Raw genomic sequence first — 118,622 nt, 5'->3', positions numbered from 1 at the left:
TTGCAGCCCCTAATATGCTGTGGAACCACATTCACCATCCTATCAGATCTGCCCCCTCTGTTAAATCATTTAAGTCAAGGCTCAATTTCACTAACTGTTGGATCCCTCTGATGTGGCTGATTTTTGTTATTATTTAGTCGTTTTATTGCTTCACTGTTTATTTATGTTTTTTTTTCTTTTTTTTTTTCTGATTCTTTATTTGGGCATTTGAGAATTGTTTATTTCAACGATTTGTGTAATCTGATCTACTTGCCTCCTAGTCTGTTCAGCACTTTGACACGTTTAAATGTGCTTTGTAAATACATTTGACCATATCATTGCACGTATTACACATGCTGTATGTGTTAGTTCCAGTCACAGCTCGGAGCAGGGACGTGCTGGGTCCCTGATTCAGCCCGGGAAAAAGATATAGAGAGAGATCTCTTCTCTATAGCGCTGCTGCTACTCAAAGATTTGCCATTTCAGATAATGAAAAAAGTGACAAGCCACAAGGGCCAATTACATGAGTTATATTTCGTCGTTGTCGGGTGGAAACCTTGTATGTCCAAAACCGTTTGTTTTGTATTTATCATTTAAAAAATGATTCAAACTAGTGAAAACAGCCGATCTACAAGCACACAACGCCTTGCACCGCGAGGCGTTGTGTGCTTGTAGATCTGCTGTTTTCAGTACTTTTGTGCGACAGCCTTGTACGATGAAGCGGGGCTTTGCTTTGCGAAAAAAAATGGAACGAAGGCCGACATTTTATTTTGGACCGGCCGGGAATGAACCGGCTGTTCGGGAGTTGGCCCGCTTTTCCCAATGTCCAGCACGCCCCTGGCTCGGAGGGAGGATTGCTCTGCAATTAGTAATTCACAAAGATTACATTGTTTTTGACGGATTTACAGAATATGAAGGATTCGAGGTCATTCGCCTGCTGGCAGTGTGCACAAGAAATATGACGCCGATCAGGCACAGATCAGAGACTCACAGACAGGATTGAATGCAATATTTCCGCCTGGCGGAGAATTTAAAAAAAGTGTCTTCCAGTATAAAGAACAGATAGCGCTGAGTGGAGTACAGTCCTCAGGTTCTGTCCATGTGGCAAATGCGGGTATTAAACAGTAAACAACATTTACACAGATGGTGCTGAAATCAGCAGCAGACCATGTAAACATCAGCCTATGAAGATCTGCTATCAACATGATAAACAACACTTATCTTCAATTGCGACAATCACTTTTTGACGAAACTCAAGATGACACGGTAATGTAAACCACATACATGTCAAGAGTTGAACTAAGCCTAATTTACACTTTGCCGTTCAACCATGTGACACTTGCCAAAAATAACTGATATACAACAACAAAAGAAGTGGGTTCTTTTGTTGAAAATCTTTTATTCTCGGCGAGCAACAGAGATGTATGACGACGTGTAAATTAGCTGCCATAGGACAACCAAACTAGCTGTCAACAATCAGCTGTCAAGTTGTAGTCGAGCTGCACTCTAAAGGCCAGACCGCAGCAATGCAACTAGTCGCAACTCCTTGCAACAAAACAGTTTTAAAGCCAGCCCACAACAATGCAACTCCTAGCAACTGCCATTGCGGATAATGGTTGCATGTAGTTGCATGTTGCACAAGGAGTTGCATTTGGTGTGGACTGTTTTTAAGACCGCAGTTTATAGTAAAAGATACATTCATCTCTCCTGAAGCGTTGTAATAAACAGCAAAATCTTTAGTGTCAATTTAAATCTAACCTGCATTTTGGTTCCATTTGTACGCTCTTCAGAGTCAGATTAACACTAAGGATTTGACTGTGTATTTACTTCCTCTCCACCCACCCCCTCACTCCCCATCAACTGTTCTGGAAGTGTTGCAGGGGACATACTTGTATTACCTTTTCACAATGCCATGTAATATACAGCAAATTGTCTGTTCAAGGCAAAACCAAGTTGCCTGGTGTACACACAGTACACTGCTGCTTCAACAGCACAGAGACCTACCAAATGAGTAGGCAACTATTTATGTACAGTATAGCCTATTCATGTAAAAGCTGCTATTAATAATGTGTTGATCGGTGCCGTTTGCCACTGTTCCCAGAATAGCCATAACCTGTAGCAACAGACATTATGCTCCTGAGAACTGAACTGAGAAAATGATGTGTGTGTGTGACTGCTTTCATGAGGTGCTCTCAGGCTCCCTCCCCTAGTAGCGAAAAAAGAGAAGAACTTCCGGGGACTCAGATTATGGAGGTGCTACTTCTTTTTCTGGCCCTGGGTCTTTTCTTCATCATTTCTTCCTCTTGGTCACTTTCAATGGCCCTCTGAAGGAGTGAAACACATGTTTAACAAATTGTAACTGGCTGACGTACGCGCGCACACACACACACACACACGCACACGCACGCACACGCACACGCACACGCACACACACGCACACTAGCATTTAGACATATTCGGACAAAGACATTCACCAAGCTCGTCCATATTTTGTACTTTTCAGCATTTACGGAAATTCCCACCTTATGATTCTGATTCATGTTTTTTTTGTCCATAAATTTAGATGGTGTCAATATTTGTTTCTAAAGGCTTGTGGGTCTGTATAGTTCAGCCATCAAACTTTTTCACGTGAAAAAAAAATGATATGTATTTGGCCACTGACCCCCATCTCAAAATATTTAGTTCCAGGGACCCTCCAGAAGCGAAATTTGAGTTACAGATGTTCGCTTAAAATATACATATATCAAAGATTTGCATACATTTTCACGACTTTTCAAAAATAGCAGATCTACAAGCTCACAGCGCGGCACTCGGTGCCGCGCTGTGAGCTTGTATATCTGCTATTTTTCAATAGCTAAAGTATAAAATAATGAAGGCCCCTCCACCGTGGGCCCTAGTAACTCAGTCCCACTTTTCTTCCCCTTGTGACGTCCCTGCCCCCTTACCTCCTCTTGGTCAGGGTGTTTGGTACCGCCTTTCTTCATCAGCCGTGTTAAATGGTTGCAAAGGGACACAATTCTGAAGGACATCTGTCAAAGGATGAGGGAGAGAATTTACTCTTTGAACTAGGGATTGGACGATACCAAAATGTCACATCACGGTTATTGTGGCAAAATAAATCGCGATTTACGATATTATCGCGATAATGAAAACCCATTATCCTGGGGCGGAACATTTGCCAAAAAATAGCAGATCCACAAGCTCACAACGCGTCACGTGTCGACGCGTTGTGTGCTTGTAGATTGGCTATTTTTGGCAAAGACATTTGATTGAGAGTGGAAAAAAAGACTGTATCAAGTACATATATTATAAGTACGTTTTACAAATAGAGGGTTTAAATGGTAGCGGATATGTAGCTCGGCAAATAAAAGGTGAATTGATCCCAGTGCACGACGGAGGACGATTTCACGAAAAATTAAAACTCCACGATATAATTATCATGAGTGTTTCTTCATCACGATAAACGTTAATATCGCTTATCGTCCCATCCCTACTTTGAACAGCACCCTCTATGCTCTCATCCCCTTTATGCTGAGATATTATTTTCATTTGTTGTGTAAAAAATCAAACCTCGGTTCGAAGTGAAGCGGTGAACTTTTATTCTATGTGTTCTAGAGCTTCAGAATTCAGAATTCTGAATGAATGAATGATTTTATCTGGAGGGCCGAATTGTCATGTGAAGCTTGACCAATCCTCAAAGTATTGGACATTTTTAATCATCCAATCATCAGACCGGGACGGACACTACACACATATTCTGGACGTACGGGACAGATAAAACCTGTTCATTCTGGACTGAAATTACCATATATGGACGTGGGGGACACACATGGGACACACATTTACGGACAGATAAAAACTATTCATTCTGGACTGAAATGACCATATATGGACGTGGGGGACACACATTTACAGACAGATAAAACCTGTTCATTCTGGACTGAAATGACCATATATGGATGTGGGGGACACACATTGGACACACAAAGCCACTCCTTGGAAGCGGCTTTCACCGCTTCAAAAATGTACCAGTGTTTTTTGAAAAACACTTCAAAATAGAGTAGTGGTATTATAGCATTTCTAAGCATTTTACCTTCCATCTGCGTCGTGCGTACTGTCTTTTGAAGTTATCGAGGTTGACCACTGACAGCCTCTTCACCATGGCCTGTCTAGAATTCAAGGGCTGAAGAGACAGAATGAGCAGTAAAACAAACTGCATCTTATATCAGTGTCATATGTATATCGTCGTTGTCGGGTGGAAACCTTGTACGTCCAAAACCGTTCGTTTTGTATTTATCATTTTAAAAATGATTTAAACTAGTGAAAACAGCCGATCTACAAGCACACAACGCCTCGCACCGCGAGGCGTTGTGTGCTTGTAGATCTGCTGTTTTCACTACTTTTGTGTGACAGCCTTGTATGATACAGCAGGGCTTTACTTTGCAAAAGAACGGACACATTTGAAACTTGGAGATACAAGGTTTCTGCCCGACAACGACGATATGTTAGGTTACAGATGGGTTGAGATGGTTACTGGAAATTCAAAAATGTGGGGACTGGATACATAGATGAACAAGAAGCATTTATTGTTGTGCTTCGAAAATAAATAAACACAAAATGCAGTCAAAGTGTCTGTGGGGACAAGAAATCTAAGTGCTAAAACACACCACCCATCAAAAGGTGAAAAATATTATATACATAGGATACATTGATTGATTGTATCAACTCATACAGGAAAGAAGTTACTTCACAATATACAAAAAAGAAAGAAAGACAACATATTGTGTATATATTTTGGACACACCTATATGTAAAAATAAAAATAAAGAAATTCAAGTGTCCAAAATATATTTTAGAAAACAGTTTTTGACCTATTTGTTTTACGACCCTCAGGTTGCAATTTACTATGAAAAGCTCCACCGGCTGTCTGTCCGTCTGTCCGTCACGTCACACTTTTGGCCATACTCTTATCTCCGCCACCGTTGGCCCTATCGATGCCAAACTTTGCACACACACTCCTTGGATGGCAAATCACAACCTCCGCCCTGATTTTTCACACGGCCCACTTCTAGCGCCACCATCAGGCCGATCTTTGCAAAACGCATTTTTGGACACTGTTCCTACAGATTTTGGCCTAAAATCACGCCAAGCAGTATACAGTTTCTCTGAAGTCATGTCATCAACATGGATCTGTCCCATTTCCCATATTCCCTCCTGATTGGCTACGATCGCCTTCTAAAGTTTGTGTATGCGACGTGACGGTCTCTTACCTCCCGATTAGGGAGTCTTACTGGTATACAAAACAAATACAGTATACACAGTATGTGAAATAAAGACCTACAAATGTTTTTGCTGTATGGGAAAATCATCCCATCAACCAAACCAAAATGATGGCACAATTACACTCAGTCTGAGTGCATCATACAATGTTCTGCCTGTCTTCAACAAATAAATACATTCTCAAATAAAAGTGCCTTTTCAGCGTTTGGTTTATAAGGTGTTTATGAAGACTAAAGTGAAGAAAACAATCAGCTGTGAGTAATCGTGCAACTTCTCAAATGTCAACATAAACACCCTCCAGAAAAGTTCCATGTCAAATCATTTGACATGGATCTTTATAAAGAACACATATTTCATGAAATACTGTAAATCAAAATGGTTCCTTACAAGATTATTATAGTTTTGTATTTTTCCATGGTTTTTATTTTGTTTTCCAATTTTGTTTTCAGTTCAGTTTAGTTTCAGTTTAATTCTCCAATGTGTTTTTTTAATTTCAGTTCTGTTTTTATAATACACACTCCCTGGATGCCAAGGCAGAGCCTCTGCCCCCAATTTTTCAGATCGGAGTGTTATAGCGCCACCAGGCGGTGGCGCTATAAGGGTGAGATTTTGTCCAAACATCAGCAAATCGGTATCTCTATAATCATGTGATCAAGATGGATCTGTCCGATATTTCATTTTCCATCCTAATTGGCCAACATTGGCTTCCAAAGTTTGCGGGATTGGTCAGTTTTGAACAAAATGCCTCAAATCATGAACGTAGTGTGATTTCTGTGACATTTTGCATGCACATTCCCACATTAACAACAAATGCCACCTTTTTCACATTAGCGCCACCAGCAGATTGATTTTTGCTAAACACATTTTTGGAACAAAATGCCTCAAATCATGAATGCAGTGTTCGATTGCCGTGAAAGGCCTAAGAAGACATGGCACCCTTTTCACATTGGCCTATTATAGCCCCACCAGGAGGCCACAATAACCTACCTGACCTGGCAGAAGACCTGTGCTTTTTCTAGTTTTATTAGTTTCTGTATTAGTTTTAGTTAATGGTAATAAACTTGATTCCTTGAACTTTTCAGAAACCATACTGTGTACATGATGCAATCGATTCTTTTTCACTTCCATACAGAACCTTGTTTGGTAAGAGTGCACAGAACACAAAAAGAAAATGGAAGAACATTTCCTTTTTGCCTGATTTATATTTAGTTGCACACCTGTGTTTCACAATAGGCAATCTATAAGCTCAAAATACTTATAGAGCTTATAGACCTTGTGTCACCAAGTATAAATCAGGTTGTAATAAGAGCTGTTGTACTGAATAATGAGTGGATTGTTTTTCCCAAACTGATAACGTAATATCCTATCACACCACTTATAAATGGATATAAAACACCCAAAGGAAAAATATAGTGGCATAAAGTGTAAAGAAATGATTGGGTGTTCTAAATTCGAACTTAAAGTCGAATAGATCCATTATCTTCAGAGAATGTGTTTTTTTCAGAAGAACACAGAGTTGAGATTAAGTAAAGACTGTTCAGTTTCATATTACATTTGTCTCCCATTGTACTTTCAAGTTAGCCAGACTGTAATAGGCTGTTTGGCTGTTTTTCGAGGCACAGTTCCCCAACACAGGACCCGTGCATACAAGTTATTTCAGGGCCTGGTCAGTCCCTTGTTGTTGAGACTGTGGATGTGGTTGTTGTTGGTCCCCTCGGGATGCAAGGAGCTCATCACCCCCTTCATCCACTGCAGCTCGGTGTCCAGCTCCCGCCTGAGGACAACAATCTGCCGCTGCCTCCGCTGGTGCTTCCCGCTAATGCTCTCCAGACCGCTGTCCACAGCACTCAGGTCTTCCTGCAGCAGCCTCCGCGTGGCCTCCAACTTGCGAAACTCGTAGTGCGCCTGAGACAACCGCTTCCTCACGCCCTCGCTCTCCGCCTTGTACCGGGCCTCCTTCTCGTTGTATACGGAGAGCAGTGCCTCGATGTCACCCTGGAGAGCGCGGCGGGCGCGGGCCACGTCGGTCAGCCCCGTCTCAGTCAGGCCGATCACCTCCACCACACGAGCAAAGCCCTCAAAGACGCCGGCGTCAAAGCTGTCGGTGCACTGAATGTGTTGCTGGACGGCATGCTGGATTGGGTGGTGAAGTCCCTCAGGTGTTTCGTCGTGATCCGCTGTGGCTCCGTGAACTTGTTTGCCTCGGGGGCAGAGGTGTCCTCCTCCACGTCCCAAAGGTGCTTCAGGGGTGGAGGGACACTGAGTGAGACAGATTCTCATTGATGCATCTTTGAAACCACGGCAAACATCCCCGGCAGACACGGCCCACTGTTGGATTAGTGCGTGAATCTAGTCTCACACGGAGGCTGAGTGTGTCGCATTCCTCGTCGCCATGCTCCTATTCATCCAAGCGGGATGGGGACTTCCACAGCAAAAACAGCACTTGCATGCACGTCAGAGGTCAGTAGTGGAACGCAACTTCCCAGACATCGCAGGATGTTACAGGTTAAAACCATGCAATTCACACGTAACTGTGAGTCGGAGCGTCGGTCTTTGATCAGTTCAAGTTAACCTCAACCACAATGACAGTTTCAGAGCACACCGGCCCAAGAGAGACCAAGATCAAGATAGCCTGTGCTGTGTGTTTAGACAGGTGAAAGATGAGAGAATGCTCTCAGAGGAGGGGCTTGTGTGTGGGGGCGGCTGCTATGGGACTGTGGTGTCTTTTTTCAACAGACCAAACACTGTAGCCGGGGTTTGAACTCTGGCATTTGGAGCCTGTAGCTCTGTAAATACTCTATTCAAATTTCTTTTAGGATTTACAGACGGATTTGCGACCCTCCTAACCAACAAACCTGCCGCTGTGCTATTATTATATTACTTTGTAGGTTTATGTTATATGTTCACTGGTCACAAGTTTGGTGCAGAAAAGAAATACATATCCTATTTGTAGCTGCCAGTTGTTAGCCTGTAGTAAGTGATGTTAACAGTAATGTGATGTTCAGTATGTTAATATTGAATCTCGGTAGTAGATGACACAAAGACATGCCATTATACAGCAAAACAACAGGTACATACCTTTATCCAAGGGTGATTCATGGCATCATCTATGGTCATCCGCTTTCTAAAAAACATATAAAATATTAAAATATGAATCAAGACAGACATTCTGATGCTCTTGGGAATATTACCCTATTGGGAATATGTACAGAAAAACACAACTTTCACAGGAATATTATGTTTCCCTGTTTTATTTTTCAGTGAAACCAACAAAGTGATACAATACAGGATCGTGTCATTTACACATATCCTGCATATGAAAGCAGATTCTGTTAAAATCCTAAATTACACTCTGTGAAGATCTTTGCCAATAAAGTGTTCAGAAAAAAAAAAACATCCTACACTGTAGTGAGCCAGCGTTTCATTCACATTTGTAAAAGGACAGGACCTTTAAATCCAACTCTCTATTGAGTTTTAAGTTGTATAGTATTAGCATTAGTTGTTGGTGTCAATCTACAAGCTGATTCATAAGATCACAACACGTCACAGCATGACACGTTGTCCACAAAACCCAGACTGTTAATTAAACAAAAAAAACAAAAAAAACTATACACTTGTACTGAAGGACGTGCTGGCCATTGGGAAAAGCGGGACAACTCCCGAATGGCCGGTTCATTCCCGGCCGGTCCAGGCTGGCCATTAGGAAAAAAATAAAAATAAAATGTCGGCCTTCGTTCCATTTTGGCGGCCAACAAAGTAAATCATCAATGTCGGGCAGAAACCTTGTATCTCCAAATTTCAAATGTATACATTGTTTCGCAAAGTAAAGCCCTGCTTCATCACACAAGGCCGTCTCACAAAAGTAGTGAAAACAGCAGATCTACAAGCACACAACGCCTCGCAGTGCGAGGCGTTGTGTGCTTGTAGATCGGCTGTTTTCACCTCAGTATGTACAGTATAACAGCCAGAAGAGTATCCCTAACCTCACCTTGTGTCTTTCTCCAGAAGCTGTCTAATGAAACTTTTGGCCAGCTCGCTTGTACCGCTGAAGTACTCTTCGTCGAAGTCATAGTTCAACCCCGTAATATTTCCCATCGTCTCCTGTTTCGTTTCTCCGAGAAAAGGTGAAAAACCACTCAAACTGTGGGGACATAAAAAAAAGAAGAAACATGCACCAGACATTATGGTTTCGGTTTATACATCCCCCCCTGTTAAATCATGAATATGACAGCTCATCTTAAATTACATGCAGACATACATACAGATTATGTAATTACAGACAGTGTACATTACATGCCGACATACAATACATAGTATGTGTATTTCTCATGTGCATAGTTATATCTCCAATAAATCTCAACTTACAGTATATATGTGATGACTCCAATGCTCCTGCAAAGGTTAACACAAGGTTAATCCAAAGAAATGCATCGCAGCCTGTGGTATAGCAGGCAGAATGGTGTGACGGAATTATGGGCTCTTACCACATGTCTGCCTCCAATCCTAGTTGCTCATAGTTGACTATCTCCGGGGCTGAAAATAGACAGCCACACGTTCCCACATCACAAACAACATCGGGCCAAATAAATGACCACACAAAAAGTCCACACAGAAACATGCCTCTACACCAGGGTCTTCAACGGACAGAGTTACTACAGGGGGTCCTTCAAATCTTTGTTTGATATACACAAAGATTTCTCCTTTTTTATATTAACCACTTGAACCCTAACGTCCGTATTCTGAGAGCCAAAAATAGCAGATCTACAAGCGCACAACGCCTCACGCTGCGAGGCGTTGTGAGCTTGTAGATCTGCTATTTTCGGCAAAGAGGTTTGGTGTAGAGGGGGAAAAAGAGCAGACTAAGTACAGAGTGAAAGGTCAAGTTTATTAAGTATTGACGGTTCAAGTGGTTAAATATCTGAAAACACACATTAACATGAATCCAAAGTACACTGATGATTGTGCTGGCAAACAATGAAACTATATGGAATCTGGGGGTCCCTGCTTCACCTCTCTCTCAGCTAAGGGGTCCTTGGCCTGAAAACGTTGAAGACCCCTGCTCTACACAGAACTACAACAGTTTGAATGGAAGATGTAAAAGTCCTGCTCGAAAAAACTTACCAATAAATTCCGGCGTTCCAAACATTTCTCTGAAGTCTGTCCCGTCTTCTATTTCATGTGCCAAGCCAAAGTCTATGATTTTGATGCGTGGTACGGGGACATTCTTATCCAGCAGCATAATATTTTCAGGCTGAAACCCCCCAAAAAAGACAAAACCACATTAGTCACTTGGACTCTACCAACGATAAGATTGGATAATAGGCAACATAGAGTAATGCAGGTTACCTGTTCATCTTTTAGCGTAGGCATTGAAGGAAAACATTGTGAGTGGATTTGATGCAGCGTGAGATAAAGTGCATAAACATGAAGACTGACTGCTGGGAAGGCGGCCTCTAGTGTTTTCCCTGATTGAGTGGCACTGAGTTACTAGGGTCTAAGGTGGAGGGCCCTTAATTATTTTATACTTTAGCTATTGAGAAAAATAACAGATATAAGTCGGAAGTCCTAGGTATTCAACTCATATAAACAACCCCAGAAACATAGGTTTTTCAAAAAATAACAGATCTACAAGCTCGCTGTGAATAATTTGAGACTAGACAGGTGCCCTTTGGGCACTCGGAAACGATGCAGGGAACAAACAAAGTTGGGAACAATGCAGGAAATGCCCCACCCTGTTATGCAATACCCATTATACCCGCCCTCTGAGTACCCGTTGTAACTGTCTGTCTGTGTCCACTTTTGTGACCCCATTATGGAGTTCTCTGTATATTCTCTGTCTATCCCTACATGTATTGTATTGTAAGATAATCTCATTTATGTTTAGCATAATTGCTCCCATGACCATGTTGAAACATTTTCATTCATTTTCGAAAGAAATAGCGTAAATAGCTGATATTATACTGTATAAGTTAACAACTCATCACAATGTGACGTGTTGTGACTATCAGTTATTTACACAATTATTTATTTTTATAAAGTTATTAAATACTGTAAGTCAGTAATTTCTTTCTATTTAAGTTATGTGTTATAACTGCCCTGTGCAACTTTTACGAAGCCTAAAACAGAAATGTATTTTTGTTTATATGTTTATTTGTGTGACAATTGATCGTCAAGTAAAAGTGCAGGCAGCCCTACAACCCACCCCACAGAACCTTACTGTATCAAGCATTTTATGTTACTTTTCTATCCAATTAGAGTGGTGTTGACTAGACTTCTGGGAGTTCTCAATCAAGGATTTGCCCTGTGAGTGGCCCATAACAATTACCAAGCCAAATGGACTCTGAGTGAGTGTAGGGGGAATGCAGCGTTAGAAAAACAGGATGAAGATTATCACAGAACAGTGTGGGTGACATTGCTCTAACGGCCAAAAGATAACCTTGTGGTGTCTGTCTGGAACCAAGCCACAGAAAACAGGAAGGAAGGAAGTGTACATCAGATTGGCCAGATTGCTATTGACACTGACAGTAATGTGCATTAGAGAACTACTAGAATTATTGGGGCACCAATGGCCTAGTAATTAAGGCGAATACTAAATATAGGCTCTAATGCTGACAGCGAGTTGTGAGTTCGATTCCCAATCCTGAAGACCTTTGCTGCGTGTCACTCCCTCTGTATCAACAGTTCCTCTCAATCATTACTGTACTATCCACATAGAAAGGGGTTCAAATCACTATGCACGAGCCATGCACCAACAATATAGCCATAAGACTGACAGTGAGCTAGGGGTGGGCGATATGGAAAAATACAATATCACGATATTTTCCCAAGCTGTATCACGATACACGATTTTATCACGATTCTTTTTCACATTGGTTTTTATGATTATTTTTCAAGTTACTTGACAAAAACTAGACTCTCTGGGTTCCTTTTGGGAGGTCTAATTTGAACTTTACAAGTATGTAACTCTGACAGTATACAAATGAAACCAAATGGACCCTTACGGGTCCATTTGGTTTCATTTGTATACTGTCAGAGTTAAGGGGAGACCTTGACATTTTAAAGTTTGAGAGCTACTGATTTAGACCAAAATGCAGGTTTAAATTGAATTCTGCAATGAATCTCTGTATGAATTCTGCAATGACTCTCTGTATTAACGATTCAACAGGATTTCTTACAAGGCTCCCTCAATTGTATCACGATATATACGATATCTCTGAAAAGGCGTATCGTGGAGACATTGTATCGTCTCAACGATAATTATCACCATATCACCCACCCCTACAATGAGCTCCTCTTCCCCAACAGAGGCCACGAGATCGGGTGACGTACTGCACACAGGCGAGTGTTTAACTTTCAATCTTACCTTGAGATCAAAGTGTGCTATCTTTTTGGAGTGGAGGTACTGGACTCCATCGAGGATCTGTTTAATAAACTGAGTGGCTTCCTCTTCACTCAGAGACTCCTTCTGAGCCAAGAACTCAAACAGCTCTCCTCCAGACACCCTGTAACACACATGCACACACAAGCCTTTCAGAGTACCATTCACTAATGCAGCATGAATACTAGGGGTGTAACGATGCATTTGAACAACGATTCGATACGCATCACGATTCATGGTTGATGATACGATATATGGACGATATTGGTTCATTCATGGCGATACGATACGATTCGATGATTTAAAATTTATATAGTAACTATTTAGCAAAGACATTAAATCTGTGTGAAACGTGTCAATAGAGCAGTGTTTTAAGGGAAAAATCTATTATTATGGATATAAATAAGTAAACACTGTGATTCTTTAGCAAATACATGGACATTATATTATAACACATGGACAAACCCGCACCTTGACATGAACAGAGGGATTACACACATTTATCGATAGACCAAGAGTGGCGATATGGAATGGAAAAATAATTGACCCCTCTTTTCATTTTCCCTCTTAAAATTGCTAAATACAAGGCACAAATAGTTTCCATACAATCGATTATTTGCATTGCAAAACGATTCGATACAGATTATTTGCATTGTAAAACGATACGATATGATACACAGAGCCAAACAGTACGATATTTGCTTTTGCATATCGATATAGTAGATCATTGCAAATTAAAAACTATTTTTCAATTCGTTACTATATCGTTACACCCCTAATGAATATCCTTACGTCCGATTCACACTTTGCCACCGATGCGACACAAATTAGGCATTATGATTATGTGATATATTCTGGGTGTGGGGGTGCAATGGCCGTGGCTCCCTTGAGTAACATCGTTTATGGTTTACCACACATCAGCAACAGGAGAATTTATAAAGAAGTTGAACAAGAAATCCTTTGGCAATCAGATAGCTGATGCGCATCACTTCTCCCCCTAGATATTATCATAAGCATGTTCTTTCAACAGCGGAAGACACAGAGCCATTGATGAGCCAGTAGTTTGAACAAAGTGCGCTTTATGTGAGTCTATCTGTAGCACGGTGCAAGAGCAACAGCCACGTAATGTAACAGAACCCAGTCTGTCGGGCTACCATTCACCCCTCCTTTAATTGGATTGAGCTTTCAATTAGTCTTAATTGGGGCCTCTCTGTGTTCCCATCACCCGTGGAAGCGCGCCGGTACCCTCGGAGGCCTCTCCTCAGCCCAGCCATTATTGATTCAGTGAAGTGACATTTACGTCTGTTTGACCAGCAAGACCCTGACTGACAGAGGCTTGCATCAAACACAAGTCTGACAAGCAATGACCTATATAGCCTTAGGCTGGACTCACACATATGCGTGAAACATCTTCTCCGTATCGTCTGAGAATGGCCACTGGGAACGCCGTACTAATGCATTGTCAATGGAAGGTTGTTTGGTTTTAGTCGTTGGTTTTAGTCGATCTACAAGCACACAACGCCTCGCGGTGCGAGGCGTTGTGTGCTTGTAGATCTGCTGTTTTCACTACTTTTGTGCGACAGCCTTCTATGATGAAGCAGTGCTTTACTTTTCTGCCCGACAGTGACGATATATTGATCTAAACGCGGTTGCATGGCTAGTGAATACACCGTTACTTTGTATGGAGTGTGTTGATACAATAGAACAAACAAAACTGCGGTGGCTGTATTTGGTCTCCCTGTTCTTCTAATCAAACACTTAGATCCTGTGGTATGGTAGGACCACTACTAGTTGACAAGTGGTATTGCCTGAAGATCAAAAGTCCATTTTATTATAGCTCAGTGGTAAAAATGTCAGCACTTGAACGGGGCCTCAGGTAGATCATGAAAATTACACAGAGTACAGCTTTAATGTTAGCACTTGCTTTATGGCTTTGGTATTATGCCAACATGGCGTTGTCAACGTGGGGTCCGGGGTCCCCAAGGCATCCAGAGGGTCACCTTCTAAATGATTGATAGTAACAGTAGGAACAAAATGGACCCTTAATCACAGGGTCTCCGCACAGAAAAAACTGACAATATTGTCCGAATGTGGACAAATTCGGACCTGGTGTGCATGAGGTCACAGAGACACCATGTGAGACACCATTTATTGTCAGTTGTTTCTGCGCAGAAAATTGGACCCTGTAGGCTACACTGTACACACCTGTAACTCACTGTATCCACGATGTTAAAATAACAATGTGGGGGCGCCCGCTGGCCTGGTGGTCAAGGCGCATACCACATACTAGGCTATGATGCCTGCTGGCGTCGCCGGTTCGATTCCCAATCCGGACGACCTTTGCCACATGTCATTCCCCATCTCTCTCCCCATTTCCTGTCAGTCTACTATCCTATCGAATAAAGGCATAAAAAGCCCAAAAACTAATCTTAAAAAAATAAAATAAATAACAATGTGGATACAGTGTAGATTGGGGTACCAGAGATAAAGATTTTATCAAATGGGGGTCCGTGGCCTAATCATAAGAAACCGGGCATCCATGAAACCCTGATCTGACTGAAATAAGCAGGTAGAACATGCATATAATAGTTAAGTGTTTGCCGGGTTTGGAGAGACTTCAAGTTCAAAACGTGCCAGTATCTAACTAACTGGACCTATTGGGTGAAGTGATGATGGAAAAGCTTGTGTGTGCGACTCACAGCTCCAGGATGAGCACCACTTCCAGACGGCTCTCGTACACGTCGTGTAGCTTCACGATGTTGGCGTGCTGGGCCTTCTGCAGGATGTCCACCTCTCGCTCGATCTCCTCCCGGCGGACGCCGCGTATGCTGGTCCGGTTCCGCCGCTTCTTGATGAACTTGGCGGCGTACGGTCGTGTCGTGGCCTTCTCCATGCACCTCTTGACGATGGCAAACTGCCCGCTGTGAGGACGGGAAAGCAAACACAACACCACCGCCGTTAGATCTCGGACCTCTTCAGTTGCAGCGTTGATTTCGTCGACTAAAACTATGACGAAAATGTTTGGCGACTGCGGTTTTTTCACTGACGAAAACGAAATAAAAACGAAATAAAAACTAAGCTGTGATGACTAAAACTAAGACTAAATATATTGACAATTTCGTCAACAAAATGAAAACTAGACTAAAATGTAAGGGAGGGACTAGTGGAGAACAGAGTCATTTTATGTTTGGTTGCTCTCAGGTGTTGCGTGCTGAAAATAGCAGACCTACAAGCTCACAATGCGGTGCGGCGCGACACGTTGTGAGCTTGTAGATCTGCTATTTTCAGCACACAACCAAGTGTAAAATCAGTCATTATGATGCCATCAAGGCCTGCCAAAATACATTTCGTTTGACTAAATCAACTGTAGATTTAGTCGCCTAAAATCTTATGATATTTAGTTGACTAAAATTAGACTAAAACTAATACTTTTCAGGTGACTAAATTATGACTAAAACTAAATGACACTTTATTCAAAAGACTATGACTAAAACTAAATCAACATTTTCTGTCAAAAACAACACTGTTCAGTTGCTTCATTTATACTCCGCTGTAGGACGAAGTATAGAACAGTGAGGGAAGGTCTACATTCGGGGTCAGGTAGAGACAAGTAACAGAATGTCAATTAGAAATTAGATATTTTGTAGAAGAAGCAGCCTATTGCTACTCATACAATGAATCATAAAAACAGCACGGGTAAATGATATTGAGACAATTTCTTTCTCAAGTACTTGGTTGCAACATGCTATTCACTTAAAAGTTCATCTTTATGGTAATGATGATATTCAATGTTGTCATCACCGTCTGAGGAAGAGCCACTTACTAGTCTCAAAACTTCACACCTATATGGTGAAAACATTTAAAAATGTGGAGCATGATCCATTGTGCTGCACTTTAGGCAGCGGATGTGCATGACTTTTCGCTTGTTTTAAGGATATTGTGTATACTTGTTGAATGAAGTCTTCCAGGGGTCTGTGCTACTGTAGGTTCCCTCTTTTTTCCTTCTACAGTCTACACCAAATCTCTTCGCCAAAAATAGACAATCTACGAGCTCGCAATGTGCCACGTTGTGAGCTTGTAGATCTGATATCCAGCCCCCAGAATAGGGAGGCTACTCTAGGGTTCATGTCGTTAATGATGACTGTAACTGTAGCAATATGCGGGAGGTCTGTTTTCCAGTTCATTTAGTCTTTCACAACTACTTGGCAGTAGAACAACTTGGCCCCAATCTCAACTCTTTTGTCTGAGTATAACATGGAAAAAGAAGCTGACTAAGTCCCAGAGTACTCTTTACGGCTATACATTGATTCATTTGTCAAAATGTGAGGGAAAGAAGACAATGAGGAGATCTTCTCCATATAGTGACTATTTGTGTGTGAGAAATCAAATAGGAAGGTTCATAATATCCTGTCTCCGAGCCAGACAGAGAACAATCGCACAGAGAGGCGGTGAATAGAACTGCCATTCTCCCACTCCAGCAAATTTCCTGCCAAATGCCTGAGACATCCTTCGAGAGGTCACTCCTCCGAAAAATCCCAAAACTCCCAAATATTCCACAACAGAGGTGTGGCTTACAGTTCCTTTCACTTGGCCATTGTTTTCATTGCAATAACGTGTTCCATATGAATGTAGGGGTGTATACATTACAGTATGACATACAAAATAACCTGACACATTCATTGATAGTTCTAACCCAGTGGTTCTCAAACCATTTCATGTCAAGGACCCCCAAATTGACACTTATTACCCCGCAGACCCCCATTTGAAAAGATTTTTACAGCGATAGCAGTGATTCTGAACCATTTTAATTTCAAGGACCCCCCAGTTTGACATTCATTAGGCTGCACGGACCCCCATTTAATGGCATTTCTATCTCTGGTACCCCAATTTTTAATGTCATTTCTATCTCTGGTACCCCAATTTACATTGTAAAATCAATGTTAATTTAACCCCTAACAGGTCCATTCGGTTCCATTTGTACATCTCTCTGAGTTACAGACCTGCAAGGGTACATTTGGTTCCTGACTATCACTTAGGTGGGGACCCCCTGGAACTCCCTCAAGGACCTCTGGGGGTCCCCGGACCCCACTTTGAGAACCAATGTTCTAGCCCGTGTTTATACTGTAGCAGTGAGTAAAAACTATAGGAGCAGGAGTGGAGAGGAACATTCCAACAGTCACTCTTGCTGATGATTGTGAGCTGTTCATGTATCATCGTCTTGGCTGCTGTATTGTACTTGTCACCATGTTGTCTGCTGCCCTTGTACTGGCACCTTGCCAGGGTTCTTCACTTGAACCCTATAGCGTCCCTATTCTGGGGGCTAGACATTCACGGAACATAGCAGATCTACAAGCTCTACATTGTTTGTCGGTCGGAAGAACCAGCTTTTTTCAGCAAAGATGTTTAGTGTAGAGGGAAAACAGCAGGGGGGCCTAGAGCAGTGGTTCCCAAACCTTTTTAGCTCAAGACCCCAAATAGAAATTAGATGTTTGCCCAGGACCCAAACTAGTGAAAATAGCAGATCTACAAGCTCACAACGCAACTTCTTAATTTTCGTAACCCATAAAAATGTGTCCGTGACTAACAAATGGGTCCCGGACCACTGTTTGGGAACCAGTGGCCTAGAGCCCTGGTGGGACTTCGGTCAACTAAGTATACAGCTGTATACTGTATGGCCAACAGTATATACTTAGTTGACAGAGTCAGGGTTTAAGCGGTTAACAGGTATTTATCACTGTAATCCATTTTACACCTGATTAAACCCTTGATCTGATTCCCCTCTCACTTACAGCCGAAAGTAGTGATCAAGTCACTGAAATAGTCCTAGGGGTGAAACAGGAAGGATGAGAAACAATTTTGTTATGCAGTTAATTACAGTATATGTGTGGTGGGTCGGAGCTTGGGCTGTGTTATCACACGAACACTTGTGACCTCATGGATGACTAAGCCTGCCACTCCTGCCTGCTTACACAACTCCTTCAAGCTGCTTCTATTCTAGTTCTCAAACATTTTCAGGTCAAGGACCCTCAAATTGATACGTTTTGGCCGGAGACCCCCATTTGAAAAGATTTGGTCTCAGGGACCCTCATAAGAGTTTTTCAAAAATAGCTGACAAGAGGCTATAGTAGTAAAATATAAGATTAAAGTTTATTTTAAACTGATTTTAATGCTATATCATTAAGAACCGGTGCTATACTGCATCCTGCCAGGCCTGCCCTCGAACTAGGCTGCTGGGGACAAAACCTCTTCCGGTACACGTCTGTGAACTCTGGTGCCAGAGTGGCATAGACATGTGTTATCAAGTTGTTTGGATGAATGGATGGATAATAACTATGGCCAGCTATTTCCTGTGTTTTGGACCCTCGTCCCCACAGAGAGGTTTCCAGGGTTGGCTGTGATAGGCCGCCCAGGCTCGGCCTGGCACTGCCGGCGCTAAGAATAGCCCTTGCTCGGGGGCTCATCCTCTACACCTGCCATCTCTCCACTGCCGGGGTGAAAGGAATGGGGCCTGCTGGGCTGGTGAAGGGAGCAGGGGCGACAGGGCGGAGAGGAGAGGTTCCCCTGATGGCTGTAATAGCGCTCCACGCGAAGATTCCACACGTGCAATGCAACCCGCTGCGTGTCCCTACAGACTCATATCCTGTAGGTATTGGAGCCATACACGCATGCAGCGTAGACTTGAGACTTGTTTTTCCATGTGGTTGCGTGCCGTGTCGCGCATAGCAGACTTTCACAGATTGTCTATTTTCGGTGCACGACACTGGCAGGAGCAGAGCGTAAATCAGCCTTTACTGTACATTTGTGGGGTACATTTAAGTTGGGACAGGTCTAGGGTGTCACCAGGTTAGGTTTCTGATGACTTTGCTTTTACAGTCACATGTATTGACCTGCTGATGCACGCATATCGGTGGAAATGTCCAAAACAGCTAGGCTTTTCAGGAAACTGAGAAAAATAATAATAATAATAAATGTGTTCCACTGCATCAAGTGTAGTTATTAGTCACAAGCCCTTGTTAATACTTTTAATTGGTTAAAAGACTTTCTACCTGGAGTCCCTATTATTGGGTATGTTATTAGATGAGAAAGGTTTCTTCAAAACATTTAAAAAATTGCAAATCTATGAGCTCACAATGGGTTGCATTCTGACAAGGTTATGAGCTTGTAGATTTAACCTACGATAAAAAACATGCCAAAATCTGCTCAAAAGCAACGATACACTAAAATAAATGAGAACATAAAATACGTATCAATATGCTGTAACAGACTGTTCTCGCTGTGGTTTCAGCCTGCTGATATTTTCAATGAGAGGTGGGTCACTGTGTTTATTCAGTGTAAGCTGACTTAAGCACGTACGTATACTTGTTTTTCAGGAACGCCCAACTTCATGCTCACAAAACTATACAACGAGAGCTACTTAAAACAACTTCAACTACAACTCCAAAGTACTTCTATTGGCACCTGCCCAGCAGGTTAGGTGTATATACAAATTGTCTTCCCCAAGGAAAGCTCCTCTGTAGTTGCCAAGGTAATCACACATAAATATTACCAGGTTTTAGCTTTGTGTGCTGATAGTGTTTATTTAACTGCATATGATGCTAATTTTCCTATAAGGACATGCACACACCTGCATACGATGCCAATATTCTAAACATCATGTACATACCTGCTAATACACACATGCTATTTGTATATACACGTATGTATACAGTAGGCCATGGGTCTTCAACGTTTTCAGTCCAAGGACCCCTTAGTCGAGAGAGAGATGAAGCAGGGACCCCCACAACCCATAGATTCCATATAGTTTCATCGTTTGATGGCACATTCATCAGTGTATTTTGGATTCATGTCAATTTGTTTTCAGATATTTAACCACTAAGCTCTTTTTCGCCTCTACACCAAACCTCTTTGATGAAAATAGACGATCTAGAAGCTCACAACGCCTCGCGCTGCGAGGCGTTGTGCGCTTGTAGATCTGCAATATTTGGCTAAAGTTCTCAGAATATGGACGCTAGGGTTCAAGAAAAAAAATATTTCACCCACTTCTTTACACCTGTAAACCTGTGATGATTCAGATTCTTTTATGACATACACAGCCTAGGCTGAAGGGGTGACAAAAGGACAGAGAGGGTGATAAACCTGCACTGACTGGTCAGCTGCCGTATCTTCCCTAGGGATGCTACAGTATGTCAGCTGCCCAATCAGGGGCAAAATAAAGCCTTATCTTCCCTTGGGATAAATAATACAGCAGCTGACCAAGTGCTGAACACGGTTGCTGTGGATGGTTTGGTAAGGTTCACAGCCCGAGGACACACTGCTATGGCATTCGCGAATAGTGATTTTTAGTATTCGAATTATTCGATCTCAAAGTATTCGAATAGTCGAATATTCGACAGGACTGGCCAAATTGGCAAATATTAAGTGAGCAAGAGGCGAATATTGTGAAAATAGACGATCTACATGCTCACAACGCCTCGCGTTGCGAGGCGTTGTGAGCATGTAGATCTGCTATTTTCACAATATTCATCTGTAGGACCGAGTCACATTAAAAAGCAGGCTCTGTCGTCGGGTCCTCTCTGCAGGGGGTGGAGGAAGTAACCAGTGTGCGCACAGCGAGGAAGCTGGATTCCATCTTGGAGAACTCCTCCCACCCCCTCCATCTAGAGATCACCAGTTACTGGAGTAAGAGAGGAAACGACCGCTTTACCTACCCAGGACGGAGATGTGAGAGATTAGGAAAATCTTTTGTACCGGCTGCCCTTAAGCTGTACAACGAGACACATAACGGACGCTTGAAAAGGTCTCCCTTCCTAACTTAGACTGACGGAACCTTTGCTGTATTGACATTGACCTCTAAGGAACTATTGCTGTATTGACTTTGACCCAAAAGGACCGTCCAGGAAGAGTGCTCATGTGCGTCTTGCGGTGACACGCTTCCTAGTTTCTTCTTTTTTCGCACTGATTTTTTTTTGACTTTGCACTATTAGTTTGTGTTGGTAGTTTCTGAGTATTTTTGCTTTGTTTAACAATGACAGTGAGATACTTGTTTGCACTAACTAGCATTGACTGCTATGGTCTTTTTTGCAAGACACTTTATGTATATATACTTATATATTATTCGCCCCCTCTATTGATGCACCTTCTCTTTATTGGTACTGTACTGCTCTTTTTTTTGTTCTCTTGTTTCTTTCCCTCTTATCTATTTTTTCTTACGTCTCTGTAACTTTGTAAATAACTGTATACTGCTGTGCTACTACTGGACAACTGAATTTCCCCCTTGGGATAATAAAGGTATCTATCTATCTAAATGTAATGCCTACAATTCCAAGTGCTTGTCAGGGTGGGGGTCCCCAGTTCAAATATGTTTATTTTGGGGGTCAAGGCTTAAAAAAGTTTGAGAACCCCTGGTATAGAGCATTAACAAATTCATCCACCAGGGACATTGACAACTCATTCTTATGACTTCCTATCTAGCCAAGCTTTATAAACTATAGATATTTTAAAGAGAAAAAAATGGCGAATATTCGACTACGGTGAACAACGTTGAATAGTGACTTTGATATTCGAATATTTGAATATTTGAATATTTGGTGAATGCCCTACACACTGCTGGAGTTTATCTGGGCACAAAGTAGGAGCAGAAGCAACCATCAATAGGGCTGTCACGATATGGCATTTTACATGACGATTAATTGTCACTCAAATAATTGGCGATTAACGATTTAATTGTGTTTTTGTCGTTGATAATTACATTTCTGTTTGGCTTTTAGGCTTTGAAGTTGTACATGGTAGATATGACACATAACCTAAATCTACAAAGAAATTACTGACATAGTTGACAACTTACTACTTAAAAAAATACTTTGATAGTGGAAATAGCCGATCTACAAGCTCACAACGCGTCGCGATGCGACGCGTTGTGAGCTTGTAGATCTGCTATTTCCACTATTTCGGACATTTTTCAACATTCACGATTATGACGATTATGACAAAATAATTGCGATAATGTCAAATAATCACGATTAGACAATTATGTAATAATTGTGACAGCCCTAACCATCAATGGTTCACAGAGTGGCTGTGCAGCGGCAAGGTCAGCCAGGTCTGCAGCCAACTCCCTCCCCACACTGTTGGGAAATTCCAGTGTAACTTTGTTTGCCAACTCTAACCCTATCCTTGTTGACTGTAATGCTAATCCATTCATTCAATTCAGTTTATAGTAAGTGTTGATCAAATGCTATTTTCTCATTTTTGGGCACAACTGTGTATTGACGAATGATAATGAATTTCAAATCTTGAATGAGAACAAATCTCCATTTTAGTTAAGAAAACAGGCACATTTCTCCCGGATACACACTACACTATGGTACTAGATTTATACTGTAATAATAATTTAGTAGATAATCATATCAAGAATGATCTTACAATGAGTTGGAGCTATATATATATATATATATATATATATATATATATATATTGTTTTTGTTTTTATTATTAAAATATTTTTTTAAATAGCAAATATACAAGCTTGTAGAATGGCTATTTTCAAATATTCCATGTAGGGTTAGTGTTTAAAATGATTTTGATACTGTGTAGGTGCTACTGTGTAGGGGGGGGGGGGGGGGGGGGGGTTCCAAGGGGTCCCCAGACAGACCCCACTTTGAGAACCACTGTCCAAAAGCAGTAATTGACAACCTAAAACCACTCAACCCAGCCAATCACCAAACGCCTACTTAATGTTAAGACAACAAGCATGCCAATAATGTAGTGTGACTACTCTCCCATGTGATAAACTCAGGGTGGGCCTGTCCCGACAACAGAAAGAACAGAAGGCACTCAAGGCAGAGCTAGACAGAGAAACAAAGAGAGAGTACGAGAGAAAGAGAGAACAAATGGTGCTGAGCGTACATACACACCAAAATAACATGAAGGAATGTACCGTAGGCTTGCTAGTGTACACACACACACACACACACACACACACACACACACACACACACACACACACACACACACACACACACACACACACACACACACACACACACACACACACACACACACACACACACACACACACAAAAGACTGCACTGGGGGAGCGTATTGTGGCATCATATAAATGCTCATCCTATCCTCTCTATTGACAGGACGTGTCCCCTAGAGACATGCTTGAATAGGCTGACCCTCTTTAAGATGCCTATGGTAATGTGTGAGTATAATTGAGGAGGGGGTGAGTCAACTTTCAGCTGGCGTCAAGTTGCTTAGAGGGTGCTGTGATTATGTGATGGGGGCAGCAGTGCCCTGGATGAATCGTCAGAATAATACCGGTAATGTAATGAATTAATTTGCATCACAGTTTTTACATATGGTTTTACTACAGGGTTCCCACACATTTTTACCAATTAATTTCCAAAACTTTTCCAAAACTTTTCCAGAATATTTAACCCAATTTCCAGGACTATATAACGATACTTCAGCTCAATAACAGGTCGCTCACTCCTATGCGCAATGCCTAAAGACAGGTAGTGTATGCCAATGGTTCTCAACCTTTTCAGGCCGTGACCCCCGAAATAATCATGTTTTAACTGGGAACCCGGCACCCTGACGAGCACTAAGAGTTGAGGAATTTGGTATAACACGGTTCTATTGTGAAAATAGCAGATCTACATGCTCACAACGCCTCGCAACTCGGCTATTTTCACATTTTGGTGTTCCCTTTGACATACAGTGAAGTCACAATTTAAGGAATTTAAAGCCTTTTTAATACCTCAAGAAAGAAAAAATACCATTACTGCATCAAAAACATTGGCCAAATTGTAAAATAATATAAGAAAGAGGCAAACATTTTGAATATACCCACACACACCGTATATCTGGGATCTTTTGGCTATGAAAAGTGTGCCCTGGCAGAAAAAAGGTTGGGAAACACTGATATAATACATACGGTACATACAGTACTGTACAGTAGCATTAAACAGTGTGGGTAATAAATACAAAAGAAATACAAGTAGTAGGATAAAACAAAAGGATATATACATGATAACATACATAAAATGAATTTAAATACCTGTCAAGACTGAACTACATATGTATATACCAGGGGTCTTCAACGTTTTCAGGCCAAGGACCCCTTAGCTGAGAGGGACATAAAGCAGGGACCCCCACTACACACTTGTATACAATGTGTGTTGCAGATTGTCATCGATTTCATAGTTTGATTTGTAGACTTGTTGGACTTGCAGTCTAAGTTGGATTTGTGTTAAAATGTTTAACCACTAAAATTGCAGACACTTAGTAAATTTGACATTTCACTCTGTACTTAGTCTGCTCTTTTTTTTTTTACATCTACACCAAACCTATTTGCCAAAAATAGCTGACCTACAATTGTAGATCTGCTGTTTTTGGCTAAAGTTCACCTCAGAATAGGAGGGTTGAAGTTGTTCATTTAAAATAATTATCATATCACACAAGATTTTTGGTGGCCCCCCTATAATGTACACGTGTCATGCTGCGTTGTGTTTGTGTTGTGTTGTGAGCAAGCCCCCAAAACGGCTTGTACATATTGAAGCTCATGCCCTACTGGCCACAGCTGGAACTGCAGGCGGGGTGAAAAATATACATGCACGAGAAAAAGAGTGCGTCTGCTATGGGGTCCCCCACAATGCACCTGGATTCACCCACAATGCACCTGGATTCAGCTACTTCCCGCATGCTTCAAAACGCCACTGAGCACTTGCATTGAAATGAATAGCTGGGGGCTATTATATATATACTCTATGGTTGTGAGCCATGCAGAGGACAGTGGGGATGTTGGCAGTGATATGCCTGCCACAACGGGCCAGGCGTGCCGGCTGTCTTAGCTGTAAAGCACCGTCTCTCTGTGGAGTTTCCACTTTCTGAACAGCTGAAGGTTATTATCCACAGCCCCGATCGGAGGAATGCTCGGAACAGCGGCGTCCAGTATTAAAAGTCATTTCTCAACCCCGACAAACCCCTGGGACACACCGTGACCGACGCTTTCATAACACGACCAAGCCCTGTCCCTGGGCACCACCACTCTCATTTGTAATACAGAGATATCTGCACATTCTATAACCTAATTTGTAGCGAGGCTGGTGACACAATACTTGCTTGTATACGGTTACTCACACAGGCTTGTAAAAGGTAACTGACTCATTGAAGTATATTTTATTACAACAGAGGTCAGTGGTTGAACAACCATGTTATATAAGTCACAGGTGTTCAAAGTAGGGGCCGCCAGGGAGGAAATGAGAGGTGTTTTCTTTCTGTCTTAAAAGAAAAAGGCTATTTGGGGTTCTTTGGCATGGAAACGTTTGGAAACCATGATACAAATGGTTCACAATTATGCGGTGCCATGGCATTGGTCCGAAGGTTCATTAGTCCGAAGGTTCATTAGTCCGAATTTGTTAAGAATACTATGCCTAACTCTAACCCTAACCTTAACCTCAGTAACCCTAACTAAATTCGGACAAATGAACCTTCGGACTAATGAACCTTTGGACTTATGGGCAGTCCCCAATTATGCACCGTTCAAAACTATGCACCATTTGTCTTCTACCATGGATATCCTTAAAAATCAAACCTCGGTTCGAAGTGGAGCGGTGAATTTGAGCAGCTGTACCCTATGTGAGTGAGTGAGTGAGTGTAAACTGTGCCTGTGAGTGAGTGGTGAGTGTGCCTGGCCTGCACAAAACAGCGCCCCTCCTTTAACTAGTGTGTTGTGTGTGGCCACTCAAGGTATTGCCAGACTACGGACGGACGGACACAGCCAGCCAGCCAGCCACATACCCACGGATATACCTGTTCATTGGGAGCGCTTTCACCGCTCCAAAAAAAACTCTCGTCCAGACAGGATACATACTGGTTTTCCCTTTTCCCCTTTTCAAACAAAACATTTGTGGTTTGGTGGGTGGGTGTCTGTCAAGGTGCTCTGCTCTGTAGTGATAGGGTGATCCCTGTCATTAGAGGAACGCCTGGAATGCCAGGGAGTCCTTGTGGAGTTCCCTCCACACCAATCTGACCTGAATAAACACATTTCTCACCCCCCCTCCACAGCTGTCCACATCTCCACGGAGATGACATGCAAACATGGTATACCGTTTCCAGCCTAGCACAAGGCCACATTATAGAATAGATATACATTTGAGTGCCGTGGAGAAATTCTAGCGCTGTAACATAAAGACCGTTGCCACCTGTTTGCCCCGTGGCTGGTATTTCTCCTCACTTCCGACACATTTTCGAGTGTGAACTAGGGCATTCACGAATAGGGATTTTTAGTGATCGAATTATTCGACCTCAAAGTATTCGAATAGTCGAATATTCGACAGGACTGGCCAAACTGTAAAATATTAAGTAAGCAAGAGTCGAACATTGTGAAAATAGCCGATCTACATGCTCACAACGCCTCGCAACGTTGTGAGTGAGATCATGTAGATCGGCTATTTTCACAATATTTATCTGCGGAACCGAGTCACATTAAATGTAATACCTACAATTCCAAGTGCTTGTCAGGGTTCTTATGACTTTATAAGCTTTATAAACCATGAAGAAATATATACAAAAACAATACAAAAATAAAAATAAGCGAATATTCGACATTGGTGAACAACGTCGAATAGTGACTTTGATATTCGAGTATTCGAATATTTGGTGAATGCCCTAGTGTGAACTCAGTAGAGTGACATGCATTCCCACATACAGTATGAGAAAGTATCACCCCCTAAACTTCTGCAAACTTAAAACAGTTACTATTTCATTTCCCCTTTACATGCATTTTTCATAATAACTTTAAAATTGTACATTCACTGTTCCGGTGGATAAACGCAAGTCCACACCAACGCAACTCCTTGCAACATTTAACTACTTGCAACAACCTGCAACCATTATCCCCAATGTCAGTTGCAAGGCGTTGCATTGGCGTGACATGGCCTTAAAACTGTTGTTGCAGGGAGTTGTGACTAGTTGGTGCGCTCTGGCCTTACGTTTCAGTATCATATAATGCTTTTCAATATGGTCTCATTCATTACATCCATTGCTACCAGGCATATAGGGGATACTGTATTCATCTGCTTTTCCAAACATGAACACAACACTGCAAAACCACACTGTCTGCAAAACCACACAACTTCAAGACTTCCTCTAGTGTTACTCCAAAATGAAATGCAAAACCGAGAGTATTTCCACACTTTCCTCCTACACACACACACACACACACACACACACACACACACACACACACACACACACACACACACACACACACACACACACACTGTAGTAGTATTAACTGTGACGTTATTAATGTATAGATACTATAGGATGTTTTTGCTCCTCTAGTTTCGTACAATGGCAGTTCCTAACCAGCTTTGATAGTGATATGAGTGATATATCATATAGGGTACGTTGGTGCTTCAGTTAAGTCCAGTGACTAACGCCGTACAAAGTCACAGACATCTCACAGGAATACTCTCATTTGTACATTTTAGACATTTAGCTCAACCAGACTAGCATACAACGGGTCTGGTTTTCGGGATATTTTGTGACCAAAACCTACAGCTACAGGAGGGACTGAATCATCGGTCTTTCTGCTGTACTAACCACTGTGCCTGTTCTATATAAGGGTCTGGCATATTAACTGTTGCTGCCAAATATGGATGAGCGCAAAGCCACGTGTCCTGCGGGCATTAGCGACGCATCCCCAATATTTGTTGAAAGGCAGGGTTCACAGAAGACAGAAGTCTGGACGGGTGCTTACAGTACATACAGTAACAGCTCACCACAGGCCCCCACATGTCCCCGAGATGGCCAATGACAGCTGGAGGCCGCCATGCAGCCTGAAGCTTCCCATATCATAGTTGTCAATCTCTGTAGACAGGTAGCTGTCTACAAATGCCGTGGACCTCAGCGGAGGGTGGCGTCACAGATAGGTTTACTGAAAAACACGGCTGTCATTGGCCAGACGACAACGGGTGGTGGTTGCTACACAACACCAAGTGGAACTGCGTGCACGTGGAGCGGGGGGGTACATGATATCAATATGGGTGACGGCGTGACCTTTGCATGTTGAACCATCTTTCATGAAGTGACATGGGGCAAAAGTGTTCCATAGGGTACAGGACATGTTTCACGGGGCAGTTTATGACACCCTCCCCTGTCAAGTTTCCCCCGCCCCCCAAGAGGCCATGAATTGCACAGTGTTTTCCATGACAGGTGGATCTAGAGATCCACGCAGGGCAGGGGAAAGTGATGGCGTGATAGCGTGGCAGCCTCTGCAACCCACTGGGGGACTCACTCGCACAGTCACACAAAAGACCGTGGAACAAGCATAATCCCCACTTATACAAATGAGGCTGAGGCAGCTGCCAAAGATGTGTTGATGAAATTCAGACACTTCCGTGACACCACCACAGAAAGGGTCCTTCTGCTTCTCTGTCAGATGTCTGTCACTTTCAACCGCACTGCCTCTTATTTGAACTCCTCCACTCTCTCACACGCACGCTCATGACGGTGGGATCCAACATGTGCAAATAGAACCCACTTCTGAGGTCAGACATGTTAGCAAGCAAAAAGCTTTCAGTACCTCAAAACACCACTCCATTCAACATTGACAAGTAGCATTTTAAAAGGAAAGGGCTGCACCTATTATTTTCATAGTAATTTCTTCATTATATTTTCCATTATTTTATACTACAATTAATTTAGCCCATAAACGAGAGTAAAAAAAGCTATCACAAAAAACAGACGCAGTATCTTAAAATGGCTTGATGTGTTTAACCAGAGGTCAAATAAATTAATTTTATATGGAGTATTCACATGTTGGTGAAATTGTAAATAGTACACATTAGAAATGTTTATAATGATATATCATTCATATATCATCATTCTATTCTATATATCATTCTATGGCAGAAGAAGACACAAAATCGTTCCCCTAATGTTACTAATAATAAGCATGTAAACACAGCTGGGGCGTCCAGTGTCCCGTTAACAGCAGGCTATACTGTAAAGCAGGGGTTCTCAACCTTTTCAGGTTGCGACCCCAAAAATAATCATATTTTAACTGGGGACCCCCCCCCCCCCGCCCCCCCCACCCCACCCTACGAGCACTAAGAGTTGAGGAATTTCATTTTGTATTTAAAACACGGTTCTATAATTCAATTTCTGCCTCTAATATTTGACAATTTGGCCATGTTTCATTTGTCATTTCAGAGGTATTAAAAAGTCCTTAAATTGTCACTTTAGAAATGTGCAGATCAATACACTTAAACTTTATGCTGGTTTGTTTACTGTCAAATAGAAAACAGTGTCTCACATTAAGCTAATCATCTGGGGACCCCCCACATCTTTTGGGGGACCCCCTTTGGGGTCCCGGCCCACAGGTTGAGAACCACTGGTGTAAAGTACAGGCATGCTCTCTGTTAGAGGGTGTGTCCATTAAGTAACTGTATATTTTGGACAGGCAAACGGGGACATACTAGTCCACAACGTTTTCATAGGTCACGAAAAGTCAGTACCTTTTCCCCCCTCAAACTCTACACATCTGTTAACACGCTCTGCCCATGTCACGCTGGCCTTCGGTCCAAAACAATGATTTGCAGCTTCCCTTTTCAACACTGCACTGCCCAACATCCCTTTTTTTTATCAATTTCCCTTCGTGAGATCATTTCCTCGATGTTAGGGGCTTGCATAATGTTCTCTAGAATTATTTGTTCGCGTATTAACACAATCATTTCAGTTATGGAATTGATTTTCATGTCAGCTCAATGCATTACTGTAAGTATTCCTCCATAGATAGATTTATAACTCCTTTTTATTTTATTTTTTTCAAAGAAAGAGTAGCCTACTCGTTAGGTTGGTACATATGTATCCTTTAAACTTTTTCATTTTCTGCAAACTTCAACCCACTTATCATGGTGACACCCAAGCAGCTTAAACGTTAACAGACCGCTGTTTGCACACAATATCAGCAATCCCTAAGTATACTTACCTAGACGACTATGCCAAGAGGCATCCCCTGCATTTATGATTCAATTACAACTAATAGCCCAAAGCTAACCACTTAAACCTAAGTCCCAAGGGCTTTATAGTCTATACCAGTAGGACCCTTAATCTACACCAAATATCTTAAACTAACGTAGCTAATCATTCTGACACGCCCTGAGCTTGTTCTGCTATTTTCAAAAATGTTAGTCCCAGAATAGGCATGCTATAGGGTTCAAATGGTTAAACTTCTCTCTAAATATTGTAATATAAAATGAAAACCGCAACAACACTTACCTTCCTAGTTCTTCTCCAATTTCATAGAAGTCCTCCACTCTCTGTTGCTTGAATACTGCCATGCCCAGTGTCCTCATTGATATAAGTTATCTCCTGAACATGGAACTCTCAAGTCAGTCGCCCCTCTCCCTCTGCCAGTCCAACTCCTTTTAACTTCACTCTGAGTCCAGCCCTGTGAGAACAGGAGATGTTCTTGTTGTAGTTTGACAGAAGAGCAATGAGTGCTCTCACATGTCCCAGCACGCTGTCTAGCATTCCATCTCAGAACTGCATCTAAATTCATGTTCTAAATGTTCTTAGCCTGACGAGCACAAACAGATACCCTTTTGGTCATGAAGGGAAAATAAAGAAGGCAGGTATTCTGTATTTCACAAGTCTAAATGCCAACTAGCTGGCAAAAGTGCCAATGACGTTGTTATTACAGAGGGCTTAATTGGGACTATTCATTTAGTAGTATTAGTATGAGTACAACTCAGCTGTAGTCTAATGTACTTAGCTGCTGTGTAACAAACCAATGAGAGATGATTGAACAGTTTTGTCTGATGAGTAGAAGCTGACATTACCATAAGCTTTACAAATGTTTATATGGCATAAACATTAATGTTATGATTAAACAAATACATGTTTTTAATGAATACTAGTATACCATACAACAGTTCATGCTATATTAGCCAATACTCAAACAACTTCACTTTTTAACACTTGAGGTACACAAGTCTATAGTTTATATACTTATATACTTTTACAAGGTTTCAACAAGAAAGAACATATAGTCATGTCTTACCTTCTGTCAGGTGGCAGGCTAGATGATGAACTTGCATACTCTCCCTACTTCTACAACTAGTCCTACTGCACTCACGTGTAGTCCAGTCACAGGCACTGCTGCCCTATCAGTCTCAACTTCTGTTTGTCTGTCACGGCAGCAACACCACCACGCTTTTGTTCCTTCAAAAGGTCTTTGAATCACACCCCCTGATGGCTCCATTAGGAAACTGCACTGTGACAGAGCCAGTGACAAAACATTGGTGAAAAAAAATCACTTGGACTTTTATGTATGTTCATTTAGAGCTGTGCCTAAAAGTGCTGGAGATACATGTCATTGGTAAATGACACTTGTCTGGCTACTGTATCTTTCAATTAGTTAGTTATAAGTGAAATGAGAGAGAGAGAGAGAGAGAGAGAGAGAGAGAGAGAGAGAGAGAGAGAGAGAGAAAGAGTGTGTTTGCGTGTTTGTTTGTTTTGTTGGGGGGCCCCCCAACATTAGAGGGGGAGGGGGGAGCTCAATACTGGCAGTATGACCCTCTGGGCTTCACTTAGATTGGAATTTTTATAATGTGTAAAGATCAGGTTGGGGGGAAGGTCAACCACACTATTATGCCAGCATTGTTGCATTGCAAGTACTTTTAACAGTTTTCTCTGGAAAAAGGTGGTCTTTCAGGTTGCCGTTCTTCAAGAAATGTAAGGCAAACTAATGAATACTTTTAATTCAATCCATAATGATTAACATAGACTTGCTCAAAGTCTTATCATTTGGCCTCAGAAGCCCTCAGATTAGAACAGTTCATATGTTTTGTCAGCAGGGGGCATCACTTTCTGGGCATTTATGGGTGGAAAAAGTGCTTCTGTGTGACAGCATGCATAATATCGTCGTTGTCGGGTGGAAACCTTGTATGTCCAAAACCGTTCGTTTTGTATTTATCATTTTAAAAATGATTTAAACTAGTGAAAACAGCCGATCTACAAGCACACAACGCATCGCACCGCGAGGCGCTGTGTGCTTGTAGATCTGCTGTTTTCACTACTTTTGTGTGACAGCCTTGAATGATACAGCAGGGCTTTACTTTGCAAAAGAACGTACAAGTTTGAAACTTGGAGATACAAGGTTTCCACCCGACAACGACGATATGATACCTCAACATAGAAAGTGAGCCCCCTAAACCCCTTCGTCATGACTGATACAATCATGCAATGATAAAATCAATACAATGAGTATAACGAAGAGGTATGACGGTGTATGTACAGTAAATGTAAGTCACTGTGATTCTCTCTTCCTATAAAAGTCTGTGCAAATATTGGGGTATGGGGAGTGGGGTAAGAAGCGGCCTAGGTTGATGTGCAACCATGGGAGAGTGTTTTCTGCTGGTGTTTCAGTCCGAGTGTATCAAAGGGTGCGTTCGGAAATGCGCACCAGGTGTTTGCTCAGTGTAGTGAGTGCCTAAACCCAACCCTAATCCAAGCCCTAACCTCAGTAAAACTGACTAAACCCAACCCTAGCCTCAGTAAAACTATGCCTAAAACTAACCCTAACCAGACCCGGTGCGCATTTCCGAACACACCCTTTGATACACTCAAACTGAAACACCAGCAGAAAACACTCTCCTGTGCAACCATAGGGCCTCTGATCGGAGGAAGAGACTGTTTGTTTTTGCAAGTAGGCAACCACCGGTATACATATATACTGTACATCAAATGTAATGAGATGCAATGCAATGTAATGTCTCCTACTCTGAAAAAAAAAAAGATATATTTTGTTATAGTAGTGGTGCTCCTATTCTGTGTCTGTATTGTGCTACTGAATTTCACAATGAGCTCTGTCATCCAAAACATCGTTTATTGGATCCGTTTTGTAAAAAAGACACACAAAAAAAGAAAGGCTGGCAAAAATCAAATCAAATCAGAGACAAACATTGAATTCAACACCACGTGGTATTTTCAAAAACAATCAACGATACCGATTAACATCAATTGTGATATTCAATAGATTTAGAAACTAAATCAAAGTGCCCTGGGAATGATAAGGTCGTTGTGGCAACTACACTTGTGCAACGTGTCAGTGTGAAGAGCAAAAGAAGGGGGTTTCAAGCTAGCTTATTTGATACAAAGAAAGAAAATAAATGATGTTATGATAAACATTATATGATCAATGTATCACATGAAAGAAATGCAACATCACAAGCTTACAATGAAAGTTACATAACATAGTAGGAGTAAACTATGAAGCACAGCACTGCAACAAGCCAATGGTTTTCTCTTTGACAAAAGGAGTAATGCAGAATCCCGTTTCAAAGTAACAGTAACTTACAGCATGCCAAGCATAAACGTCTTTTTCTTATTCTTTTTTTTAAATAGAGACCTGCTCTCAAAATAATGCAATTAAAACCCAATTTGTAGAGGCCATTTTATCTTAATTAAAACACTACATCATTGTAGTAACCATGACATTCACACAAAATGTCTGATTAGATGTCCAGCAATTAAAAGGAAAATAATATCCTACAGCAAGGAAAAGCACTGGGAATAAAAAATATATTGTCAATGGGAGTTACATAATAGTGCTTTACATTATAGAATGGCACAAATGTTTCCTTCAGGCAGATGTGGCCGGGGGGGACGGTACAGTTGTCCACCAGTTTATCGTTCTCATTGGAGGGCATTATCTACAGCAGGGTTCCCCAATAGGCGGCCCGCGGGCCATTTGCGGCCCGCGGGGGGCTACTGTCTGGCCCACACCAACGCCAGTAATAATGGTGGTATAAGAGCAGCAACAACACTAGTATATCGTCGTTGTCGGCTGGAAATCTCATATCTCCAAATGTGTACTTTCTTTCGCAAATCATACAAGGCCATCGCACAAAAGTAGTGAAAACAGCAGATCTACAAGCACACAACACCTCGCACCGCGAGGCGTTGTGTGCTTGTAGATCGGCTGTTTTCACTAGTTTAAATAATTTTAAAAATTATAAAATCAAAATGAACGGTTTTGGACATTTTCACCCAACAACGACAATATCTGAACTGTCGCTGGAGAAGCAGGAATGCCGCCGTCACCCCCTGCAATGTTGTGGCCCTCGGCTTGGTACCCTAGACATAATTCGGCCCTTGGGGAAAACTAATTGGGGAACCCTGATCTACAGTATAATGAACTTCACAAATGTCATTGTAAACCAGGTAATGTCGAACCTATATAATTACATTGTGGTAGCTACAACAATTAGCTGTATTCCACAAGTATCTTGATGACTCGAGATCTGTGTACCTATTGAATAGGGCAGCGTTCTTCCGTGTTAGACAAAATGTAATTCCTCGACTCTTAGTTCTCTTCAGAGAGGGGGGGTCCCCAGTTAAAATATGATTATTTTGGGGGTCGCGGCCTGAAAAGGTTGAGAACCACGGTTCTATCCTACCAGTAAGTTAACAGGGGACCTTGGTTGTCAGGTGGATACAAGTCCCAGTATATGATAGAAGCCTAGGGGTTTTCAACTGGTGGTCTGTGGACCACTGGTGGTCCATGAAGGTATTGCACGTTACCACTATGTGAGAAACAGTGCACTAAATCAACTGGTGACGTACAATGTTGTCAGTTACTGAGAAGTCAGACTTCAAGAACTTCTACAGAAAAGGAGTTCGAATCTCCAAGGAAAGTGAAATGGATTGCCTGGTAGAGTCACCATTATTGGGAAATGTGCACATATAATCAATCGCATGCGTCTGCTCACTCACATATGTTGCAGAATCAGTTTAATATGGACGGTTAAGACTTAAGGGAACAGAAAAGGGCAACCATGGGAAAGGAAGTGTTTCAGTGTTTCTCGATCGTTTCTGAGCTCTGGACCACTAGCATATTAAATAATGACCGTTAAGGGCTTGATTTAATTCACCTCAAATTAACTAATTAAATTAAGCCCTTAACAGTGAATATTTAATTTAATTACCCCCCTCCCGCATACTATGCCCATATCCCCCCCAACACAACAGTGGTCCCCAGGTTGATTCTTAAGGGCCCTAAAGATGAGCCGCGGTGATAGACAAACACACTCGCTCAGCGAGAAAACGCAGCGCGGTATTTGAAAACCCCCTGCCTAGAGCAGTGGTTCTCAACCTTTTCAGGCCGCGACCCCCAAATTAATCATATTTTAACTGGGGACCCCCCACCCTGACGAGCACTAAGAGTTGAGGCAATACATTTTATATAACATGGTTCTAGGGAGCATGTAGATCTGCTATTTTCACAATTTCTGTCTCTAATATTTGACAATTTGGACAATGTTTAATTTGTCATTTTAGAGGTATTAAAAGAGGTCCTTAAATTGTCACTTTAGAAATGTGCATAATACCCTCTATACACTTAAACGCTATGTTGGTTTGTTTACTGTTGAGTGAGAAAACAATGTTGCACATTAGGTTAATCATCTGGGGACCCCCCTGGGGGTCCTGACCCACAGGTTGAGATCCACTGGCCTAGAGGACTGGGGATCCAGCAAGGACCAGGACCAGGGCTGCAGAGCAGAGGAATAACACTGGTACACGTGCTTAGAAGATTCCCTCATGTTACTTCCCTCATCTAATCCAAATCACATTTCTGTTTTCAGACAGTAACCATGCCGGCAAGTCAAGTTCTTAGGTTTATATTATTTGCCTTTTGATCTGAAACTCTGTCACAGTAAGATCAGCATTAAAAACCACACATTGCGTGGAAATATCCCTGTGTACTACTGTAAACATCCTGACTGTTATACTGCCACTCTGAGGCGAACAACCGCATCTACACATACAATGTGAAATAAGTAAAGGTTCAAGCAATAGTGTAGATTGGGTCATTGGGTGCATGCATACAAAGGCAGTGAGTGTGGGGTATTTTGTGTGGTACTGAACATCAATACATGGTGTCTAACAAAAGCAACGAGTGCCTTCATTTCCATAGAACAGAGAATCACGTCACAGACAAAAGCAGTAATCTGAGACAGTGGGAATATTTGAGTAAAGTAACAGTAAAGTCAGGTACCAATTTCCACTAAATATAGAGAGATTATGTATGATATAAGTGATTATGTGGTAAGATTTTGCTCTCAAAACTCCATAGAATACGTTTGTGTTTGGTGTTCTCAGCCACCATCCAGGGATAGTTAGTGGCCATAGTAATTCTTTCAATTGGAAAACTTCAAAAAGTTTCAGCAAGAGTGATTCAAGTGCAACAATAGATACTACACAGCAATGTGCCCAGAGTAGGATTGCAGAGGAGAAATATGCACAGTATATCAGGTAAACAATTTTGAGAAAAGCATACAATGTAAGGCCTTACAACTAAAGGCTACACAGCAAAAAGAAAGAAAGAAAAACAATCATAACAAATATGAAAGACAGAGTAAATATGAACATGTAAAATCATGCCCAGCATAAAGTTGTCCGACATATTTAACATTTTAAATACTGATTCAGAATGTGGCACGGGACACTTACTGTATGGCCGTCACGTCAACAAGCGAACAGAACGTCGCTCGATGAAAGACGGACACGTTAGCATGCAGCACATTTTGTTTGTTGGCAGGAATACTGATAGGAAGGAATTTGACTTGTAAGGTTTTGGTACTTAGAAGTAGGGATGGGACGTAAAGCGATATTATCGTTTATCGTGATAAAAAACACTCACGATAAACGTATCGTGGAGATTAAATTTATCGTGATATCGTCCTCCGTCATGCACTGGGATCAATTCACCTTTTATTTACCGAGCTGCATATCCGGCACCACTAAAACCCTCTATAATTGATAAAAGGTACTTATAATATACGTACAGTAGTTGATACAGTAGTTTTTTCACTCTTTATCAAATGTCTTTGCCAAAAAATAGCCGGTCTACAAGTGTTGACCTGCTTTTTTTTGCAAATGTTCTGCCCCAGGATAATGGATTTTGATTATCGCGATAACATCGTAAATCGCAATTTATTTTGTCACAATAATCGTGACATGCAATTCTCATATCGTCCCATCCCAACTTAGAAGCCCATATACTGCACATAATGGGGGATTGTTCCAGCACGGATGCAACGGCCATCAAATCCCGCGCTGCATGAAAACTGCAGCCACCGGAGCCAAAACCCTGGTCTTAGGGATGTTTGACACCCTCATGCTGGAGACCCAGCGAGGTTTAGTTATCCTCCTCGTCGTCGCTGACAAAGATCCTACCCTCCTGAGAGGTCTCTCTCTCCCTGATGAAGGTCTGCCGGATGGCCTCCAGCTCCGTCAGCTCCAGGCGGACCTTCTCCAGGTGGAAGGCCCGGCGGTTCTGGATCTGCCTCATGGGGAACGGGTTCATGTCCACAAAGGCCACGTTCATCAGCTTCCTGTAAAAAAGGGGAGGTAGAGATGCAGCCCCGTTAGCTTAATCTTCTGCTGACTAAGGATGGGACGAAAATGTCATAATCACGATTATTGTGACCAAAGAAATCGTGATTTACGATATTATCGTGATAATCAAAATATGCCCAACGTCCATTATCCTGGGGCGGAACATTTGCCAAAAAATAGCCGATCTACAAGCTCACAACGCGATGGTTTAAATGGTACTGGATATATGCTCGGCAAATAAAAGGTGAATTGATCGCAGTCATCGTAGGAAAATCTTGGAAAACTGTGGAAAACATTCCCATTACATACCCAAAATAGGGAAGCTAGGTTGAAAGCGGTTGATAACAATAAATAATTATAGTAAACTTTAATTCTTTAAGGCTTTTAAAAACAAGCTTACAAATTGCTTCATAAAAACAGGATGACAATTACAGCAACATAACAAAAGACATGCTGCCCTTGAAATACAGTACGGCCTCCATCCATAGGGAACAGTGTGCTCATAAAGGAGTATGTAATAAAGGAGTATGTAATAACAAACTTCCGGGTTGGCTGCGGTGGTTTACCTCGAGTCCAGGATCGTGCGTGTGAAGTATCGAAGGTACTTGAAAATGGTGGTGGAATCTTCCAACTTCAAAAACTCCTCCTCTTTGTACTTGAACAGAGCGAGGGCGAAGCGGAATATGATCTGCGAAGAAAGCGGCACGAAGACACCCAACAGCATGTCATGAGAAAGCAACGAGTGAAATCGAATCCCACTGAAACGTAACGCCATTTCAGAGGACTGATACCTACTCTCTAGAACCAGTACCGTAATAACAATGAAATGCACCTGGGAATGCAAACCCTTTACCCTCACAATGCCAGCCTGAATCTTGTGAGCTTAAGTCTTTTCGTTACGAGATATTAACGAGTGAAGCGAAATTTGGACACCGGCTTGGCCAGGCTAGTGAACCCTGCCTGCACCAGTATCTCTTGTTTTTTTTCCATTTCCATTCCTGTCGACTCTCTAGTTATTTTGCTCAAAGCCAGACACACAGATAGCAGCGCTCATAACACCCTGCCATGCCTGCATCACTAGTGCGTTTCCATAAAGCCTGTTAATGCGCAAAATTCAAATAAACTTTAATTATCCGCAAAAAGTTTTATCCGCTTGGAGGAGGTCGATTTTGAGGCTTTATCGAATAAACTAAATGCGCATTAGTGAATGGAAACGGGTCAGCCAATAAATGCGAATAAATTATGACGTTCTGGTCCATTGTATTAGCATTAGCCCACAAAACAAACCGTCTGAACTCTGTGTGTAAATTCCTCCCGTTTTCACAATGTGACAGCTCAGCTGTAGCTCTTTACAGACTGTTGTGCAGAGACAACCTCTGACAGAACTTAGAACGAAGATTTATTCAAGCTAAACTTATAACAAACTGTCTCAGTATCACGTTCAGTCTCTGTTCATGTGTTGCTCTTCTGCGACCTGGCGTTTTCCAAGGACCCTAAGCACAACGGTGGGGGCAAGGAGGTAGGGAGCGCTACACTAATTCGAATGACACCCGCAAATGGAAACAGGCTAAATTCGCTTTGTCTTAAAGGGACTACACCATGAATTTTCATTTTTCCAATTTTTATGTATTTTCTTGGTGTCCCACAAGCAACTTCTATCCTCACAAAGTCATATTTCTGACCATTGTGTCTTTCTCAGTTTATGGGCAGATCTATGTTAGCATGTCTCAGAACGGTCCTGATTGTGAAATGTCAGATTTGTGATGTCACAAGGCCTGAGAAGGAGGCAGGAGGAGCTGGGAGAGGGTTGGGGAGGGGTGGGCAGTCCTGAGAAGGAGGCAGGAGGAGCTGGGAGAGGGTTGGGGAGGGGTGGGCAGTCCTGAGAAGGAGGCAGGAGGAGCTGGGAGAGGGTTGGGGAGGGGTGGGCAGGCCTGCTGAGCAGGAGGTGGGGAGGAGTGTGGGGCCAAAACTGTCTCAATAGCGCAGTCCTCCCACTCAGGACAAGGTGGTACTGCAGCTGAAAATGCTCTGAAAGCCAGGCAGAAATAACAGGGGCTCTGTATTCAGGAGTGGTAATTTAGCCTCAAACCTTTTCAAAAACGTTTTTGGGACACAAACAGTGTTATATAAATTATTTTTAAATGCATGGTGTAGGACCTTTAATGCGCATTTCTGATAATTCCCTTCCTATATTCGAATAACTTTATGGAAACATGACTACTGTGGGCAGAATAATGACATACATTTACTATCAGATGTCCGTTTTCAGAATTAGGAGAATTAGAAGCGAGGCTTCTAATTCTAGTAACACTTGCCTTTCCAGTATACGAGTGTTGTAATCACTATGGTTAAATTGTACATTTAACCATAGTGATATAACAATCTCAACTGCTATGCAATAGGAATATTGCATAGTCTAAAAGCCCCCAAGAATGTTGCTAGAGGAAAGGCCATAGGGTCAACAAAATCATTAGGATTCATACTGGAATCTGCCTACTAGGTAAGGTAGTTGGAGGTCTCTCTTACTTCCATAGGGAGACTGTTCCATTGATGGGAGGCTCTAACAGAGAGGACTGTGTTACCAAACACACTCTCTTACCTTGGGCCCCTCGTACAGGAAGGCGTCCCAGATCTTGAACAGGATGTCACTGACCACGCTGTCCACAAACACCACCAGGAACCAGTTGAAGGTGATCAGGGAGAAGTCCACCTTGTACTGCTCAAAGTGGGCATGAAGCCGGGGCAACTTCTCACTCATCAGGTCTTTGAACACACGCTGGTCGACCTGCAAAGGTACAGGAGCAGGGGATGGAGTCAGGGGCGTCACAATGGGGGGGGGGGGGGGGGGCTTAATTATTTTATACTTTAGCTATTGAAAAACAGCAGATCTACAAGCTCACGGTGCCGCGCTGCGAGCTTGTAGATCTGCTATTTTTTAAAAGTCGAGAAAATGTGTGCAAATCTTTGAATATATGTATTTTTTTAAGCAAATATTTGTAACTCAAATTTTGCTTCTGGGGGGGTCCCTGGAACTCTGTGCGTCCGTGGCCAAATACATATCAATTTGGGGGTCCTTGACGTGAAAAAGTCCCACTGACATAGAAAAATAGGTTTTTCTCGCAGCGCGGCACTCGGAGCTTGTATATCTGCTGTTTTTCAACAATTTCTTTTCAAATCTTTTTCTTTTCAAATCTTTTTTATTAAGGTACAGTGTAACAATGAGGCAGGTACACACACATATTGATGACACCCCAAGTCCCATTCCCATCACAATCATTGGTACAAAATAGCACACGATCTGAGGCCATCACGGTTCGTACAAATTCAGTATAAAGAAAAGAGACCCTGCCCATAAAGTATAATAAAAGAAAAAAATGTTCCCCCTCCATATACCCAATTTAGTGTTAAGCCAATTCTTCCATTATTTTTCAACAATTAAAGCACAAAATAATGCATTCCCAGTCTCAATGGGTTAAACCCCTCCCCCTATGAAGAACATTCATGGGGGGGCCGCAGTGAATCCTTGTACCCAGGATATGAGCTTGGCTTTCCTCTGATGTGGTAGCATGATTCCATGAGGCAATGTGAAGTATAGACACTAGAGGGCAGCAGAGAGCAACTCAATGCAAAGATGGCCACTTTGCATTCTCCTATCACCAAAAACAAAAGAACTTGATAACATTAAGAGGCCATGCTGCTGATCATTCTGTCTATAAATGTACAGAATCTGTGTGTGTGTGTGTGTGTGTGTGTGTGTGTCTCTTTCTTGTGCATAAATCTAGCACCGTTTGATCGATTTAGTCGCATGTGTTTCGCAGAGGAAAATCATAAAATCCCTAAATCAGTCTGTCTGTGGCGCTTTTACACCCATGTATGGAGAACCCTGATGTCCCCAATATGCCCTCCAAGGACTATGATAAAAGTACTAAGTACTCTTGACAACGGGTACACTGGGTTCCCTGACAACGAAAACAACGGATGGGTATTGCATAAGCGCGGCGTGCATGTCTGTCATTTTAACAGTTCCCTGCTGTCCAAGGACACGTATGTTTATTGCATGAACAGACTGCAAACCATCCCGGTTAACAACAGTTGTATTTTTTGCAGCAAAACACATAATGGGCAGGGGCGTCACAAGGGGTAGGAAAGTGGGACTGAGTTACCAGGGCCCAAGGTGGAGGGGCCCTAGTAACTTTAGCTATTGAAAAATAGCAGATATGCAAGCTCGCAAGCACGGCACCGAGTGCCGCGCTGCGAGCTTGTAGATCTGCTATTTTTGAAAAGTTGTGAAAATGTGTGCAAATCTTTGAATATGTATTTTTTTAAGCGAACATTTGTAACTCAAATCTTGCTTCCTATTTTTCAAAAAATAGCAGATCTACAAGCTCGCAGCGCGGCACTCGGTGCCGCGCTGTGAGCTTGTATATCTGCTATTTTTCAATAGTTAACATTCATGGGGGGCCCGCAGTGAATCCTTGTACCCAGGGCCCAGAATTTGGTGTGATGCCCCTGCATATGGGGTCAAATTCTGCTGAGCTGAACCACACTAACGCAATAACGCATTCCTTCTCTGGTGAGTCATCTGCAGCAGGATCCTGTCACAGGGATATGACATCATCACTGACAGATACACTCTGGGGCAGCAGCAGTGTTGTTTTTGACAGCAAATTTTGATTTAGTTTTAGTCATAGTCTTTTGAATAAAATCTCATTTGGTTTTAGTCATAATTTAGTCTCCTGAAAAGTTTTAGTTTTAGTCTAATTTTAGTCGACTAAATATCATGAGATTTTAGTTGACTAAATCTACAGTTGATCAAAAAATGTATTTTGGCAGGCCTTGATGACATCGTAATGACTGATTTTACACGTGGTTGCATGCTGAAAATAGCCGATCTACAAGCTCACAACGCGTCGCAGCGCGACGCGTTGTGAGCTTGTAGATCTGCTATTTTCAGCAAGCAACACCTGATAGCAACCAAACATAAAATTACTTTCTCCTCCACTAGTCCCTCCCTAACGTTTTAGTCTAGTTTTTATTTTGTTGACGAAATTGTCAATATATTTAGTCTTAGTTTTAGTCATCACAGCTTAGTTTTTATTTAGTTTTCGTCAGTGAAAAAAATACAGTCGACAAACATTTTTTGTCATAGTTTTAGTCGACGAAATCAACACTGCTCGGTATTTCTCCATACAAGAATAGAACCTCTAGTCTGGACATGGTTTACCTGGGAGCCCAGCAGGGTCTTAGTATAATAGTCCCTTGGCATGAAGACCTCTACGATGGCTATGAGGCACCAGAAAGCATCCTCTTGGTCCAGATATAGCAGAGCAATGGCTGCCAGCCTGACAGAACAGACAGAAATAAACCTCAATGCAACATACTGTACTGCAGTGGTTCTCAAAGTGGATTCCAGGGACTCTGTGGGTTCCTTTTGGAGGTCTAAATTTACACATACAAGTCTGTAACTCTTGACAGTGTACAAACGGAACCAAATGAACCCGTTAGGGTTCATTTCTGTACACTGTCAGAGTTATGAGGAGTTTGAGAAACACTGCTGTACTGTATTCTGTAATTAGTAAGTACACATAAAACAACTGACAAAATTGCTAAAGTGTCTACATTTTCAAAAATAGCGGATACAACTTGTTGTAGTTTGTAGCTTGGCTGTGTGTCCTAATAAAGTATATACCGTAGGGCAGAGGTCTTCAACAGGGGGTCCGGGGTCCCCAGAGTTACTACAGGGGGTCCTCCAAATCTTTGAGTGATGGAAACTTTTTTCTTCTTTTTCATATATACCACTTGAACACTAGTGTCCATATCAGAGAACTTTAGCCAACAATAGCAGATCTACAAGCTCACAACGCCTCGCGCTGCGAGGCGTTGTGAGCTTGTAGATCGGCTATTTTCGGCAAAGAGGTTTGGTGTAGAGGGGGAAAAAGAGCAGACTAAGTACAGAGTGAAAGGACAAGTTTATTGACGGTTCAAGTGGTTAAATATCTGAAAACACACATTTATATGAATCCAAAATATACTGATGATTGTACTGTCATACAATGAAACTATATGGAATCTATGAAAAAATAGTGGGGGTCCCTGCTTCAACTCTCTCTCGACTAAGGGGTCCCTGGCCTGAAAACGTTGAAGACCCCTGCCGTTGGGCTTACCATTTTACTAGACAGTAGACACACATTTTTTACATTAAAATGCATGGCACAACCAGATCCACTCTAATCCACAGTACCTGTTGAGCCCTTGGCAGTAGCCGATGTCGGGGTTCTTCCACGAGAAAGCCATCAGTACGTTCCTGAGTTTCTGGATGCCGTCCGCACTGGGGGAGGCGTAATGCTTGTTGTTCGGCAACGTGCGCAGCAAGTCCAGCTCGATCTGCTTGGAGGCCGGGTTCGCCTTGTCCCGAGCCATGGTCAGCAGGGTCTCGTAGTAGTCCACCGGCTTCTGGTCGCGGAACTTCCGGACGTGGAAGTTGACGCACCAGTGCCACACCTTGGATCGGTGCACGTGAGGCACGCCGCTGCGCATCAGAGCCTTTAGCTCTGGGGAGCGCACAAGGTCCCTGTTCATGGTGCTGGCCAGGTAGTTCTCCCACTTCACACCGACGGACACCTCCTGGTCCGTCAGGGACAGGGACTTGAGCTCCAAGGCTCTCACCCTGGCCACCAGCTTCTCCTCCTCCTCGTCCTCCTCGTCGACCGTCTTGAAGCCGCAAATGTCATACTCGCTGACGCACAGAGGGGGAGAAAGAGAAAGGTCAGAGATCGGCAACGATATTGACGCTGCATTGCATCAAATGACAGGGTGATGGGTAGGGCTGACACGATTATGACATTTTACATGACGATTATTTGTCACTCAAATAATTGCGATTAATGATTTAATTGTGTTTTTGTCGTTGACAATTACATTTCTGCTTTTAAGTTGCACATGGTAGATATGACACATAATTACTGACATATTTGACAACTTTATACTTAAAAAAGAACATCGATAGTGGAAATAGCCGATCTACAAGCTCAAAACGCGTCGCGACGCGACACGTTGTGAGCTTGTAGATCTGCTATTTCCACTATTTTTGACCTTTTATTTAAATATATGAACATTTTTCAACATGGAAACGATTATGACGATTATGAAAAATAATCACGATTATGTCCAAAAATCACGATTAGACAATTATGTAATAATTGTGACAGCCCTAGTGATGGGTGTGCTGTGCGCTTATCCATTATTCACCTTGTCACTTTTGCTTGAAATTTGTTTGAATTCATAAGGAACTCCCCATGAATCAAAAATAACACATCATGTCTGACGCGGCCGATTGTGTTCCTATAGACACTCTCAAGTCGACTGCACCAGGGTGGACAGGTACTTTACCCCTGCACCACCCGACCGCAAATTATTGTCATTCTACTAATTCTTCTGAGGACAAAATACGCTGAAGAACTGCATCACAGCTGCACTCCCAACCATTTTATTACCAAAAAACAAGAACATGGTCTGCTGTTCAGAAGTGGTTTAGAAATACTATGAAATGAACACGCATTGTTCAGAAAGATAAATCAATCTGTGCGGAGATACCTAATAAATTAAATAGTGTTGTAGTGGGCAGGTTACAACATGTTATAAACCACAAATAGAATTGTGCATTATCATACAACTAAAACAGAATGACAGCAAAAACAGCTAAATATCAGTATCGGATGATACTTGTCCAAGTGTATTCGTGTTGTAGAGAACAGTGGTTCTCAACCTGTGGGGAGTCCTCAGATAATTAACTTAATGTGCAACACTGTTTTCTCACTCAACAATAAACAAACCAACATAAAGTTGAAGTGTATAGCACATTTCTAAAGTGACAATTTAAGGACTTTCTAATACCTCTGAAATGACAAATTAAACATTGGCCAAATTGTCAAATATTAGAGGCATAAATTGTGAAAATAGACAATCTGTATTTTCACAATTTCTGACTAATATTTGACAATTTGGCCAATAGAATCGTGTTATACAGAATACAATGCCTCAACTCTTAGTGCTCGTCAGGGTGGGGTGGGGGGGTCCCCAGTTAAAATATGATTATTTTGGGGGTCGCGGCCTGAAAAGGTTGAGAACCAGTGTTGTAGAAAAACTAAAATTGCACAATTTGCAGTAAAGCCAGTCCATACCTGACAGTTTGAGGTTTAAAGATGGGGTGGCCCTCCTGTTGGTCCGTGTCCACCTGCAGGGCGTCCTCCAAGAGTCTGGATATGACCTCGCGGGCGGGACTCTGCTCCGATGACGAGCACACCGGATTCTTCACCTCTTGGAGCAGCACCAGGTACTTGCTCTCGATCTGACACAACTTGGCCTCCAGGGCCGTGCACTGGAGGAAAGACACGAAGGAGGAAAAGAAAGTGAAACCGACGAAAACAACAACAATAGAATGCAAATCAGCAAATGTTGCTTTTTATTCCTTTTTTTTCCCCCAGCTGAGTTGATTTTAGAGGGCACCAGCTGTACTTCCACATAATGCTACACTGAAGTTCCGTTTCTATTCATTAAATCAGTGGTTCTCAACGTGTGGGTCGGGACCCCCCAAATTATTTTGGGGGGTCCCCAGATGATTTGATTAATTTAAAACACTGTTTTCTCACTCAACAGTAAAAAAAATAAAAAATAAAAAATAAATAACATGCAGTATAAGTGTATAGATATCTGCACATTTATAAAGTGACAATTAAAGGACTTTTAATACCTTTGTAACATGTAACAGTGTCCAAATTGTCAACTAGGCCTATTAGAGGCAGAATTTGTGAAAATAGCCGTATTTTCACAATAGAACAGTGTTATACAAAATGTAATGCCTCCTCTTAGTGCTCGTCAGGATGGGGTGGGAGGTCCCCAGTTAAAATATGATTATTTTGGGGGTCGCGGGTTGAGAACCACTGCATTAAATGACTCCACTGTTAACGCAACCTGCAGGACGGTGGATACTACCTTGGCTTCCAGAGCTTTCTCTCTGCTCTCTGAGTTCCTCCGTAACACTGTCAGCTCCAGGATCTCTTTGTTCAGAAACTTGTTCTGGGATTTGTAGCCTTGAAGGCTGTCCTGAAATGGAAGAGACAAGCAAAACCGTGGTAAATAAAAAAAATCAAACCTCGGTTCAAAGTGAAGCGGTGAACTTTTATTCTATGTGTTCTAGAGCTATGCACTCTGTGATCTATACATTCTTCCAATTCTGAATGAATGAATGATTTTATCTGGAGGGCCGAATTGTCATGTGAAGCTTGACAAATCCTCAAAGTATGGTCTCATTGGACATTTTTAATCATCCAATCATCAGACCGGGACGGACGTTACACACATATTCTGGATGTACGGGACAGATAAAACCTGTTCATTCTGGACTGGAATGACCATATATGGACATGAACGGGACACACAAAGCCACTCCTTGGAAGCGGCTTTCACCGCTTCAAAAATAATAATAAATACATTACTGACATTGTTGTATGGTGGCAAATGCTGGCCAATTTAAATTCAACAACTATATCTTCATTAGTGTGGTTGCCCGACAGGGCAACACACTATAGTCCTGGGGAAACTCTATTTAACCTTCTTCTAGATAAACTTTTATTAAAGTTGCAATTGGAATTCAATGGGGGAAAAGTGCAATTGGAATTCAATGGGGGAAAAGTGCAATTGGAATTCAATGGGGGAGGGGTGCTAGCTCGAGGATTGGTCTGGGCAATTAGCTTGCTGCAGAATATAGTCACGGCATCCACACTTTCCAATTGCATCTTTACAGATGTCTTCAACTACATATCTACTGCACCAGCTGCTATATATCGTTGGGTGGAATCCTCGTATGTCCAAAACCATTCGTTTTGCATTTATCATTTTAAAAATGATCTAAACTAGTGAAAACAGCCGATCTACAAGCACACAACGCCTCGAGGCGTTGTGTGCTTGTAGATCAGCTGTTTTCACTACTTTTGTGCGAAGGAAACAGTGATGAAGCAGTGCTTTACTTTGCAAAAGAATTTACAAATTTGAAACTTGGAGATACGAGGTTTCTGCCCGACAGTGACGATATATTCATAATGTATGAATGCAGACTTTGTCTACCACACCTTCAGGTTGTTCAGTTCCTGTAGCTCCTTGCTGAGCGTTGGTGAGTTGCATTCACTGGTCTGGCTGCTGTTCTCCAAGCCCTCCTGGGACAGTTTGATGATGGCGTCGTCCTTGGCTTGGATGGTCTCCATCAGCATGCCCAGCTGTTCGTTCATCTCCCCCACCTTGACCTTCAGGCCTTTCAGTTCCTGCTGCAGGCTGTCCTTCTCCAAGGCGAGGCGCTCCATGTGGCCACACAGGGCCTGAATCTGTCCATCTCGTTCCCGGAGAACGGCCTCCGCCTGGGGGACCTCCTCCTGGATTAATGCCGGGGCCGAGGTCTGGCCCGGAGCCGGGCTCGGGTCTTGGGCCGGTGCCCAGGCTGCCCGACTCAGTGGTTGTCTCTCAGTCTGGGAAGTCCTGAGGGTCTGCTGCAGAAGTCTGACCAGCTCCTGGTGGAGCAGATAACACCTTTTTGTCAAGACAACAACAGGGTCCAGACAGGCTCATGCTCCACTTTTAAGCCATTAGTTAGGAGAAGAATGACAAAATAGGAGTCAGTCCAGCGGTCATGTTTTTCTTCCTCACAAAATAATTTTATCAGAGATTGTCAACAAGACAAGAGTACAAACTAGGTCCCCGACACAACACGCTTCAAAATATAATAATAATTGGTGGTTCTGCCCCAAACAAGCCACTTCTCTTAGTAGTCAGGGATCTCTCTAATGGCGTGTTCATACACAAAGCAAACCTTTCTCGTGTCACAATAATATTAAGTACAGTAATCCGTCTGGAGTGAACAGACCATATACGTTTCACACCATGGCTCTGCAGGAGGCTAGCTTTCTATAAGATGGTCGGACAGTGCATGTGTGTGTGGGTGTCCGTAGCTAATCTCTTATGTGTGCACACTCCCTGTTGGCCAAAGTACCTCCATAATATTTTATACATTTTCATAATGGCAGACAATAGGATCATTGGCAGACTTGGATCATGCTAAAACCTTCTATGTCATAGACATAGACGACTGACATCTGGCCAAAATGAGGTCAAAGTAGGAGCTACGATGTGGATCCCGAGATTCACATGATTACATTTTTACCAGCTTGCAAAGCTGGTTAATAGTCAGACAGCCGATGACAGCCGATGAATCTCCTGCAAATTGCAGGAGGATTGTTTCAGCCGCTTGCTGAAACAATGTCCAAATTTGGAGATGAGCATGCTGACATCACTGACACTAAACAGTGTCGCCACCATGGTAACAACCGCATGCTGAAACAATGCCCAAATTTGGAGATGATGTCCGCCATCTGTCTGCATGCTGACATCACCAATAATAAACCGTGTCGCCACCATGGTGACAGCCGCATGCTGAAACAATGCCCAAATTTGGAGACAGATTGATACAACGGCTATTGCACAACTGGAAGTCAATGGTGACTGTCCTGCCCAACAGGCACCGGTCTGGGACTGGGTTCTCCAACATTACTTCTGAGACTCCTACATTCAATCCCTCATATACTGTGCATACCCCCCGGGCACAGGACTAGTTATAATATGAATGGTAAGACAGAATTCAGTTCCCAGTGGATTCCGCAAGGTCACTAAACTGCTCCACAAGGCTATTCCACAAGGTGAAAGCTGGTAGAAAAGGACTGTGTCATTTCTTGTTAAAGGGCATGTAAAAGGAAGGAAGACCTTAATAGTGAGTACTCATTAAATACACTACTACTAGTAGATGACAGGAGTCCCAAAATACCAGAAGGCTTGCTCCTCATACCAAATCTTTCCACTCTCTGAGCCATTTGCCATTAACTGAGCTCTAGCTTCTGATTCATCGAGTCAGATTAGAAAAGCAGACATCAGTCCACTATTCAAAAGGTGGTGTAAGTTATTTTTATTATCATAAAACAAAAAGAAAAAAAAATGTAAAGCTCTATATTCCGATGGTAATCATTTCTATAGACTCCGTCTAGAGGGTTTGTATAGTAAAAGGGGTGTCCCTGTCTCTCCAGATCTTTAGTAAAAAGAAAATATATTTTCGGGTCAGGGTACCCATTTCATCACATCAGGAGAAAGGACTCCACAAAGATAATTCATCAGCGTCAGTTTTATAGTTTTCCCGTTCCCATTTTGTATGCTATGCGGGTAAACATTATTGTGCTTGTACAAGCTTGCGAGCTTGTAGATCTGCTATTTTTGAAAAATTGTGAAAATTAGAATTTTGACCCGATTCTATAAGTGTCTTTTGAATCCTTCTAAGATTTTTTGAAAAAACTATGTTTATATGTCAGCAATCTGGCTAGCCATCGTCAAAGAAAAGGGCCTTTTCACTTAACTGGAGCTCAGTTAGTCTGTTCTTGAGAGACTACTATGTCAGTGGTTCTCAAACCTTTTCATGTGAAGGACTCCCAAAATGATATACATGAATATATTTGGCCACGGACCCCCATCTCAAAATATCTAGTTCCAGGGACCACCCAGAAGCAAAATTTGAGTTACAATGGTTCGCTTTGAAAATACATTTTCACAACTTAGCAGATCTACAAGCTCGCTGCGCGGCACTCGGTGCCACGCTGTGAGCTTGTAGATCTGCTATTTTTCAATTGCTAAAGCATTCAATAATTCTAGGCCTAATATCCAATTTCACGTGTTTATCCTGCATCCTGTATGAGTTCTCTCTCTCCTGATTGGATAACATTGGGATCATGACCGTAATAAGCATTTTCTGTTTACAGAGCTTGAGAGATTTGGATTGTTCAGTAACAGAGATCCTGTTACTGAACAAACACTAGCAATGACTGCTATCAGATTCGGAATATATAGAGCTATTTAACACTTCAAAGAAATATCACTTACACCACCTTTTAGCTCCCTCCGTTCCATTGCAACTTTTAAAAAGGCCAAATGTTGTTATCTCAAGTAGAAAAACAAAGGCCTTATGTGCCACAATGCACAAAATGGACAGGTATTATTGATACATTTGATATACTATTAACAAATACATTTTTGGTAGAGAATAAAGCTTACTGTTTGATAGCAGCGTTACAGCTGAAAATCAAGCTTTCTCTAATTGTAGCCATACTGACTGACATATTCAGTGCTGACATAACTAAAACCAATCACAACTAAATAATAGACAATCGAATATTCAGTCTATGTCCACTGTTATCGGCCTGACATTATCAAAGACTATTTGCTTTGGGTTTAGGATAGGGGTGGGCGATATGGAAAAATACAATATCACGATATTTTCCCAAGCTGTATCACGATACACAATTTTATCACGATTCTTTTTCACATTGGTTTTGATGGTTATTTTTCAAGTTACTTGACAAAAACTAGACTCTCTGGGTTCCTTTTGAGAGGTCTAAATTGAACTTTACAAGTATGTACCTCTGACAGTATACAAATGAAACCAATTGTATACTGTCAGAGTTAAGGGGAGACCTTGACATTTTAAAGTTTGAGAACTACTGATTTAGACCAAAATGCAGGTTTAAATTGAATTCTGCAATGAATCTCCGTATTAACGATTAAACAGGATTTTTTTTACAGGGCTCCCTCAATTGTATCACGATATATACGATATCTCTGAAAAGGCATATCGTGGAGACATTGTATCGTCTCCACCAGGGCAGGAATTTCATGGAGGCCATGAAGGCCATGGCCGCCGTTGCCCCTCAGTTTGGCCTTGTGCCCCTCAAACCAATGGCATGACCTGAGGCCACAGTGGCCTTAATGCCCCAGCTGACTGTACCACTTTCTCCTCTGTCTCTTTCTGGTCAATATGTAGACAGTAGACACCGGTGTCTCTTTCTTGTCATGAAGACACCAGTGTCTTTTGTTGAGATTCTGAAATCTTAACACCCCGAGTCCCCATCTTTAAAGCAATCCAATGACTTTGATTGATGCAGGGCTGAGCGTGGATCAGATTGTAAATGCCATCATGTACCTATTTCACTGCAGATTAGGTTATCATCCCTAACCCTTAAATTCAAGAAAATCTTTCAATTGACTACAATCTTGTTTTATTTGATGGCCTTCCTGCCCTGGCATTTGGCCTTTGTGTCCTCAAAAAATGAACAAAACCAAAGGCCAAGTGGCCTTGCCCCTAAAAAGATGAAATTCCAGGCCTGGTCTCCACAATAATTATCACCATATCGCCCACCCCTAGTTTAGGATCCATTTTGACCATCAAGTGTAAAATATAGATTTTGACTTGATGACAACTCTTTACTGTCTTGTGGATAGTTCAAGATGCCTTGCAGAGTGCAAGAAGATATTTAAAGACACTGGTGTTATGCAGAGCTGACAATCTTAGTAGTGAGTTAACTCATCTAGTGCCAATCCCGAGTATACTCGTGAAAAGTAATATATTACTGTAACGGCGGTTACATTACCGAGTACAATGGCGGAAGGTCCGGAGCCGAAATCCGTCGCTGATTTCTCATCGTCACGGCTCCACGAGCACAAAATAGTCATCCCATAACATTGAGGTGGACGGGGGATCTCATCTTTAACACATCGGATGCCCACGTGATCTCTGACGTCTTATTTGCTGGTGCCCATGGCAACGCGTCATTTTACCTACCGGCGAGAGTACTGGCGAGAAAAGTAATCCGAGTAAATGTAATCCAAGTATGTCCTGTTTATTTCGCGAAAATCTTTTCTTTCAGTCAGGACCGTTTTTTATCATTTCTAAGCCACAGTGTTTGTGTTACGGCATGTAGAAGAGGCTGCCGTTTTGAGAAAAAAATGAAAAAAGGAAGAGAATCCGGAGAAAACAGCATTTTTGTGCAGCCGGTAAACAGAAAGTCAACGAGCCACACAGCACGTCCGGGTGACGTAATTGCGCGCTGCATGTTGGGAAATGGAGTTGTTTCATCACCGCGGTAGCCAAGTGCAGTAGCTACAGTACAGTATAGTTTACTGTACAACGCGTCAAACGCGTCGTTGGGCACTCGTAAAGATCAAAGAGATTGACGCGTAGACACCACGTGGGCACCCGATGTGTTAATGCCCATTATCTCAAAACTACACTTTACAAGCGAAGATGGAGGCAGATGCTTGCTTATGTTACACATGTATAAAAGCTCCGGTCCGCCATTACACAACTCCACGTGGACTACGATCGCTTCCTGTGAATGACGCGATGACGTCAGACCGGAAGTGTTTACGCTGTGGACTTCTGGCCTTCAAAATAAGATAACGGGAGTGAATGCAGCCTGAGGGTGGCATTGTGGACTTTATAATCCGTTAATTTCAGGAGCACTAAATGAGTTAACAGTACATGACAAAACTTCATTTGAATTAGACCATCTGTTAACTACTCAAACAGAGCATGTATGGTTCTAATATTTCTTCAGGCCAGCTTTCTATAATAGCATATTATGTGCATGTATGTGCTCCTGGCTCTACCTCTAAACAGCAACAAAACAAGAACAGAGAGTAAGCTGTAAGCTGCAATTGACACAGCTGCAATTTGTTGTTGACTGCTATTTCCTTATTTCCGTCCTCAAGATCATGACTAATCAATTGCTGTCTTTCTGGTTATTAGTGAGAAGTCAGAATTACAGCAAATATGCTCAGATGGCATTTGGAAGAACTCTATCTCCGGTCCGTATTGACTAAATGGGGAGTCAACCACGCGGTAAAGATAGATTTACGCTCCAGTGACTTAAAAAGACGCGGTAATGTGTCGACACTACTACACAAGATTTTGTTAAGTCATACACTCTTGTGGTAGGAAATGTTTGTATAAGAAATGTTATCTGACATTTTCACATAAGTTTCACCAAACCTCAGAATATAATTGAAAAGAAATCCCCATAAAGAAAAACTCCCAAGACTTTAAATTGTAGTATTTAGCAGAGCTGCTTTCCAGTAAGTAGTACATGAGCGAGAGGCATATATATTAGGCTTCAGACAAACAGAATGACAGATAAGGTATAGAGCAGGGGTTCCCAAACTTTTTTGTCTCAGGGCACCCCATAAATATATTTTTTAATCCGAGGCACCCCTACATTATAATTTTCACTCCCAGCACCTTATATTTATAGAATATAGTCGTTGTTGGGTGGAAACCTTGTAGGTTTCTGCCCGACAGTGACGATATTTAATGATTATGTTGCGAGGAAAACGTCGAAATAATAGCCATTTTGGTTAGAACTGACTTAAAATAACTTTGTACTTCCAAGTTTAAAATGATACGAAATATTTTTTCAAGTGTCCAAATAAATTCCAAATGTTATCAAATTATCTCGATGGCACCCCTGGACTGCTATCGCAGCACCCCAGGGTGCCCCGTCACCCACTTTGAAAACCCCTGGTATAGAGGGGAGTCGGTATAGAGAAAGAGAGAGAGAGACATGCACCTTCTGGCTGAGCAGGTCCTCTCTGAGTTTGGCCTGCTCCTGGTGCACACGGTTCAGTTCTTCCTGTTGACCCTGGAGCCGGGCCTGCATCTCCGGCGGTTTGCTGCCGTTGTACTCCACCGGCGAGTTCTCGGCACTGCGTGTCTTCATCATGTCTCGCAGCAAGGGCCTCCTGTGTCGTGAGGAATTGCGTCCGAAGTCAAAGGTGAACGCTGACCCGATCGAGTCTGAAAACACAAGCAAATAAGACACAATAGAACTTGCCACACAAGCTGTTCTTTGGCTTCCTGTATCCAACCCTTCCTGAATCAATCACTTTGCCATGACTTTCTTTTTTTTCCCCCAATATATTTTTGGGTCTTTTTCTGCCTTCATTTATAGTTTTTGATAGTGGAGATAGAAAGGAAACAAGGGAGAGAGATGGGGAGAGACATACAGTAAAGATTGTCGGGAACAGGACTTGAACCCGCGATACTGTCAGGCTGAGTGTGGAAGTATGTATGTTTTCAGGAGGCTGGACCAATAGCTTCAGTGACAATAAACAACTTCATACTGCAAGTGTGACAATTGACAAATGTGTCTAACTCTGCCCATGATGTGATGACACCCTCTCACCAATGTGGTCATTGTGAAATAGATGTACATATCGCACGACGCACGTACGCATTTATTGTGCAATAGCCGTACATGCGTCCACATGTACATCAATCTATAAATCCCAGAATTTGTGAGCAATTCTTTGCCCATACTGTATATGGAGATCTGTAACTCTCCCAAGTACATGACATCAATTATAACAGTATTCTGATAAGGGGTACTGCACAAGGTAGTGGTTTCTGTCTGCACTAGTAATATTTAATGTATCACAATTTCACTTACAGTATACCCAACCTCATTTTGAAATGCTACATACAGGTTGCACTTCTTGTTGTTTACTCTACATATACTTTTGTATTCTGTTTGTTTTGATACTTCTTTATGTATCTGCTGCTGCATGTATTGTACACACTGTAGTACACAGTACAGTATGTGTGAAAGCATATATGGGCAATAAACCTGATTTGTTTGTTCTGAAATATTGCAATATATTCTTTGCTATGGGAGTCATGCTAACTGGGGTAAAGGTCATTTGTGTTCATGTCTGACCAGTGTGGGTGGGGTGGTGGAAGGGAGTGGACATACGCCTGTGCGTGGTGTCTGGGTGAGGTTTCTGTTCAGGGACGTCCTTGGGCGGATGGTCCACAAGCTCCCACTCTTCTGAGGCGCTGTTGGTGTAAAACACACTGCGCCTGTTCTCGCCTCCGCGGCCGGGCCGCAGATGAGACATGGAATGCCTGACAGAGGGAAGACAGGAATTGACCCATTTAGAACGGGTACACATTATTGTGTATCATTATTTTATGCTTTAACTATTGAAAAATAGCAGATCTACAAGCTTGTAGATCTGCTATTTTTAGAAAAATTGTGAAAATTAGAATTTTGACCAGATTCTATAAGTGTCTTTTGAATCCTTCTAAGGTTTTTTTTAAAAACCCATGTTTCTATGTCATCAATCTGGCCAGCCATCGTCAAAGAAAAGGTCCTTTTCACTTAACTGAAGCTCAGTGGTTCTCAAACGTTTTCATGTGAAGGACCCAAACTGATATTTATTTGACCACGGACCCCATCTCAAAATATTTCTTTCCAGGGACCCCCCAGAAGCAAAATTTGAGTTACAAACGTTCGCTTTAAAAATACATATATTCAAAGATTTGCACACATTTTCACAACTTTTACAAAAATAGCAGATCTACAAGCTCGCAAGCGCGGCACTCGGTGCCGCGCTGTGAGCTTGTATATCTGCTATTTTTCAATAGTTAAAGCATTCTATAATTCTAGGCCTAAATCAGTAAGGGAGCTGGACTTGAAAACACAGAAAGCAACAGGAATGGTTTAGGTGTGGTAGCTACTGTCACACAAACTTCTTATCCAGAGGAATGTGCAAAAAGTAAAAATGTCAGGAAAGCCTGATGAGCTGTTAACTTTTTAACTCTGCACTGGAGACTGTGGAGAGATATCCTTTATATCAGCAGCAATGCATGCTGCCATTGTCCGAGTTCTCCACCAACAATTTGCATGAAGCATGCCTGTCACATTGTCATGCATTAGCTAACTATGAAGCCGTACAGTCTGCTAGTCTAAATAGATATCTATGTTTGTCTTGATCAGAGTTTGTTGGAGTGTGACTTATGAAACAGACTATAGATGAGATGTTAATAATCATTGTCAATCAATAATCTTCCATCGGTGCCAGAGATTTGCTGTCCACAGACGGACGGACAGATTGAAGGACAGACAGGGTGCAAAACATAGTCTTGGCCATGCCTTTCGACCTGGCGGGGGACAACCAGCTGTGTACCCATAAAAAACTAAAATGTCCCAATTGAAATCACACTTTGGTAGAGGTTTGGGTTGTGTAGTTTGTTACCTTGTCGTGAAGTAACTAATCCAATTGGAGAGATATCTTGCTCCGTTGCTCCATTGATTAGACATTTTTATTTTCCTCATTGCATTTTGCCAACATACTGTGTGTAACATCACAAAACAGGTTTTTGGAATATCAATTTCTAATCAACAGTGCAGCAAAATGTATAATGTATCATTTAAAAATGTCACTTTATTGCAGTCCACCCAATGACTAAAAACAGTCATTGGGTTCAAGTGTGCCTTTGTGCTATAATAGACAAAATGGAGACAGAAGGGGTGCTCATAAAATCTTCCAATAATGGACAAATTAAAGATAAGTGGGAGCACTCAGCAGACCAGCACAGATTGTAGTTAAACTTACTCTGAAGATTTCATTTCATTTCATTTCATTTCATTTATTTTTGTTTCGCACATGTAGTGTACATTTCCATCATATCATACTTAGTTCAGAGAATCAATATATCTTTTTTTTTTTACAGTACAGTTCATTCTCTGTTCTGTTGTTTGTAACTGAGACCATCTCCATCTTTAATAACTGTGGCACTACTCTATAAGATCTCCACCGATAAATTACATTACATTACTCTCAGGCAGCTGGAACCGTGTCATAGCAGATTTGTCTGGTCTCCAGGACCAGACAAATCTGTCATTGCAACAAAACAAAAAAAAGCCCTCTGCAGATTTGGTCTGGCATCGCTCAGTTGTGATTGGATTTCACTCCCTCCGAAGTAGTGAGGGACCAATCAGGGCCAGGTATGCAAATGTGGGGCGGGTTTATCACCAGAGGCATTTTTGAAATTCCCGGCCTTGGAAATACATGTTCCACACAGAGATTACAGACTAAATGTCTACACATTGATATTTTGTCAGGCCATGCCAGGCTATTGTCAGCTGGATTATTGGGCTTACCTGAGTTCTGAGCCCCAGTTTTTCAGGGAGAAGTTGAGGGGGTTGTTGGTCAGGCCAGAGGGCCCTCTGGTTGACTGTATGCCCACCATTCCGCAGCCGTCTGATTCCATCTCCATGGCAAAGTCACTGCGGACCTTCTCCATGTTCTCGCATGGCTTCTCAAAGAGAAAGGCATCTAAAATTCAATATGGAGAGGCACTGTTAAAGATTTGGGGGGAGGGGGGGTGGCTGCTCTCGACCAGGCTTGCCTGGAATTTACATTATGAGGAAACATTGTTCAGTATATTGAGGCGTGCAACCATGACTCAAGTCTAAAACTAGGAAACAGAAATCCAATGTGTAATTTCTGGAGTTCTAATGTCAGTCAATCACGCGACTGCGTATTTCCCGGTGAACCTGTGCGCAAAGGTGGGGGCCGATGGGCAAGGAGGGTTGCGAGCTTATGAGAAACAACTAAAATAAGACCTTTGGCTGGCGAAAACAGTTGCGTGGTGCATTAGCGGAAGATGACGATAAAGGAAATCATTAAATGGAAAACATTAAATTAACTTCTGAAAAGGCTTCTAAGCCTACACTATAGCCTACTAAAAACTAGTGAACCGCGATCTTGCCACACGTGAATAATTGTGGTTGTAAACAATAACACAGACAATATAAACCCTTAGTCTAGTTGTGGGAAGAAAAGGTTATCATCCCCAAATAACTTTTAAATATCTTGCAATTGGCGACGAGTCTCTTACTAAATCGGCAAGAGTGCCTCTCATTCTCAATACATAAAGGCTAGCTATATAACCTCTCCATCATCTGCAATAGTCAGTGGTGCGTGTTCCCCACACTCCCAAGCCCCCACCGTTGCGCTTAGGTTCACCTGGAAATACTCGTCGCGTCAATCACTATGTAAACCATTACCCACTATTAATGGGTTACGGGCTCAGTGACTGTCAGATCTGTCTGTGGTTTCCTGAACAGCTCTACACCAAGCACAGACAACATAGGCCATTATTGAAGTCAGTGGACTAATTTTACATCTTTTGAATGGTACAAAGTGAGTCAGGGCACATGTGGGAACAACGTTGGTCAGTGCCAAGCAGCTTTAACCACATCCAGTGTGATGATGTCAAGATGAAGTCAAGTGCCATTGACTCACTTTTTATTTTACACTGCAATTCAAAGACAGAGCTGATTTTGACTGTACGACTTACGGTTACATTTTTATAGAACAAAGTGTGAAAGGCCCTGTTATAGCGCAATTTGAATAGTAGTTCTTTCTTGACCTACTGGGAGAGTGTGTGCAAAGTTTCATGCGGATCTGTCCAAGATTGGCTGACGGATGGATGGGGTGAAAATATGTCCTTTGGCTGTGAGGTCTATGGCCGTCCGGCCAGACAGAGAGAGAGACAACAAATGGTGATCCTGACTTGCTTTGCAACAAATAATTATTTTATCAACACCTTTTATTTTGGTTGTTTCATGTATTTATATTCTTACTATAATATTATTTAATCTAAATTTTACTAAATGTTTATTATATTGTTTGTCGTGTGGGGAAAAAAGTGGAAAAGCCACCCCAGAAAGAATTTAGCCTCTATCCACATGGGAAATGAATCACACTGGATTTTCTACCACCCTTGGAGACCTGCTAATGAATACTGAAGATTCAACAAAGTGAAAACTCCAATTAAGGAGCTGTAACTCCACTTCAAAAAGGCTGACACTATTTTTCCAGCCCTTCTCTCTCTCCTCCCATGCATTCCATCAGAGCTTTCTGGCAAGGGTCAAAGGTTTGGCAGATCAACAAGAGTATCTGACAAAGACAAAGAAAGAAAACAAGTAGCTGAGGAAGACACAGACAAAAAAAAGTATTTCGCAATGGGCCTGTCTTTGTGATAATATATTCAATAAAAGCAATTCCATATGGAAAACTAAAACAAACTCAAACACATCATCATATTGAGTGTAATTTAAGTGCAATAATTTACTTTTGATTGGATTTTGAACCGATATTTGCCCAAACCTAATTAACTAAGTAGTAGAATATTGCTATGCATAATGACTAATAGCTCTAATGTTTAATCTGCAATGTACTTTGCGATGTATTTTGTGTAAATACAGATCCTTGGTCAAACATGGGTTTGTTTACCTACAGCAGCTGTGTGAATGTGAAGGAGTCCAGCTGACGTGTACACATGAGCATGCATGCCATGCGTGTGTGTGCTTGTACTTGTAGAAATATGAGGAAAATCCTGCAAAGTGGAGGCTTAGTTAAGTTCAAGCCAAGGGTCAAAGGGGACTTTGCCAGTATTTATGAAAATCCTATTATTCTATTGCAAGGAGAACGTGAAAATCGGACAAATCTGTGTTGTGTCGAGAGCTCACTCTCTGTGTGCTGTAAACCAGCCTACAGTACGTAAAGCGACTGCCGGCCATTTTCCAGTTCACAGAATGCATCAGGAAGTGTTTAATATACATGTGACTCACATGTATATTATTAGAGGTGTGAATGTTCATTGGCCTCACAATTCAAATCGTTTTTATTTGATTCTACGATGCCTCACAATTTTCAAAGTTTTTCTATAATACTGCTAATGGCTACTTTTTTCCATTGGTTGATACAAGCAGTCAAATATACAGTATATTATTAACTCTTAGTAACTTTTATTTATAAAGTGCTTTAGTGAAATGTGCGTATAATCACTCTCCTTCAAACATAAATGTCTTAACATTAAATTACATTTTGTAAACCCAAATAAGTAAATGATACAGGGATAACCAACCTATTGTCAATCATCAAAAACCAAACATAAATCCTTGTGCAGTGCATTACAACTTTACAACTGTGCCGCGTATAATGTACAAAAAAAAGATGTAAAACAAACTATTAGTACTGAACTAGGGATGGGACAAGAATCATTGTTTTCGTTTATCGTGATAAAACAAATGCTCTCAATAATCGTATTGTGGAGATTTAAATTTATTCTGAAATGGTCCCTCATGGTTCTGCACTTTTTGTCTACAACCAGGGCAGGAATTTCATGGAGGCCATGAAGGCCATGGCCGCAGTTGCCCCTCAGTTTGGCCTTGTGCCCCTCAAACCAATGGCATGACCTGAGGCCACAGTGGCCTGAATGCCCCAGCTGACTGTACCACTTTCTCCTCTGTCTCTTTCTTGTCAATATGTAGACAGTAGACACTGGGTTGGGCTGCGATATCTGAATTTCCCTCGCGGGAGGAGTAGGTAACTATTATTATTATTATTACTATTATTATCTTTCTTGTCATGTAGACACCAGTGTCTTTTGTTGAGATTCTAAAATTCCCAATTCAGTGACTTTGATTGGTGCTGGGCTGAGCAGGATCAGATTGTTACCATCATCTATTTCACTGCAGATTAGGTTATCATCCCTAACCCTTAAAATCAACAAATTCTTTCAAATTACTAAAATGTGTTTTATTTGATGGCCTTCCTGCCCTGGCATTTGGCCTTTGTGCCCTAAAAATGGACAAGACCAAAGGCCTTGCCCCTAAAATGACGAAATTCCAGGCCTGTCTACAACACATCTCTTTGCCAAACATAGCAGATCTACAAGCTACTATTTTTGGCTAATGGTTAACAAAAGAGACATTTGAAGAGTTTGAAGCATATTTTGATTGTTGCGATAATGTCATTGATCGCAATTATCTTGTGTGTGTGTGAGTGTGTGTGTGTGTGTGTGTGTGTGGGTGTGTGTGTGTGTGTGTGTGCGCTGTGTGTGTGTGTGTGTGTGTGTGTGTGTGTGTGTGTGTGTGTGTGTGTTCTATTTGTCTGTCATTCAATGTTATATGAGATACTTCAATGGTTTCCAGTGGAAATAAGCTTAGTCTTTTCATGGATCTCCTTTTAGTAGACCTTGTACCAGTGAACTGTACCGTCATGAAACTGTACCTTTTCCTATGCAAACTTCTAATAAAGTCTTCAATCAATCAATCAATGTGTGTGTGTTTGTCCTTTGCTCTACCGTTGTCTTTGGCCACCAGGCCAGTGGGGGAGTATAGCAGAGTAGGAGAGACCCAACTGTCCCTCTGTCCAGCACCCCGTGTGTTGCTGTAGTCCCAACGCTTCTGCTGCAGCTGCTGGAGCCAATAATGCATCTCCCGTTTGTTGGCAGCCTTCAAACACATACATGTACATTCACACACACACACACACACACACACACACACACACACCGTTATTCAATGGAGACAGGCATCATAAAAGGCAATTTTACCTTCTCATACTGCTTCTTCATATAAAGGCTAATCAACAAGCATACAGAGATAGTTTTGGTTATCAGAGACACCTCTAAGATTGCCATAACTGCAGGTACATGCCATCAGGCCTTGTATAATGACGAGCCATGAGATAACTGACAGTGTTTCACATGACAGATAGTAGCAGGGACATGCTGGCCATTGGGAAAAGCGGGACAACTCCCGAACGGCCGGTTCATTCCCGGCCGTTCCAGGCCGGCCATTAGGAAAAAATAAAAAATAAAATGTCGGCCTTCGTTCCATTTTGGGGGCTGGGCGGCCAACAAAGTACATTGTCACTGTCGGGCAGAAACCTTGTATCTCCAAGTTTCAAATTTATAATTTTTTTCGCAAAGCAAAGCCCTGCTTCATCATACAAGGCTGTTGCACAAAAGTAGTGAAAACAGCAGATCTACAAGCACACAACGCCTCGCGGTGCGAGGCATTGTGTGCTTGTAGATTGGCTGTTTTCACTAGTTTAAATCATTTTTAAAATGGTAAATACAAAACAAACGGTTTTGGACATACAAGGTTTCCATCCGACAACGACGAAATATAACTCATGTAATTGGCCCACTGGCTTGTCACTTGTCATGATCTGAAATGGCAAATCTTTGAGTAGCAGCAGCGCTATAGAGAGAGATCTCTCTCTCTCTATAGCGCGCAATAAGGGCCTCTCCAACTCTTTTTCCCGGGCTGAATCAGGGGCCCAGCACGTCCCTGGATAGTAGTGTTTCAATGGAGTGCCACCATGGCTTCCTGGAGGGTCAGGTGGTTCTTCTCGGATCTGTCATGTGAATCAAAACAGATGCTACTTTCATTCTGGGACCTGGGCCAAAATAGGCTGTCAAAATATGAACTATGCATACCATCTGTTCACTGACGGACAGTTTTGAAACAATAGCCTACTTTAGAAACAAGTTTTAAGTGAAACTAGAGGTGGTTTAGAAACTATAGTCCTGGTGGTGGTGACACCTGTCCCTATTTGGCTGACACGCTTAGTTAAGGCACAGAACAACATAACTGTAATAAGTCAAGACATCCAAGGAAATGAACTGAACCGAACTGAATGATCTCAGGTCTAAACCTTCAATCAATGAGGACTGGGAATGTTTAAAATGGTAAATAGACAGTTGTCACTCTCTAGTTCTAGTATAAGGCTGATCTGCAATATAATAAGATGACAGGCTCGTTTAAGAACCCTACACATTCTCCCTGGTGTCATATGTACAGATAAAACGTGTATCAAATCAGATTAATGTGAACATTAATACTGGCACAGTGTAACATGGTATATCTGAAAGTCAGAGAGAAAGCAGTTATCAATTCAACAAAACAACCTTCCAGCAGCTCGTGACAAAAGCAGATGGGTGTGTCTGTGTCTGCCAGCCACTCAGTCTAACAATGAGCAAAAAGTGACAAGTACTGTAAGTGACATCCAAACAAATAAGGGCCGTATTTGCAGAGCAGTGATAGACAATGAATCCTACTGAAAGTGTGTTTTGATTTTTTTCTTACTAACCTTTAGAAGAAATTCCTTGCCCGCGGTGCGGATCTCAAACTGTCCCTCTTCTCCCTCTACATCGTAGCTGAAGCACGCATCCCCTATTTCGATGTGTCCAAGTGGCAGCGCGTCCTGGGGTGTCTTGAAGTAATACAAATAACACTTCCTCGGATCATACACAAACCACCTCGGCTTGTACCCCTTCAGCGGCCCCTTGCTCGCAAGTTTGTTCAAGAAGCCGCATAGTTTCGGGGGCTGCTGCTGGTCCTTTGAACCCTCCACGTCTTCGGCCACATCCACGGACGTGCAGGCCTCGATCCGCGAGGCTGTGGGGGAATTCGCTTGATCGCAGCCATCCTCCTCTCCATGCATCTTTCCTCGAACTTTCTTCTTGCACCACAGCGGATGCCTTGCCTGCTGCTACTTCTGTTTCCATCCGCATGACCGGTTGTTTCTCGGACACGGGGGATTGTGGTACCAGTAGTTCTTCTGCGTACAAGAACTACAAGTACCGCGAGTACAGCATCATGCAGCCAGATGGCGCTATGTGACCAAATCTAAATCCAGTAGTCAGTAGTAGCCTACTCACATGTTTTACTACATTTTTACTTGGAAATACTCTGTTACAGGTAGAAGTCGAGAATTCAGAATTGAAAGTCAAGTGCAAAAGTATTGGTATCAATATAATTATTGTCTCCACCAGCCGAAGGCATGGGGGAGAGTATGTTTTCCCCTTCGTCCGTCCGTCCGTCCGTCCGTGCGTCCGTCCGTGCGTGCGTCCTCGCAGTTTGTGTGCACCAAATCTCAGTCGCCGTTTGCCCGGTCAATGCCAAAGTGAGCACACACATTCCCTGGATGCCAATCTAGAACCTCTGCCCTAAATTTTTCAAATGGGCCTTTTCTAGCGCCACCTAGTGGCCGATGTTCGCAAAACACATTTCTGTGCACTACTCTTACAGGTTTTTTCCAAAAATCCTACAAATCGGTAGGAAGTATCTCGACAGTCATGTGATCGACACGGATCTGTCCAATTTTGCATATTCCATCCTGATTGGCTAAGATTGGCTTCCAAAATTTGTAGGATTGAGCCGTTTTGAACAAAATGCCTCAAATCCCAAACGCAAAGTGAAATTATCATGAAATTGCTCACACACATTCCCACTAGGTCGAGGAAGAAATGCCACTTCAAATTTTTGAAATCAGCCTCATGGTGGCGCTATAACAGGCCGATTTGTGGTTTTACCTACAACTCCACCGATCAGTTTCAAACTTTGTAAGCGCACTCCCTAGAGGCTAAGGATAAACCTTTGACCTGCATTTCTCATATCAGCCTTTTATAGCGCCACCTTTGGGCCGACTTATGTAAAACACATTTTTGAATATACTCCTTGAGATTTTATCCAAAAATCACGCGAATCGGTACACAGTATCTTTATAGTCATGTGATCAAGTCCGATCCGTCTGATATTTCATATTCCATCCTGATTGGCTAATATTGGCTTCCAAAGTTTGCAGGATTGCTCCGTTTTTGAACAAAATGCCTCAAATCATCAACGCAGCTTACGATTACCGTGAAATTTGTCACACATATTCCCAAATGCTACCTTTTTCACATTGGCCTGTTATAGCGCCACCAGCAGGTAGACTTTAGCAAAACACATTTTTGGAACACAATGCTTCAAATCATGCATGCAGCGTCCGATTGCCATGAAAGATCTAAGGTGAAGAACATATGCCACCCTTTTTACATTGGCATATTATACAGTAGCACCACCAGGATGCACGGCCTGGTGGAGACCTGTGCTCGGAAGAGCACTGCTTCTAGTTTTGATTCTTACTACAAAACAAATAAACAATATAGTGTATGTTTTACAATAAGAATCAAAATCTACAAACAGGCCGGTCTAACTAAATTTTGTAAAAGTAAATTTAGTAGAAGTACAATATTTGATTTGTATGCGAGATGTAGTGGAGTAGATTTAAAAAAAAAAAAAAAAAAGAAGAAGAAATTAAAGGACAGGAAATACACAAGTAAAGAACAAATAGGCCTACCTCAAAACTGTACTGATTGATTGATTGATTGATTGATTGATTGATTGATTGATTGAAGACTTTATTAGAAGTTTGCATAGGAAAAGGTACAGTTGTAAATAGACTAAGCCCCCATGCTCCCCCACCCTTTTTTTCTACCTTTGTATTTGATATCATGCTTTTGAAACTGATATTATTCTAGATAAAGTACTATGTTCTATCCGTCTGTCTTTCAATGTATGAGATACTTAAAGTGTGGTTCCTGTGGAAATAAACCTTGGCTTTCTAGGATCTCCTTTTAGTTGACCGTGTACCAGTGATTTGTAGGCTACTGTAATGAAACTGCACTTTTTTCTATTGCAAACTTCTAATAAATTCTTCAATCAATCAATCAAAAACTGCTTCATGACGGTACAAGGAGATGATAGATCCTAGAAAAGACTAAGCTTATTTCCACAGGAAACCATTTAAGTATATAGTACTGTAGTGTATAGTAAGTATATAGTTACTTCTCCGCTGTCTAAATCCCTTAGACCCTTAGGCCTACGTCAAACCATTCAGATGCAGCCAGTCAGCCACATATCTCTGTCAGGGTTGTTGTTCTTGTTGTGTTGTTGTTGTTATTGTATTTTCTAAAGGAAAATGTACAGTTCTCTCAATCGAATTACAGTAGGCTGACTCACTGAATGCTGTTTTGAGGCTCAAAAGTAAACCTAAACATGTAAGCAGCTTCAGCAAAATTGTATTAAACCAGGATATTTTGAACCATAATTTTTAGTAACTATGGACCAGCTAGGCCCACACACCTTGATGATGGTATTCAGATGACAAGGAAAGGTAAATCTATGTAGGCTGTAGGCTATATGAATGCTACTTATTATTTTTTACATCAGTATCTTTAGGCTTGCAGCCTTTATTGCCATACTGTGCTACCCCTGTTTTTTCCACATTGGTATAAAAAAATTATAAAATTCTCAATTTGACAATGATGCCTAATAATTGAGATAATGCTGTACTGCCACACAAAGCTTTTAAGTGCACCTTTATGAATATGATGACCATAAATGTAGTTGGTTTGTAGGCTTTGAAGCCACTAAGGCAGTAGGCCTATGTTATAGGTCTATTACAGGAAGGTGGAAATGACTGTCTCAACTTTTATCATGTTGCAACACCAACAATTGACATTTTTCCAATGTCAACGTCAACCAACGTATAACCTTTCTGATATTGTACTTATCTGTTCTGTACTGTGTGTGTGTGTGTGTGTGTGTGTGTGTGTGTGTGTGTGTGTGTGTGTGTGTGTGTGTGTGTGTGTGTGTGTGTGCGCGTGCGTGTGTGCGTGCGTGCGTGCGTGCGTGCGTGCGTGCGTGTGTGTGTGTGCATGACACACTGCTACAGTATGTAGGTTACTTATCATTTATTTCCAACTGTAGGCTGTATCTTAAATCTTCTTTTGTGTATGGCGTCACCTCATGGCAACACCAACGCCTACTGTTGAGATAGAAATCAACCAGACATGCTTCACCTCCAGCATTATTATTATGTAATACAGCTAAATACCTACGTATACAATATAATATGAATGTATGTATTACATACAGTATATTTATCTATATATTTTAAATGTATTTATGTATTCATTTCAACAGTTGCTAAAACATTGGAACCAGAACATTTCTAGACACACACACAGACTTCAAATGATAAAGTCTGACAACATGATCCCGACGACCTTACCTTTGCTACGTATCATCTCCCCATCTCTCTCTCTCATCATTTCCTGTCAGTCTACTGTAAACTATTAATAAAAGGCAAAAAGCCCAAAAATATATTTAAGGATAGTTAGTCATGAGCAGAATGTGACAAATGGGTATAGGTATTAGCCCATATCGTGGTGGATCTAAAACCAAAACCAACCTTCATGTGTACACCTTGGTACACCACCAAATGACACATATAGGTTTCATATAGACCGTCTCCCCCACAGGAGGGTCCACAGTAGAAACACGAGCCTACTCATCATCACAGTGAGGGAAACTGCCTCTACCATGGTGAGTATGAGTTATCATTGCATATCACAGGCTTCAAAACATGGCTTGGGACGTGCTGGGCCCCTGATTCAGCCCGGGAAAAAGAGTTGGAGAGGCCCTCATTGCGCGCTATAGAGAGAGATCGCTGCTGCTACTCAAAGATTTGTGACAAGCCAGTGGGCCAATTACTGTACATGAGTTATATTTCGTCGTTGTCGGGTGGAAACCTTGTATGTCCAAAACCGTTTGTTTTGTATTTATCATTTTAAAAATGATTTAAACTAGTGAAAACAGTCGATCTACAAGCACACTACGCCTCGCACCGCGAGGCGTTGTGTGCTTGTAGGTCTGCTGTTTTCACTACTTTTGTGCAACGGCCTTGTATGATGAAGCAGGGCTTTGCTTTGAGGAAAAAATGTATACATTTGAAACTTGGAGATACAAGGTTTTCTGCCCGACAGTGACGATTTACTTTGTTAGCCGCCCAGCCCCCAAGGCCGACATTTTATTTTTAATCTTTTCCTAATGGCCGGCCTGTACCGTCCGGGAATGAACCGGCCGTTCGGGAGTTGTCCCGCTTTTCCCAATGTCCAGCACGTCCCTGTGTGTGGGAATATCTGAACAAAATGTTTTGAGCTGCTGCGTTGTTTCACAGCAAAACTAGGTATTTCTTACCATTTATCTCAACAGAGAGCATATTCCCAAATATTTCCGGACTGTGCACATTTGTTATTGTTAGAGGCCAAAGTCAAAGTGAAAAACAAAACAGGTGCCAAGTTATTGACAGGCATTGTATTTCCCATAAGGTATTCAGTCTGTGTGCAAACATACCCCTGTTGCCAGGCAGTGATCTCAAATTCACAGAAACCACATGTTTCTTTCTGTACTTTCCATTTCTCTTCAGGAAATGTGCATGGTGAAAGCCCTCTCTCATATGCAAATGACTACCTTACTGTTACAGTGAGCCACCACTTTCCAGGTTCGTGGAAATGAGGGTGCCGTTCTACATATAAATTTCACTTCCTCGGGGCGCTCTTCTTCAGTTTTCACACAGGTCACAAGATAAGAGAATCATTATTACGGTTGTTGAAATGACACTAGGCTCGAGTCACACATTGCTAACCTCATCTACAGGTATGTGCTTAGACCTTAGAAGACTGTATCTATACATTACATTATATTATTTGCCAATATAGTCTATCCTAAAGGTTTTTTACAGTTTTTCTCCCTGTTGATTTGGTAGAGAACAGAATAACGTGGGGTTTACTGTTCAGACAGCTGAAGCCTACATCCGATCAGAGCTGCAACATTTTCGGGAAAAGGCCAATGGAGAAGAAACACCCTAAGGCTCACCGCTTCAGGACTTGTCTCATGTTTCGAGACTTTCGACTCAAGGTAAACTCCAACTTTACAAAGTCCTTCACTCATCATCTCAGTACCAGGCGGCAGGCAAGGAGTATGTCTAGAAAACAAGCATGACTATGACAGCAGTATTGTCAACAGTTAGTGGAGCATTCAAATGAAAATGTGAAAACATTTCCCTCTTTTCAAGAATTTAGGAAAATTCATTTAAGTATTCATTCATTTTCATGGTGTTTGAATGCTGTAGTGTAGGTCCGTACCATTATTGTAAACCCCCAGCTACAGTTTTAGTAGGCTACCGGTGAAAACATTTTCCCAGGGTTAGATCTTTTTTTACCACAAGCGAAAATAGGTGATAAGATCTCAACGCATCACGATGCAAGCTTGTAGATGTGCTATTATGCTTTTTTTTATTTTTTTATTTATTTTTACATGTAGGCTATTTTAATGAATTTGACAACTGAAAAAGAAATGCCCGAAATAGGCCAGGGCTGATATGAATAACATATATATATAGTTTTACTTAATTTGTTAAATTGTGATATTATTATGTTATTAAAAGGTTATAATATCACATTAATATAATGTGACATTATTAATTAAAATTAATGACCTGAGAAGGGATATGTCAGTGATAAACCATAATAATGGCCGCATTGAAAAGTCTTCGCTATCTGGTTGAGAATTAATTGAAAATAGGCAAATCAGACTAGTGAAATATAAAAAATATATATAAAAAGCCTCTCTTTTTTTGGCCCCTGGTCAAGGAATGACCTTCAGTCCAGACTCAAATTGGCTCCTTTGAGAAGTTTTAAGAGAATCACTCTAGAGTCTAGACAGATCTACAAACACTTGCACTTGTTCAGACCTGTAATAATTGCTCTGTAGATCTCTTCCTTTTTGGGTACATTGTGCACACAGTGCGTGTATTGCTACCTGAGAAATGTAAACTAGTTTTTTATTTTAGCATACATTTTGTATTTTTGGAGTTGTTCTTAGGTATCTGTTTGTGTATCATGGATGTTCTATTTTTGTTGTTGATGTCTTTGAATGTAAAGCAAGGATTGTGTATTTTTTTATTTCTGCCTCTTGGCCAGGTCACACTCGTAAAAGAGATTATGTCTCAGTGTGTTTTTATCTGGTTAAATAAAGGTTAAATAAAAAATAAATATGTAGTCTCACCGGGCTGTGGAACGATACCCAGTCAGTGTGGATCAACTGTACTGACCTCTAGGGCAGGGGATCCCAAACTTTTTTGTCTCAGGGCACCCCATGAATATTTTTTTAATCCGAGGCACCCCTACATTATAATTTTCACTCCCAGCACCATATATTTATAGCATATCGTTGTTGTCAGGTGGAAACCTTGTATGTCCAAAACTGTTCATTTTGTATTTATCATCTATAAAATGTACTAAACTAGTGAAAACAGCAGATCTACAAGCACACAACGCCTCGCATCGCGAGGCGTTGTGTGCTTGTAGATCTGCTGTTTTCACTATAGTTTTGAGCGACAGTCTTGTATGATGAAGCAGGGCTTTGCTTTACCAAAAGACATACACATTTGAAACTTGGAGATACGAGGTTTCTGCCCGACAAGTGACGATATTTTAGTGATTAAGTTGCGAGGAAAACGTTGAGATAATAGCCATTTTGGTTAGAACTGACTGAAAATAACTTTGTACTTCAAGTTTAAAAGTGTCCAAATAAATTCCAAATATTATCAAATGATCTCGCGGCACCCCTGGACTGCCGTCACGGCACCCCAGGGTGCCCCGTCCGTCACCCACTTTGAAAACTCCTGACTGACCTCTGTCCTGTTGTGTTGTTTGTCCAGGACCGGATGGGGCAGAAGAAGGTGCCTGTGGACTGTGTGGAGCCTCTGTCGGAGGGGATAGAGGGGACACTCAGGGAACTAGCGCTGAAGTGGTTCACAGAGACCCAAGCTCCACTCATTCTTCTCAACGGCATGTTTCCTGCTTGGTTCCAAGGCTTCATCGCCAGAAAGTAAGATCATATAAACATCTATCTGGAAACAATAGAATAATAATAATAATAGCGTATTTATGTAACTGAAAACAAATGTGTTGAGGATTGAGGATGAGGATTTTGTTTTTAAAGATGATTTATAAAAATATGATGAAAGATGGATCTTCTGAAATGAATTAGCTTTTAATCCAATCCTTAAAGGAGTAGTTCACCCCAAAACTATTTATTTTCTATTGATTACTCACGCCATGGAGCCTTGAGTTCAATAATGTTGTTTTGTATTTGTCGCATTCCTTAGACAAAATATTGATTATAGTAAATTAGAACCAAACATATTATTGAAGTCTCCATGGTGTGAGTAATCAATAGAAAAAAGTATTTTGGGGGGTGAACTACTCCTTTAAAAGAGGAAAATAATCTGCTTTGGGAGATAATAGTGGCATTAGAAGTGTGGGGTTCGATGTGTCAAAGCTTATATTATGTCTGTCCATCTGCAGGGACGCTGAGGAAGCTCTACAAGACAAACAGCTGGGCTGTTTCCTGATCCGGCTCAGTGACAGGGCTATTGGCTACATACTCTCCTATAAGTGAGTACTTATTATACCTGTAGAACAGCCTGTTATGACACGGGCATCCAAGAACGCCTGATATGTAGTAGGGCATTAACGAAAAAGTCGGCAAGTCGACTCAGTCGACTTCATTACACAAGTCGACTCCCACAAGAGAAAGTCGAAAGTCGAGGTAAAAAAAAAAAAAAAAAGAAAGTCTATTGTGAAAATAGCAGATCTACATGCTCACAACGCCTCGCGATGCGAGGCGTTGTGAGCATGTAGATCGGCGATTTTCACAATTTCTGCCTCTATATTTGACAATTTGGACTATGTTTAATTTGCCATTTTAGAGGTGTTAAAAAGTCCTTAAATTGGCACTTTAGAAATGTGAAGATACCCTCTATACACTTAAAACTTTATGTTGGTTTGTTTAAAGTTGAGTGAGAAAACAATGTTTCACATTAAGTTAATCATCTGGGGACGCCCCAAAATAATTTGAGGGGCTGTGTGTGATGATGACGTCATCAAACGATAAAGTCGACTTCAACTCAACTTTTTACTGAGTCGAGTCGACTTGTAAGAATCACAAGTCGTTAATGCCCTAATATGTAGTCATGGGCTCAATGTAAAAGCTGTTCTCTCTTTCAGGGGCAGGGACCGGTGTCGACACTTTGTGATAAACCAAAGCAAAGAGGGACAGTTCATAGTCTCTGGAGACACAGAAGGGCACAACACTCTTTCCGACTTAATAGAACACTACAAGACGAGCCCCATCCAGCCGTTTGGAGAGTATTTGACATCTTCATGTTTTGAGGTGAGGAGTAGGACAAACCCTTTAGACTACCCACATTATGTTGTGACGCCTACAGCAAAACATTTAAATGTTTGCAACATGTGTGCAGCTGCAGGTAGGGGAAGTTGTGGTCATAGAATGACGTAGATGTTTAAAGGTCGTTCATTGAACTTGGTCTTTGGTGTCTGTTGCTCTCTTCCATTCTGATAACAGGAGCTTGTACAAAAAGTGTCTAATTCAAATTTTCTATATTGTAACCCAATTGTTTTGCTGTCTGGGCCCTAGGGATGCATGTGGTATTTAAGGATGCATCTCTTACTGGTGTATTTTTTTGTTTATCTAGGCAAGCAATGGAGACTTGTATGACATAATCCAAGTCAGGCCTAAAGAGAAGCCTGTAGTCAGTGTCAGGGCTGTGCAGAACATTTGGAACAGCAACAACAGCAACAGAACCACACAGCAGCCTACCACAGCACCACCAAAGAGCAACAGAACACCAGGGGTGAGTAACCTACAACCAATCAACTGTGACTCTGGAGTTTGGAGGGTTATTTGAGTGAGGCTTGCCTGCAGGTGCTCTTTGGTTGGGTGCTGGAATTCTTGTTTGAAGTTGAACAAACATACCAAGACACTCTTTTTCTAATCTAGATATTCTAAAATGATTAATTCTGCCTGATAAGCATGTGTGTCAGTCAGTGGCGTAGGCAGGTATGAGGGTCACGGTAGGCGAAATGCCAGCGAAGTGCCAACCCCGAGGTGCCAGTCAGGTCTTTACACAAAGGAAATAGAGATTTCAGTACATTTTTATTTTCTAATAGGCTAGATAAGATCTCAGTCTGCCTAACGCTGCCTACGCGTCTGGTGTCAGTGTGTGTCAACAACATGCTTTTTTTTGGTGGTGGGGCGGGGGGTGTATATTCAGTATCAGTAATATTCTAAAATTAAAATGTGTGTTAAAACCCTATATTCTCCAAGGCTCAGTTTTATAATCTAAATTTGTGTCAACAGGTGGTGCGACCTTTGCCTCGGTGTAGCGGGCCCTTCAACAGCAACTCCCCGGGGGACGAGAGCTCAGCCCAGGGCAGTGTTCTGTACGCCCATCTGAAGAAGGACAAACCCAGGGGAAAGCCCAGAGCCCAACCCCGCAGTCTGGGGAGCTTATTACACGGGGGCTCAACAGGGAGAACAACCCAGACATGTCAAAGGGAGAACCAGAGCAGGGTAAGACCCGCTGTAGGTTCAGACACGGTGTATTCTGAACTCACACTGCCGGACGTCAGGGGAAGTTCTATACCACATCAGGACAATAACACAAACAAACAACGCCATTACAGGCTGAGTGCAGCCTCAATTACCCCACCGAGGCTCTCCCCCGACCCTCCGAGACACAGCACTCGCCGTCCCCAGCTACAGGAACAAAGGCCCACAGGCAGCCAATACCTGTGTGATGATGAATCCCCTGTCTACTGCCTGGCTGGCACACCTGACCACCAACTCAAAGCCCATGGCAATGGGTCGTTCATATTCCAGCAGGAGGACAGTGAGCTGTATGCTGAGGTCCCCAGTGAAGCCACTCCCAAACGCCTCTTCCGGGACAACACATATGAACAGATTCCAGAGCATGGTTTCAGAGGGAGAACAGCCCAGAACAACCATCTTTAACATTTTATGTAAATAGTTTTGTTTTTGTTTTTTCCTTTCCTTTCATGGAGATTGTTCTTCGGAAGCCCTAATTCCTCCCAGGTGAGCCAGTAGGGGTGGCAAGCTTGTGAGAGGATTTAATTAGCCAGTAGCTATGCCCCTCCCAAAAAGCTTTTGTCCAATGCTAGCTTAGAATAACTTCCTGCTTGCCAAGGTTTGCAAACCTTGGCAAGCTGCAGGTTGCTAAACTAGCATTGGACAAAAGCTTTTAGGGAGGGGCATAGCTACTGGATAATTGGAATAACAACTAAATTGGGAGAAAAACGTGATAGAAACAATTGGCTATATGTATAGCTATAATATACTGAAATGATGTGTATATTTTGCATTTAAGCTTAAATTGTGATTTGTACCCATTTAAAATTAGAATATACTCTATACCTGTATTTATTTATTTTTTTGTAACTCCTCTTGAAAATGAAAATACAACTGAGATTCCTTCTTATGTGCTGGACACTAACTGTGCCAATATCACACATCTATTAAACAATAGAATACATTGAATACCTTAATTGGATATAGGTCGACGTTTTAATGTTTGCATGGACACCCAAATGTTAGACAAAGAGGCAGACAGCCATTAGCCAGATACATGCAGGAGAGTGGCCTCCCCAGTAGAGTCCAGGCAGAGAGCTCTCTACTTGGCTCACGGCTGACTGTAATGGCAGGAGGGCTGGGTTGTAAATCCTGCGGGATATAATGATATCGTTCAACATCAGGGGTGCAAGGAAATCCAAAATCTGTCAAAACCCTGAAACACAGGGAATGTCCGGGTGCCACCTCTAAATGCCCCTGCAATATCCTCAAGTCAATGGTTGTCATATATGGCAGTTTTATGTAATTAACATAGGCCTACTCCATTTTACACTATGTGATTCAAAAGAAAACATGTCAACATTATGGAATGTATATGTTGTAGGGAAATAAATGTTGCATCATGGACAGGTATAGTTTTTCTAGTCTAGTCTAATTTAGATACGGTGCATGCCACTTCTTCACTGTGACCATCTTGTAAAATATGAATCAGTAATCTGATAATAGCTAATAAGCAATTTATGCTTACACTAAATTCTGAATTCACGTGACTTGACCATGATTATGCAGAAACCTACCTACTGCCAACTTGTTTTGAAAGGGAATATGTAAGTAAAAAGATTGCAGTGTATTCCTGTACAATAAATTATCTCAGAAATCAAGTACCGGTAGTTTTCTTGAATAAAAGGCAGGTACAGTAGAATTTTGCAACAGAGAGTTGCATGCCCAACCTGTATGAATATCCTTTATCAAGGACATAATGTGTGATGCATGTATGCTGTCAGTTTACCCCTGCAGACTTCCCTCCCAGGTGTTTGGTATAGATCAGTGGGCTGGTTCTTCCAAAACTATCTATTTGGAACCATTTCCCAGAAGGTGGTGATTCATGAGGGCTTGATCCTGTTCTCTGTCAGAATAGAATACTCCATCCATCCCAGCAGTTGACCACTGTTAGTATTAAAATATAAAAATATAGAATATATTTAAATATAATAAAAGGGAATTATATGAAAGTCGAGCAGAATACTGTAAACAATTTACAATATTTACGGTAATACTGGTGAGCAACCTTGATCGATCACAATTATGATAATGCCAAACTGAATAGGCCGGGGAATTCAGCTAAATCAATGTGAATGTGTTCAGAGCATGAACATACTAGAGCCTGCTGTCAGCAGTGTGCTCCATTTCCAGTGGAATCGTTTGCATAAAGGCCTCAGCAGCATGTGTGCAGCTGCAGGCAGGAAGTTGTGGTCATAGAATGACATAGATGTTTACGCCAGGGGCCCAGGGCTCCACCGCGAGCAGTCGCGTTGCTTTGCGTCGTGGCTTCACTGACGCCGTCACATTGACGTCCGACCGGCTCCACTGCAGCGCAGCGGCTGTGACTGTGAGGTATTCATTCTAAAAATGGCAATATAGGCTAGCCCATTTCCAAAACAACATGAAAATCATGTTCCTGATAACAGGAGCTTTATTTTTGCATTTGAATATTTGGCAACATACGCATGCTCTGTTGCTTGCCCTGTTATGGAATACAGTAAGTCATAAAACTTCTATTTCAAATAATGATACAACTGTAATTTGTTATAGGCCTATATCTTACAATCAAGACCCACATTTACACATTTTTGGCCTTTGAGAAACATTCAGTTGCGCAATTTCATTTATCAGTGGAAACGTATATTGTCTCTTCACTCATCAGTCAGCAAACAAGCTTGGAAAACAACATTAGAAATCTGTCAAATAATTCCCTCACGTGAATAGGAAAACATTAACCTGTCCCAGTTATATGATTCATTCACATCATGTTTCTGGATTTGTGTGCCCATAAAAAACACTCTGACATCACAGATTACATATGAGTCACAACAGCAGCATTTCGTTTTAAATTAGAATGGATCACAAAGTACAAATTTTATTTAAATTGAGTGCATCAATTTAGCTAAATCTGTATTAAGGGTACTAAATCTGGAGACCACAGAGAGGGCCACACCTCAGTATTCTCTTTTAAAGTGCCATTGATTGAATAGTAAAAAATAAATGAGTGAAAACACTCTACAGTGCTCATGTTATATGTAAACCTAATGGCACCAGTTAGTTTAATTCCTAACTGTGTAGATTAGAGAATGGAGTGAAGAATGGAGTCGGGTACAGCCAATACTGTAAATATAACCAAACAAGGCTGCATACTGTAACTGTCCTTTCCACCAGGGGACAGTGGCGTCAGTTCAGTAAAAGCTAGGGTATGGCAAAGATGGGAGTCCTCATGGAAAATAGGCATTACATTTTGTATAACACGGTTCGGAGCATGTAGATCGGCTATTTTCACAATGTCTGGGGAAAAAAACGAGTTTTGTCAGTTTTTACACAGGTTTCTACGGTTTCTTGGGCTGGATATGGCAGCCTGGAACGGTTGTTTAAGTGCAGCATGTTGGCATGTTAGTAAACGTGCCTGACCTGCAGAACCTGGGAATTTACCATTCTGTCAAGATGGGGAGAATAAAAGTGTGGAGAATATAATTATAATACCTTGTTAAAGTGACCATTTTGTTAAATTTTGCATTTGTAGTTATTTTACTGTAATTTAACAACATAATAACCATCACAGATACACAAAGAGACATTTGTGGATTTATATTTAAAGGTAACTTTTATTTTCCCCCCTGGACCCAGGGTATGGCAGCTGCATACCCCTGCCATACCCAATTGACGCCCCTGCCAGGGGACAGGCTGCTTTATAGCCACACTGAGCCTCCGTATCACAGTCCACCAGAAGCTGCCCTGTAGGAATCTAAATCAGCAGATGTTCTCTGTGAGGGCAGTAATTAATGAAGCCGCACCATCAGCAATATATTGCCCCGAATATTTAATACTGCCCCCATAAAGCAAGCTGGAGGTAACGGCATGAGGAATTAACTGCATATTAGTGTGGCACTGCCTTCTCTGATGACTGCACACTGCTCGCCACCACAATTCCTCAACTTCTTTCCCATTGGCACCAAGCCCAACTAACTGATTATGCAAATAGCATCGTCATGATCAAGTTTTCTTACCTGTCAATATATGTGGTGACCTATTATGCACAATTAGAACATCATTTGTCATTGACACAATTATTAGCTTCCCACTGGCGGCTGTGTTTGAGTGGTGATCCTGGAACAGGAGCTATAGCACTTCTTCACTAGTCCATCCTACAGTATAAGGAAGACATCAATCAAATAACCCAGTTATAAATCAGACCCCTTGTGCACAAAGTATGATAACAAGTGAATCATCACCCAACAAATATGACTAAGGAAGGACAGCTTCTAACTACTTTGTGAAATGAGATGAGATGATGAGATTAGATTCAATTTATTGTCAGTGTACAGTACAAGTACAGTACAGTACAGCGAAAAGTATTTTCGCATCTCATCCAGAGTGCAAACAAATGAGCTGGGCTTTGTGCCTGCACAATGTAATCCCAATGTTAAATGCTGAGGCAGCTCACATTCCTAATGATCTCATTCTGCTTAAGATGTCAATGGTTATACAATGGGATACGCAGATGATGTGATCTTTATTGTTCCTCAACCATTCCTGAATGGGATGAGATGAGCCTAGTAGGGCAATCTTTAAGATTTAAAGATTTATCTAAGATTTACTTTAAATGTGAAGGCCATACTTCCCATCGGGATTTCCTTGTGCCTCCATGTAAAAAAAAGTAAAAAAACAGTCTCCATTCTTCCATAAGTATTTGTAATTTGACTGCATGTTAAGAAAAATATAGTAATGTTTGTTTGTGTGTGTGTGTGTGTGTGTGTGTGTGTGCGCGCGCACGCGCGTGTGTGTGTGTGTGTGTGTGTGTGTGTGTGTGTGTGTGTGCGTGTGCGTGCGTGCGTGCGTGCGTGAGTGTACCCGCACACGCATGCACAGTTGTGCCCATGTCCAGTGAAAGCAGAGTCTAATGCAGGGACAAATGCTTGATTCACACAAAACAAACAGAAGAGCACTTTATTAAAAGTTAAGCCCAGTATTCCCATTATTTACACTGGGAAATGTGTATTAAAGAATCAGCTGAGACAACAGAGAGATCAAATGTAGAGATGCTAGAGGCTATCATATTCAACTTCAGATGACAGAGCCCTTCATTCAATTGGAAAATAGTAAGATGTGATTGTCATTGTGCTCCAGTTCTAACAAGAAAGGACACAAACTAACATGAATAAAGCAATGTAAATGAGAAAGAGAGCACAGTTCTGTTCATGCATGTTGCAGATACAATTATTGCATAGCTAAATTAACACAGTCCAGGCATGTTTCAAACAATATCTGCTGTGTTGTTGGAGGAATACTTATGGGACATACAGTAATCTTATGTGCAATAAACATCGATATAAGCTTTTTGCAATCATAATATATCCAACATATATTAATATATACCAGTTTCTGGCAGAAGTAGATACAGTAAAAAGGGCTCATATTAATAATACCTTGTTTTTCTTTCTAGAAAATGTAAAAAGTAGCCTTTTCTCCCCCACATGTGACACATTCTGGTCAAGCCCTATTATTTCTGGAGATTAAAACATGAAACAACCTGCGTTTCATCAAAGAAGACAGTAAATTAATTCATATAAAGAGCTGAGACATCCTGAGAATCAGTCTTATTTAGTCATACAGTTCCCCACTAAACAGACTTCACAGATAGCAGGCAAAGGAGGAGTGAAGCTTGCCAGGAAATGGGAGATAGGCACTGTGCTGTTGTATACTGTAGCATGGTCTGGGTAGAGTCTGGGAGGGTCAGTCCAACATCTTCACCGTGTAACCAATGTGGGAACCTTTCCAAGGAACCCTCTTAGATTCGAATATGGAAGGTACTGCAGGCACAGATAAGACAAAATATGCAGAGAAAATAAATCTGTCAATCAACCCCAAATTGGAATAGCATGTTGAGGGGCCCCTACAAGAGCCCATCTCAAAAAGCACTTTCACTTCTGGCCATAGGATTTAAATGAAGGCACATCCTGGAGGGTCAGGTTGACAATAACGAGAGCAGAGAGCCACTAAAATGACAAACAGCCAACTGGGGGCTGAGCTAGGGAGACACACACAGCCCACACTGTACTGCTCTACAGTAAATGCATCATGACTAATACTACATGGCATACATGTGTTGACTAACGTTTAAGGGACATGCATAGATATCATATTCACATTCGGTCCATATTTCTATTATTATTATTATTTTTTGCTTTTTAGTTTTTACATTTTGGAATATGTACCGGTAGCACAATATGTTGTAATAAGGGGATACAAATCAAGTTTTATACTGCACCATGCAGAATAACTGATTCTGATTGGCTAGAAAGTGTGCATACTTTTCAAATACTCTATAATCACTGCTCAAAATGTATTGTAAAATATGGCAATTTATGGAAAACTGTCATTAAAAACAGATTTCAAAATAGCTTTCAACATTTTAGTGGAGGTACTAACTTTGCATCTGGGAATTAACCACATAAACCCCTATTCTGGGCTTGTCATAGATATTAATACTGTACGCCTATAATACAGTAATAATATAATCAGAGAGAACATTTCTGTCGTGCATACAGTACCTTAAAAAGTCAGGAGCCCTAGATATCATGTTTTCAAAGTCAGCGAAGGAAAGTTTGTTGTCCCCGTCCAGATCGGACTCCTCGATGGTCTTCTCACACACCAGGTCCACCTCCTCGGGAGTTAGCTCCTCCTTAGTCAGCTTGTTTAGAGTCTTCTCCAAGTCCTCTTTGCACAGAAAATTATCCACATTGTAATCTGTGGACACCACAAGGAACATGAGTTCAATACAATAGCCAAGATTAATTTTAAACACAGTCCAGGGAAATAGGAGAGGAACCCAATGTGAGGGTTTTTTAGAGAAGTCCACCTTTACCATATATCTTGAAGGCAAATATGGCCTTCAGCTCTCTGGGGGCCGTTTCACTGAGGACGGAGAACATGTCCACAAAGTCATTGAAGCTGAGGTTCCCCTGTCCATCCTCTGAGAAACACTCCACTATCCGGTTTCGGAACGGGTTTTCCTGCACATAAAGAGAGTAAACTTTGGATAATGTAATGTGTCCAAAACCGTGAATAACATACACTAATATACAGTACAGATAACAAGGAACATTGATTGATTGTTTGTTACTATAACTTGGTCAATAAGGAAATTAATCTTCGTACCATACAGTGTACTGTATATCATATACAGTAAATATGAAAACAAAACAGCATACACAACACAGTAGAAAACGCCACACAACATGTCTAGGACAAAACGATCAGTCTCATTTTTTGTAAAGCACTTTGGTCGATCATGTATTTTTTATGTGCTCTATAAATAAAGCTTGAGTTGAGTTGACACAACTTGACAATCAAACAACAACAAAAATATTAATAATTGATATGCTGCATTGATTTCTCCCCTCTGTGTAGTGTTACATGTTTCATGACCATGACAGTTTCATGGCCATTCTGTGTTTATAGGCTGTTTATACATGCTGCAAGTTGGGTGTGTTCTGCTGAGCACAGTGTTTCACAGTGAAAGGCTCCATCTCATTGCTGGTATGACGGTGTCTATATCTTCTCATTTGATTCTTATCCATAGCTGAAGATTTTATAATCTCTCGCAATCAGCTGACTCAACACAGGATCATAGAGCAGAGAGGTCATTGGAGAACATCTGATTTACAAAGTTTCTATATGATGTATGTGTGTGTTATGACTTGCCTTGAGAGCACTTGTTATGCCCACATGTTTCAGCTCCAAAAGGGCATGACATACTGTAACATTAAAATGGCTTTTGTGCCTGGAAAATGTCTCCTCAACAAAGCGAATTGACACAAATGCTGAGGCATGCAAGGAATAGGATTAGATTTATAGTTATGATTACAGGACTTTGGAGACCTGCGTGTAAATTCCCATGCCTTCATCAATCCTTGCTTGAGTGGTCTCTGCCTTCTTGCAGCTGGCCTGTGACAGCTTTACAGGCACAGGCCAATTATGTCCAATGGAAGGACACATTATGAGACTTATGAAAATGTACTCCACTGTGGAGGTGGACTCCATATAACCTACTTTGTACTTCTGCATAATATTCTTGGGGAAATGTTGAGATGCATGATGCTTCTTTCATGTTGCATAGCATATCAAAGTGATTCACAAACAGGAAATACCATAGAGAGACCTTTTCACATAATGTTAACTTTCACAAGCCCACAGGATGTGGCAACAGTGAAGGTGGCAATTAAAAATCTATTCTGTCTCATAAAAAGAGAACTTTAACAAAGAACTTTAGGATAAGGGGTATGGACGAAAATATAGTATGTGTGTCAGACCACATAAGCACTGGTCTAATGTTGCCAGTGTTTCCTGCTTTCAGCTTGGAGTTGTAAGGACAATAGGCTAACTGTAGTCCACTACTGTCGGGATATTTCTTGAGTTCAGATGGCCTGTGATTGGCTGAGATGGGGGAGGTTGATCTCGTCTTGGTTGACTTCATAACCTATTCCATCCACCCATGCTTGCCAACTTGGATAGCATGCTGGTCGATGCAGGAGGCCATCTATCGATTTATCGTCTATGGACTCTCCTGTGTGATATTGGTTCTTTCCAAGTCATATGACTCAAATGGCAGTAAATAAAACATATTAGCTATTTAGCTGACCTGCTTATTACTTCGTAAATCACCTCGCACCAGAAACACAGCACGTGTGCATGTCACGTTCATTGACTTCACACACGTGCTTTTGACACAACCGTGGTCATCTTTATTCACTGAACATGCTTGGCACTTCAAAGAACATCTTGCTAACACTGCTAGGGCCGTCACAATTATTACATAATCGTCTAATCGTGATTTTTTTTGACATAATCGTGATTATTTTGCATAATCGTCATAATCGTTTCCATGTTGAAAAATGTTCATATATTTAAAAAAAGGTCAAAAATTTTGGAAATAGCAGATCTACAAGCTCACAACGTGTCGCATCGCGACGCGTTGTGAGCTTGTAGATCGGCTATTTCCACTATCAAAGTAATTTTTTAAGTAGTAAGTTGTCAAATATGTCAGTAATTTCTTTGTATATTTAGGTTATGTGTCATATCTACCATGTACAACTTCAAAGCCTAAAAGCCAAACAGAAATGTAATTATCAACGACAAAAACACAATTAAATCGTTAATCGCCAATTATTTGAGTGACAATTAATCGTCATGTAAAATGTCATATCGTGACAGCCCTAAACACTGCTGTCTGAGATACTGCAAACAGTAGCAGGGTACCAGGAGGGGTTGGTCGCTGTCATACACCAGCTCTAGCTCTACAGTTTTCTGTCATTTTTATACTACACACACGCAATTCCACAGTGAAACCCATGATGGATGGCAGCAATCTATCCTGCTGGGTTTTCAGTGTATCATGCTGACAGAACAAAGAAACTCCCTGGTAAAGTATGGGTATAGGCATGCATCATTATCAACAACTTGTGGTGCACCTGAAGGAATGTGCATCACCTTAAAGACCAGCAGAAATGAAAAATATGTTTTTCATACTTTTAGAGCATATCCATGTTCATAATGGAGACATACTACAGGATAGTTACCCATCATGCAAAAAAGAATAATAATAAAAAAAAAAATAAGTTAATCAAATTAAAACATGACGTGTGACTACATTGGCAGGTCCAGAACAATTCCAACCAACCGGGCACCTATAGCTTCTGGAGCCTATAGAGCCTGCCTACTTTATCTGGTTTTGGTACGATTTTAAGTTACCTTTAGTTCTGGCATGTTGACTATTAAGGATAACGGCACTTGACATTCTGGGTCTTTAGTGTAGTCCATTGGTACAAGATGTGGGGCCAGCTCATGATATCTGCCGTGCAACCTAGAACACACAAACACAAATTAAAGACAGCAGTACTACTTGTATCATTATCACATTTATTCTGAATCACAGCCTGTCAGACAGCAAGACATATCGTCAGTCGGGCAGAAACCTTGTATCTCCAAGTTTCAAATTTGTAATTTTTTTCGCAAAGTAAAGCCCTGCTTCATCACACAAGGCAGTCGCACAAAAGTAGTGAAAACAGCTGATCTACAAGCACACAACGCCTCGCGGTGCGAGGCGTTGTGTGCTTGTAGATCGGCTGTTTTCACTAGTTTAAATCATTTTAAAAATGATAAATACAAAATAAACGGTTTTGGACATACAAGGTTTCCACCCGACAACGACGATATACTGTAATGTGCCAGATACTGATCACAGCATAAAAAGAACGCTATTTGCTGCTTGATAAGATTATTGATAGGAGAGTGTGGAGGGCACCGATTCAGGAGTCGCAAGTTGGTGTTGGCTAGACCGCACTCTCGCATCGCATCACATTGCATCGATAAGTTTCAATGGAGAGACATTTGACATGTAATACTACAGTGTGATGATCACCCCCCTGCTTATCACTCCATGCAGGCTGCTGTAACAAGGAATACTGCGTCCCATGAAATGATATACCAGGTCCCTAAAAGCTTACTGTATATGGATAATGACATTAATACTGTGAGCCCCACTGTAGCTTCAGGCCCAATTAATCATTATCACTTTTCACCACTTTATGATGTCCCTGGTTGTATAAACCCCATACAGCATGCAACCACAGTTGGTAATAATGTGGGCTTATAGATGTATGAATGTTCTACACTCAACATACGAAACAGTTCAAACTAAATTCATCTGGTATATTTGTTTGTATTTCGTATGAATTTCAGTCCTTGCACCTGGGTGCTCTTTGGGGGCTTTTTTGCTTTTATTAATAGGTATAGTCTGACAGGAAAAGGGGGTGAGACGAAGGTGGAAGAACGCATTTCCGCTTGTCTGGCCGACATCTCACAGTGGATGTCAGCCCACCACCTCAAGCTGAACCTGGACAAGACAGAGCTTATCTTCTTCCTAGCTACCGGTAAGTCTTGCCCCATGCAAGATCTCACTATTTCCATAGATAATGCATTGGTGACTTCGGTTCCAACTGCTAGAAACCTTGGTGTGGTCCTGGACAGCCAGCTTAGCTATCATTCAAGGCACACATTGCATCAGTCACCCGGTCCTGTAGGTTCACACTCTATAACATCCGTAGAATCAGACCCTTCCTCACCCAGGAGTCAGCCCAGCTCCTCTGAATGCAAAACACTGAATACAAAACTCTGATGCTGACCTTCAAAGCAGCCAAAGGTACGGCTCCTCCATACCTCCAAAACCAGATCAACCCCTACAACCCCACCCGTTCACTCAGATCAGCCAACACAGGGATGCTGACAGAACCCTCGCTAAAAACCCCAGGACAAAAATCCACTTGTCCTAGACAATTTGCCCTCCTGGCCCCCAAAGTGTGGAATAAACTCCCTGATCGGGGCTCGAATGCCAACAACAGAGAACACATCAATTTTGCCAGATTCACAATAAGAGAGAGAGAGAGAGATAGAGAGAGAGAGAGAGAGAGAGAGAGAGAGAGAGTGACGTGCAGCTTCCCTAACTCTTATTCGGGCTAATGCTTTTCAGAAGATGCGAGTGACGTCATTTTGTAGTTGAACTGGACCTGTCCGACGAAAAGTTCGGTGGTCGGAGACAGTATGGACAGGCCCTTAAGTTAAGGCATAAGAGGCGGGGTTTCATGCTCCTTTAAGACTATCAAAATAGATCCCTCAGTGTTGCAATGTGTGAGAGAGTGAGCGTGTGTGTGTGCGTGCATGTCTGTGCTGTGTCGGAAATTTCGGAATACATGACCTCAGGTGTATCAGGGAATGTATTTGAAAAAGGACTTCTTTGGAAATAGTCAGTATCATAGACTTGCTTTTCTTCAGCAGCAATAGCCTTATTGTGACGAGCATCCAGCTTTCAGAGACTGTATGTAGCCCACAACACACCAGTCAGAGGTCGGCAGTAATCTACAACCCTCTTACACTCTGACCTCTGAACAGCCCTGTTACGTGTTTCCTTCATCATCCTAGCAGTGTCATCCATCTCTAGGGTCACTGGTTTTGGAGGACAAACTCATTAAGTTGAAATCAAATAAAGCTGTCAAAATGATGCAGATGCTGATGCTGCTGCAATGATCATCATCGCACAACAGCCCTGGAACGTTTTAACGTAACTTCATTCTGCTTTGTTTACATTCGGATATGTTCAGCACCTCCTCATCAAACTATTTCTTTGTTGTCGGGTGGAAACCTTGTATGTCCAAAACCGTTCGTTTTGTATTTCCTTTTAAAACGACTTAAACTAGTGAAAATAGTCGATCTACAAGCACATTGATCTACAAGCACACAACGCCTCACACCGCGAGGCGTTGTGTGCTTGTAGATCTGCTATTTTCACAGTTGTATGCTTTACTTTACAAAAAAACTTGGAGATACAAGGTTTCTGCCCAGTTTCTTCCCAACTGCCCGACAGTGATGATTTATCCCATTGTTATCTCCCAAATGTTTAATTAGTTAAACCATGGTATAGATACATTTCTTATTCACTTCATATCCATTTTAATTTAAGAATTTAAGAAGCCATGGATAATTTTGATTGTTGGAATCACTAAATCACTGCAAACATCATTCCAATCTAAAAAGCAATGGCCTACTTCCAAACAAACTGTGACTATTATGTTCATTTTGTTCCTTCATGCAATGCAATAAAGTCAACTACAACATTGAAAGTACAACTCTTATGGAATTTAGATTTTTCTTATGAATGATACACATTGAAAAGACTCAAATGGATAAGCATAACACAGCTGTATTCCTGGGTGAAACGAACTATGATATTTCAGGCATAGCTGCAGCACTCAAAGCGATCACCTCATAATGATCAGTGAGGATCTTTTTTTTTACCTTACATAACAGTGTCATGGTATGTGCTGCTGGGAACACACGCTAGGGATGTTTTATGAAGGTCATAAAACATGTGATGCTATAACGCTCGATGGAGATCAATTTCGGTATGGTCAATTTCATTTTCAGCGCACCGCTGGCCTTGTAATCAAAGGCAGTTTCAATGTCATTGTGGAGGAACAATTCACCATTCGTCCACAAGTCAGGGGGCACTACTTTAATCCCCCGACCGCACTGTCTGGCAATTTGTTATTGCCTGAAAACATTGGGAATGATTGCAAAGGAAAAGAGAGTCTAGAATCAGTCAATAATGTGTTATTTACCCAAATGCAAATAATACATATAAAATGTATCCTATGTTGTATACATATATAATCACACTTGTGACTATTTGTGTTATTGTTTTTACAAGTGTGAGCCTTAAGTATCAACTAACTGAAATACCGATGATGTTCATATGGCCTTGACACATTTCATGACCTGTAATTCCATTACAGTCAATTCTGCATGCACTGATTAGATAAAAAGCAACCTGAGAGTGCCATATTATAGAGCTAAAAAGAGTATCCATTATTAATGTCCTCCAGCTACAGTAAACATGACAAGTGTAATCTCATTAGATAGGTTAGTTTTCAGTAATGGATCATTATATGTGATCAAATTCAAATTTAGATTCAAATAAAGTGGGAAAGAATTAACCAACAGAATGCCCTACTGTAATATCAACACGTGAAGTTGTATGCATGACATTTGCCCCAATTATATGTAACTATTGAAGTTTATTAAATTCACAGTTCTATCATTATACTCAAGATAATCTTTAAGAGATTATATGTTTGATGTCGTGAAATGTGTCTAACACAGGGGTCTTCAACGTTTTCAGTCCAAGGACCCCTTAGTTGAGAGAGAGATGAAGCAGGGACCCCCAAGACCTGTTAATAGATTCCATATAGTATCATCTTTTGACAGCACAATGTCAGCACAATCAACCGTCAATAAACTTGACCTTTTAATTTACTCTGTACTTAGCCTGCTCTTTTTCCCCTCTACACCAAAGCTATTTGCCGAAAATAGCCGATCTACAAGCGAGGCGTTGTGAGTTTGTAGATCTGCTATTTTTGGCTAAAGTTCTCTGAATATGGACGCTAGGGTTCAAGCGGTTAATATAAAAAAGGAGGGAAAAAAAGTGTCTAACACACAAAGATTTGGAGGATCCCCTCTAGTAACTCTGAGGACCCCCTAGGGGTCCCGGACCCCCTGTTGAAGACCCCTGGTCTAACAGAACAGGTGCAGCTCTGCATTTGAAATGTGCTTTTGCCATTGAACTTCCAACAGTCAGACTTGAAGCACAGCTGTTGAGTAATTGCTTACATTTACACAAGAACAAGTTCAGCTGTAACCTTTGAATAAAGGAGAACTGAGCATCTTTTATGAAGTGGGCCCAGGGAAGAATTGGGCATTTTTACAAAGTGGGAACTGAAGATTTGGGCACTTTTATGAAGTCTTTGTATCTTTATGTTTCTTTCAATTTGAAAGCATTAAGTTGAATTATTTGATTACGAATGATTGTATTCCACTACTATTAGTGTATCTATGACCAGTGTCCTGAAAGATTTGGGACATCTGGTCTGTCTTTCTGTCTGTCTGTCAGTCTATTATGTATTGTTGTTGAAAAAAGAAAAGAAAAAAAAATCGCCTCATCCTCTCACATGCCCAGTTCTCTGGTTACCAGAGGCAATAGCTTAGTTGTTAGACCAAAGTCAGTTTAGGATGAATCTTATTTCTTAGGCATATGGACTCGTAATATCATAATACTGTAAGTCACAAGTTAGTTTGTGTTGTATGCGCTACAGTGAGGGCGGCTTAAACCAAAGTCTTCCCCAGATTTCTAGGGCTGGCCCTGCTTGGTACATTATAGACATCACTGTGGCTGTCTGTACCAAATGATCAGCAAGGGTTAGATAGAAGTAGCAGAAGTAGGTAGTTACAAGAAAAGGTGGTCACACTTACCGAAGGATTTCTTTGCGTGTGAAGAAAGTGCAGTCCTGTGACAAAACAAAATAATATGCATGAATAAGCACACTACACGATTCATAATCATAAATTTTATACACTATAGTACAGTAGAGTATACCTTGTCCTAATCAGTTTGAATTGAATTGTGGTACTTCTGGGTTTTTCTGGGTAGTTAATTACATTGCATCCCTGATCTAAGACTGAAAAGGATACCGGGTTGAGTGCAATGAACTACGTGGTTGGCAAAAAGAATCGTCAGTATTAGGGGTTGTTGTGGACTGGACCACTGGTATGAATGACAGGCTCAGGTGGCATATAGATAGAATGACAGTATGGGGCCTTGAAAGTCAGCGGAACGCCTATTACACTGAGCCCTATGAGGTCTCAAGTATCACTATAGGTATGACTTGTTGTCAGAATGTTGTCACCTGGTGGTTGCAATACACATATTGAGGCAAGGGAACATGATCAGGTGTTGTGTGTGGCTGTCTGCACTATGAGCTACCGTATACTGTATGTAGGGTAATTGCATGTGATCCAACACTGGAGCCACCAGAGTTTATTTGCACACACGAGCACACATTAGTGCACTTGTAAAATGGTACTGTGCTGAACTTGCACCTGCTGTATTTCTGTCCACATTTACTCTGAGATTTTGACTGCTGTATTTTAGATTGTGGTAAACTATTTATTCCTGTTACTTGCAGCTTTATGTCTGAGACTTGTTTCCCCTCAGGTATTAATCAAGTCATTTATTTCAAGTTTCCTGTTACATCAGTATAAGCTGAGCTTTGTGTGAACTGTGAACCAGATCATTATCAGTAGCCTCCGGAAACAGCTTAATAAATAAGTATAAGTATAGGCTGAGCAGCGTGTGAACCAGATCATATAGCCTCCGGAAACAGCTTAATAAGCCAAAGATTTGCGTGTGAACCAGATCATTATCAGTAGCTTCCGGAAACAGCTTAATAAGCCAAAGATTTGGTTCTGCTGTTTACACTGTTTAGTGTGGCATGCCAGAGTATGCCAAACCAACGCTAGGAATTTTGCGCGGGGTCATAGAGTCCCTTTAAAATGCATCGACATTAAGTTTAAGCATTGTTAATTGCTCACTAGTTTGAAATACTGGGACATTAGTTACTGTGATGAAATGCCAAGCCACTGATCTTGCTTATTTGTTATTTGCCTTCATGATAGAACTGCAAAGGAAAGAGTGTCTGACTCTGTTGACCATGCAGAGTGGGAATTACTTGATTTACCAGCCAAAGAGTTAACCTCTATCAGACAAGAAGAAGATTTTTGATTGCAGTGTGACAATGTTTTATTTTAATTTTAACTGTCCATTGTTCAGAGAGAAATTCGTGGGGGTTCTAAATTGTGGGGGTTCTAAATTGATATTAAAAACATGTGCTGGGGTACCTGCTGGCCTACTGGTCCGGGCGCATACCACTTAGGCATTGCCACATAGGCATGGATGCCTGGCAGTGTCGCCAGTTCAATTCCCCATCCGGATGACTTTTGTCACTCTCCGTCTCTCCCCCCATTTCCTTTCAGTCTACTGTCCTTATATAAGGTCTTTATAAAGTAACACATAAAATGGTTCTACAGTAAGCTTTTTTAAATTCCATATACCAGTGGTTCTCAAAGTAGAGTCCAGCGACCCCCAGAGGATTTTAGGAGGTTGTCAGCAATATGAGGTACAGTTTACTTTCACTATAATTTCACCGGCTAGAGGATTATGTGTATATTTGACTATTAAGAGAGGTTTCATTCTCTCCACTGTATCAGATGTAGAATGTAAAATCTATATTGAATGACAAAAATATTCTCTTACGGTGGTCCCCATCTCAAAATCTTTTCAAAACGGGTCTGAGGCATAATATGTATCACTTTGGGGGACCTTGACATGAAAATGTTTGAGATGCACTGCCATATAGTATATAAGAAAAACCTTTGGTAAGTGTATGTAAACCAGTCATTCCAGTCCGTAGGTTACAGGACAGCCTTCCTTTCAATATTTCTCTTGCCTCATTTGAGTCGTTTGGAGCTACATTTGTAGAAATATCATCTACATTCATGATCCATTTTAGAGACTTAAATAGGGAAAGCAGAAGACGTGTTTTATGTCTGCTGCACAGTAAAATTCACAGAGTTAATTTATCCACTCAGAGAGTGTTCAAATGTAACCCAATGGCCCCATAACTCTCAGGGACAGACACTAAGGATTTCACTGTGGCTACTTAAGCAGCCACACTTAAATTACTAGTGTAATTTCCCAGGCTTACACAAATAATTTGTGTGCTGAGGCAATTATCCTATACAGGCATATACCCCACATGGCAACTCTGTCCGATTCTTAAAATGTATGCAACATCATTATTTCTAATAAGGGCTGTTAAGAGCAACAGGAGTAACCAGAGAAGCTCTTGAGCAGTAAGTTATCTCCCAAGGGTAGTGTTTCCAAGCATGCTATCATACTGGCTTGGCATCAATTATTAAGTCACACCTAATCGTAATGATAAACCTGTGCAGGCATAGCTGGCGTTTCTTCACAGGACAAGGCATCTATTGTTACAGAGTACAAAAGGTTATAGGGCTTCTCAGATGTTGCCCCGAAGACCACAAGCTCCTCCGGTTGAAATGAAATCAGAGCCTTCCGCTATTAATTTAAATGCATTATTGTGCATCATCATTGCACATTATAAGCATGGAATCTAATTTCATTTAGGCTCTAACATTCATCTCTTACACAGTCAAATGTATTTGTAACTGCATGAGGCTTACTTGTACAGCATTGTCTACTTAAATATACAAATATAGCCTAACTATTTTGACAGCTATTAGCAGAATTATGTTTTCATTTTAGCCATTGCTTCTTCATCTTAAAAGAAGAAGAAGAAAAAAGAAACATATCTACACTCTGTGAGCACAATATTGAACACCGGGGATTTTATTGGTTATGCCACTACCACCACCCATGATCATAACTAAAAAGTATTGTGTGTGTGTGTGTGTGTGTGTGTGTGTGTGTGTGTGTGTGTGTGTGTGTGTGTGTGTGTGTGTGTGTGTGTGTGTGTGTTAAAGATAGGCTATACATTTTAAAGAGGCATGCTTACTTTACATTTTCTTAATGAAGCAGTCATACACAAAACATAGGCTATACAGAACACATCTTGAAGAGTGTTAGCTATAGCTAGTACAGCATAATTGTGAAAGTGGATAACAAACTTCATATTGCATAATATGCTAGCTATTGCCTTGACATGCTCACACTATAACACTGCCATATGAAGATAAGTCAGAGAGGAAGAATATAGGCTTACCTGGTATGCATCAAGTTGCTCATCCGTAAATATCGTCTGCTTATTACCCATCTCTTAATCGAGTTGTTTTTCTCCTGTACAGAACCATTACATTTAGAGTTCGATGTGTTTTCTCAAATCTATGCATTTAGGGGGTCCAGGAAGATGAAGACCCCGCACATCTGTCCACTGAATCCCTTCAAAGTATTGGCGCGTTTCCGAAATATGTCCCCCATGGATTAAAACAAACCGAAAACAAGAACATGAAAAGGAAAATAGTTTGCAGCAAAGAAATTCAAAATGATCTAGACATGGCCAGGGTGTGTTTGCTGCCACGGTGGAGGAGGAGGTGTGTGAATTGATCCGTTTCAGCACCGGTTGCTGTCCTCAGGTTGAGTTACAGTCACCGGCACCGCTCATCTTCTGCCACGAGAGGGCGTCTATGGCCATTGATCCAATTCAAATATTTAAAATAAAATAGTAGTCACTCACTTCTGTTCTATATGATGATCATGAGAGCTTATATAGCGAACAGGATAAGGGCAACCATCCATCAGAATAAGTAAATAAAGTGTGTGTTTTACTTGTACATTCTTCTTCTTCTTTTTTTTTTTACATAGCCTACACACACGTTTAATGTTAAACATTTTAATCAATTATATTTTATCAACCAAATAATAATTGTGGCTATTTAGGTATATTTATCTGACTGTAACGTGTTTGGTTTCGTAACGTCAGATAAGAGTGTAACGTAAAAAAATTGATGCATTCCTCGATACCCCCGACTCCCCGAGCGAGGTCAGGTGGGCGCACACACACACACACACACACACACACACACACACACACACACACACACACACACACACAGTCACACACACACACACACACACACACACACACACACAGCACCCTAGCACCCCTCCCTCTCTGCAAAAAGCAGCAGTTGTCAGAGCGGGTCCTGCTCGTCCTGCTACCCGGGGTGGGACACGGGCAGATGTCAGATTCACACTCCCCCAACACTGACAGTTGTGTGTGGTCATAGATATCAGTGCATTGATTCAGTTCAGCTATCATCTTGCTAGCTAGTTTACAGGATGGACTCAAAGCGAGACAATGGAGGTAAGTTGTGAAGGAGAAGCATTGCTGCTATGGTGTTTGTTATGTTAGCCATTTAGCAAGCTATAGCTTTCCATTCATTGTGGTGCTATATTTGCAAGCCGCATACACAATGATGTGTGTGTGCTTCTGCAAACGTCTAAAAACAAGAGCAAAGAATAATCCAAAGAATAATCGCTCAGCAACCCATTCACTGTCATTTCACTCCACTTCATGGTTCATATACGGCGTTAGCATAACCTTAGCTAACATCACCACCTGTGACCACCAATGTAATCCCCATGATAATCCTGCAGGACAGATGATGCAGGGGCGTCTATTATGTGTAGTCTAAATAATAATAGTCAGAGCCCACACACTAAGTAAAAGCACAATACAATCTCTGGACACTGTACTTGAATGTGAATTGATTGATTGATTGATTGATTGATTGATTGATTATTTTATTAGACAAATGGAGAACAGTACAAGTATAGTCAATACAATTGAAATGTAGTACAGTACAAGTACAGTTAAACACTCTGCCTAAAAGGAACATCTCAATTAAGACTTTTTACAGTCTTTTTTTACTTTGAAAAGCCCTCAGTATTTAATTCATGAACGTTTTTAAAACATCAAGAAGACAAGTTAATGGTGATAAAAGTGTATGTGTGTGGTTTCCATTGAACAAAAGGATGGCTGAAGCCCCTCAATGACCTTTAAACAAGTGTATTTAAATATTGCTCAGTGGAGAAACATCACCAAATCCACCCCAGGCATCCACCATAGTTAACCACTGTATTTCACTAGAGTTACACTTTTGATACGAAAACATGCTTTTCCAGTCCTGGTACACCCATTATCTCTATTCCTATGATTGTATTTATGGATTCTGCTAGTCAGCTTTACTGTTAGCAATTCAATAAAATAGTTGTATCCAATGTATATATTTGGACAGTAGCACAGTACATAACCTAAGGAAATCAAACCTAATTTCCCACCATTATCCATGCATATTGTAACTGACAAAAGACAAGAGAGTCTTGCCGGATGATAGAACATAATGTAAGTTTCTATTTATAGATGGCTGCAGGGCTTGTCTCCTTGTTCCTCTGTAAACATAAGAGACAATCTACTGAAATAATGACTCACTCACAAGTACCATCGTGTGTGTGCACTGCATTTTCATTGTTCTTCCTCTTTTAGATGCTGCCTTTGAGAAGATAACTGCTGTACAGCTCAAGTCACATACCGGGGAATTTGATTTGGAATCAATTTTGTTCCTCAAATTCAGAGGGCTTGGTAAGGTGTAATGATTATTATTGTTATTGTTTTTTTATTGATGTTGATTTTCGCTTTTATGAAATGGATGTTTCTTGAACCGCTTAAGCCTTAAGGCTTATTTTATACTTGAACTGTTCCAGAATAGCTGATCTACACAAGCTCACTGCCTTTGTATTTGATGTTATGCTTTTGAAACTGATATTATCCTAGATAAAGTACTATGTTCTATCCGTCTGTCTTTCAATGTTATATGAGATACTTAAAGTGTGGTTCCTGTGGAAATAAGCCTCGGCTTACCACTGATTTGTACTGTCATGAAACAGTACTTTTTTCTATTGCAAACTTCTAATAAATTCTTCAATCAATCAAAAAAAAAAAAAAAACAGCATGAGCTTGTAGTCAGATATGCTATTTAAAAAAAAAAAAAAGGCGAGGAGTGTTTAACATGTCCGAATGTGTGCTGCATTATACCATAGGAATCCATGACCTCGGGTGTATTGGGGAATGCATCAATTTGGAGAGACTGGACCTTTCTGGAAATAACATCACAAACTTGGCTCCACTCTCATCTCTTCGGCTTCTTGTTGTACTCAATTTGTCTGCAAACAGGATTTCCAATTTAGGCAAGAATTCTGATCCAGTGGAATTTCAGTTTCCTTTCTGAACAACAGCTTCTTAAAGTGGTCTTTGCTGTGTTAATAGAAATTAACATGCTTGTATTATTCTGCTAATTTCAGAACCCCTCGGCAGCTGTGACAGTTTACAGAGCCTAAATGTGGCTGGCAATGCCATATCCAGGTATCATTATGTAACATGTCATGACTGACTCAGTGCCATCATCAGGTATCATTATATACCTTATATTAGGACGTGACTGACTCAATGCCATATCCAGGTATCATTATGTAACATGTCATGACTGACTCAGTGCCATCATCAGGTATCATTATATACTGTAATATGCAGTGACTGACTCAATGTCATATCCAGGTATCATTCTATAATCTTACATGATGACTGACTCAATACCATATCCAAGTATCTTTCTATTAATCTGACATGATGACTGACTCAGTTCCACACCCAGGTAACATTATATAATGTGAACATTTCTTGACCTGATGGTCAAGATTAAATGTATCCCCTGAGCAAGCAAGCACGCTCTATTTAGCTCAATGGTAAAAATGTCAGTGCTGGAATCCGGGTTCAAATGTAGAAGAGAAAGGTTACATATTACTGGTGCAGCTTTAATCCAGAACGTGATGGTTGTTTACAGAGAAGCATTCAAAGCTGTTTTGTTCACTACTATTTTGGTACTCTTTTTCAACAGCATTGAGAACCTCCACTGCCTTCAGTCGTTGAGAAAGCTAGAGAACATACGACTAAAAGACAACACATATAATTATACCAATCCAGGTAAAGTTATATGAATTTGATTCTTTGAATATAATGACATTGGCATACAAGTGCGATGCATAATATCAACTTATACAGTATGTAATGTAACATAAATACAGGTGCTCGGGTGGCGCAATGATTAACTACCTGCCCATCATCACGGAGTCTAGGGGTTAGAATCCACCGTGGTGCATCCAGCTTTGTCGAGCATCTATTTCTATACGAACACAATTGGCTCGTGTTCGGGGGAGGGAAGCCTGCCTGCGAGGGTGATATTTGTCACTGCATGTACTCCTGCAGGCTAGGACAGTACTTGTCAGTTGGGTAGGTTGAGTGTGATGGAGAAGCTACGTCTTCCTGTGGTGGCAGGACACACCGAAGTGTGTGGAGATATTGATATAACAGTTAAATTAGGGGGGGAACAAAAGGGGGAACTATTATTGACTAATAACAAATAGAGAGAAAAACAAATGCTCATAATATAAGTGCAATAATCATTATTTATTTACCCACCTTAGCCTATGTATTGTACAGTAGTTACTATCTTTATCTTTTGTCATATCTAACTATGAATCCACCGAATGTCTGTCTGATATGCCCTTATGGGGTCGTCTATGATGTCATAGACTGCCTAAGCTCCATATTTGGGCATGCCTGACACGGAACTCCATAAAATGGACATAGGGGTTGTGAAATCAAACTCGCAGAGACACATTACAGTAAAATAAACTAAAATCATGTTTTTGTTTTGTTTTAGTTTGCAGGAACACGCCATATAGAAATATACTCCTAGAAATGTTCCCTAACATCAAAGTACTGGACGGTAAGATTGCTTTTACATGCATTATTGTGTTTATCTGTAACATTCATCCCTCCAGGAAAAAACATTATTATAATTTGCTTTCCTGTTTCAACTGTAGGTGAAAGAGTGGTTGGCCGTGGGAGCGATTTATATCAGTTATGCAAAGATATAGATGACACCATCAAAGGTACATTTCACCTGCTGTTGTAACCGTTTCTTGTGATTGACAGGATGGGAAATGACTGGGGCTGTCGCAATCATGAAACTTTGGTTAATTTTCATAAAAATAATTAGGCTTAATGGTTTGGTCTTTTGTTCTATCCTTTTAAGCATTGTGAACAAATATTGCACTAGGCAGATTTAACATAACTTAAACTGAAAAACAAATAATTTGACAAATAAATAAGTGACAATGGCCTTTTCCAATAATTAAAGTAGTGAACAATGTACTGTGGCCAAAAGAGACCATATCCTTGTCATCCACACCACAGCAAGTATACTGTAGAACTCGCTGGTTGAGTAGATGCAGCCAAGGAACACTAACAACATGCTGACCTTATCTGGATGCAACAAGAGCGTGGAAATGGCAATATTACATTTATGTTAGTTTCATCCAGCTGTATAAAAAAAGTCAGGACATCTGGGTGTGCAGGAATGTCCAAAAAGACGGTTATCAGAAGTTCTGAATGACGTAAAAATGTAGTTCAACTCACTTTCCGAAGAAAATAAAAGTTTGCTTGTCAGACACAGGCATTCAGTGATTCCTGGAATGTATTGATAGATTTGTTATTCAAGAAATGTTTGTTACATTATATTTGACATCTTACTCCTTTTTTTGTTTTGATTTCACTTCTGTTTAGCTGGTTTATACAAGAATGGACAGCTCCCTGATCTCCCTGATTGCAAGCCATGGGTGGAAGATAGTTTTTGGGAGATAAAGAGGTCAAACAACAATGCCATTATTGAAGAAGCCTACAAACAGTTCAGTGGTAAGAGTTCTTGTTTTTGCCTAGAACTATTTTCAGAGCAGCATCAATGCACAAAAATTGGTTACCAAATGTTGTGGTTGTACTCCAGTGTCAAATGTCCCTTCTTTTCAGATGTACTTCATGAATGCAGACTCCTTAACAACAGAGCATCACACATGATTTCACAAACGGAACGATCCCTAAGCCTCAAGAAGCATCCAAAGCAGTATGCAGTCTAAATGGTATATTTTTTGTGTGGTTGAAGTTTTTGCATTCTGAAAAATGCTCATGTCTCAATGTACTGTAGTTTTCTTTTCTTATCCTTTTCCTTTATTACTATGCTATATCCAAATGCTTGACCACTCACATCCTTGATGTTTCCTGCAATGTGAAACGGAAACTATCCCTGTGTCCTATGTATTAGGTTTGAGGAAAGCTACAACCCTGGGTGATTTTAAACCTTGATCCTTGCTGACATCCTTAGGGCTGCTTATAAAATGTGTTTACTCACACAGTGCATTCTACAATCTGCTGTAGCTTTTAGTCTATGCTGGGAGCTGTGCTTTAGCATTTTGTATAGTCTTTCTCATATTTAGAATACTTTTCCATTTTGCATTGCTTGATCATTTTGGGAACTTGTTCCATATTCTAAGCTGGCACTGGAAGCTTAGTTTTTCGTAATTGGTGTGTTTTATACCATACCTTTTAGTATTGGCTTGACCAAATAGTGGACAGTACAGCGCTTACAAAGACTGAATGTATTTCATACCTCTTTATAGTGTATTTTCATTTATCTACTGTATCATGAATATGGTGTGTAGCTTTGGACAGCTAGATTCTGCATAGATAAAGATAGATAAACGCTTCACTGCAATTGAATAAACAACCACATAATTAAAATGTTGCCTATATAGCCATGCATCAAAACGATCTGTTTCAACTCACATAGTTGTTTCTACGGAGATAAGAGATATTCATCTTACATCTGTGTGCTACAGGTGGCAAGTGATACTAACCCCAAATTAAAGGAATGTAGGAACTCATGTACTGTATATTATGCCCCTGTATCTGATGCAATGCTATGGCTCCTCCTGCTGGCAATGTGGTAGACAACAGACCTTGTTGCAGTCAGTGTTGCTAAAGACATTATTTCCTTGCCTGGCGTGCCATTTCTGTCTCTTTAACAGAAACTGATAAATAAAAGCTGCTTTGTTTTTTTGTTTGTTTTCCAAGAAATTGATAAAATATAATTTCCAAGTTAATTTGATGGTGTGATATTGTTTCTTTCTCGCATAGTAATCATTCTCAAATCTGGATTTTATTTTATTTAAATTCAGGGTAAGTCAAACCAATTTAAATTGTTTTATTTGGTTAATTCGTTCAGATGAGCATCAGATAACATTGTAACTACAGTATATCTCAAGTTAATATTAATTTAACCAATCATAATTTATAGAGAACACGGTATGTCATTTTCATTATGTTCTACTCATCCCACCTAAGTTATTCAACACATGATCAGATTTTTATTGAATCTTCACCTTTTAACACCCACATATGTTTTCTGTTTACCATCCATGTTAGATAACCTTAGAAAGGAAAAAAGGTGCTGTCATACTCTATTTTAGCAGTGCATACTTGATTTATACATTAAAGGAGTAGTTCACCCCCAAAATGACTTTTTTTCTATTGATTACTCATGCCATGGAGACTAGAGTTCAATAATATTTTTTGGTTTTTGTCACATTCCTAAGACAAAAATTTGATTCGAGTAAATTTTCCCCCATTGATTCCGGATGGTGACCCGTTTCGAAACGGGTCACCATCCGGAATCAATGGGGGAAATTTTTTTGTTATCACATTTTTGTCTTAGGAATGTGACAAAAACCAAAATATATTATTGAACTCTACTCTCCATGGCATGAGTAATAGAAAAAAAAGTCATGTTGGGGGTGAACTACTCCTTTAAGTACACAGGTCACATTAGCACCTTTGAAGGCCTATAATTCCTTTACCTTTTTTCACTGAAATGGGACTGGAACTTTTGACACCCTAGAGATTTGACAACCACTTAATACTCTGAGTTCTCTAATGCTATGGAACAGAGATAATGCGGGCCCATTACATGCTTCAAAACCCACTTGATTGTTGTAATGCTTCTTCTTGACCTATATTAGATGTACAGTAGGCTACAGAGCAAGTGTAAATTCCCCAAATTATTTTGGGGGTCCCCAGATGATTGTCTTGATGTGAAACATTGTTTTCTCACTCAACGGTAAACAAATCAACAAAAGTGTTTCACAAACTGCTCAAAATGATATAGCGCCCCCCTTTGGCCAATTGGGGTAAGACTGGTTTTAGTGATATTTGGACTAACCCTCTACAGTATTTCATCGTGAAAATGTCACTTTGCATGTATGTTTTAGAGGCAGAAGAATAATTTGCATAAAACTGCAATATTCATTGAATTATTAAAAAAGCATGTTTCAATTTAAAAAAAATCAGATCTGACAGATCTTTAGATATTGGTCCAAAGTTCATGTAAAAAAAAGTTCTGTGCACGTGATGCGAAAATTCCCGAATAAAAGCGGGTTAAGCGTTTTACAAACTGCTCAAAGTGGCGGAAAATCTAAGGGCGGAGCTTACTTAACAAAGACACAGATGTCTTCTGCTTGAGTCAAGGCACGCGTGTAAGCAAGTTGCATGTCTTCAAACGAAACAAGGCATGACTTATGCCCCTTTAAAGTCTGAGTTTTCAAACACTTTGCATAGCGCCCCCCCCTTTGGAGTAAGATTGCTTTCAGTGATATTTGGACTAACCCTCTACATATTTGCCAAATGCCATGAACGTGTCACTTTGCATGTATGATTTAGAGGCAGAAGAATAATTTGCATGAAACTGCAATATTCAGTGAATTATTAAAAAATAATGTTTCACTTCAAAAATCCGCAGAGACAGATCTGACCGTATTGGTCCAAAGTTCATGTAAAAAAAGTTTCGCGCACGTGACGCGAAAATCCCAGGAGGAGATAGATTTTGACTGTTTTTCATATAATTCAAAATGGTGGGAGAAGTAAAGGTCAGAGGTCAAAAGTCAGAGTGTAAAAGTTGTTCGGCATGAGGAGACGCATAAGTGTATACAGGTTTCATGGCTGTACCTGAAACAGAGCATGAGCTATACCTGTTCAAAGTTGGCATTTTTCAAAGGCTTCCTACAGCGCCACCCTTTGGCCGATTGTTGCGAGCTTCGCGTTTTAGCCGTTTGGCATGGTCCTCTGCCATACTGCCGAGTTTCGTAAAAAGCGACTGCACAGTCTAGCCACTAGAGAAAAAGTGGCGGAATAATGATGAAGTCCAATATCAAAGAGTGGCCTTTGCCACTGCGTGGCTTGGCCACTAATAAATATATCTGCAAGCAGCGATAAAGTGGCTAAAAACACCTCAAGTCATGAACACAGTCTGCCATGTGCGTGAAATCTTGCAAGCACATTCCCACTAGGTCAAGGAACAGATGCCACCCTTCTCACATTGGCCTGTTATAGCACCACCAGCAGGTCAACTTTTGCATAACACATTTTTGGAACAAAATGCCTCAAATCATGCATGCAGCGTCCGATTGCATCAGTAACGTCAAAGAGAGCACTGCCTGCGATCTTGACATTTTGTACTTTTATAGTCATTGTTTTTTGGCTTGAAGCGAGTCCACAATTGTTTCGAAGGAACAATATTTTCTAGTTTTATTTGATGTCCTTCCTGCCCTGGCATTTTGGCCTTTGTGCCCTCAAAAAATAGTCAACACCAAAGGCCAAGTGGCCACGCCCCTAAAATGACGAAATTCCAGGCCTGCATTGTACGGTAGTTTGGCCTAAATGTAAGGTTTACATTACAAGCAGGGCTGACAACTCCTAATAAACATTTATTGTGGAGATTTGTGTTTGTTTTTGTCTCATTCATGAAACAAAAATTTGACGACCAGGTCATAGGTCATGGGGTCATGGCTCATGTATGGCTCTGGGTCTCCGGACCTTTCTGGCGATGTGAGCAGGCATTCACAGCCGAGGGGAGGGGCGCTTCTGAGCCCCGTGATTCCTGGGAGACACCGAGAAACAGCGAGCGAAAAATAATCATATATTTAACTCTGAACCCAGAAAAATATTAATATATTTAACTGGGGACCCCCACCCTGATAAGCACTTGGAATTATAAGAGTTGAGGCGTTATTTAGCTGCAAAGGTGAGTGGGTGCTTATTATACTTCATAATTATGGTTATTATTATATAGACAGATGTCTTTTCAGAGGACAGGGTTACTTGAGGACACGAAGGAGATGATTCACTATCAGTTAAACTAGTTTGTCAACGTAGCTTTAATAGTTGTGGTTTCCATGAAGGTGAGACTGGTGCTGTAGTCTATGTTGATGAGAACATCTAAGGTGTGTCAACAATGCTTGAACGTCAAAACAGATAATTATGTGCATGATGAGTGTTTAATGAAGGCCATGACAGCATTGAAAGGAATGCAGTGTCACAATAGTTTGATCAGAGGTGAGGAGGAGGACTGATGGAGAGGCTGTGGATCATGGATTATGATTGTTGAGTCTTATTATAATGTTGTTGTGTCAAAGTAATCTAAGATGTGAACATTCAAATGAACTGACATATGACGCTGTTTTGTGATCCTCCTGCTCCAACAGTTGTTTGTGTTTTTATTGTTACTTTATCGGTCGGACTACACCAAGAAATGCGCACATACACGCGTACTGTCCGTGAAGACGCTCGCATATGCGTAAACGCTCCAGGCTACACCAAGGAGGGAGTAAATGTGAGGAAGACCAGATAGTCTGTGTACAAAACGCATACGTGTGCTTAAAAAATAGAACCGATCCTATTTTTAGGGAATGCGTATCCGTGGTTCGCGCTATCCGTACGCCTGGTGTAGCCGGCTGAATTGAATCAATTATACATTGGATCTATCCAAAACGCGCACGACCCGCATATGCACGCATACGCAAAAATGGTACGTGTCAAGGGCCGGACTGGTTCAATGTTTATTTAAACTCGCAATGCATTGTGGGATTTGTAGTATTATAGTGGTGCATGCAATATACCAGAGGGCCAGTTCTAATAGTAATTGTGTATCATCCCGCAGGCCAAAGATAATTCATTCCCGGGCCTGATTTGGCCCCCGGGCCTTGAGTTTGACATATGTGCACTACAGTATATACACCCTCGCCAAAGGTGGCCCGCTCAGGGTGATCAGCCCTGAACTTGCGTCAATCCCGATTCGTCATGAGAATGTCTGACTTCTCATGGGACTGTGCAAGGCAGGGGCGTCCTTTTCCCTGAGCCTAGACCCATCTGATAGGCATGCATGGTAATTATTATGTTTGTTGTGTATGATGTCAGACTAGAGCATACATGGGCAACTGGCGGCCCGGGGGCCACATGCGGCCCCCACCTTCACTTAATGCGGCCCTGCAGGTTAATACTGGAATACTGATATTATTGATTTCAGCTGTTACAATTCCAAACATGACCTGCTTTAATTCCGTCAGTCTAAATTAGTAGCTTAATGACTAGTATAGTTGTATTAAAATGTATTTTTTTATGTCCAATGTATTTGTATTTAGGTTCATAAAGTTAACATAAGTATAGCTAAATGCGTTTGAAATTAAATCATAATGTTACATTTCAGGATTCCAATTCAAAAATAACAAAAAAATAATTCAGGATTCCAATTCAAAAGAAGTAAAAATAGCCGATCTACAAGCTCAAAACGCATCGCAGCGCGATGCGTTTGCATCCAGGTTGTGGTACAGACTTTGGCCACAGTCTTGTCCTCTATCAAAAGACAATACTGTCCTTCGATAGAGGAGACAGCCCCAAGGAGATGGATCGGAGTGTCACTGTGGTGTCACTGTGGAGTGGGCTAGCTGATGACATTCAAAAAAGCACCAGCATCTACCAATTCAAAAGGAAACTAAAAAAAGTATTATTTGATTTTGGGGTTTGTATTGCAAATCACAACGTGATGACATCACACCGTTGTACTTTACAATACAAACCCCAAAATCAATCCTCCAGTTCTAGGCAACACAGAAGAGGGGGAACTTTTTTTTATGTCCACACAACTCCTCTAAGGTATTTTAATGGGGAGGCTCTCTCCATTCCGACATGTCGCCACTCCGAAATTGACTTCTTATTGTCGGAGTGGCGACACTCCCATAGGCCTAAGGTTTAGGGTTAGGGTTAGAGATAGGGTTAGTGTCGGAATGGAGACATGTCGGAAAGGAGACATGTCGGAGTGGAGAGATGCACTCATATTAATGACATAGTTCAATATTGAAAATGGGTGGTCTTCCCCTTTAATATGCTTATGCATAGCTGTAGCCTCACATAGCCAGACCAATCTGCTGCCTTGTGTTAGCAAAGGCAGATAGAGTGTAGCTGAGCTAGGCTAGCATAGCTGGGGCCGCGGTTTTCCCGGTGAACCTGAGCGCAACGGTGGGGGCGGGGAGTGTGGGAAAAACACACCACTGACTATTGCTGATGATGGAGAGGTTATATAGCTTCATGTAATGAGAGGCACTCTTGCCAATTTCGCAAGAGACTCGTCTCCAATTGCAAGATATTTAAAAGTTATTTGGGGCCATGATGATTTAACCTCTTCTTCCCACTACAAGACTAAGGATTTATATTGTCTGTGTTATTGTTTACAACCACAATTATTCACGTGTGGCAAGATCGCGGTTCCACTAGTTTTACTAGTAGGCTAGTGTAGGCCTTTTCAGAAGTTAATTTAATGTTTTCCATTTAATGATTTCCTTTATCCTCATCTAATCTTGCACTAACGCACACAACTGTTTTCGCCAGGTTTTAAGGCCTAGTAGGCTTTCCAGAAAATGCCCTGCCCTGCCTCACGGAGACACGGACCCGACGGTGCGTGACCCAAGTCTCCTGTGACGTACAGTACACGGAGGAGGGTCAGCGGGTTTTCAGAAGAAGGCGGAGAAATATAGGGCCCGATTAAGAAGACGGTAATTAACGGCCGTGCTAAGGAGATGCCGACAGGCGACGATCGTGTTTGACGCATGAATAACGATCAGCAGCTGATTATGTCATTTGCGTTGATGGTAATTGTGCGCTCACCACGTGAAAAATTATTCATGGGTGTGTTTCTCTGAAGAACCGATGGCATGACCGCGGTAGGTACATTCACCAATCAGAAGCTCGTCCGTCATTCACTTTAACTGGCATAAAACCAGAGGATGGGGGGGCTAATGCTTATTCACATATCACAGTTATATCATGCTTGCAAATATCTCACACTCAATAAGGTCTGTTTTATTAGAACCGACATTGTTTGCGTATTCATAGTTCTCAGTGACGTCACTGGACTCCGCCCCCCTGGCCCCGTCCTCCATGCTGTCGGGCAGAAAGCACGTAGAATGTCACAACAACAATGGCGTCGCCTATTGAAGAGAATATGAGAGCTAATAATAATGCCATTCCAATTGATAATTCCGTCTTGGATCATCTTTCTGTCGAAGAGAAAAATAGATATGAAGCCAAATTGCAAGTTTTGGGTACGTGTGACCCGTACACGGCACCCCTAGAATTATTTGAGCCATTGAAGGATGCAACATCCCTGTACATCTATCTAGTGGAGACTCCATCCCCATACACTCAGGAAAAAATGAAAGCTTTCAAAAGTACCGAGAGTTATCTTTTTGCTCGAGCTGGACATGTAAATCATGCTTTAATCTGGGAGGTGAAGGACAAGAAAATCTTCACTGTCAAAGCAAAGGTGGGTGCAAATGCTAGCTAGCAAGCTAACTTTAGCTAGTAACGTTTGTTGTCAGGTTCCTTGTCAGTGTTGTAACGTTGGGCTTAGTTAGGACAGTTCGCATTAATATTTTGTACAGTGTCATGATAACAAATCTAACATAAATCTTAATTCTGCCCAACGTCAGGTCACCCATTCTTATGGTATGAATCGGGGTCCAACCTATGTTCCCCAGGTTCTATGTTCCCCAGGTTCTATGTTCCCCACTTCCCCCCCAAAAAGGTTCTATGTTCCCCAGGTTCTATGTTCCCCACCCACCCTCCACACAAAAAGGTTCTATGTTCCCCCCTCAACCAAAAAAAGGATCTACTGTATGTTTGGGACATGTAATGGTGGGACATCTGGGCACTAAGAACATGTGGGCAATCCTAATTTAGGTGCCCAGTTGCCCAGGTACCCAGATGTCTCCACCCCCAAGTGCCCACTCGTCCAAATGCCCACATGTCCCTATTACCCAGATGACCAGGTGCCCACTCGTCCAGATGCCCAGTCATAACAAAAGTATGGTGTCCAGATGTCCCTAGTGCCCCCTGTCCCACTAGTATTCGTAATTTCTGCCCATTATTGTGTGTTTTGAGTTGTTATTAATAATTAGAAATGAATGTTTCCCATGCATTTTCGGATGAGTGGGGATTGGGAACATAGAACCTTTTTTTGTGGGGGTAAGTGGGGAACATAGAACCTGGGGAAGATAGGACCTTTTTTGGGTAAGTGGGGAACATAGAACCTTTTTTGAGGGGGTAAATGGGGAACATAGAACCTGGGGAACATAGAACCTGGGGAACATAGGTACGGTCCCGATACAGATATGGGACTGTTGGAATGGGCCTTTAGAAGGTGGCCTGGATGGTTCTTTTCAGTACCGGTACCACAAGGTGGAGTGCCACGGTGCACACCTGCTGTCAGTTCCCTTTACCTTCCATATATCTTAACCAATCTCAAAGAACCCCTGGCCTCTATCCTAAGCATGTGCCCTCACTGACTGGAAAGTGAATGGAATACAGCTTCTTTAGCACACTATCTATTCTCTTGATGACAGTTAGTTACTGAAGTAAACATATTGTCCATTTAGAAAGTATTTTCATTTAAACATGTCTTTCTCCCTCTTCCTCTTCATGGTGGTTGGTGTGTGTGAGAAGATGGATGGAACCCAGTCAGGAGATAAAGGGTCATCAGACTTGGCACCTAAGGAAATGATGATACATAACATGAGTTGACAAGTTGATTGCTCACGTCGCAAACTGTCCCAACACAACTGCTAACAACTTATCAAACGGAAAAAGATCCATTTTAACATTAACTAACCCTGTTACAGAAAACATTAACTAGCCTGGTACAGAAAACATTGATAATGTATCTCTAGTTTTCATGGAGCAGAGCAGATTGTTGTTGTGCAGGCTAGCCCTGAACACAGGTCATGTATATGACCGTCATGTATTCAGGGCTATTGTGCAGGCAAACTTAGCTGGCCAGCTAGCACTACCGTTAGCAGTGCTACACAGTAACTTTTCTGTCATTATCAGAAGATTTAGCTAGCAAAATACATATTTACATTAACGTTACCTTTGATGAAATGTGCACTGCAAAGACGAGTGTACTGGGACGTTACCCACTCCTTCCCTTCACCAGCGACAGGGGCACGTTTGATAGCAGACAACCACTTATTTCTCCTCTCCGGATCTGCTGGGATCCTGTAAAATAATGAGTTATCTCCTCGTCTATTAGAACACCCGATCGCACAACAACTGTCGGGCATTGTGGCAAAGTCGCTTTGCAATCCTTTTTGGAGGGCTGTGAAATGCTTCTGGCGGGTTGCAGACTGGAGGTCTGTGTTAGATCACGTGGTTTTCTGCCCTACGGAAGTAAATCAGGGGGCGAATCCCACAGCGTCGTGACGACGTATGAATAGAGAAAAAAAGGCGAGAGAGAGAGAGAGAGAGAAGGCAGAAGGCTATATTAATATAATACATTTTTGTCACGTCCACATATCTATTTGTCTCATCTCATGCCAGTGTGTCAGTGTGACATAGGCTGGCCTTGTTGAGTGAACAATGGACGTATAGCCTTTTTCCCGCACCAAAATCTACAAGCTTCCGCCAATTTCATTATAATCAATCCAATAGTTGCATATTCGCTGATTTCGTTCCATCTTGCACGTCTCAAATAATATTTAGATATTTAAATGTGTGGGTTAGGGCTAAACTAATTAAACAAGTGGCCTATTAATTAATAGGCTACAGAAAGGCACGGTGGCCTCCTGCCAAAAAAAAAAAGGAATCTGATGGAACCAGTAATTAAACGAAATAAAACATATCCCACCTGATTTCTTTTCATATTGAGTACAGTATTAATAAATACATTTCATTTATTATTTAGAAATTTACATTTGTAAAATTAGACCAAAAATGACAGAGACGTAAAAGAATAGGACTATAGCTGTTTAATTAATTAATTAATGAATTCATTCATTCAGCCTACAGCAAGGTGATGGCAGCCACACGTATGCCCTCGGCTGCTGCATGTCCTTGCACTGTAACACATACTGTACATGTGTGTGTCCGAAAAAAAACATATTTAGACCTAAAAGCTGTCAACATGCCATGTATAGCCTAGTCTAGTGCTTCGAGAGCTTTTTTTTTTCTTCTTTGGCGCGACGCATTGCGATCACGCATCTATATGAAGCAAAGCAAAACAGCAGATTGATTCCTCATAGATCGGGCAATTATGAAGCGATTTTAAAAATTGAAAGAGATCCATCCATGGTCCTGTGAATTAGCCCTGCTAATCGGGCTCAGCCCTATTGGCACGACTGGTTGTGCGTTGGACTGGCGAGTGGGAGTCCCGGGTTCAATCCCCGCTTCCGCGTATCACTACACAAACTTCTAATAAAGTCTTCAATCAATCAATCAATTTGCCCGGCACTTTTGCCGTAGTGAAGAGTCTTTTCGCCTACAGTATCTGTCCGATTCACCTACAACACCTGGCCGTGGAAGAGCCATTTCGCCTACTCTCAATTCTGCTGTCCCTGTTTGCATATTATCCCTTTGTCATTTAAATATCATCCTGTATTTTCCTAAATGCCCCATACACATCTGCCCCACACACCTGAACACTGAATTTAAAGGAGCTATAGTCAACTTTTTCTTGAAAAACGGACGCTAATATAAAAATTATGTTTCGGAAATATTTTATAAAAAAGATTAAGCTTCATATGTGTTTCTATTCAAAAATGACCACAAAAAGCGTACAATAATAATAAAATAATCATTTTGGCCATTGTCAGACTTTGTTTACATCCCTCTTCTATTCTTTTATATGGATTGATAAGGGATGTAAACAAAGTCAGCCTGACAATGGCCAAAATGATTATTTTATCATTATGTTATGCCTTTTGTGGACATTTTTGAATAGAAACATATATGAAGCTTAATATTTTTTATAAAATATTTTCGAAACATTATTTTTATTTTAGCGTCCGTTTTTCAAGAAAAATTTGACTATAGCTCCTTTAACAATAATGAACAAAATAAAAACTCAGGAAATATATTAAAGACAGCTAAACTGTTCTGGAGGGAGAGGCGTGCAGATCCTCCCGCGAGCATAAACTTTGCTCTGTGCCAAATTCTGTCTGTCTGTCTGTCCACAGCGTGGCAGCCTGGCCAGTGCGCTGCACCGCGTGTCATCGTTGCCTAGTTAAAGACACCCGACTTAACATCATTTTTATGTCTAGTTTACATAAAAAGTAGGAATTTAAAAAAAGGTCGCACATCCAACATTTCAAGTACTCGGAGTTCCGACAAGATGGCGACCGAGTAGGACGCGTTTGTTGAGCTCTGTGGAGGTGCATAGTTTTCACATTTTTTAAGCCCATTTTTTACTGCCTTTATAGTTCTTTTGAGACTTTAAACGCCCAAAACACTGGTGAGCGTCTGTTTTTGCAGTTGTTTCGTGTTTCATGCCGAATACGATTAACACGAGGTCGAGGAGTACCAGGTCTCCGACCGCAAACGCTGACAACATGGCCGGCGCAATGCAGGGCGACGCTGACGCTCCGGTTACAAAGAGCATGCTGCGCGAGGTCCTCAAGGAATCACTGAAAGAGTTTATGGATGGTTTTATTCAACCCATGATGCTTGGCTTGGAGAAGAAATTACTGAAGAAGATTGATGACTTCGGAAAGGAGCTGCGTCCTGCAGTCGCCACGCTGAACACGACCGTGGCTGAACATGGGGAGGCCATTGAGAACTTTGGTTCCTCCATGGACAGTTTGCAGATGTGTATCACTGAATTGGAGAGAAGATGTGCTAATCTGGAGGAGAAGCTCGTCATAGCAGAAGACCGGAGTCGTAGGAACAACATAAGAGTGATTGGGATCTCTCCTGGGCTAGAAAAGGCTGACCCAGTGGCCTTTATCCAGTCTTTTTTGCAGAAAACATTCCCCGACGAGTTTCCCGACTCCCCCCCGGAGGTGGATCGTGCTCATCGGACCGGCAATCCACGTTCTGATAAGCCAAGGGCTTTCCTGGCAAGGATCCATTTTTTCCGGGTAAAGGAACGCATACTCCAGCTCTCCAGGAAAGCAGGCCAACTGACATACAATGGCAAAAAGGTGTATATTTTCCCCGACTGGTCTGCTGAAACATCAAAGAGAAGGGCAGCTTTCGGGCCAGTAAAGGAATTCCTACGTTCCATCACCGCGGAAGGAGTGAAATACGGAATAAGGCACCCGAGCAAATTCTGGATAACCGTGGATGAGGCGACTTCTACTTTCAACTCACCCAAGGAAGCTCTGGCCTTTTGCAAGGATAAGTTCAAGACTCCAGGTGCTGCGGACGAGACTCTAGCTACGCGGGATGATGAGACGACAGTTACAGAGAACTAACTTTTACCAGGGACACTTTTGCTTTCGTGATCGCGTGCTTTCAAACACATTCTGCCGATGTGATATCCTTTTGCCTTTAATGGACTGTTGGTAAGCTGGCTGGGACTTTGGAGATGACTTTTACGCAGCGTCTTTCTTTCCTCACTCTCTCCTCCTCCTCCTCCCCAAAGGGTGAGTTGTTAATGTAAGCCTACTTATTGTTTTGGACTCATCATCTGACTTGACGTTGTGTTTTCAAGTGTTTCGTTTCATAATACCTATTTTATTTGTATCGAAGAATAAGATATATTTTATTTTTTAACAAGATCTGTAAGCAGATGGGTGTTACTCGTTTTAATTTAGGTTACCGCAAGGAGAGAGGATTTAGGGCTGCTAAAGCTATAAGCATAATTCACTGTCTTTTTTGTTTGAATATAATGGACATTGTTCTTGTTATTATTGTATTCCTTTTCTTTGCTCTTATTGAGCGTTGTGCTGCTTACTATATAGGTCTAGAGGGTTTTATCTCTCTCTGTTAAGCTTTGTCTAACGGGTTCCGTGTCGCGGTTCAGACGGAGCCTGCTCTCTCTCGCGTCTTCCCTCTGTGTCTCTCTATCTATCTCGGCTTTCCCTCTCTCTCTCTCTCTCTCTCTCTCTCTCTCTCTCTCTCTCTCTCTCTCTCTATGGCTCTCTCTCTCGCTGTGTGTGTGTGTGTGTGTCTCTCTCTCTCTCTCTCTCTTTCTGTTAGGTAATGGCGGCTATGTTGGTTGTTAGTTTATGGTTCGTTTATGCCTCCTAAAACGCTACTTTCTCGGGTAGGAGGGCGAGACTGGGCTTTGGCCTTTGTATTGAGTAATGTAGCCTACTGTTTAAGGTGAAACAGATATAAATAATATGGTCTAAATTGTGAAGGCTCCGCGGTTCCAGAGACCACTCGCTCTCCCGCCCTTTCTCTATGTCTCTCTACCTATCTCTGCTTCTCCTCTCTCTCTCTCTCTCTCCCTGGCTCATTGACTCGTTCTTTTTTTTCCCTTTTTTTTCTAATCTCAATAGCTGGCGGATGTACGATCTCGTGGCGCGTTGGCTCTACGTGCTCGTGGATCCGCTGTCTGGGGGGGGGGGGGGGGGGGGTAGTTATTTACCTACTTTACTTTCTTCTAAAATGTTAATTTCTTGATGGGGGGAGAGGGGAGCTCTGTATTGGGATATTTATTTTGTAGTCGTGATTGGGTAGGTTCACTGTTTGAAGTATGGTAGTTTACTGTTTAAGACGGAAACAGACTTAACTAATATGATTGACATTTATCTAAGTTTGCACTGGCCTTTTGGGCATGTACAGGGAGCTGTATATGGCGCAGTATGCATTATGTGTGCTGTGTTGTATATGGTTTCCTGATCATACATAACTGTGTTTTATGTAAATACTTATGTATACAGACTTTTCTTTTCTTTCTTTTTTTTCCCCCTTCTAATTAGTAATTGTGGTTTGTATACATGGATGCATGGGGGGGGCTGTATGTGGCGCAGTATGCATTAACACTGTGTGTGCTTTGCTGCATATGGCCCCCCGGATGTGCTTTTAATTTCTATTTCTAACTACATATATAAGTGCATATATTTTTTATATCATATACACTGATTTCCTTTTTATTTATTTTTATTATTAATATTATATTAGTGCCTTGTCGTGGTGACAGCCTTATTTCCACTTATCTGTCACAAGTGTTTGGTTATTTGCATTAACGTGGCTTATAGGGCTTTATCACATTCTAGGTGGGCCTAATGCTGGACTGATTATTATTATTACAGTTGTTATAGTCCCCTCATTTTTTTTCCCTTTATTCTTTTCTTTTTTCTCTCCCCCTTCTTTACTAGAAATGTTAACATACCATTCTCATTTATTTAAGTGATATGAAGTGGGGAGATTGATCATAATTTGAGCGGATGGAATGTTTGAGAGCTATTCAGCCACAAGAAGGCACTTTTTTGTTGTTGTTGTTTTTACTTTGGTGATCTGTTATATATTTACATAATCACCAGAGGGCAATGTATGGTTACTTTTGGGCAGTTACTTGTTTGCACTCTCTGACAGAGTGAAATGAAGGTTGACTAATAGGTTGATGGGGTGGGGAACTGTTTTTGTGCACTCTGATGCTAATGGGGTTTTCCCCCTCAAGCTTCAATGTTATGTGTTTTTTTATGTTCGTTTGATGTTGCTTTTTCCTTTCTGTTCCTTTTGGGGTTGTTTTGTTTTTCTGTGGGGAAGGTTTGTTGTGAGGGACCAACTAGGAAATTCTAAAATGTTCTACTGTGCTTGCTGTGCGTATGGTTTGAACCACAATTATGACAGAATATAAATTTCTAAGTTTCAATGTAAGGGGAGCGAATATACCGCATAAGCGAACCAGCATTTTGGGGGTTTTGCGATCTAAATCAATTGACTTTGCATTTATACAGGAGTCTCATCTTTTAAAAGAGCATTCCAACCGATTGGCTAATAAACATTATCGTGTTTTAGCCTTTTCAGCTGCTTCTTCCAAAACCAAGGGAGTAGCCATATTGGCTAGACGTAACCTTAGGTTGGATTTTTTGGGTGATTGGTCTGACAGTGACGGGAGGATAGCTGTTGCTAAAATCCGCTTGGAGGGTAAAATGCTAGCACTAGTCTCTGTGTATGCTCCAAATGTTTTAGACAAAGAGTTTTACAAATTACTAACTAAAACCTTATTGGAACTGACGGATTTCAAAATCATTGTTGGTGCTGACTTCAATGCAACATGGCAACATAACCTAGATAGATCCACTGGGGTAGAAAGCAGAGAACAAGCACTAGCGTCTGCAGAACTACGTGCTTGGGCAAACTCAACTGGCTTACTCGACATCTGGCGTTTAATGAACCCAACGGTTAGAGATTTTTCTTTTCTGTCGGGTAGGCATGCTTCATTCTCTAGGATCGATTACGTTTTTGCCCCTGTTAGCTTGTTTCATAAAATTGCCAAGGTAGAGTTGCTCCCAATGTCACTCTCGGATCACAAGGCGGTGCTGTGTGTTGCTTCACTGAAACAGGTTATAGATAGAGCTCCTAGATGGCGGTTTAACACCACACTGCTGCGCGATGCGGCATTTGTAGCTCAGTTTCAAACTGGTTTGCGTGAATTTATAAATATCAATACAGGCTCAGTTGAGGATCCCAGAATTCTTTGGGATGCAATTAAAGGCTTTATCAGGAGTAATACAACCCTCTATGCGTCCACTCAGAGAAAATTAAGGTCAGCCAAACTGGTGGAATTGGAATCTCGGTTTTCTACTTTGGATAATTCTCTCCAAAATAACTTTGATGTTAGTACAGCAACCCAGAGAGAGCTAGTTAAGAAAGAAATTAACTCCATTCTCAAGCGCCGCTCAGAATTTCAAATGAAACGCACAAGGCAAAACTACTATTTTAATAGTGCAAGACCCAGTCACTTACTGGCTTTACGTCTTAGATCCAATGAGCATTTTGCTGATATTGTTAGTGTCAAATCAACAACGGGAGCCATGGTTACAGAACCCAAAGAGGTCAATGCCACGTTTCGTGCTTTTTATGATGAGCTCTACACCTCCGAGGTCATTCACGATGATGCAGTATGCAATGATTTTTTATCCAACATACAGTTACCAACCCTTAGCGAGGCGGATGCGGAAGCCTTAGATAGACCGCTCCATCTGGCGGAATTACAGGAAGCTGTGCTCGCAATGCGTAGGGGCAAGTCGCCTGGTTTGGATGGGATACCCCCTGAACTTTATGCCATCTTTTGGGAAGATCTAGGTCAGCTGATGCTAGACATGTTTCGATATGCAATTGAAAGTGGCTCTTTCTCCAGGGATGTGAATGTAGCTATTATATCATTATTGTTGAAGAAGAACAAGGATCCCACAGATTGCGCAAGCTATAGACCGCTTTCACTTTTGAATTCTGATCTAAAAGTTTTTGCTAAGGTGCTTGCGCGTCGCTTGCAGGGTTTTATGACCACCTTAGTACACTGTGATCAGACAGGTTTCATAGGAACTAGACTAGCCTCTGATAATGCTAGACGACTATTGCATATCATCGATAGGGCTAAGGAGCTGAGGACCCCCGCCGCAGTGTTGTCGCTCGATGCGTTGAAAGCATTTGATCGTCTGGAATGGTCTTACCTGTGGGCTGTACTAGATAAAATGGGATTTGGTGCTTCATTCATACATTTTGTTAAAGTACTTTATTCTAATCCGTCAGCGATGGTCCTAACCGGTAAGATCTGTTCGCCGCTATTCACGATTGGCAGATCTTCAAGGCAGGGTTGTCCCCTTAGTCCTCTCCTTTTCGCACTTTCACTCGAACCCTTGGCTCAGACAGTGCGTCAGTCTGCAGATATTACTCCTGTTTCGATTAACAACACACAGCATCGCATTTCCCTATATGCTGATGATATTCTACTGTTCATTGAGAATGCACCACAGTCAATTACTCACGTCCTTCAAATTTTTGATCAGTTCAGTTCCATTTCCGGCTACAAAATTAATTGGACGAAGTCAGCCCTTCTACCTCTAAATGATCAGATGAGATCTGCTATCCTGCCGCCCATAATCCCAGTAGTAAGCCAATTCAAATATCTTGGCATAGATATTTTCCCCTCTCTTCAGGCTATTGTTAAGAACAACTATGGTGACACTCTAAATAAGATTTGTCTTGATTTAGATAGATGGTCATCTTTGCCCAACTCTCTCCAAGCTCGAGTTTCAATCATAAAGATGAATGTTCTTCCTAGGGTTAACTTTGTAAGCTCTATGCTCCCTTTGCCACCACCGCCGCAATACTGGAATAAGCTTCACTCTTCGATATCTAAGTTTGTGTGGAAAGGGAAACGCCCTCGTCTTAAACTTTCTCTATTACAACGTGCTAGAGATGATGGCGGCCTTTCATTGCCCAACTTTAAATTTTATTATTGGGCCTTCACGCTCCGCCCCCTTTTAAATTGGTTTAACCCAGCAAATAAGGTTTCTTGGAGAGAGCTTGAGGAGAGTTTAGTGCAGCCTGTTGAATTGAGAGATCTTATCTATTCAAACATAACTACACATCAATGCAAAGTTCGCTTTGGACCTATCATTTCTCATTTAGTGGCAGTATGGAGGGCAGCTGAAAAGATGTGTAAGATTGATTGTAAATGGAACTTATTTTCCCCAGTGTTCAATAATCAAAGACTTTTAATCGAGGATCGCCCCATTCGCTTTCCAAGGTGGAGGGCTAAGGGGATTCGTACATTAGGGGACTTATTTGATAGAAATGGTTTACGACCTTTTCGAGATTTGTGTGACATCTTCAATCTGCCTGGAAATACCCTTTTTTTCTACTTCCAACTGAGAACGTCCATGAGGACCTACGGGGTCCCATGGCAAGCTCCCCTTAGATTGCACCCCTTCCATGAGTTTATCTGTGATGGTAACAGAACAAGAGGTTTGGTTTCCACCCTCTATGGTTTTTTATTAGACTGTAGTTATGGGCCCCTATCTGTTGATACTGTTTGGAGGAATGATGTACCAAATTTGGACCCTGACTTTTGTTGGGACACAGTATGGTCTAACATTAGGCTATCTTCTAGAAATCCAGACCATCAACAAATTCATTTAAATTTTGTTCATCGGACTTATTTAACTCCCCGCAGACTATGTGCTATGAGGATTTTGAATAATCCCAACTGCACTCTCTGCGCCTCAAATAGTATTGGTACCTTCCTTCACATGGTTTGGGAATGCCCAAATGTGTCGTCATTCTGGAATATGGTTGCCTCCAAACTTTCAACTATTTTTAGTATTAATATCATATCTTCTCCTTCTTTATTTTTATTAAATGACGTCTCACAGTTGCAACTAAACAATATACGCAAGCGCATCTTCTTTGCTGGATTAACGGCGGCGAAGAAGATGGTAGCTACGCGGTGGAAACCTCCTCATACGTTAACGTTCCGCCAGTGGGCCTTGACCTTTCTAGATATAGTATATTTAGAGCAGTCGATAGCAAGGTTACACGGAGCAAAAGAAGAAAACATTAATATGTGGTCGGACATTGCAGATAAGCTTAAGGCTATGATTCAAGAAATCACTATATAGTGGTAACAGCCTAGCACAGGCATGCACTATTGTACATTCCGTGTTGGTCCGGGGAAAGGGGGTGGGTGGGTTTTCTTTTCCTTTTCTTGTTTTGCTATTGTTTGTGTTGTTTGTCTGTTAATTGCATTTTTCTTTTGATCAATGTTTTACTTTTTCTTGTTCTATTCATATGTATGTCTCTAATTTCATGTTATGGAAAATAAAAATAATTGATAACAAAAAAAAAACATTTCAAGTACTCAAATGTCCACTTTTCTTTTATTGAACTAACAATGTAACAACCCTAACATAGGAACTTGCTTCCTATGTTAGGGTTAGGGTTAGGGTTAGGGTTAGTTCTGTTGTTAACTTGGATCCGCAGATAACTTTAGCACTGAAGTCTCTATAAAGTGTCTTAATTATAGAGGTGATCTTCTGGGATTCCGTAATGCCTGAGGATTCTCCATAGTGCTGTTCGGTTTATGCTATCAAATGCTTTGGCGAAGTCGATGAAATTGGAATAGAGTGTTGGGTTCCACTCATTGCTCTGTTCTAGTATCTGTCTGAGTGTGAAGATGTGGTCTGCACAGGATCTTCCCTTTCTAAACCCTGCCTGTTATTTTCGTAGAAGGTCCTCCACTGCATCACTTAGTCTAAAATTATTTTGCTGAGGATTTTACTGGTGGCTGGTAACAGCATAATACCTCTCCAGTTATTACAGTATGCCAGATCTCCCTTCTTTGGCAGTTTGACAATGAGGCCGGTTTCCACGATTGTGGGGTTTCTTCTGAGATCCACATTTTTTCTAGGATTTCAGTAAGGCCTATTGGTGTTAGATTTTCCTCGGCCTTAAGCATTTCTGAGTGGACTTGATCTATCCTGGGGCCTTTCCGTTCTTCAAGGCTTTTATAGCTATCTTTACCTCCTCAATATTTGGTGGTTCAATGTTTATGTCTAGCATGTCCGCCCTTTGCGTGATGCTTGCCTCTGTTTCTGGTTCATCTCCATTGAGTACCCTCTCGAAGTGTTCTTTCCAGCACTGTAGTTTGTCCTCCTCTTTTTTCATCATTTTCCCACTCTGGTCTCTGGTTTGGATGTCAGATGACCGGAAGCCATTGGTCAGTTTCTTCGTGAGCTTATAGTGTCCCCATGTCCTGTTTCGAGGCCGCTATTTCTGCCTCCTCTGCTATCATCTCAATATATGCCTTCCTATCTGCTCTGCAACTCTTTTTCACCTCTTTATCTAGCGAACTGTATGACTGTTGTAGCCTGGCCTTCTGTCTGAGTGACTTGGTTGTTAAAATTACCCTTTTCTTTTCTTTCCTCTCATCTATTTTCTTCCACGTGTTCTCTGAAATCCAGGCCTCCTTTTGTCTCCTTCTCGGTCCTAATATCTTCTTTCCAGCTTCAGTCAGAGCTTTGTTGAAGTTGTGTAGGTCTAGTTCTTGCTGGTTTCTAAGAATGGTAAACCTATTTTTTAGTTCCAGTTGGAAGGTTTTCCTCAAGGCTGGCTGTTTCAGCCTTTCTACATTTAGTGGCGGATCCCTTAGTCTTTTTTCTTGGACTTTCTAAGTTTTAATCTTATATTTGCCATGACTAGTGAGTGGTCGCTACCAGCATCTGCACCTCTTTTTACGACTGCATCCTGGAGACTACTTCTCCATCTGCTGTTAATAATTATGTGGTCTATCTGGTTCTTTGTAACACCATCTGGGGATGTCCAGGTCGGTTTATGGATGTTTTTGTGTTCGAATATGGTTCCTCCTATCACTAGTCTGTTTTCCTGACATAAGGCTATTAGTCTTTCTCCATTATCGTTTTTGTCTCCCAAGCCTTGCTTCCCCATGACGTTTTCTTTTCCACTGTTGTTGGATCCAACTTTTGCATTAAGATCCCCCATGATGAGGAGAACATTGTGTGAAGGTGTTTCGTCTACCAGCTCTTGTAATTGGTCATAGAAGATGTCTTTATAGACTACTAATATAGACTGAAGTAATTAAAGCAGGTCATGTTTGCATGTTTTGAATTATAACAGATAAATTCAATAATATATATCACTATTCTGATATTAACCTGCGGGCTGCATTAAGTGTAGGTGGGGGCCGCACGTGGTCCCTGGGCCGCCAGTTGCCCATGTATGGTATTGCATAGTGAAGGCTGTAATGTGAGTACTGTGTGTATGCAAATAGGTCGTTAGGTTGTTTTTACTGTAACAGCAAAGTCATTCAGTGTTTTTAATAACTACGTATGACCCTGTGAACATCTTGAGAGTTGAGGAAACAATAATCCTTTGACTGAAACAATAATATCATGATGCCTAGATTGCCTACAGATTGTTATAAATGTACTTTAAGCCCATGTGGG

General features: G+C 41.4%; 5 protein-coding genes across 5 annotated transcripts; 2 read left to right on the top strand and 3 right to left on the bottom strand.

Moving 5' to 3' along the window:
* Positions 1-857: 857 nt before the first annotated feature.
* dapk2b (death-associated protein kinase 2b) lies at positions 858-31,826 on the bottom strand. Its single transcript, XM_080737659.1, has 12 exons — positions 31,717-31,826; positions 30,933-31,104; positions 15,337-15,558; positions 12,623-12,761; positions 10,381-10,510; positions 9,744-9,792; positions 9,625-9,651; positions 9,248-9,400; positions 8,338-8,383; positions 4,073-4,162; positions 2,925-3,008; positions 858-2,303 (listed from the first exon to the last, which is right to left on the bottom strand). Exons 2-12 carry the CDS (start codon positions 31,007-31,009, stop codon positions 2,220-2,222), a joined length of 1,101 nt encoding a protein of 366 aa, XP_080593785.1. The 5' UTR covers positions 31,010-31,104; positions 31,717-31,826; the 3' UTR covers positions 858-2,219.
* Positions 31,827-33,557: 1,731 nt separating this feature from the next.
* On the bottom strand, positions 33,558-64,091 carry tbc1d2b (TBC1 domain family, member 2B). Its single transcript, XM_080736764.1, has 13 exons — positions 63,708-64,091; positions 61,912-62,062; positions 57,917-58,091; positions 55,724-55,875; positions 54,542-54,768; positions 48,185-48,616; positions 47,049-47,159; positions 46,238-46,434; positions 44,299-44,793; positions 43,282-43,399; positions 40,657-40,842; positions 38,624-38,745; positions 33,558-38,053 (listed from the first exon to the last, which is right to left on the bottom strand). Exons 1-13 carry the CDS (start codon positions 64,059-64,061, stop codon positions 37,858-37,860), a joined length of 2,916 nt encoding a protein of 971 aa, XP_080592890.1. The 5' UTR covers positions 64,062-64,091; the 3' UTR covers positions 33,558-37,857.
* Positions 64,092-68,825: 4,734 nt separating this feature from the next.
* On the top strand, positions 68,826-74,107 carry LOC308294147 (SH2 domain-containing protein 7-like; the record flags this gene model as incomplete). Its single annotated transcript, XM_080736871.1, has 7 exons — positions 68,826-68,884; positions 68,994-69,145; positions 70,950-71,119; positions 71,599-71,688; positions 72,301-72,466; positions 72,789-72,947; positions 73,454-74,107. Exons 1-7 carry the CDS (start codon positions 68,842-68,844, stop codon positions 74,105-74,107), a joined length of 1,434 nt encoding a protein of 477 aa, XP_080592997.1. The 5' UTR covers positions 68,826-68,841.
* A 5,410-nt stretch (positions 74,108-79,517) lies between these two features.
* cib2 (calcium and integrin binding family member 2) lies at positions 79,518-91,968 on the bottom strand (the record flags this gene model as incomplete). The annotated part of the gene is made up of 6 exons (XM_080736394.1): positions 79,518-79,539; positions 80,281-80,476; positions 80,595-80,742; positions 83,480-83,591; positions 88,589-88,623; positions 91,918-91,968. The coding sequence occupies 6 exons, from the start codon at positions 91,966-91,968 to the stop codon at positions 79,518-79,520; spliced, it is 564 nt and encodes a 187-aa protein (XP_080592520.1).
* Positions 91,969-92,855: 887 nt separating this feature from the next.
* Positions 92,856-98,608, top strand: lrrc61 (leucine rich repeat containing 61). The gene is made up of 9 exons (XM_080736742.1): positions 92,856-93,018; positions 94,201-94,296; positions 94,755-94,901; positions 95,016-95,076; positions 95,609-95,694; positions 96,434-96,499; positions 96,597-96,665; positions 97,339-97,467; positions 97,579-98,608. Exons 1-9 carry the CDS (start codon positions 92,994-92,996, stop codon positions 97,683-97,685), a joined length of 786 nt encoding a protein of 261 aa, XP_080592868.1. The 5' UTR covers positions 92,856-92,993; the 3' UTR covers positions 97,686-98,608.
* The last annotated feature ends 20,014 nt before the right edge of the window (positions 98,609-118,622 follow it).

This window comes from Nannobrachium achirus (genome assembly GCF_963921795.1).
Source record: "Nannobrachium achirus genome assembly, chromosome: 11".
NCBI classification, from domain to species: domain Eukaryota; kingdom Metazoa; phylum Chordata; class Actinopteri; order Myctophiformes; family Myctophidae; genus Nannobrachium; species Nannobrachium achirus.
This window is presented reverse-complemented; position numbering and strand designations above follow the sequence as displayed.

Excerpts from the sequence above, each read along its gene's own strand:
- dapk2b (XM_080737659.1), bottom strand. The coding sequence starts at position 31,009 with ATGAGGACACTGGGCATGGCAGTATTCAAGCAACAGAGAGTGGAGGAC. Across the intron at positions 12,762-15,336 it reads GTGGTGCTCATCCTGGAGCT|GGTGTCTGGAGGAGAGCTGT; the intron begins GTGAGTCGCACA and ends TGTGTGTTACAG. Across the intron at positions 4,163-8,337 it reads TGAATCACCCTTGGATAAAG|CCCTTGAATTCTAGACAGGC; the intron begins GTATGTACCTGT and ends CTGTCTCTTCAG.
- tbc1d2b (XM_080736764.1), bottom strand. The coding sequence starts at position 64,061 with ATGCATGGAGAGGAGGATGGCTGCGATCAAGCGAATTCCCCCACAGCC. Across the intron at positions 43,400-44,298 it reads TACTGCCAAGGGCTCAACAG|GCTGGCAGCCATTGCTCTGC; the intron begins GTACTGTGGATT and ends CTGTTCTGTCAG. Across the intron at positions 38,054-38,623 it reads CGCACGATCCTGGACTCGAG|GAAGCTGATGAACGTGGCCT; the intron begins GTAAACCACCGC and ends CCTTTTTTACAG.
- lrrc61 (XM_080736742.1), top strand. The coding sequence starts at position 92,994 with ATGGACTCAAAGCGAGACAATGGAG. Across the intron at positions 94,297-94,754 it reads CCTCAAATTCAGAGGGCTTG|GAATCCATGACCTCGGGTGT; the intron begins GTAAGGTGTAAT and ends ATTATACCATAG. Across the intron at positions 94,902-95,015 it reads AAACAGGATTTCCAATTTAG|AACCCCTCGGCAGCTGTGAC; the intron begins GCAAGAATTCTG and ends TGCTAATTTCAG.